The following is a 135,476-nucleotide window of genomic DNA, read 5'->3' as shown; positions in this document are numbered from 1 at the left end:
CTGTCTAGGCCTGTCATTGCCCTTTTCCCAAGAAGCAGGCGTCTTTTAATTTCGTGGCTGCTGTCACCATCTGCAGTGATCATGGAGCCCAAGAAAGTAAAATCTCTCACTGCCTCCATTTCTTCCCCTTCTATTTGCCAGGAGGTGATGGGACCAGTGGCCATGATCTTCGTTTTTTTGATGTTGAGCCTCAGACCATATTTTGCGCTCTCCTCTTTCACCCTCATTAAAAGGTTCTTTAATTCCTCCTCACTTTCTGCCATCAAGGTTGTGTCATCTGCATATCTGAGGTTGTTGATATTTCTTCCGGCAATCTTAATTCCAGTTTGGGATTCATCCAGCCCAGCCTTTCGCATGATGTATTCTGCGTATAAATTAAATAAGCAGGGAGACAAAATACAGCCTTGTCGTACGCCTTTCCCAATTTTGAACCAATCAGTTGTTCCATATCCAGTTCTAACTGTAGCTTCTTGTCCCACATAGAGATTTCTCAGGAGACAGATGAGGTGATCAGGCACTCCCATTTCTTTAAGCACTTGCCATAGTTTGCTGTGGTCGACACAGTCAAAGGCTTTTGCATAGTCGATGAAGCAGAAGTAGATGTCTTTCTGGAACTCTCTAGCTTTCTCCATAATCCAGCGCATGTTTGCAATTTGGTCTCTGGTTCCTCTGCCTCTTCTAAATCCAGCTTGCACTTCTGGGAGTTCTCGATCCACATACTGTTTGAGCCTTCCTTGTAGAATTTTAAGCATAACCTTGCTAGCGTGTGAAATGAGTGCAATTGTGCGGTAGTTGGAGCATTCTTTGGCACTGCCCTTCTTTGGGATTGGGATGTAGACTGATCTTCTCCAATCTTCTGGCCACTGCTGAGTTTTCCAAATTTGCTGGCATATTGAGTGTAGCACCTTAACAGCATCATCTTTTAAAATTTTAAATAGTTCAGCTGGAATACCATCACTTCCACTGGCCTTGTTATTTGCAGTGCTTTCTAAGGCCCATTTGACTTCACTTTCCAGGATGTCTGGCTCAAGGTCAGCAACCACACTACCTGGGGTGTACGAGACATCCATATCTTTCTGGTATAATTCCTCTGTGTATTCTTGCCACCTCTTCTTGATGTCTTCTGCTTCTGTTAGGTCCTTACCACTTTTGTCCTTTATTATGGTAATCTTTGTACGAAATGTTCCTTTCATATCTCCAATTTTCTTGAACAGATCTCTGGTTCTTCCTATTCTGTTGTTTTCCTCTATTTGTTTGCATTGCTCGTTTAAGAAGGCCTTCTTGTCTCTCCTTGCTATTCTTTGGAAATCTGCATTCAATTTCCTGTATCTTTCACTATCTCCCTCGCATTTTGCTTGCCTTCTCTCCTCCGCTATTTGTAAGGCCTCGTTGGACAGCCACTTTGCTTTCTTGCATTTCCTTTTCATTGGGATGGTTTTCGTTGCTGCCTCCTGTACAATGTTACGAGCCTCCATCCATAGTTCTTCAGGCACTCTGTCCACCAAATCTAAATCCTTAAACCTGTTCATCACTTCCACTGTGTATTCATAAGGGATTTGACTTAGATTGTATCTTACCGGCCCAGTGGTTTTTCCTACTTTCTTCAGTTTAAGCTTGAATTTTGCTATAAGGAGCTGATGATCTGAGCCACAGTCAGCTCCAGGTCTTGTTTTTGCTGACTGTATAGAGCTTCTCCATCTTTGGCTGCAGAGAATATAATCAATCTGATTTCGATACTGCCCATCTGGTGATGTCCATGTGTAGAGTCGTCTCTTGTGTTGTTGGAAAAGCGTGTTTGTGATGACCAGCTTGTTCTCTTGACAGAACTCTATTAGCCTTTGCCCTGCTTCGTTTTGATCTCCAAGGCCAAACTTGCCAGTTGTTCCTTTTATCTCTTGATTCCCTACTTTAGCATTCCAATCCCCTATAATGAGAAGAACATCCTTCTTTGGTGTCACTTCTATAAGGTCTTGTAAGTCTTCGTAGAATTGGTCTATTTCAGTTTCTTCAGCACCAGTGGTTGGTGCATAAACTTGGATTACTGTGATGTTAAAAGGTCTGCCTTGGATTCGTATCGAGATCATTCTATCATTTTTGAGATTGCATCCCAGTACAGCTTTCGCCACTCTTTTGGATCACCCCTTCATGGATCACTGCCTTGCCGTGGCGAAGGGGCTTGAAGAACTCAGAGAAGCTATGAACTACGCCGAGCAGGGCACACAAGATGAACAGGTCATAGTGGAGAGTTTTGACCAAACGTGATCCACCTGGAGGAGGAACCGGCAAGCCACTCCAGTATCCTTGCCAAGAAAACTCCATGGACAAAGACAACAGGCATATAAAAGTTATGACGCTGGAAGATGAGCCCCTCAGGTCGGAAGGCGTCCAACATGCTACTGGGGAAGAGCGGAGGGCAAGTACAAGTAGAAGTTATTTTAAGAGTGATCAAAAAAAAAAAGATGGTTAGAAACTATGATATATGTAAACTGCTAAAGATGAAGTAAAATGAAAATCAGATAGGTGGGACCTGGGGAAGCCCACTTAACAATGCTTAGAAAAATAAGGATATGACAAGAATTTGTTTGTATTTTTTGTGTTCTTTATTTGTATTATAAAATGAATAAAAGAAATTTGAAGAAAAAAAAGAAGAAACTCAGAGGAGGAGTATCAGGACGTGGACATGTCTTGAAACACAGGCAAGAGCATCAGGGACCAGAAACAGATGAGACTAACTTGGAAGAGTTAGCCCAGCACCTACCGGGGGTGAGGGGACTTGGCATACACTGAGGGACACCCTGGAACACATATACAGTGGTAAGTAAGGTAAAGGTAAAGGTACCCCTGCCCGTGCGGGCCAGTCTTGCCAGACTCTAGGGTTGTGCGCCCATCTCACTCAAGAGGCCGTGGGCCAGCGCTGTCCGGAGACACTTCCAGGTCACATGGCCAGCGTGACAAGCTGCATCTGGCGAGCCAGCGCAGCACATGGAACGCCGTTTACCTTCCCGCCAGTAAGCGGTCCCTATTTATCTACTTGCACCCGAGGGTGCTTTCGAACTGCTAGGTTGGCAGGCGCTGGGACCGAGCGACGGGAGCGCACCCCACCGCGGGGATTCGAACCGCCGACCTTTCGATCGGCAAGCCCTAGGCGCTGAGGCTTTAACCCACAGCGCCACCCGCATCCCGATATACAGTGGTACCTCGGGTTAAGTACTTAATTCGTTCCGGAGGTCCGTACTTAACTTGAAACTGTTCTTAACCTCAAGCACCACTTTAGCTAATGGGGCCTCCTGCTGCTGCCGTGCCGCCAGAGCACTATTTCTGTTCTCATCCTGAAGCAAAGTTCTTAACCCGAGGTACTATTTCTGGGTTAGTGGAGTCTGTAACCTGAAGCATATGTAACCTGAAGCATATGTAACCCGAGGTACCACTGTATTCAAAGTCAGAGGACTCGGTGCTCACCAGCTGGGCACAAAGCTCCTAACGCTCCCTCTTCATCCTTAGGATCCCAGGCTAGGAGACAGTGACAACCTCAAGCTGATGTTCAGATGAGAAGGTACAGGCAGAGTCATCTCCAGGAACTGCAGGGAGGTCACCTTGGGCAAGGTGCCCTCATTGGGCCCCCTCTCTGAGTTTCCCACTTGTTTTTCCTGCAATCCATTTGCTTGCCAGATCTGCCGGAATGCATGGGGGTAGTGGAGGAGGTGGCTTTGTCACCTTGCATGGTGAGAAGACAATGGGGGAATAGTCATGGACAGCAAGGAGGAGGAGAGCAGGACAAGGGGCTTTGCGGAGTTGCAGTGAGTCCTCTGCTGGGCCTAGCACCTACCAGCGGTGAGGGGAGTTGGCATACACTGCGGCTGTCCTGGCACCGGCCCTGTCTGTGAGGCACACCTGGTGGCATGAGTGTCTTGGGCCAGGAGTTGACTTCACCTGAAGGAGCAGAAGGCGAAGTGACTCCACCTGCTGCTGATCAGCCTTCTTGCTCCCAATGAGAACCAGCTGGCTCCAGCTTTCTTAAGCAGGTTTCCACCTTCAGCCAGCTGCTGGAAACAACATTTGTCATTCCTGGCCAGATCTTGCTGCTTCTTGTGACCTTGGACCCTCGGTTTTCTTGACCCCTGGATCATCTGACTAGGTGAACTACGTGACTACTCCTGACCTTAGGACTGGACTGAACCTTGTATACAGACTCTGCCTCCAGGCAAGTACCCTCCACCCCCGCAAGGCTCGGCTGGTTGGCTGGCTTCTCCCTCCACTGTGCGCTGACGACAAGGCAACGCTGAGCTGTTCTTGGAAGGAGGATGCAAGCATCGAGGCACGCTCCAGATAAGACGCACCAGAACTCGAACCTGAGCCTCAGTGGGCCTTCCTCTTAAAATAAGGGGCAGCAGGGTCCTTGGGTGGCCACTTGCACAAATGGGAACCTTGAGGGCATTAGTCCCCACCCTGAGGCACAGTGATGTGCTCAGATGACACTCTGCCCAAAAGGGGATCCAGTGAGGCCCCACTGCCCTTGATTGTCCCAATATCACATGGAGATGTGTACTGATCATTGCAATGCATCCCTAGAAAGCTGTGTATTTCTAGAAGGGAACTTAGCTATGAGGGGCCATGGCTGTCACTATGTAGGTAGCATCTAAACTCTGTAACTCCCTGCTTATTGACATTAGGCAACCACCTTCACGGTACCCTTGACGAATTCTGCTATATAAAAAATGAATTCTTTAGTCAAGACAGCCTGTGCTGACATGCAAAAGCTGCTATGGGTTAATTGTATTTTGAATTTTTTAAAAAACTTGTTTTTAACCTTTAATAGATAATGATAACGTATGTTTTGTGTTCTTTTGTAAATCGCTTAGAAGCTTTGTTTACAATTAGGATGTACTGTACGTAACTTTTGTTCAATTAAATTAACTGTTGCACGTCTGACTCTGCCACCAGCCGACTGGGTCTCATAAATGGAGGTGCAAAATGTTTAATCATGGCAGGATTTCCTCAGGAACTGGGATGCGTGAATTATGCAGCATCGCTCCCCCCCCCCCCCGACGCCGCAGCCTTCTATAGCAGCGTCCTTGTGATTCTGATTTAAAGGTTGCTTTGCCCTGGCAGCTGCTCCATCTCTCCCAGACCATAAAAAACTTGCTTGTGTTTTTTTTTTCCGGAATCCCATTTTCTCTCCCTCCAAATAACCCAGGGCGCTCATGCGCACGGAGCGTTAATTAGCTACAGCAGCCCCTGACTTGAGAATCGAACGGTGCTGAGCTACTAAGGAACTGCAGCGTGTCAGGATGATCTGAGCTGCCCAGGAGGTTAAGTGACTAAATGCCCGCAGGGAGGGATCACAGGTGTGTCTGTTGGCTAAGCAGGCCTGGCTTTGATGCCACTTCTCAGGTGTTGAGCAGAGCTAGCTGGTCTGCAAAGGGGAGCCCTCAAAGGCAGCAGTGCGGGGGAAAATTTAGTGCAAATGTTTCCTAATGCACATATTTTTGCGTTGCTTGGGGTTGGACCCTCAGGAGTCCCTATCAGCTCGAGGATTCTACATTTCTCACGACACTCTGTCCATTATACCATCTCCTTTGCCCTGCATTGGCCACCACTTGTGCCCCACATTTCCTCTTACGTATGCATGTTCACACAGCAGTTTCCCCTATATAATGCATTTGCATGTTATTTTCACTAATAAAAAGGTAAAGGGACCCCTGACCATTAGGTCCAGTTGTGGCTGACTCTGGGGTTGCGGCGCTCATCTCACTTTATTGGCCGAGGGAGCTGGGGTACAGCTTCCAGGTCATGTGGCCAGCATGACTAAGCCACTTCTGGCAAACCAGAGCAACGCACAGAAACGCCGTTTACCTTCCCGCCGGAGCGGTACCTATTTATCTACTTGCACTTTGACGTGCTTTCGAACTGCTAGGTTGGCAGGAGCAGGGACTGAGCAACGGGAGCTCACCCCGTCGCAGGGATTCGAACCGCTGACCTTCTGATCGGCAAGTTCTAGGCTCTGTGGTTTAACCCACAGCGCCACCCGTGACCCTATTTTAACTAATACCTTCGTTTTAATGCACACTTTATCCCAGTAGATGCCTTTCAGTATTCATTTCTCTGCTAGAGAACTGCACTGCAAAACTCACAGAAGTGCAAATTTCAGAGGATGGTTTCGTTTCCGTTCCTGTATTGTTTTGAAAAGCAACAATAGGTTTGCTATTTCACGTGAACTGAATTTAACTTTCCGCATGCGGCAAGTGCATGGAAACCTAATCTGCACTTCACAAATCAATAAGAGAACTGAAATAAGACAACTGCTAGAATACAGTCATCCTTCAAAATGAATTTTTTCGTGCATTTCTTCAGCCTAGGAACATGTACAAGAATGCATATACTAGGGTAAAAGTGTCCCCCCCCCAAATGCATCTATTTGTGAAAGCAACATACAGATATGCATTGTATTCAGGAAAACAGCTTGCAGAAACATGGATATGAGGCAAAACTGCATAAAATGGGTGAAGTTCATACACTACGGATTTTCATGAGAATTTTTTTTTAAATCACAAACTAATGTGGACAATTTATTTTTATTTTTTTTAAATCACAAACTAATGTGGAGAAAGGGACGTGGGTGGTGCTGTGGTTTAACCCACAGCGCCTAGGACTTGCCGATCAGAAGGTCGGCGGTTCGAATCCCCGTGACGGGGTGAGGTCCCATTGCTTGGTCCCAGCTCCTGCTAACCTAGCAGTTCGAAAGCACATCAAAGTGCAAGTAGATAAATAGGTACCACTCCGGCGGGAAGGTAAACGGTGTTTCCGTGCGCTGCTCTGGTTCTCCAGAAGTGGCTTAGTCATGCTGGCCACATGATCCAGAAGCTGTACGCCGGCTCCCTCGGCCAATAAAGCGAGATGAGCGCCGCAACCCCAGAGTCAGCCACGACTAGACCTAATGGTCAGGAGTCCCTTTACCTTTTTACTGTAGAGAAATGAATTTAAGATTAGAAAATTGAGGAAGTGAAGTAAGCTGAAATTCACCATCTCCACCTGTACCTTGACCTCATGCCTTAGGTTCTACAAAACATAGAAACTTACTTTTTAATTTTTTGAAGGGAAATCTGGGTATCTGGCATTTATGCTTCAACCAGGGAGGTGATCCCCATCTCTCACATGGACACTCGTGGAGAGGAGTGCTCTAGTCATCACTTACTTTTGCATACTTTGGATGAAAATATGTGTGTGGGTGTGTTTCTAGGGAATGCTAACGTTAGGGTTCATTCAAGAAAACCTGTATATGTGTTCTCTTTGTGGGGGACAACATGCCCCTCTGGGCGGATTTTTACATTTTAAAGGCAATATCAGGAGTTTGGGGTTTTGTTTTACAGTGGTACCTCGGGTTAAGTACTTAATTCATTCCAGAGATCCGTTCTTAACCTGAAACTGTTCTTAACCTCAAGCACCACTTTAGCTAATGGGGCCTCCTGCTGCTGCCGTGCCGCCAGAGCACGATTTATGCTCTCATCCTGAAGCAAAGTTCTTAACCCGAGGTACTATTTCTGGGTTAGCGGAGTCTGTAACCTGAAGCGTATATAACCTGAAGCGTCTGTAACCCGAGGTACCACTGTATTGGGGGGGGGCATGTGCATGGTTGGGAGAGCACTGTGCCCCGGAAGCAGCAGCGGAGCAAGGCCATCGCAGTGAAGATCAGGTAGAAGCTGGGGTCCTGCCTCTGCTTAGGCTGGCAGCTGCTCGGGCTCAGGCTGCTCTGCCTGCCGTAGCTGCTGCTATCCCGAGCTGAGGAAACAATGTGTGGTGGCAGGCCTCCCCCCCCCCCAGTGCCTCTTTCCCCAGCTTGGACTGGCAGCAGCTTGGGCTGCCCTCTTTTTTGCTCTTGAAGATATGGCAACCCTAGCTAACGTGTTGACATTCTGACCCTCAAAGTGGGTGGTAGCGCCCCCTGGTGAAAAGTGGGATTACCAGGGGGCAGTAAAAATCAAGGTCGCCCAAAGTTGATTGGCATTGCCATTCAAATTGTGTTCATGTGCTTATCATGTGATCGATGGTGCAAGGTGGGACTTACCTGCCCCCCTCCCAATATTTTATGCAAGTTGGCACTTCTGCTATCCAACTTTGAAAAGCTGGTGTCACTGGATATAGGTCATTCATTTTGTGGAATTAATTAAGCTAAATAGTTTTTATTGGATGTTGAAGGAATGTGCAGTTAATCGTTGATTTATTGTGTTATTGTTTTCCTTAGTGGGTCATGCAAACTGTTACTCTGAATGATGCTTTTTATAGGGTGGCACCAGGGATGTGTTTATGGGACCCAGTGGCCAGAAAAGGTTTGGCAACTGCAGCTCTAATACCTTTTGCTTTCTAGGATTCCTACTTCCCTCTGCTTTCAAAACTCTGCGATTTCCCTCTTGGAGGCCAGCAGAAACCACATATGGGCCGCAGACGCCAGCAACCACAGGCGTGCCCACGATTGGTCCCTGTGGACCAATGAAGCAGGATCAAATTTCGGGCACAGCAACCACCAAAAGCAGCAGCTGAAGCTTTTCGGTGCCTTTATTGCAGCAGACTTGGGGTGAAACCGTGGCCGTGGTGGTGAAAGGGGTGGCCTTGCTAGCTGAAGCCTAGCAAGGCAGCGCAGAAGGCTGCAGGGTTACTGAGCTCCCCCTTTCGAAAAGTGCTAAGGAAGCTGTTTTTTGAGGGGGCTTTATAACCGCTCTGCAAAGCGACGGGCCAAAAGGACGCCGGAGCCTGCCAAGAAATGTGTTCCCATTTCCCTGAACGATAAGAGAACTCCAATAAATCACACTGTAAAGAGCAGGCTGACTCGGGGGCAAAGAGGACTTTCCTCTCACCCTCTTTCACTATTGTGCACCGTCAGATTGCATTTATTCCGGTGTGTGTTTCACTGACTTTTGTTTCTTGGGTGAAAGAAGGCTTTAAAAAGCTGGGTTTTTAAAATAAAGTGTCTCAATGTGCTTGCTTTATTTTGCATTTATTGTTTTAGTTTTATCTATGAGCCAGCTGGAGTGCACTGCTTTGCAGAAAGGCAGGGCAGAGAAAATCTTGTAATAAATAAAATTAACACATTTGCGCACCGTGCACGCTAAGAGTTCAGTGCTACACATGGCTACTGAGAAGTAAGACACATTCAGTTAAATGGAGCTTATTCCTGTGTCTGTGACTGCAACCTAAGCAGCCAGTGGTGATTTCTGAGATCTGCCTTGGCAAAAAGAAAGCTTCATGTTTGTTTAAGAGCCAAGTCCACTTCCTGCAGACCCCTGAAACCAAAGTAGGTAATCAAGAACCAGTGTTCCTCTTGTGGATTGGACCTGACTCAAAATATTCTTCTATAAGTCAGTGGTCTGGTTTGACAAAAATCTATGGTTTGTTAAATTGTGGTCTGTGAAACCATGGCTTAGAGCTATGTGCAAACACCACCCAGTGGCTTCAATATGGTTTGTTTACTGCCAACCAACTATGATCTGAAGCCATGGTTTGTTGCTGGCTTACAAACCTTGGTTTGTGTTAACCATGTCTTGGAGCTATGTCCAAATTGAACGTCCCTCTTTAACCGTGGTTTGTTTGGCTGCCCCATCAGACGAGCTTCAAAGGCATGAGGCAAGAGCATCTGGCAAACAAACCAAACACCTGTGGGACAACTTGCAGATAACTCACAGCTTCTTAAACCATGGCATAAACAAACCACAGCTTAGCCTGTTTGTGAACCAGGTCACCAGCTGTCAGCCTGTTTCCCATATATGCAGAGGAAATTACTACGATGTACTTAACAAAGCCATATGAGGACAGGGAGAGCACAACTGCAAAGTATAAAATGTGCTACATAAATGGTAAATGACAGGGGTTATTTATTTGACGGGGGGACATTGTTAGGGGGTGTCTGCCAAAGGTTGTTTACACGCTGCCAAAGGCAAAGCAACAAACCAACCAGAAGTAACGGACAAAGGCCATTTAGGATTTGGCTCCCTGTCCCTGCCAAAGTCCATCTTTTAATTTTGCATCTCTTAATGCTGTGCTCTCCCCGGGAGATTACTTCCCCTTGCCTGACACCAGAAGCGGATTTACTGCAGCTCTATGGTGTTCTTAACAATATGATCCAAGACCTGCAGGAAACAATTCAGCCCAGTGGATTACATACAAGCCGAGAAAACTTGGCCGGACTGTGCGGAAATGGGAAACGATTAAGCGGTGACCTGCCTGATTCGTTTTTTGTGTGCCCACCTCATGAGATTTGGCACTTTAAGAAAAGTGCCTGCTAATTGCTCCGATAAGAATGAGAAGGCCACTCAAAAAAGGCTCAAACAGGCTTCCTTCCTAGGTATCATCCCCCCACCTAACTCCACATTGGGAAACTGGCCTTTTTTTTGGCTGCATGTATCCACTGCAGACTTGGCTAGACAGCTATTCCCTTTTACCTGTGGATTGGGAAACGTTGGCAGAGAATTCTCAGCACACACACACATTCCCCCGATTCTTTGCGGGAAGCAGATATAATGATATGCAGAATATAAGACTGCTTACAGCAGCCTCCAAACATAAGCTTTGACTCGCGGTCCCCACAAAACGAGGGCTCCAATCTAGCAAAGGAGATGGATGCGCACAGGTGGTCTTCCATATCTTTGCTGGTTTAAGAACCGCAGGATTGCTTTTGAAGGAATGCACATCCCCATCCATCATTCTGGCTCAACTAGTCACACACAAATATATTTTACAAGTTACGGCAGCCTCTGTGGAAATCACAAGCGACTAATGTCATGGATGGAAATAAAGGATGACCCTTGCACCTGAGCTCTGGGTCTTCTGCACTGGCCTACAGATTTCCTGCTGCTTGACCATTAAAGAAAAACAACAACATCATTTGCATACAGGGTGGCTGGGTACTCTGCAAAACATATGGCTGGCGAGACCCCAGCTAATCACCATTTTTATTTGTCCAGAGGCAAATGTGTGTCAGGGGTGGGGAAGAAATTCAATTCATTTAAAGGCAAACCTACCTAACTTGTGATTTCCAAAAAAATACGCAGACTCGGGAACCAAAATGTTCTTAACAGCGCAATCCTACACATGTCTACTCAGAAGAGAAATCGACTCCCAGGTAAGAGCTGAAAGGATTGCAGCTTTTGGCCATCTTTGCCTCTTGGAAATATTCATAGCCTTTATCAAAACTTCCTTTTCCTCCTCCTCCCCCTTTAATTTTTTTGTTTGTCTCAAAATTTGTCAGGTGTTTTTCGCTTCAGAAAGCTAAATTTGTACTTTGTTTGCCTAAGTTTATTTTTAGTTTTCGTTCTGTTCGCTTGTTTTTCATTCTTTTGCTTTGCTTGGTCCCTGCACATTATTGAAGTATATGTTCTTGTTTAAGTCAGTAAGTACCGGTAAGTAAGTAAGGAAGTAAAACCTGGAAGGGACAAATCTTCCTTGTTGTTTTGCTTTAGGCAAAATTCAGTGTGGCAAATGTTGGGTCCTGCTGATCCCATCAGCTTGTTTGGACAAAACACTGACTCTGTATAAGGCCTCTTCGTAGCCAACGGAAAAGGTAATCAGCTCTGTCTGTTCTTTGCAGAAAAGATTTGTTGCAATTGCTTTAACAAAAAAATATGTTACACTAGTGCGTCTGCGGGTCTGAAATGCAACCCACACCCCTGGAAAAGGGAATTCCATGTCAACACACTTCTCGTTTGCTGGAAGGTTTTAAACTACTCCTTGAGTTTTCAATCTCTCTCTCTCTTTTTATGAAGCAATGTGGCAGGGACTTCTTCTTTTTTTAAGTCTCTTTACCTAAGTGTTTGGAGTTCATGCTGTTCCTTGCTGATGGGTTCCAGATGCAAGATAAATTCTAATGTGTTTCCCTCTCTGCCTATAAGCTATAGGATGGAGAAGCTGGTAGCAATGAATTAAGCATTTCTTTCAAGCGCAGGGGCGGAGTGAAACTAGCACGTTTGGTTCACTTTGGGTTCACTTTGCTCCTTTGTGGGAAACCACTTGTTGCAGTGAACTAGGGCTGGTGCAACACAGCAGTTAAAGGCATCAGCTATGATCCAAAGCTGGACGGAATATAAATTTAATAAATGAATTAGGGTGTTGAACTAGGTCTAGGACCTGGGAGACTAGGGTTCAAATCCTCTCTGAGCTACGAAGCTCACTTCACAGCCTTGGGCTAGTCACTGTCTCTTGGCTTAAACTACTTCACAGGGTTGTTGTGAGGATAAAACAGAGACAGGGAAAATCATATTATGTCACCTTGCGCTCCTTGCAGGAAGAGTTAACGACAACGATCAAACCCAAAGCAGAAAAATGCAATAGACAAAAAATAGAAACAGAAAGCTCTATATAGAGCCAAATGAAAACCATACACTTACTGTTGGGAGCAAACAAACAAACAAACAACTTAAAGCAGGAACCTGGTTTATCTATCTATCTGTCTGTCAGTCTACAATATGCCAAAGTAATATAGCATAATACTGGCCGACCTTGCAGGTTGTTGTAAGGATTACTGAGATTATAGACGGGAATTGCTTTGAGCACATGTAAAAAATGTGATATAAATATTTGTTTATAAATTTTCAGTTGAGAAAGCTGTTTATTTAATTACATTGATTCTATAGTAAATCCTCTAAAATTTTATCTACGTCTTCTAACAAACTCATTTCATCATGCATGAGGTTTGTTTTATTCTCATGGCAGTCCTGGGGGGGGGGGTAGGTTTGGGTGAGAGATTGGCTGTTTACCTTCCCGCCGGAGCGGTAGCTATTTATCTACTTGCACTTTGACGTGCTTTCAAACTGCTAGGTTGGCAAGAGCTGGGACCGAGCAACGAGAGCTCATCCCATTGCGGGGATTTGAACCGCCGACCTTCTGATCGGCAAGCCCTAGGCTCTGTGGTTTAACCCACAGATAGTAATACTTGCCTAATCATCATCATCATCATTATCATCACCCACCCTGATCTGAAATCTGAAGTGTTAAACAGTTCAGGATTCCACCACACAATTCTGTGCTGTGCTAGAACAGCTTTTTTAAATCTTTGGGGATCTTCAATGAAGCTCTCCTCTGCCATGATCACAGAATATGACCAACCCTTCTATAAGGTCAATTAGCAAAAATCTTGCTGCAATCAGGGTTTCTTCCCCCACCCTGCCCCATTCCTATCCAGCACTGCCTTCCAACTGAAGCTTGTACCGTAGAAATCTCGTAAGGAGAAACAATTTCATACCCTCCTTAATATCACGACCCCTAATACTCTGGAGAAACATTTCTCACTGATTGAGTCAGAACAGCTGAAAGGTACATAATTGCAGTTCACTCAATCAGTTAAAAAGAAAGAAAAAGGATGCTAACTGGATTTGGAAGTATAAAGCAGATCACAGGGAATGGCCTCAGCAAGATAAACTCCAGTCCAATAGTAGAGATGGTCTGGCTTTAAGATCAATGTGTCGATGTACAGATGTTTTATTATGACTTTCTGTACTGGATCAGATTATTTCTATACCGCCTTATATTTTAAAGGAAGAATCTCAAAGCGGTTTACAACACATCAAAACATCAAATGAAACAATCCAGAATGAAACATATTCAAGCTTCAAGGAGAGTATTTCAGATCCTTCTCCAACGGGTCAAAGATGATAAGGTGTGTGTTCTTTGTTGTATATTTTGTTGCTGTAAACTGCCTTGTGACTAGTAATATAGAAAGGTGGTATACTAATTAAAAGTGAAATAAAATAACATCAAGTCTCCTTGCCTTCCTCGACTCTCCCAAGTACATATGGTGGGGGGAAAGGAAGAGCACAGGAGAGCCCCCCCTTTTTATTTGCTAGCTCAGCAAAAGTGCTTTCTCTTTCATCATGACACCCTTGGCATCAAGATCAACCCTCTGAGCATTTTTGAGAGCAGTAGGAAGAGAGGTTGATGGGGACGAGAATATTTAGCATAGCTTTAATATTCCATAATGGGCCCCTGCCACCTGCACAGGGAGTCAATCACATTCCTCTTTGCCTCTAACCCTAGGAGAAGCCGAGTGCTTCATTCTAGCCATTTATCATACAAAGCCCAGAGACGGAGGAAAAGACCTCAAAGGTCAGAAAATCCATCTTCCCGTTGTCAGGGAAGAATTGGCCATATATTATCATATATCATCCCGCAGAAGGTCTGACCTGGCTCATGCAAACGTCAGGAGAAAGAGGCATGGCAGGATGTGTTTGACAAGAGTTTGGGCCACCCAAAGGATCCTGGGAATGTTTGCTGGATTTATTTACTTTTCCCGTTTAAATCCCATCTTCCTTCCAAGGAGGCAACAGAGGGGGAACACACAGTTCTCCACCTCCCCATTTTATCCCCCCAACAACCCTAAGTTAAGCCGAGATACTGTGATTGGCCCAAGGTCACCCTGTAAGCTTCGTATCTGAGCAGGGATTCAAACTAGTCCCTCAGGTCCTAGCCCAACACTCTAACCACTACACTACACTGCCTTCTCCCACTCTGGCTCAGGTCCTGTTCTTGTAGCATCAACCAAACCACCCATTAGGACAGGGGTCACCTATGTGGCCCTTATGGGTGCAACAGTGCCCTTGAGGTCTGCCCCTGGTGTACATAGAATCATAGAATTGTGGAGTTGCAAGGGATCCTGAGGACCATCTAGTCCAGGCACCCCCAAACTTGGCCCTCCAGATGTTTTCTGACTACAATTCCGATCATCCCCAACCACTGGTCCTGTTAGCTAGGGATGATGGGAGTTGTAGTCCAAAAACAGCTGGAGACCTAAGTTTGGGAAACACTGCTTTAGGATTTAAGGCAGGCATAGGCAAACTCAGCCCTCCATCATCCCTAGCTAACAGGACCAGTGGTCAGGGATGATGGGAGTTGTAGTCTCAAAACATCTGGAGGGCCAATTTGGGGATGACTGATCTAGTCCAACCCTCCACAGTGCAGGAATATTTAACTGTCCCTTACAGGGACCGAACCAGCAACCTTGGTGTTATCAGTATCTCCCTGCCAGCCACTGCTCCTTTGGTCATGAAGTGAGGGTGGTTACCTTCTTCCTGAAAAATAACATAAGAGAATGGAAGTAGGAACTTGGAAGAATGAGGCTCATTCCCACTTGCCTCTTTCACTTCCATGTGCTTTTCAGTGCTCTCCAGATCCCTTGGGAAAGCAATGTGTGATTCGGTGGTGGAGGAGACATCAAGAAGTGTGTGTGTGTGTGCCCATGGCACTGGCTCAAAAATCCAAATGTGCCCAGCAGTCTAAATAAGTGGGCAGCCCTTGCATTAGAACATCAGAGAAATCTTTACAGAGTGTCTTGTGATGACAAACGAGACTAACAGTCCCCTGTTGCCTGCCTCTTGTATACGGGACACCGCATTGGCTGAGCAGTTGTGACATCATGGAATGCTCCCCCAAGATTCTAAGCACATGGGGGGAAGGAACCAGCTATGGAATGTGGCAATTTAGGAGCCTGGCGAACGGTCCAAGGGAACTGGATGCTGCAGCACCAGTGAAAACTGAAAAGATGGAGCAAGGAAGATGGGCGAAGCGGTGATCAGGTATGTGTGAACCACCTCTAAAGGAAATGGAAACACTAAGCACACAGTAGCAGAACGTCATTTTATACCAGGGTGGCTAACCTATGGTTAGCTAGATGTGCCTGGACTCCAAATCCCATCAGCCCCAGCTTGCACGGCCAATGGTCAGGTATGATGGGAGCTATAGTCACAGGTTAGCCACCCCTGTGATCTATGTGTAGTCAGATCACCACCTTTCCCATGAGTGCTCCTCCTCACTACTTAAGAGGGCCAGTGTGTGCCAGACTAGGACTTGGGAGAACAGGGTTTGAATCCCCACTGGGCTGTGTAGCTGACCAGGTGTCCTTGGGCCAGTAGCTGCCTCTCTCTGCCTAAATTATCTCAAAGGGATGAAATGAATAGGTGGATCTGTGTATGCATTACTATGAGTTCCTTACTGAAAAGGTGGGATATAAATGCAGTAAGTAAATAGATACAGATATTGAATAAGTAAACATAACTCTACAGCAAAACAGATGCATCTTCCAGCTCCAGCATATTTAGTATGCTGAGCTTACCCGCTTTCGTTTTACAACCTAAGAAAGTAAAGGAAGAAGAGCCGGCTGGATCAGGCCGCTGCCTTCATTTATACCCCTGCGTAGCTTCAGAAAAGCGCTTGTCACATGAGACCATGGGCTCTTCTGTAAAGCTCTAAAGGTGCTTTGAAACACACACGTGCACGCACAAAAACACACACACCGCAGGGAACCCGGAGGAACCTTTCCAAGGCTTCACGTTCTTCTTTTTGCGCTTGCAAAGAAAACATTTCTGCGCGGGGCGCAACAAATAAAGGCGATGTTATTGACTTTTTTTTTTTAATTCGCGAAAGCCCTTTCGCTTTTAAGGTCCTGCTGCTGTACTTCTGGGAGGTCAAAGCCAGGAGCAGGCAAAGAAGATTATGGAGAAAAGCGTGCGTGCGTGTGTTTTGTGGGGGTGGGGGATGACACGTGACTTGCACCCGCACATCGTGGCCGGCTGGTGCAAGCCAGAGGCTGCGAATGCAAATACAAACAACAACAACAACAACAGCCAAGCGGATAATTTCGCCACGCACGCGCGCGCTCGCTGCTTTGCCCCGCACCGCGCAAAAGGCAAGGAAGGGTTGCAATGCCCCGGGAAGCGGCGCGTGCAGCCCCGGGCCCTTGGCGCGCGCCGGAGCCGAGCTGCCTGCAGCTGGCCTGAATCTGCTCGCTGCTGTTGCTCCCTCGCCACCCCCCCCTTCCCCGCCGCCACCGGGTTTCCCGGCTTTGCAATCCTATTGCACATTCTGTCCTGGCGGCGGCGCCCCACTTTGCAGCTCGCCAAGCCGGCGGAGCGCGGAGGCAGCGAACATGGCGACAGGGAGAAGCCGCGCCGGGGAGCCGGGCTCTCCGCTCCGGGAAACGGCCGCCCGGCTGGCGATGCCGCCGCCGCGTCTCGCTCTCCTCCTCCTCCTGCTCTTCGCTTGCAGCCTCCGGCCGGCCGAGTCCGCCGGCAGGACCTTGCGGCTGCACGCCGCTTTCACATCCCGAGCCCAGGACCGGGGCTTCGAGGTGCTGCGGGCGAGCAGTCCCGATGGCACAGTCAGGCAGCCGACGCCGGGCGAGATGCTGCGGAGCAAGCGGAACGCCAACGCCGCCGCCCAGCAGCAGGAGTCCATGAAGGTGTACGGACAGGTGAGCGGGCACCTTTGGGGCCACCTTCTGGCACCCCTCCATCGCCTTGTCTCGCAAGGCTCCCCCCGATTTGGCAAGCCAGCCAGCATCGCGCGGAATTTGGAACGGGGAGGGGGCGCGCGCTCTGCTTCCAGGTCCTTGCGTTTTCTTTGCAACATCCTCCACTCCACCCCCTCTTTGCAAAAGGAGCTTTTGTTATGCCCCCCCCCCCCCTTGCGCGGCGCTGTCTGGTTGGAATGCACGCAGTTCTCAGTCCAATGTTCCTTCGTTCCCCGCCGCCTTTGAGCCACGCGCGGTTTTAAATTGGGTAGTGGGCGCCCTTCAGTTCGCCCTGCCTCTTCCTCTCCCCACCATCATACTCCGCATCCCCCTCCTCAAATGGATCAGGGGCTCTGGGCTTCCTGGCTCTTAGGCGATCTCTCTCTTTGCTTTTTTTGTGGCGGGGGGAGGTTTGCGACTCAGGTGACTCGCGGGTCCAGTTGCAAGGGTGGTTGGTGGTTGTTGTATCACACGCGTAACTGGTGGGAATCGAACTGTAAATATTTCTTCTTTGGAATCGTTCCGTGTCAGACGCAAACAATGCAGTGCGGGGAACGGAGCGCTGCAGCAGCTTCTCAGCCGCTGCTCGGGCAGGAGGCCAGTTTTGGGCAACCTTGGACCACACTGTCATTTTAATTTTTTTATTTGCTCATCTTGCAACCTTCTCCCTCCCAAAAGTTTAAAAGCGTCAGACTGGAATTCAGGTTGTCCCTGTTGTTTTTTGCTCTGGAAAAAATGGCAAGGAATTGGTGCAACTCAGGTTAGCTTTGCAAATTAGTTAACTAGTCCAACATTGTGACACAGCCCTTTTTGTTTGTTTATGGTCGATGGAAGGAAGGAAAGAATGATATCCAACTTTTGCAAGACCTCCTTTCATGGTCACCTGATGGCAGTTCTGCATCGCCATAGGCGAGCAGCTGTTTACAGTGCCTTTCACCTTTTTGTCACAGGCTACTCTTTCTGAGATCCATCCAAATTAGAGGTTTAATTCTCATCTTAAATTCTGGTGCAGCTTAATTGGCACATCCCCCCTAGGAACAAGAGAAACACACCTGTGACTTAACTTAAGACAGTTGTCTCAGGAGTGGGTCTGACACACTGTTGCTTATGCATGTAAGCCGGGCGGGGTGGGGGTGGGGAGTTACTTCAGGAGAAAAAAGCCCTGGGGTAGCAATTTCTGGATTTTGATTGTTCAAACATCTTATTTTTTTGCCTGTTTGAAAACCTGGGATGGCAGCAGGCATCTCATACTGAGTCCTTTCAGAGAAAACAAGTCTTTCTTCTTTTTTTGCTTTTGAGTTTCCCTTTCTCCTCTTCCCTCCAAATCCCTTTTCCTTTTGTATTGTGCTTTTGGTTGTAAGCCCTGAGGGTGGGGACCGTTTTTTTTTTGTTTGTAGATGATTTTTATTATTATTATTGGAAAGGAGGCGGAAGGGAAAAGTGAGGTAGGACAGATTGCATCAACTCTGAACTCGTCCCAGCGAAGGTCATGGATCTGTCTCGGGGGAGGCCAGCCCCCCCACCCTCCCCTTTCCCCAACCCCCCCAGGCAGCTTTCGTCATTTCTGGTTCCAAGGCACCTTGGTCACGTTGCCCCGACAACCTAGCCACACATACTGCCCCCTCGCACACACACACCCGTTCCGTTTTTGGCTTCCTGGGTCAGAGTTTTTGGCTTCCTGGGTCAGAGTTCTCTCTCCCCCCCCCCGCCTCGTAAGGCAATGGAACCCAAACTCTCCCCCCTGTACCTCCACAATCTCAACTGGGTTGCATCTACCTGCTTCCCTCCAGCAAGAACTTTCTGCCATTTGTAGTTCTCCCTCAGTTCCTCAGGGCCCCCCCAAGCCTTGCAGGGGGGGATGCCAGCTGGGCCCTAACTGGACCTGAAGCACCAGCTTCCTCCTTCCTACCTGTGGTCCACACCTGTCTCCAAGAACTCTGATTCCCCATCCCCATCATATTGCACATTCCGTATTTCACCTCTTATGGTCTCAGCAACTTCCTGCAAGCAGGCTGGGCCTGGTCTTGCAGCAGCCACTGAGTCCAGCCAAGCAGAGCTTTTGATGAGAGGGTGGGGACCGTTTTATCACTGACATTGGTAAGCTGTTCTGTGAACCTCCCTCCCCCAACTGAAGAACAGGATAAAAGAGTTTAAATAAAAAACAAACAAACCAGACCCTCTTTGAATGATTTACCACAGGGGAAAGTGTGTAAGAGGATAATACCACATTCCTCTGAACATGAAATATCTCAAATGCATCAAGTTGCATACCTGATAATAAACAGGTGCAGGTTGTGTGTTTGATCACTTTAGGCCGGAGAGTAGTGATAGGTTTCTGGGTACCAAATACAGTGGTACCTCAGGTTACAGACACTTCAGGTTACAGACTCCACTAACCCAGAAATAGTACCTCGGGTTAAGAACTTTGCTTCAGGATGAGAACAGAAATCGCGTGACGGCGGCGCAGCGGCAGTAGGAGGCCCCATTAGCTAAAGTGGTACTTCAGGTTAAGAACAGTTTCAGGTTAAGAACGGACCTCCGGAACGAATTTAAGTTCTTAACCCAAGGTACTACTGTAGTCTCCAGCTATTGTTGGACTACAACTCCCATCATCCCTAACTAGCAGGACCAGTTGTCAGGGATGATGTGAATTGTAGTCCAAAAACAGCTGGAGACCCAAGTTTGGGAAACACTGATAGAGATTTTTCATCTGCCCTCCATCGTAACCTCTGATCCCAAGGTACAACCCCGCTCCAAAACATGCACAAAAGAACATAGGAAGCCGCCTTATTTCATGTCTGACTGGGTCCACCTAGCTCAGCACTGACAGGCAGCCCCTGTTCAGGGTTTGTGGCTTGAGAACATAACTGGAGATGGCATGGATTGAACCTGGAACCTTCTCCTTGCAAGGCAGGTGTTCTAGCACTGAGCTAGGGCCCTTTCCACATGGGAAGCTGCCTAACACCGTGTCAGAGGGTTGGTCCATCTACCCCATTATTGTCTACACTGATTGGCAGCAGCTCTCTGGGACTTCAGACAGGTCTTCCAGTCCTGATCCTGGGACCTTCTACAAGCAGAGCAGGTGATCTGCCTCTGACCTATGGCCAGTCCCCTAAAACACATGGTTCTGTGCCTTGAGATGCAGCCAAGGGACTCCTTAACCTCCTCTTCTGCATCGTTAACACAGCATGGGATTCCTGCCTTGCAGGGGGTTGGACTAGATGACCCTCAGGGCTCTTCCAACTCTACAATTCTATGATATTCTCTCTCTCTGTCTGTCTGTCTCACGAACAAGACACAGGGAAATGGCACTGAGCATCTGAGTTCCGAAGGCCTGCCTTGCTGTTCCGGGAAATGAGGTTAAAAAGCCTATATTTTCGTTATGACATTTGGATCTCCCTTTCCTCCAAAGTGGCGTGCAGCCTTCTTCACCCCCTGCCTCCATTTTACCCACACAACAACCCTGCATGGTAGGTCAGGCTGAAAGACAGTCAGCAGCAGCTTCCAAGGTCACCCAGTGAGTTTCCCAGCTGAGTGGGATTTTGATCCCTGATCTCTCAAGTCTGTGCCTGATTCACTATTGGTGGAGCCATGGTTTGCTGGCTGGTGCCTCACCCTATTCTGTATGGCCTGTTAAAAACAGCCAGGCCAGAGCATAGGTGGGGAACCTCCGGCCCTGGGGCCCCAATATGGGCCTCCCAACCTCTCCATCTGGCCCCCTGGACTCTCCACATCCATCCACAGCCATCAGTTGCCTTGCTTTGTGCCTTCCTTGAGGCTTCTTGCCTGGCTGGACTTTGTCCTTGAACGCTGATCATGCCTCTTGCTTGCCTGCTGGAAGGACAGAGGAGAATGGGTGCGTGTGTAGAAACTACCCCACTGTAAAAGGTAAAATTTACAATTCTTTGCTTCGTCCACTTTTGGTTCCGGCCCCACCCACCAACATTGGGATGTGGCCGCTGGAAGATTGTTGAGAAGGGAAGTTGGCCCTCCGTCAGAAAAAAAATGTTCTGTCCGGTCCTGTATTGGAGGAACGTGTAGTCCCCCCCCCCCAGTGAATTAGAGGACTCGTGTTTCGTTTTGGGAGGGAGGGTGCTGGACTTGTACGAAGTGTTAGAAAGGAGAAGAGTTAGAACATCCTTGTGGAAAGACTGTTCTTATCCGTGCTGAAATCAAAGAGTTACTTGCATTTCTAACAGGCTGCCGGATCTGTTTTCAGAAATGGCAACCACTATTTTTAGGCGATACAGAAAAGGAGCATTCAGAGCACAGTTATGCTTCCTTAAAGGCGTTCCCAGACTTTATCCAAATTGTGCTTATTTGGCTCTTCCCATTAAAAAAAAATTGGCCTTTTGTTGATGGCGTGCGTCCACATGTTGGACTAGTTTGCATTTATATTCCTTCTTTCCACCTTGTTTCACAGATCTTTTATATATATATATATATATATATATATATATATATATATATATATATATATAAATATATATATACACACACACACAGAGAGAGAAACTGGAAGCAGAAGTGACCCCCACTGTGAACTATAGAGTAGACCGTAAAGAGGTTTATTGATCCAACACATTTCAACTCCTGCTGGACTTCCTTCAGAGAAAATCTGAAAACTGATTCAAAATATATAGGCGCCACCTCTCTTCTATTTCTTATACTACCTTATTTCATTTGCCTACGGCAATCAAATGGTTTTCAATTTTTGCTTCTGCTTTCACTTCCTTTTGGGGGTTCCTGTTTTTGTTGCATACTTTATTTTTAAAACAGTTCTGTAAAGAATAGTGAAATGTAGCCAGACTGAAAGGACAGCAACAACTCACTTCCAATAGCAGAGGGGATAGCGGTTCAGAAGGTATTCAGGCCAAGGATGCTCTGCAACAGAGAAGTTTTCACTTGTCATTTTAAATGCCGCTCAGTGAAATCTCCTGGGGCAGGGAGTTCCACAGGGGCACTTCAGTGGAAAAGGCCCTCTCCCATATTCCCACCTACTGCGACACAGATGATGGTGGAATATAGAACAGACCCCAGTCTGATTTTAAATCATAAACACATATGGTTTTCTGATTTTAAAACATTATATGGTTTTTAAAAAAATTGTGTGGTTTTATAGATTATTGTTCTAAAGCGCTCTGATTTTTCTTCTTCTGTGTAAACCAAGGTTTGCAAGCCAACAGCAACAAACTATGGATTTAAGCTGTGCTTTGTTGCCAATAAACAAACCACAGTTAAGCCTTCCCATGGGATCTTGAATTGTAAGCCAGGGTTGTCATCACGGTATACCGAACTGTGGTTTATTAAACAATGGCTTAGCATTATGTGTGAACCTTTCCCAGTGGCTTAACTGTGGTTTGTTTATTGGCAACAAAGCGTAGCTTAAATCCATAGTTTGTTGCTGTTGGCTTGCAAACCTTGGCTTGCTATAACTATGACTTGGCATTCTGTGTGAATCTAGCACACTTCCTTAACCATGGTGTATTTGACCACCTACCACAGAACCTCATCAGGCTACAAAGACAAGGTCAGACAGGGGTGACAGTCAGTGGGGGAGCAGGCATGAGCCCCCTCCACCGATTGTCCAAGACTGGCACTCTTGGAGCACTCTTTCCCCCTGCAAGATCAGCATCGTCCAAGAGCCTTGGGGATCCAGCCTGCTAGAGGCTTCACAACCCCACCTACCATTTTTGCAGTCCCAGGTAGGCAGCAAAATCAAGAAGTAGGGTGGCTGGATAACTAGGAACATGGAAAGAAGCTGCCTTAGTCCATCTAGCACACCATGAATTTGCCTCCATCTCCTCCAGATGTACGGGACGTAGGTGGCGCTGTGGGTTAAACCACAGAGCCTAGGACTGGCCGATCAGAAGGTCGGCGGTTCGAATCCCTGCGACAGGGTGAGCTCCTGTTACTCAGTCCCTGCTCCTGCCCACCTAGCAGTTCAAAAGCACGTCAAAGTGCAAGTAGATAAATAGGTACCACTCTGGCGGGAAGGTAAACGGCGTTTCCGTGCGCTGCTCTGGTTCGCCAGAAGCGGCTTAGTTATGCTGGCCACATGACCCGGAAGCTGTACGCCGGCTCCCTCGGCCAATAAAGCGAGATGAGCACTGCAACCCCAGAGTCGGTCACGACTGGACCTAATGGACAGGGGTCCCTTTACCTCTTACCTCCAGATGTTGCTGGACTGCAACTCCCATCAGCTCCAGCAAGCTCGGCTGATGCGTAGGGATGATGGGAGTTGTAGTTCAGAAACGTTGGGAGATCCAAAGATTCCTTGTGCCTGGTCTGCACTGCCAGGCCATGACTTTCCAAGGTTTCAGAGAGGGCACATTCCCAGTCCTAGCTGGAGATGCTGGGGATTGAATCTGGGACCTTCTGCAGGCAAAGCAGATGCTTTTCCACTGAGCTGTGGCCCCTCCCAAAATAGATCCACTGGATCCACCTACTTCAGTACTGCCTTCACTGACTGGCAGCACTTGTCCAGGATTTTGGACAAGGTTCTCCTATAGAGATGATGGGGATCGAACCAGGAAGCAGATGTTCCCACTGCTGAGCCACAACCCTTCCCATAGCCTCCTGTATTTAGAATGGTGGATCGCCAGGGCCCTGCCTGTGCCCTCTTTATTTCTTTGTTCTCCGCTCAGACCTACACACCCCTTTCTGCTAGCAGAAATTGAAAGCTTATCTGTCCGAGGATTTACTTTCAGGCAGATAACTTCCCACAGTTATTACGTGTCACATGGCTTTTATTTACCTCCCACCCCACAAATAAAAGCAGACACAATGGCAGCCTTTTAAAACCCAAAGAAAAACAAAAGCTCATTACAGTTCCCTGCATTACGATTTCTCCTTATATCGACATTGATGGGTATTTTTTTAAAAAAACACCCAGTTATTCCCAGAAGTGTTCTGGTTATCTAAATTTCATGGCCAGGCTGAATATGTCATTGTAACCTTGTGTCAACAATGTGTTGTGTTGCATCAGCTGTCTGGATATCCAAGTGTTTTCCTCCGTGCCCCTGGGGCTGTTAGGATGAAGGGAGTTTGCATGGAAATGCTAATAGCTTTCCAAGATCAAACAGGATTCTTGCTTATTCTCCCTCATCACGTTTATGTTTTGGGGCCCACCTGCACTATTCATTTAAAGCAGCATCGTAGCACTTTAAACTGTCATGGTTTTCTCAAAAGGACCTTGAGAACTGTCGTTTGTTATGGGTGCCGAGCAGTTGTTTGTTTAGTCGTTTAGTCGTGTCCGACTCTTCGTGACCCCATGGACCAGAGCACGCCAGGCACTCCTGTCTTCCACTGCCTCCCACAGTTTGGTCAAACTCATGCTGGTAGCTTTGAGAACACTATCCAACCATCTCGTCCTCTGTCATCCCCTTCTCCTTGTGCCCTCCATCTTTCCCAACATCAGGGTCTTTTCCAGGGAGTTTTCTCTTCTCATGAGGTGGCCAAAGTATTGGAGCCTCAGCTTCAGGATCTGTCCTTCCAGTGAGCACTCAGGGCTGATTTCCTTCAGAATGGAGAGGTTTGATCTTCTTGCAGTCCATGGGACTCTCAAGAGTCTCCTCCAGCACCATAATTCAAAAGCATCAACTCTTCGGCGATCAGCCTTCATTATGGTCCAGCTCTCGCTTCCATACATCACTACTGGGAAAACCATGGTTTTAACAATACGGACCTTTGTTGGCAAGGTGATGTCTCTGTTTTTAAAGATGCTGTCTAGGTTTGTCATTGCTTTTCTCCCAAGAAGCAGGCGTCTTTTAATTTTGTGGCTGCTGTCATCATCTGCAGTGATCATGGAGCCCAAGAAAGTAAAATCTCTCACTGCCTCCATTTCTTCCCCTTCTATTTGCCAGGAGGTGATGGGACCAGTGGCCATGATCTTCGTTTTTCTGAGCGGTTGTTAGGAGGCCTTTATTCCCCTTGTAGATCTACAGTTCCCAGAGTTCCCTGGTAAGAGGGATTGATTGTTAAACCACTCTGGGAATGTGGCATTTCAATTTGGAATAAGAATATAGAAGAGCCTGCTGGATGAGGCCAGTGACCCATCTAGTCTAGCATCCTGTTCTCACAGTGGCTAACCAGATGGCTGTGGGAAACCTGCAAATCAGGATCCGAGCACAAGAGCACTCTAGCCTCCTATGGCTTCCAGCAGTTAGTATTCAGAGTCGTTCCTGCCTCCAGCCATCCTGGCTAGTGCTGTTGATAGAGCACGTTCTCCTTCATGGAGAGCATGTGTTGTGGTGGGAGCAACCATGACATCCCCTGTTTGCTGGGTGGGTTAGTTTGGATGGTCACGGATTTGAATGGGCACCTCCAATGTTGCTGGGGAAAATTGACTGTTGCAATTTTATTTGATTGATGGGGGTGCTATATAGGTCCCTGTGCGCAGCATTGAGCTTCCTCTTTTCGCTGCACACATGGGATTACCTGCCCACCCTTCCTTTATTTAGGGTTTGTTTGCTATGCCTGTCATGGGGTCGTCTGCTTTGGAGCAGGGGCCTGGTAGGAATTTTACCATTTGGCTGATTGGCTGGTGCCATTTGGGTTTTGCCTACTGCGTAGCAAATTGTCACAACTTGTAAAGTTGTGGGTAAAGGTAAAGGGACCCCTGACCATTAGGTCCAGTCGTGACCGACTCTGGGGTTGCGGCGCTCATCTCGCTTTATTGGCCGAGGGAGCCGGTGTACAGCTTCTGGGTCATGTGGCCAGCATGACTAAGCCGCTTCTGGCGAACCAGAGCAGGGCATGGAAACGCCGTTTACCTTCCCGCCGGAGCGGTACCTATTTATCTACTTGCACTTTGACGTGCTTTCGAACTGCTAGGTTGGCAGGAGCAGGGACTGAGCAACGGGAGCTCACCCCATCGCAGGGATTCAAACCGCCAACCTTCTGATCAGCAAGTCCTAGGCTCTGTGGTTTAACCCACAGTGCCACCCGCGTCCCTAAGGTTGTGGTTAGGCATTGGTTAATTTTTTGGTTGGTGGAGGGGATGTGGTTGGATGTGCCTGCCCCTCCAATGCTGCTGCTGCAGGGGTATTCCGTTAAAGGAATCCAGGGGCTCGCCATGCTTTTGTCCGTATTCCTGACAAAGGGCTAGGGCCACGCGAGAGCCCCAGGGAGCATTTGGGGAGAGGTGTGAGCCTGGCACCCAGCTTTATTCTCTCCCCAAAATTGCTTACCCTTACTGACTTCCGTACGGGTGTGGTTGTCAGTTCTGTTCCTACCTCCAAGTGGGAACAGATAGTCGCTAACCTATGCCTAAGCAATCACTCACTTACTGTAATTCAATCAAGTTGTGGCCAAAATTATGCCAAAAACCAAAACAAAATGATGTGTGAACATTTTTTTATTCAGGGGTGTCTTGGGGGTCCTTGACACGCAACCTTGTCCTCCATGAATTTGTCTGAGCCACCTTTAAAGCCATCCAAATTCATGGCCGTCACTGTGGGAGTGAGTTCCATAGCTTAACTTCCTGTCTTGGTCTTGCTATTTCTAGTAGCAGTATTTAATCACCTTCCACACGTGTCTCAGCGCAGTGTCCAAAATATAATAAAAACAGCTAACGAATAACACAGAAAAGACAACAGATAAAATTTTAAAAATCTTCTCCCAAGTCACTGTGGTGTGTTGCCTCCTGAGATCTTTGGAACTTGAGAGAGATATTCTCCTGCAGACTGCAGTGACCCCCACAATCGAGATGTAGGGAGCTTTTGGCAGACGATTTGGATTCCACCTTTAAATTATCTGGACTGAGCACATGGCCCAGGAATCTTCTAGGCCTGGGGTTTTAGAGGAAGATTGCGGGCAAGCTGTAGTTTATTGAGAGTGTCGCCAATTGAAGCTCTGTTAAGGGTAAACTACAGTTCCCAAAATTCTTGGGTGTGTGTGTAAATGTGCATTAAATGTGGTTCAAATGTACGGCGTGGATGTGAATTTGTTTGTTTAAACCTATATTTTGTGCTTCAGTTATTGTGAGCTGCTCTAGCCTTTGCAGAGTAAGGCTTGCATTCAGCTGAATTCTTGAAGCAGACAGGTTGAAATTAATGAACCTAACTTAGTCGTGTCCATTAATCAAGGGGTCTACTTTGAGAATGACTGGCGTTGGATACAACAATCCTGTGTGATTAGATTATTTTTGGTTTTAGACTGAATGAGGAAAGAAAATAGCTTGGGCCTGTTTTGCTTTTTTTAAAAACAACAACAACAGCAACAACATATAAAGTGGTTTGTGAAGCCAGCTTCGTTAGCATAGTGAAAATGGATTTCTGTGTTTGCCATGAACCATAGTTAATTTTAACCCAATTTGCTGGCTTGTCAGCCATGGGCCTTTTCCAAGAACAATCAGACCTTAACCTCCTAGTATTCAATTTTCTTCCTAGCAGGATCTGTTTGGCATCTCATAAAAACGGCTTGATTAAGGGGGAAAGCTCTATAAACATTAACTTTTGCTTAGTTTAGATAATGCCCCCCCTTACAGCTGTTAAAAAATTAGTTATTACACAAAATTAGTTCCTTATAACCCTATTTCACCATCTCATTACTGCTCCAGCCCTGCAGGAGTGAATTATTATTTTAATTATGCAGATCAGGAAACTGAGGCTTGAGAGGTGAATTCTTGGCTCACGGCCACCCAGTAAGTTGGCAGCGGTTGGGACAGGCAGCTGGATCCTACAAAAAGCAGGCAGAAGTTCAGTTCCCTTCCCATCTTTATCTCTGCGCATCTGACTCCCAAAATAGCTAAACATTTCATCTCCATCTGTTGTTCTCAAGGCAGTTTGCAAGTTGAAAGTGTTTCTGTTGTCCCACCAGGGAGCTGGTGATGGAATAGAGATATCTTGACCAAAATGGCAGGATAAGGAAGAAATCCTTTTTTCTCTGAAAGTCCCAGACTTTTATTGTCCCTACCTGCCACATTATAGTTGTACCTTGGATCCTGAACGCCTTGCAAGTCGGATGTTTTGGCTCCCGAACACTGCAAACCCGGAAGTGATTGTCCAGGACCTCTTCTGAAGGCCGGCGGTGGGCGAAAGTCTTTGCTCCCGACGGCCAGCATTTTAAAAGTGGTCCGGGATAGCGGGAAAGCGCAGCGTGCTTCCCTGCTATCCCGGACCGCTTTTAAAATGCTGGCGGTGGGGAGCAAAGACTTTCGGCCCCCGCCGGCCTTCCTGGACCTCTTCTGAAGGCCGGCGGGGGGTGAAAGGCTTTGCTCCCCACCGCCAGCATTTAAAAGAGGTCCCCGGAGATTTCCCTATGGGCTTTCTTCTTCCGAAGCAAGCCCATAGGGAAATTCGTCTGGCGAAGCACCTCGAAAAACGGAAAACTCTTTCTTCTTGCGAGTTTTCCGTCTTGCGAGGCATTCGTCTTGCGGGGCACCACTGTATGTGACATGATCTCTAGAACTTGTTAATCTTTGAGGAGGTTGTGATGGATCCTGTACAGTGCACTGGACTTATTGCTATAAGTGTTTTGTGTTTCGTATTGTATTTAGTTTAGTTTCGGCTAAATAAATTCAATTTTAAAAAACCTCATGGATGATAGAGAATTAGATACTTACTTAGTTCTGCTACCTGAAACACTGGAATTTTCAGATGAGATCTGTGCTGTTTTACCTGCCAATATGCCTCCCTGATCCAATAAATGTAAGTCCCATGCAGTGTAAAAACTGAGATACGAAAGCTAGGAGCTAAATGGTGCCTTGAACCTAGGTTATGGGTGCAACAATGGAATGTCTAGGCACACTTTTTTATAACAAGAAAACAAAGCCGAAAATGAATGAGCTGCAGCTAAAATATTGTGTTCATTTTTCATATGGTCTGGTCCTTCCCCTGCCCACCCACCCCTAATATTCTTAAGAGGGTCTTGGTCAGGTTTATCACCATCTGATTGCGTCCTAGGTTTCAGCCCATCTGTTTATGTCTAGAGAGGTAGCTGTGCTAGTCTGTTCTAGCAAAAACAACAAAGAGTCTTATGGCAACTAAGACTAAGAAATCTATTCTTTATTATGTATTTAGAACTCAGTGACCCAGTGCAGAGTCAGACATAGTGTTCTTGATCTGCAGATTGTGACCGACAGACTAGGAACAGGTTGCTCACCTGTGTTTTTCATCCTTTCCGTCTCTCATGTGACTGGAATCTTGTTGTTTATGCATAACTGTTTAGCATTGCACTTACATTGGGCCAAACAAACTGTGGTTAAGGCTAAAGCTTCGGGTGTGCTTTTGATATTTACTGTATTTGTAATCTTTTGTACCTTGCCTCTTAAGGTTTAAGATCTCCAGGGTGGATTACCAAAGACATGATGCAAATAAGAGTAATTTAAAACAATTCAAGCTATTTCAAAATAAGTTTAGTAGTGAAACAGCAGGGGCAGGCTGGGGGAGCTCATTTTAGCATGGATGAAAAGCACCATCTTCCATGTCTGCAGCACTTTGCAAAGAATGAGCAGTCATAACATATGTTTGCATGTTACTTTCTCTAATGTATATCCCCTTTTTTGCAGACTTTCCCCCTAACATATGCGTTTGTTTACACATTGGTTAGTAGAAGAACAAAAATGCGAATTTTGAGGATAGTGAAAGTGTTTCGGCTTGTGTATTGGATTGATAAGTGTGAATTTGCTAGTTTCTCATTAAAATGCAAAACAACCGCAACAACCTCACATTCTTTAATTTCTCTGCCATCCTTAGTGACCCCCTAACCTAGAACCAGATGCTAGGTACACCACAGAGAAAGGAAAATGAAATGGAGACTGGGGGAAAACTTAGGTCCTGGCTATCTGCAGGGCTGTATTCTCCCCTACAAACCTGCCCAGGCTCTGAGATCTTTAGGGGAGGCCCTTCCCTCAGTCCTACCCTTTTAGGCACTTTTGGTGGCGATGTGGGAGAGGGCCTTTTTGGTGGTTGCACCCAGACTTTGGAAGACCCTCCCTAGAGAAGCTAGACTGGCTCCCTCCTTGTTGTGCTTCCGCCAGCAGGTGAAGGCTGCGGTATTCCTTTTTAAGGGAAAGGGCTTCAGTAGTGACAGTTTTGTTCTTTTAGAGTTTAATTGCAACAATCTTTTATAGGTTTCTAGCTTTTTGTGTTTTATTATCAGTGACGTTTTAATTAGTGTATGCTGCCTTGAGTCTCAGTCTGGGGGAAAGACTGGGTATTAATCATAATACAAATCAGGGCAAGAATATGCAGTTATTTTCAGTTGTACGGACTTAGGATTTGTTACAGTGCGACAGGGGTGGGGAGTTGCTGGCCCCTCAGAAGTTGTAGGGTTATAATTCCTACCGTTCCTGAGAATTGGCCATGGTGGCTGGGACTGTTTAGCATTGCGCTTGCAGTGGGCTGAACAAACTGTGGCTAAGGCTAAGGCTTCGGGAACTGTGATTTGAAAGCAGATTTTGATATTTATTTGTAATCTTTTGTACCTCGCTTCTTAAGGTTTAAGATCTCCAGGGTGAAGTCCCTTCCCCTCCATGGGGATTAGAGAGTTGTGCCAGCACTGAAAAGGCATTAAAGGGGTTCTAGGTAACCCTGAAAGACCCTCTCCACCTGCGGGGAAAGGCTGCAATCTTAGAGCAATCTTAGTTAGCCTTAAGTGTACATTGCTACAGATGGAACATGATTTGCTAATGCAGATCACTTGTCGAGGGGGTGAAGGAATTGTTCTCAATAGGAGAATGAAGAAGAGCCAGGTCCCACAGTCCGTCCTGCAATGCTTGTACCGTACCGATGAGGGTGAAGCGACTGGCACATCTCCTGTCTCTTGCCGGAGGTTGGCAGAACAACGAGAATGGCCTTTTTGTGTCTGTTGACGTATGGTTGTCCTCCCCGCCCCCCAGTCTCCTCCTAATGCACATGAAGGCCTCGCTGGAGAGAGGAGAGGGGGTGTAACGTAGCTCTTGCCTTGAAATAGTTGCTTTCACGCTGGAACCTGGCAGGTGAAGTTTCACTAAGGTTGGTTTATGGAACGGCATTCAGGCGATGCTTCTGTTCTGCCTCCCCGCCCCCTTCTCCTTAGAACAAAAAGAGGAAAGCTGCAACTCAGCCGTTCAGAACCAGGGTGGATTTGTTATGCAACGGCGTATTTCCCCCCCAGCATTTAGACTTCGGGCAGCATGTGGATTAATTCTGTTCTGCCAGTCTGGTGGAACTGGCTACGGACGGTAATTCCAAAACAAGCTGGTGGCTTCTGCAGATGGGCTGACAGCCCTTTGATGTTAGAAGCCCGGAAAACTGCCTTAACCCAAGGCTACATTCACACAGCAGTTTATTCCATTCCATTTCCCTAACTGCTATATTTGAGCTTTCTCACAACGTAAAATCCACATGCAGAAAACTAACTGTACATAGCACACATTCGGTGCTCATTTCTGTATTATTAGGTTCCAGAAAAAGAAAAATCAGTTTGCAGCCCCCTTAACCCAGAAAATGTCAGTTATTAAAGTGATGAAATTTGGTGGGGGGTATTCTGCCATATAGATGTTCCCTGCTGTTTTCATGGGGGAACAGAAGCAGGCATGTGCAGAAACGGGGGGCGGGGGGGAGTAGCAGCGATGTTGTCCAGTGGCTTCCATTGTTGTATCGCACCATGTCCACTGATGTGAATGAAATTCATTGTGAAATGCTTATTTCTTGGACAAAAGGCCACAGTTCCATAATGCAACAGGTACCGCAGTGTGAAAGGAACACTAGAAAATGGAACAGAAGCACTAGCATTAAAATCAGGAAAAGTGACACAATTATCCCTATGTCTCAATCGACCCCAAGGCAGACCATTGGGTCAATCCCAGGGTTTCCCAAACTTGGGCCTACAGCAGTTTTTGGACTACAGTTCCCATCACCCCTGACCACTGGTCCTGCTAGAATGATGGGAGTTGTAGTTCAAAAGCAGCTAGAGAGCCAAGGTTGGGAAACCCTGGTCTACACTGACAGGCAGCGGCTGTCCAGGATTTCTTGCAGAAGTCTATTTCAGACTTACCTGGAGATGTGAGGGATTTGCATGTGAGGAGTGTTCTTTACCGTTGAACTGTAGCCTTTCCTTTCAGTAATGTTACTGCCTTAATCTAGATGGCATTTATTTATTTCAGACAGATACACACACACACACACACACACACACACACACACACACAGCACTTAATTATTTGCATTTCTGAGCAGTGTACATAGAACCAATCCACAGAGATGGAACGATAAAAGAGTGTCGCAACATGGGTGAAAGGACTGCACTGCTTGCAGCTGCTTCCCCAGGTAGCAAAACTCCCTGCCAGTAAGAAATAAACCAACCCTAGGCCATTTTTTGATGCGCAAACATTCACAGATCCTTCCCCCGTTGCACTGTAAAGCAGCACAGTTCATTCTGGAGCCTCATGCTCTGTCCACCTCATTTCGTTCTGCCAGGCCTGATTCATTACAGGGAAAATAGCTATTTACAAGTCAGCCTTTCAGAGTTTTATGACTCAAATAAACCCGGCCTCCTCAACATGATGGGGATTAAGACATAAATTTGGGCATTGTGGTCTTGTGGGGGGGGGGAGAAGCCAGGAAGCCCAGATTTTATTGACTCATCACAAAAAAGAAAAAAAGAAAAAAGAAATCCAGTGAAGGCGTTTATTGGGTTTGGGATTGTGAAGGTGGTTTTTGAGTTCAAAAAGGCTGGTGTCTTGTGGCTTCTGCTCCTTGTCGTTCTCTCCTGCTTCTAGTTTCCTTATTCAGTCCTATTGCATGATTTGGCGGTGCCAGATTCACATTGTGGTTTTGCGAAAGGCACATGCGTCAGTTCCCTCCTCAAAACCTAAAGGAGATCTGAAACCTCCTTGTGTCCACATCTTCAAATCTGTTCTGACCCTTTCGGCTGAAGCTGCTTCTTTGTGAAAACACAATTTGCTTCATTGCATCACATACACTGGGGCTGGGGGAAACCTCAGGCCTAAGAGCCAAACATGGCTCCCCAGGCTTCTCAGTCTGACCCCTAGGACTCTTCTCAGGCCCATAGCTGTCAAGTGTCCCTTATTTGAAGGGACAGTCCCTTATCCCAGCGCCCTTAAATGTCCCTTAAATGATGTCCCTTAAATTTCAAAGGAAGCAGCTCCTCTCCCTCCCTCCCTGCCGGCCAGGGAGGAGGGAGGCTCCAACTGTGTTGCTTGGCTGTGTTGCTCACCCAATAAGAAGTCTAAGATCGACTGGGGGGTGGAGCTTGCATGCCTTGTGTGTGGCTAGTTAATGCAAGCTGAGGGGTTTTTTGAATGCTGGATGCTGTTTTGTTGCACGTGCTGCTGCAAACTTTGCAGTGCAAAGCCAGGTCGGGGAGCCATCTTAAGTTGAGGCTGCATAGGCCTTGTGGTTCATGTGATTCAGATTCTATTCAGTTGAATCTCTGGTTACAAAGTTGGTTGGACAGTGTTCTCGAAGCTACCAGCATGAGTTTGACCAGACTGCAGGAGGACAGGAAGACTGGAGTGCCTGGAAGAGGTGAGGCTGCAGGTCCCTTATTTTGGCTGCTGGTCCCTTATTTTCAAGGCTGCCGGCCCCTTATTTTCAAATCTGTAAGTTGACAGCTATGCTCAGGCCGTACCCCTCAGTAGGCCGTAGTCTTCACTGACTCTGTCTGCACCTTCCTCGAGTGCTTTGGCTTGGCTGGAATGAGTCCCCAAACCTGGGAGACCAGGGTTCAAATCCCCACTGGGCCACAAAGCTCATGGGGTGACCTTGGGCCAGTCACAGCCTCTGACCGTAACCTGCCTCTCAGGGTTGTTGTGAGGCTAAAAAGGGAGAGGAGAGGAACCATGTACACCACGGAGGAAAGGCGAGATAAAGATGTAGCAACAAATAAATGAAAACAAATGTGGCCCTCCGGTGGGAAAAGGTTCTCCACCCTTGACAGAACATCATGTATATTATTGAAAGAGATGGTCGTGTTTTGGGTTTAGATGCTGAAATTTGCATTGTAGACTCATAGGATGGTAGAACTGGAAGGGAGCACGAGGATCAACTGGTCCAACCCCCTGCAACGCAGGAATCTTTTGCCCAATGTAGGGCTTGAACTCAAGACCTTGAGATTAAGAGTCTCGTTCTCTACCTATTGAACAATCCCTCTGGTGCGTCTTGCCTCTGCTGCAAACTCGCAAAGCCACACATAACTCTCAGCATCGACTGGCAGTGCAAATAAAACTGACCTGCCTTACACAATTGTGGTTAAGGGTTGCTGAAACAGTTTATGTGAAATGCTCTCAATTCTGAAGCATTGCAGAAGGGCTGAGTATTATAAATCATTTTGCCAGGATCTCTGTACAAAGAGGAATAGCTGAGATGCAGGCATGGTAGCAAGATAGCCTGTTGTCTGCTCCAAGCATTTGGGATTACAGTGGTACCTCGGGTTACAAATGCTTTGGGTTACAAACGCTTCAGGTTACAGACTCCGCTAACCTGGAAGTAGTACCTCAGGTTAAGAGCTTTACTTCAGGATGAGAACAGAAAGCGGGAGGCCCCAATAGCTAAAGTGGTACCTCAGGTTAAGAACAGTTTCAGGTTAAGAACAGACCTCCGGAACAAATTTAAGTTCTTAATCAGAGGTACCACTGTAGTGTCAATCCTATCTGCCTGGGGGTGTCCCCTGCTCCCCAATTGGAATAAAACTTGGAAAGAGAAGTGCTGGTGTTCATATCTCTTGTATGAAAGAAACTGGTTTTGTATTGGGGCTTCCTACAAGTAGAGATGAGAGAGGCTGAGCAGAACAAATCTTTCTGCTGCATGCTACGCTCAGTGCAGGGTTAACGTTACCAGAAGCAAAACACCTGCTTCCAGCTCCTGTTTACTTCTTAAGGGCGGCTCCATTAAGGAAAGCTGTTCCTGGGGCAACTGAGTCCAACCACATTGTCTGAGTCACGAACAGGTGATTAATTAACAGCTGAATGAATGCTTGAAAACACCTCCGGCAGGCTGAATCTTCTGGGAGCTAAGTATAAATATCAGGGTGGGTGTTGAGGCGTCATTGTGTTGCAAGCTTCTGAGTGCTGTCTATCACACTGTCGAAATATATGTGACATGCACGCACGCACACAGGGCTGCCATCTCAGCCTGCGCTGCTCGCCAACCCCACTGATCGTGATGTGGCACTACAGAACCTCCAATGGGGGACTGCGTGATGACAGCCTTACATTTTTATGTGTATGGGAAGATATATATGACTTGCAGCATTGATGAGAGGTGTATGGATACAAGGAGAAGGAAGCAATGGATGACCCTGGATGGACTATATGACATGGCTTGTAATAAGCTGTCTTGTTTGGGGTTACAGATATTTATAGGAACAGAGGACAGGATGAAAATTAAAGTTTTGTCATGGTGTGTGTGTGTGTGTGTGTGGAGAAGCCAGTGCATTGGAAAGGTTGGTTTAGCATGAGTGAAAGCAAACGACAGTAAGCCTTTTGAGGAGCTCTTGAAGGAGCTGGGTGTATTTAGCCTGGAAAAGAACGGACTGAGAGGAGATATGATAGCCATCAAATATCTTAAGTGCTGTCACGTGGAAGAAGAAACATGCTTGTTTTCTCCTGCTTTGGAGGGTAGGACTCAAACCAATGGCTTCAAGTTACAAGAAAGGAGATTCCGACTAAACCTTTGGAAAAAACTTTCTGACTGTGAGAGCTGTTTGACGGTGGAACAGACTCCCACGAGAGGTGGTGGAGTCTCCTTCCTTGGAGGTTTTTAAGCAGAGGTTGGATGGCCATCTGTCATGGATGCTTTATTTGAGATTCCTGCATTGCAGGGGGTTGGACTAGATGACTCTTAGGTCCCTTCCAACTTTTAAGATTCTATGATTTATTTGTGATTAAAGTATCTCCTGCCCTTCGTTTCATAGGGGCCCAGGGTGGCAAACAAATGCTAAAAAACGTCCTTTAAAAAAATCTAATACAGATGCAGATTGTCATGCAAGCATCTTGCAAGCATGACATCAGTGGTTAAGCATGATGGCTTCCTCTGTCACGCATGTTTCTGACTGCCAGTTGCTGGAAAAGGCGGGAGGGGAGAGGACTTCTTGAGGTTCCTATGAGAAGAAAATCCTCACCTGTACAATTGAAAGGGAAAAGTGACCAGCTTCTAAGCTTATTTTTGTTCGTTTCCATGTGTGAAAACATTTTTTTTTAAAGAAGCAAATTAGCGGTCAGTAGACCTGACCTTTATTTGTTGCAACAAGGTTCAAACACACAAAAGAGTAGGAACCCTGAGCATGGGGTTGCGTGACCTTTTAAGACCTCTCCCCATTTCCCATAATACATTTTTCAACAGCATCATCGATACATCACAAATATGTCACAAAGTTGGAGTGTTTGGCATGTAGAAACATGAGCCCACCCCCCACCCCTGTCAATAACCCCAAGTCCACCTTTTAACCACCCTCTTCCCCAATAGACAATAGAAGTATTGACACATGGCTGCAAGGCTTTCCTGCACTTCTTCTTTCAAAGTATCAGGATTCAATCCACCTTCCCAATGGGCTTCTTTTTATATATATATATATAATATTTATTGGAATTTTACAAAAACATCAGTTTACAAAATACAAAAAAGAACATGTGAAAAGAACAAAATAATAAAAAAGAATAAAAAAAGAAAACCTAAAAAAGTACATAAAAAAGAAGAAATACAAATAAAAATACAACATAAAAAAAACGAATAGGTAAAATAGAATTAAAAACAAATCCATTTTTTATAACTTTATGTTCATTAACTTGTTTCCTTGACCTCCTCACACCTCCCCTTTTTGTATTCCCATTTAGGTAATCAAATCAGCAAATCCTTACCCTCTTTCATTTATCTTAACTCTATATCTTAACATATTATAACTCTATATTTTCATCCATTATCAATTCATTTTTGCATATTCTTATTAACTTTGTTGCTAATACCCCCTATTCAATCCAATCATCATTTTAACATTCATTAATTTTACAATATTTCTGTAGATAGTCTTTAAATTTCTTCCAATCTTCTTCCACCAACTCTTCTCCCTGGTCTCGGATTCTGCCAGTCATTTCCACCAGTTCCATATAGTCCATCACCTTCATCTGCTACTCTTCCAGGGTGGGTAAATCTTGTGTCTTCCAATACTTTGCAATCAGTATTCTTGCTGCTGTTGTTGCGTACATAAAGAAAATTCTGTCCTTCTTTGGCACCAATTGGCTGACTATGCCCAGGAGAAAGGCCTCTGGTTTCTTCAGGAAGGTACAGTGGTGCCCCGCAAGACGAATGCCTCGCTAAACGAAAAACCCGCAAGACGAAAGGGTTTTCCGATTTTTAGCGGCTTCGCAAGACGAATTTCCCTATGGGCTTGCTTCGCAAGACGAAAGCCCATAGGGAAATCTCCGGGGACAGCGGGGAAGCACAGCGCGCCTTCTCCTCTGTTCCCGGACCTGTCCTGAAGGCTTGCGGTGGGAGGTCCGGGAACAGAGGAGAAGGCGCGCAGCGCTTCTCCTCTGTTCCTGGGGCTTGCGGTGGGAGGAGGGTTTTTCCTCCCCACCGCCAACATTCAGAACAGCCTTCTGAATGTTGGCGGTGGGGAGGAAAACCTTCCTCCCACCGCAAGTTTTCAAGACAGGTCCGGGAACAGAGGAGAAGCGCTGCTCTGCTTAAGAGCGCCCCTCGCACGGGGCAGCAGGCTGCTATCCGCAACTTGGAGAGCCCTGCGGGGAACTCCTGCAGGGCTCCCCAAGCTGCAGATGTCTGCCCCGCGCGAGGGGCGCTCTGCTTCAGAGCGCCCCTCGCGCCGGGCAGCAGGCTGCTATCCGCAGCCTAGGCAGCCCTGCGGGAACTCTTCTGAAGTCTGGCGGCGGGAGAAGGGCTTTTCTTCCCACCGCCAGCCTTCAGAAGGCTGTTCTGAAGGCTGGCGGTGGGGAGAAAAGTCCTTGGTCTGAAGGCGGTCTCCATAGGAACGCATTAATTGATTTTCAATGCATTCCTATGGGAAACCGTGCTTCGCAAGACGAAAAACTCGCAAGAAGAAGAAACTTGCGGAACGAATTAATTTCGTCTTGCGAGGCACCACTGTATCTGGAGTCCAGACTGGTTTTGGCAGAGATGGGGAAACTGTGGAACTCCCTGCCTGTTTGACACCAGGCAGGTGTTTTTACGCTACTCTTTTCGGCCCTGCTAAAAACATCATTGTTTCGGCAAGTCTATCCAGACATATATAATGTGTTTTAATATGGTCTTTAACTTATCGTTGATTTAAATTATTTTTTGAATGTTTTCAGTAGCTGTGGTTTTTTAAAAAACGATTTTTATTAAATTTTCTAAATTACATTTCAAAATATTCATTTAAACAACCTTAAATCGATGACTTCCCTTCTTCTCCTTCTGTGGTTCATTTTGCATACCATACAGTAAATCCCTACATATTTTACATGAACCAAACAATTCAGTAATCCATTGTTACATCCATAAAAACTTATTTACACTGTTGAATTTATCTTAATGCTACCAGCATTTTAAAATAAACACAAATTTCACCTGTATATTCAGTAAACATTTTCCAGTCTTTTTAAAACTTGCATTCTTCTTGTTCTCTTATTCTATAAGTCTGCAAGGTGCGCATATTCCATCAGTTTAAGTTGCCTTAAATAGCTGTTTTTAAAAGTTTTATTTAAAAAACTAATAACCTTTATTATTATTTTCTTTTTGTAAACAGCTTTGAGGTTTTATTACAATCTAACAGTTTCTGCACATTTTGGAAACAAATGAATACATTTTTTCCCCAGCTGGATAAATGAGTCTGTACCACGAGGGTCTACTTGTTAGAGTTTTAAGTCTTGTTTAAATCTATTTGTTGTTTGTGTTTTTAAGTATCTTATGTGTGAATCACATTGAGACAGAAGTTTAGAAGGCTATTGATAAATGAATTGCAATTATATAATAGTGAAATAAAATTAATAATACTGAGCCAGGCCATTGGTCCAACTAACTTAGTATTGTCTGCACTGACTGGCAGCAGCTCTCCAGGGTTTCAGGCAGGGGTCTCTCCCAGACTTGCCTGGAGATGCTGTGGTTTGAACCAAAGAGATTTTATATATGAAGCAGATACCCCACTCCTGAGCTGGGGCCCTTCTCTCAAGACGCAGGTACCCACATGGCTGCCTTATACTGTCAGACCATTAGCCAGTCTAGATCAATATTGTCTACACAGACTGGCAGTAGCCCAATAGTCAGGGATGATTGGTGCTGTCATTGAGCAACATTTGAAGGGCCAGAGGTGAGCTATCCCTAATCTAAGGCTTTAACCGTCAACACCAGCAGTTGCTATATTTAAGAAACATGGAATTATATTTTGAAATAAATACGGGACGCAGAACGGAAGAACACAGAGAACAAAGCAATAAAACCACTAATTAAGGGATGAGGGCCTGTCACTGATTATGGTCCTTAGTATATAATGGGCGGAACAATTAGAAGAAAGCAGCTCTAAAGAAATGTTAATGGAGTTCGGCAAAGTTTGAATGTCCCTGAATCACAGTCAGAGTAAGATGTTGGCATCTGAACTCAACTGGGATGTGGTCAGAAACTTCCGCTCTCCTACATGGGCGATAAATGGAACCGCGGGGCTGCAATACATTTGATAATTCCTTGCTTGTTGCACTTTGCTGAGCAGCTTTGCACAGAATGCTAGGTAGGCTCTCAAATTTGATCAATCCACTGTTGAGAAGGTGGCTTGCTGGACTTCCAGCTATGTTCTGCAGCATGCAGTTACCGTATTTTTTGCTCTATACGACTCACTTTTTCCCTCCTAAAAAGTAAGGGGAAATGTGTCTTAAGGAGCGAATGCAGGCTGCGCAGCTATCCCAGAAGCCAGAACAGCAAGAGGGATTGCTGCTTTCACTGCGCAGCGATCCCTCTTGCTGTTCTGGCTTCTGGGATTCAGAATATTTTTTTTCTTGTTTTCCTCCTCCAAAAACTAGGTGCATATTGTGGTCTGGTGCGTCTTATAGAGCGAAAAATACGGTACTTAAGAAGGGTCTTGAGGCAGAAATCCAGGAGTCCTTTCGTTCCAAACCTATGGTGATGTATGGCTGCATCATGTCTTTTGAACTGGGACCTGGCGTAGTTATTTCACATTTGGTGAAATAAGCTCTCAGCCGGTGACTCCTGGTCAATCTGGCAGCAGACCTCGACGGTTCTAGGCAGGAGCTCAACATCCCTACCTAGGGATGCCAGGGATTGGATTTATTTATGTCACCAATTTGTGAATCACCTTCCACATTGACCTCAAGGCAATTTGCATAAAAGCAACTAATAATATCTTTTTTGAAAGTCCAGAAAATGACAACTACAGATAGGTTTAACAACACCCGAGTCTGTACCCAGCTGGGGAAAAACTTGTAGAATCTAAAACGGCTTCGATTGTTTCCGGAAAGCACAAATAGTGGGTACCTGATTTATCCTGATGGAGATGCTGTATGACACAGTAAGGGGAGCCTCTCAGTAGGCCCTGCTCAGATTTATGGTGGAGCAGGCTTCTGATATTTTTTAGGACCTTGAAGGAGAAACTCCATTGAAGAAGCTGTGGCCTGCTAGCATATAAGGGGTGGGGCAGTCTCTGAAGTAACTTGGTCCTGAGCTGTATAGGACTTAATACAGTGGTACCTCGGGTTAAGTATTTAATTCGTTCCGGAGGTCCATTCTGAACCTGAAACTGTTCTTAACCTGAAGCACCACTTTAGCTAATGGGGTCTCCTGCTGCCGCTGCGCGATTTCTGTTCTCACCCTGAAGCAAAGTTCTTAACCCAAGGTACTATTTCTGGGTTAGCGGAGTCTGTAACCTGAAGCAGGACCTGAGCTGGGCTCCCATCTTCTCTGACCATTGGCCAAGCTGGCTGGGGCTGACGGAAGTTGCAGTCCAGTGTCATGGAGTTCACAGTCACCATGTTGCCTGTCCTTGTTCTAAGAGAATTCCGCTGCTTGGGTAAAGCCTCACCTTTAAAATTAAAGGGGGGGGGGAGAAAAAAAAGACAATACCCGAGGAGGAGTGGGGGCCGAGGGGAGCCAAGGAGGCAGCACCTCCCCTTACGGTTTTGACTTTTAAAATGAGGCTGCATTTTAAATGGCATTTTAACCTGTATTTTAAATTGTTTTTTCTTTTTCTTATTATGTTTCACTGAAATTTTATTTTATTGGCTCTGGCCAGGGAGGGCAGGGTATAAATATTTTTTTTTAAAATTATTATTATTATTATTATTATTATTATTATTATTATTATTATTATTCAGCAGCGCTTCCAGAGGGTCAGCACCACCATGGCCCCCCCCGACGGGATGGGCGGAGAGAGGCGGCTGCTGCCAGGGCTCACATGCCCCTCAGCAGGCTAAAGCCAGGCAGCATCTTGGGCTAGTGCCAGTCCCAGCACACCAACTGGATCTCCTCCTAGCAGACCTCGCTCTCTCGCTCTCGCTCCTCCCTTCCTAACTCCTCACCTCCTGGCTCCCTCTCAGGGAGCCTGCCCAGCCAAAACCAGGCAACACCCAGGGGCAAGCCCGCCGCTCCAAGCCAATTTTTGTAAGGTTGGGAATATAAGCCATACTTATTAACTTTTCACAGTCAGAATTTGGAAGAAAAGAAAGAAGTATGGCTTGTATTCAGGCCAATACGGTACTACTTCCATCCTTCACTGAAAGGGGGCCAGGATCCACACTTTCTGGGAAACAGACCTGGTTTCCCTGCAATCATGCTACAGGGGAGATTTTAATCCTGTGATAATATTTGCACTCCAGATGGATTTATTTTTAGCACATGCTCCTCTGTTCGCTTAGTTTCCCTTACTGTTGACAGTGTGCCATGCTGGGAAGTGGTTGAGTTGTCAAGATTTGTTTCGGTTTCTTTCTCCTTCTTACGTAGGGGAGGTAACTGGTACAGACATTAATTCATATGCACAGGTTCAAGAAGAAACAGGGAGGCACACTTCCTGCGCTTGCACACGATGTAATGAATGGTAAATAAAAAATAGGGGCTTGCAAATCTCTCCCATGGAAAGATGCATTTTGTCTCACAGCTCACAGGAACCTAAAGAAGAGCCCTGCTGTGTTATTTGTTGAAGTGGGCTTCTTAGAATTTGACAGCATTTCCCAACTGGAGGAGTTCTCAAAGCAAATGTATTTATATATATTTCAGAAGCCAAAGCATCATGCTATAAGACTTCAGAATTTCTGTTTTGTTCGGCACTTTAATAGAGACGTGTGTGTATCATCTGTATATATCTATATATAATTACTGCAAATATTCCTTAACTAATTAACATGGTTTTGAAATTCCTTTAATCCTTTCCTTTCTGGTAATTTTGTTCCTCTGCTACTCTTTCTGGCTAATAGGCACATACGCACCATGTCTTTATCTCTCTCTTTTCCATCTGAGTGTTAGGATTCCCTGATTCCCTTGAGCGGTTGTGTTGACCTGATGTAACAGCAGGGTGACCGGCTGGTTTAGGATCTGGGACAGACACAAGCAACAGACAGAATGAGTCCAGCTGAGCCTATGCACACAGATTCTCCCTCTCCCCCCATCCAACATAAGAGCTTGCCCATAATTTTTTCTTTTTCTTTCTTTAAATGGCAGACAGGCACCTTCATAAATAAATTAGAAGTGTAGAATCGTCGAGTTGGAAGATGCCTCAAGAGACATCTTGGCCAAGGCCTTGAAGCAGCAAAATAATGATTGGTCTTGACATTTGCTGTGTTTAAACAACCCTGCCATGGGTCAGATCAAGAGGCAGCAATGCACATGGGTGGTGGGTTGTTGTTTTTTTGGTGTGTATGTGTGTGTTTGGTGGATGTACTAAAATAGTGGGATATATAGGCAGCTGTTGTGGTGGGGAGCCAGGCTTTCTAGTTAAGAGAGTGAAACAGACCATTAGTAGATTCAGGACCAAAGGAAGACATTATTTAGACAATGCAGAATAATAATAATAATAATAATAATAATAATAATAATAATAATAATAATAAATAAATAAATAATTCTATCCCACCCCTCATCCAAAGATCTCAGGGTGGTTTACAGTTTAATTAAAATTCTAGTTTACTAGATTACTCAGGAGCCCCAGGTGAGTGACGTCAAAAGGATTTTGAAAATTCTCAGTACTGCATCACCCAAGTCTACATGTTTACTGACACTCCGGTTGCAAGACTTCCCTTTGCAGAAACCATGCTGATTCTAACTCTGCAAGACTTATTCTTCTAGTGCAGGGGTCAGCAAACGTTTTCCGCAGGGGGCTGGTCCACTGTCCCTCAGACCTTGTTGGGGGCTGGACTATATTTTGAAGACCCCCACAACTCTTCCCTCCCTTCTCCACAGCACTGGACGAGCCCCAGTGGCTGCTTACCTGTGCCTTGTGAGTGGCAGGGGCTGGCGGTGGCGGCGGCAGTGGCGGAGGGATGATGAACAGCATGAAAGGGCTGGCTCCGGATAGGGGCTGATTAAAATGGTGCTCAGCCAATCACAGCTCAACAAAGCCCAGCCCCCCTTCCTCCTCTAGGCAGGGCGGAGAGAAGCCAGGAGGAGGAAGGGAGGAGGCGCCGCCACGGTGTGTGTGTGTGGGGAAATGGCGCAGCCCGAACAATCAGAATCCCCACATCAATCCATTCAGCAATTCCCGGACCGTCCGTGGGCCGGATCCATAAGGCAATTGGGCCGGATCCAGCCCCCGGGCCTTAGTTTGCTGACCCATGTTCTAGCGCATAGGTATTTCATAGGATAGAAATACCTCTACAAATAAAGAAATAAGATGCGCTTGGCAATTTTATCTTTAAAACTTCCCATCAACTTGTGTGGGACAGTACAGTGGTACCTCTGGATACGAACGGGATCCGTTCCGGAGCCCCATTCACATCCTGAAGAGAACGCAACCTGCGTCTGCGGGTCGCAATTCGCCGCTTCTACGCATGACGTCATTTTGAGCATTTGCGCATGCGTGAGCGGCGAAACCCGGAAGTAACGCGTTCCGTTACTTTCGGGTCGCCGCGGAGCGCGACCCGAAAACGCTCAACCTGAAGCAACTTTAACCCAGGGTACGACTGTATGGGCTCCTACTGTCCTGGATCTTAGAGATATGGTTACACTGGTCGTTTCCCAGACTTTGGGTACAGCAGCCCATCTTTGGAGAAGTTACGTGTTTATGTGAGAAGATTAGCAATATCTAATCTGAGGTGTGGGTTTTTTTGTTTTTTTTAAAAAGAGCTCTCAGGTGGATACCATCCAGACGTAGCGATGTGTTCATTTCTTCATTTGTCATAAGGCTCGGAACTCAAAAGCTCCGCTTGAACCAGAACTCCAGTTCTCATTACGCCTTGATTGCAAAGCTTTCTGATGAGATCAAGGCCGAGCATCAAAAGACCCTCAGCGAGGTTTGCTTGTCTTGACGTAACCCAGAGAGGCAAGAGCATCCCCTATGGGCTTGTTCTCACAACCGTTGAGCGGCAGCCCAGCTCTTCCTTGAAAAGAGGTTTTTGGCTTTGATATCGTTCATAATGTTTGGAGTGTTTAACATGCATTAATACTTGAGCTCTGCTCAGTACCACTTCTGAAGAGCGTAGGTGGTTCAGCTGCGGGTTTTTAATGAAAAAGGAATTAAATCGTTAAGTGGAAGCCTTCTAGCAAAAGCAGGGTTGGAAATGTGCGGTCCTTCAGGGGAGGTGAGCTCGTCGACTGCAGCCCATTGTCTCAAGAGTGCCTTCTCTTAGCATCACCTTCCACATGATGTAACAAACAGGTTTGAAGTTGCCTCGTGGGAGACAATCCCTGTCTCCTGACGCAGTTGCCTTGATGAATAAATAGTGGGAAAGGGATGGCCAGGAGCCAGAGACCTGAGGAAGTGAAGTGATAATAGAGCAGGGAAGTGGCGCATTATTCTGTTTTCTTTTTTAATCCTAGGAAATGGGAAAGTTTGTGGGGAAATTGCCTGGTAATGACCCCCTTCCCTCCTTTTGTGCATCAGATTATTTTTTGATGAACAGTGTAGGCTGCACACTTTCTTGGGCGAAAAAAGATCTCATTGCTGTTGAATGAATGAATGAATTTATTAATACAGTCACAGACCAGCGTCAACACACACAATATCATAGATCATAAAAAAATATCAGAAATACAAGGGACAGTATGAATATAACAAGGATTTAAATATAAAAAATTAAAATTAATTATTAGCGTGCCCCCTGTAATTAACATTTAGGGATCTCATTGCTGTTGTACATGCCTTGATTTAGCCTCGACTTGGACTGCTGTAATACCCTCTGCTTGGAGCTGCCCTAGAAGACCGTTTGGAAGCCACAATGGCTGCTTGCAAATTCTGATTTTAGTTTCCCTGACTCCCTGTTTGTTTCTGGGTTCAATTAAGAGTGCTGGTTTTAGTCTTTTACAGACAAATCACAACCCCTAAACCTGTTTGCTGGTGAGGATTATGATTATGAATTGTGGCTTTTTGATCAATACACTGGCAGACTGTGCTGAAATTTGAAGGGTGGGAAAGAACTGTATGTTGCCTCAAATTATGTCAGCCTCCAGAGATTTTCAGGGTTAACAAGGTTGCAAACAGATTCCCCCCCCCCCCCCCGAAACAAAACCAAACTGAGTGCCAAACTTTTGCCAGATTCCTCCAGATTTCTGGAAGTGGCTTTCACATCAGGCGAAAGATCACATAAAATGTGAAGAACAGGTAAGGAAACGTCATGAAAATGGGATAAAATGCAGTCTGACTGCAGCTGTAATGTGACGAAACTCACACTGGACGTTCTTTTAACAAGACTCTTCCTTCCTTCCTTCCTTCCTTCCTTCCTTCCTTTCTTTCTTTCTTTCTTTCTTTCTTTCTTTCTTCTGCTTCCCCAGGTCAGCCTGAATGATTCCCACAACCAGATGGTCGTTCACTGGGCTGGAGAGAAGAGCAACGTCATTGTCGCTTTGGCTCGTGATAGCTTAGCCTTCCTAGGCCCCAAGTTAAGTGATGTAAGTAATTATGTCTCTGTGTGTGTTTGTTGGTTTTTTAAAAATAAGTTTAAGGAGGAAAACAACACAGATCACCAAACATCGACAAGGTTAGTTACTTAGCATGGATTAATGCTCCAGCCCTCAAATCAGTTTCCAACTAGTGCCTAATTTCTGTTTTGTACTGTTTTTGGCACCCTGCTAAAATCTTCTTCATGTAGGCAAGTATAGCCAGTTACGTAAAGCTGACATGTATTTTTACGTGTAATTTTATTTTATAACATATCTTTTAAACTATGGATTTAATTTATATTGTGATCCCCTCACTCTGGGGTCATTGCTCTTAAGTTCTGACTCTTATTAGTAATTTTAATGCATACTTTATGTAATCCACTTTAGAGGGTTGTTTTTTTTTAAAAAAAAACACAATTAAACAGTATGGTAATGAGATGAAATAATAAAATAGGCCTTGATAAGTAGGCAGCTATCAAAGCCGTTTCAGGCTATCCCCAAAGTGTGCCCCAATCATTTTAGGGAATATTAACTTGTACTTGTTGTAGGCACGGCTCAATTTAGTTTATTGTAAGCTTCCTTGTTAGGGACGCGAGTGGCGCTGTGGGTTAAACCACAGAGCCTAGGACTTGCAGATCAGATCAGGAGGTCGGCGGTTCGAATCCCCGCAACGGGGTGAGCTCCCGTTGCTCAGTCCCTGCTCCTGCCAACCTAGCAGTTTGAAAGCACATCAAAGTGCAAGTTGATAAATAGGTACTGCTCCGGCAGGAAGGTAAACAGCGTTTCCGTTCGCTGCTCTGGTTCGCCAGAAGCGGCTTAGTCATGCTGGCCACATGACCCAGAAGCTGTACGCCGGCTCCCTCGGCCAATAAAGCAAGATGAGCGCCGCAATCCCAGAGTTGGTCATGACTGGACCTAATGGTCAGGGGTCCCTTTACCTTTACCTTTAATGGGGAGAGGACCTCTTTATAGGAACCATCCCTATAGATTGCATGACACCATTCGCTTTGGAGCTGGGAGTGGGCAGGGAGGAGTCGGAAATCTTTAACGAAACCAGAAGGTCAAATTTCAAAGTAATTATGATTTATCAGCTCAGTATAACAAATAGTAAAGGTTCCAGAGACATGACATTTGCCCTCACCTTCTCTGTTGCTGGAAAGCTCCACAAGGACAGAGACCTGCCTTTTGTTCACTTACATTATTCTGTGTAAGTTGCCATGGCTTAATGGCTCTGTATAAATATGACAAAAATGTTTAAGAACAATGAGGAAGCTGATCTGTTGAGCTGGTCCACCTAGCTTGATGCTTTCTAGGGTTCCAGACAGGGAATAATTCCCAGCCATACCCAGAAATTCTGGGGATAGAACCGGGAACCTGCATGCAAAACAGATACTCACTACCAGTGAGCTATGGCCCTTCAGGAGCAAGTGATTGTTGTTGTACGGTAGCCTGTTCCCTGATTTGTAAACTCACTTCCCTACTCCCTCCCAGACCTGCTCCTCTTCCATTTGTTGTAGCTAAGGGTGAGCAGCTGCAATAGTCTGTCCTGTTTCCTGAGCAAGCCTGAGGACACTCAGTTGACTCCATTTGTAATACAAGGAGGCAGCCGCCATAGCTCTTCACCAGGAAGCCCCCAGTGCAATGCTATAGCAGCTCCTTCCTCTTGTCCTGGTAAAGAAAAATAATTCTCAAATTCCTTGGTTTTTTAATTTATTTTTTTAAAAGAACCACATGATTTGATGGGGTGGAACGGTCTTTTTGTGTGTGTGTGTGTGTGTGTGTGTGTGTGTGTGCAGTTTGTAACATAACATCTTTCCTTGCCAGGTTTATATTTCTTACGACTATGGGAAAATCTTTAAAAAGATATCGGAGAAATTCAATTTTGGCCCGGGGAACAGCAGCCAAGCAGTGATTGCTCAATTCTACCACAGCCCAGCCGACAACAAGAGGGTAGGAAATTAGAAATCGTTTGAATGTGTAAGCAAAGGATTTCAACTGCACACCCCCTAGATTTAAATAAGGGTTTTCTAAATATTTTGGGGTTGAAACTAGGGTAGGTTCCACATTTTTTCTTGAAAAAGATCTAATGCAAGTTTTTGGCTCTTTTCCTCCCCTGCTCCGCTTTGACCTTCGCTTCTTTCTCTTTTCTGGGCTGGTTACATGGTTGATCCCACCTAACTGGTTTGACAGTCCTTCTTCCCAGGGAACTCTGGGAACTTGTAGCACTGTGAGAAGAAAAGGGGTTTCCTTACAACTCTGAGCACCATGAACAATCGACAGCTCCCAGAATCCTTTGGGAGAAAGCCATGCCTGTAGTGTGTTGAATGTGTGGTGTGAATGTGGTAAAGGCAAGAGACACATCCGTTGCTCCACCCACTTTTGACTCTGGCCCCACCTACCCCAGGCACGCGGCCCCTGGAGGCCTGCCTGCGAGGCCATGTGGCCCTGCTATGATAAGTAGATGTTATGGAAGGAGAAGCTGTACTTGCGGTTTCCATTTTTGGCAGCGATTGTGAGGTTTGTTTTGTAATGTCTAGTTCCATCCTTGGATGAGCTTCTCGGTTTGTGTAGAAAATGTCAATTAAACTCAAACACCCCCCCCCCCAGCTTCTTGTTTTGACCTCTGCGAAGTCTTCGCTTTGCCGTTTTGGTCAGTGATGTAGCGTCTCTGCCATGCCTTCAGAGCAGACCAAGAGGTCTAAGTGCGTTCCATGCTCAGGCAGAACAGCAGAAATCGCTGCAACCAAACAGCTGTTTACCTAACAGCTAACGGGTTCGTGTAGCCGAGGGAAAATATTTGTCTCCTGAGGATTATAGATTGCGTTTGATCAAGAAAACTGACTGAATCGCTTCTTATTTTGCGGTGGGGAGATGGGAGAGGGCAGAATAGAAAACAAAAGTCTTCCGTTGTTTTTTAAAGAAATTCTCTCCCTAAAAGCAAAGGCTGTACAGTTGTCTTCTGTGGCAGATGTGAATCCTAAACTAGCTTTGCAAGCCAAGCTGATGGGTGCCTTGCAGAAATGAAATCGCCAGGCTTGTCATCTCCACCACTGAAGGAGGGAGGCCTAGTCTAGCATTTAACTCCATAACCTGTCCATCCCCCACCCCCTGTCCCCCAGCCATCCGATCCTAAGGGAAGGTCTAAACTGCATGTTTTGAATTTTTTGTGCTATTATTTCTTTAGTGGGTTGTGCAAACTGCTGTTCTGAATAACGCTTTGAATAGGGTAGGGGGCACTGGGAATGAGTTTGTAGAACCAAGAGGGCAGTGGGTGATTTTTTTTTTTTTTTGAATCACTGTTTTAAAATATAATTTATTGCATCAGTGAGGGATTCTGGATACAGAAACTCGTGAAAATGTAACAAAAAGTGGCATACAGTTTTTTGTTTGTTTGTTTGTGTGTGTGTGTGTGTGTGTGTGTGTGTATGCAACTTTCACATCCAAACAATTCTGCCAAGATCTGTGTGCTGATTTTTGAAGACCCACTGATTTTTTTGTGCTACCCCTTCCTCCTTTTCCTTTTACAGTACATCTTTGTTGATGCCTTCACTCAGTACCTCTGGCTTACCACGGACTTCTGCAACACCATCCAGGGCTTCTCAATTCCGTTCAAAGCGGCAGATCTGCTTTTGCACAGCCGGCTCCCAAACCTCATCTTGGGATTTGACAAGACCCATCCCAACAAGCAGGCAAGTAGATCACTGGCGGATGCACATGCCGAAGGCTCCCAATTTCTGCTTTTCTTTCTGTGCGTGGGGAGTGTGTGCCCTCGAACGAGATGCTCTGTGTGGGAAGGTGCCTCGGTGATCATGCGGAGCGCAGTTAAACTGTGGAACTCCCTCCCACTGGATGCAATGACGGCCGCCAACCTGGATAGCTTTAAAAGAGAAACTAGACAAATTCAGAGGATACAGCTATCAGTGGCTACTAGGCATGATGGCTATGCTCTGTTTCCATAGACAGAGGCAGTAAGACTTCTGAATGGTAGTTATTGGGAATTGCAAGTGGGGTGAGTGCTGCTGTTGCACTAACGTCTTGCTTGTGGGCTTCCTACTTGGCCACTTCTGCTTGGCCAATGTGAGAACAGGGTACTGGCCTAGACACAGCATTGGCCTGATCCAGCAGGGCTCGTCTTATGTTCTTGATCATTTGTCTGTCTTTTGTGTTTTAGGTTGTTAACCCCGTTCAGAACCCAACTCTTTTAGAGCATGAGACTCTTAATCTTAGGGTTGTGGGTTCGAGCCTAATAATAATAATAATATACGATATATGATATACAATGTCTTTATTGTCATTGTCCCATGCAGAACAATGAAATTCTAAAACTACATAAAACTACATAAAACTACATAAAAACTACATAAAACATTCAAAAACCCCTAAAAGCTCTGATGATGATGATGATGATGATGATGATGATGATGATAATAATAATAATAATAATAATAATAGTTTTATTTGTACCCCGCCCTCCCTGGCCAGAGCCGGGCTCAGGGCGGCTAACACCAGTAAAATTACAGTAAAAACATAATAGGAAAAAAAACCAATTTAAAATACAGGTTAACATGCATCCCATGAATAGCAAAAGATCCTGCATTGCAGGGAGTTGGACTAGATGATCCTTGAGGTCCCTTCCAGCTCTACAATTCCATGATTTTAACTTGGTGCCCTCTAGATATTTTGAGCTGCATCTCCTACCACCCCATATCCTCTGCCATGTTGTGTGGTGGCAGTTGGAGTCCAACAACATCTGACAGGCACTATGTCTGATAGAGCATTTGCTTTGCATGTAGAAGGCCCCCGGTTCAGCTCCTGACATCTCCTGTTGTTGGAGGGGGGGTGGTGTCCCCTGCCTGGAACTCTGGAGAGCTGCTGCCAGCCAGTGTAGACCAAAATGAGCTGGATAGGCCAGTGGTCTGACAGGTTTTATGGAAAAGAGGCCTTCTGCGACCCTGCTCTTCTCAACCCTACTGTGTTCAGAGCCTGGTGAAGGAAGAAATTAGGCCAACGATTCCCACTTCCCAGCAAGAAGCCTGCCTTTGTTCCTCTCCAGGCTTGCTCTGCCTTGTTCTCACGCCTGGCTCTCGGGATGGGCAGGAGCCCGGGAGGTGGAGGGATGCCAGACAGCCTAACTCCGCTGCCCTGGTACTTGGCAGGGACAACAGTGTTTGTCTTGTGTGGTCACATTTGGGTGGTTTTGCTTCCCCGCTTTCAATGTTTGGATGTTTCCTTCACCATAACTGAAAGGCGGTTAGCGCCCTGGGGTTGGTGGTAAAAGCTCGGAGACGGTTTCTCGCTTTGACTCGGTTAGCCAGAGCGACACTTCTCGCCCTTAAAAAGAAAAAAAGGGAGGAGAAATATCTCCCAGCTCCCAGCAACAGAGAGCCAGAAGGAAGCATTGCTTGCAACCTCTCCCTGGTCCTTTCCCTTCCCGGTGAGCTTGCTTCTCATTGCGTTCCTCCCTTTCCACCGACATAGGCTCACCCTGATCTCAGCAACCATGGCGCTTGCTACTCACTGGCAGGGTGAAATTGCTCATAAGCTCTTTCTGCACCAGATCCGCTTGGGGTTAAAAGAGCAGGCTGGCTCTGCAAAGCTTTCGTGAGATTTCACGGGGCCACCAGAGTTCCCACATGCATCCCTGGCCTTCCAGAGCCGTCACACTGAGCGGGTCTTGCCTCTCAAGCAAGGCCTTTCCCCCCTGCCAGGTTATCTGGAATAATAATAATAATAATAATAATAATAATAATAATAATAATAACAATAATAATTTATTATGTATATCCCGCCCATCTGGCTGGGTTTCCCCAGCCACTCTGGGTGGCTTCCAACACAATATTAAAATACAACAATGCCTCAAACATTAAAAGTTTCCCTAAACAGGGCTGCCTTCAGATGTCGTCTAAAAGTCTGGTAGTTGTTTTCTTTGACATCTGGTGGAAGGGAGTTCCACAGGGCGGGTGCCACTACCGAGAAGGCCCTCTGCCTAAAAAGGGCTTTTAAGCACTCCGGCTTGCTACCTGGGCAAGGAGCTCTGGGAGCACAGGGGATTTTCTCCCCCTGCCTCACTTGCTACCTGTGGGGCAGCTCCAAGGATTTGGGTAGCCCTGATTTTCGTGTACACATGGAACCCTTGGAACCAAACCCCTGCATCAGATGCGACTGTACTGGGCTTGCTTCGTGGACTTTGCAGGCTTATTGTAATTTGAACCAGAGTGTTTCATTGGATGGATGAGGGGATATCGTGTCTTCTTAACCACTGTGTGCTCATGTGGGGGAACACGGCTGTGGCCGCCAGTCCCCTAGCCAAGTATGTCGGGGACAGAGGGTGGCGCTTGGGGGGGAATTGTCATCGCGCCACTCCTTGGTGTGTGGAGTACCTCAGGGTGCGATACTCTCCCCAATGCTTTTCAACATCTTTATGCGCCCCCTCGCCCAGCTTGTCCGGAGTTTTGGGCTGGGTTGCCATCAGTATGCCGATGACACCCAACTCTATCTGTTGATGGATGGCCATCCTGACTCGGCCCCAGACACACTGACCAGATGTCTGGAAGCTGTGGCTGGATGGTTACGTGGGAGCCGGTTGAAGCTAAATCCTTCGAAGACAGAGGTCCTGTGGCTGGGACGGGACGATATGGGATTGAGGGGGCAACTCCCATCTCTTGCGGGGGCGCAGTTAGTGCCAGCACCGTCCCTTAAAAGTTTGGGTGTAATCTTCGACACCTCCCTTTCCATGGAGGCGCAGATTGCAGCTATAACAAAGGCGGCATTTTTCCATCTCCGCCAAGCTAAGCAGTTGGCTCCTTACGTCTCTCGCCCTGACCTAGCCACTGTGATCCACGCGACGGTCACCTCCAGACTGGATTATTGTAACTCGCTCTACGTGGGGCTGCCCTTAAGACTGACCCAGAAACTCCAGCGGGTGCAGAATGCTGCAGCGAGACTCCTTACGGGGTCTTCGCTGTGAGATCACATTCATCCGGTGCTATATCAACTGCACTGGCTCCCGGTGGAGTACAGGATCAGGTTTAAGGTGCTGGTTTTAACCTTTAAAGCCCTATACGGCCTAGGACCCTCGTACCTACGGGACCGCCTCTCCTGGTATGCCCCACAGAGAAACTTACGGTCTTCAAATAAAAATATCTTGAAGGTCCCAGGCCACAGAGAAGTTAGGCTGGCCTCAACTAGAGCCAGGGCTTTTTCGGCTGTGGCTCCGACCTGGTGGAACACTCTGTCACAAGAGACTAGGGCCCTGCGGGACTTGACATCTTTCCGCAGGGCCTGCAAGACAGAGCTGTTCCGCCAGGCCTTTGGCCAGGGCACAGCCTGACTCCCTCCCTCGGCAATCTTCGCGGAGCTCTGGCCCAATGGTGGCCAGTGGCTTGAATTTAATTAATTTTATAATGAATGATTTTAGAGTGTTGTTTGTGTTGTACTTTTGTATTGTTTTATTGTTGTTAGCCGCCCTGAGCCCAGCTTCGGCTGGGGAGGGCGGGATATAAATAAAATTTATTATTATTATTATTATTATAAGGTGCAGCATATCTCTTGCACTTTTAACTCCTTCCTGAACCCATCGTCCCATATTTCTTTCTCTCAGCACCAGCCTTTGGCAGCCTGAGACAGCTTAATGCACAGCATCCAGGATCCACCCTGATCCATGCATTCCCCGGCCATCTGGATTTGGCTGGCCCACCAGAATCCAAACATATTTCCCCATGTTCTAATTTCTTGCAGCTCTGGAAGTCAGATGATTTTGGGCAGACGTGGATAATGATTCAGGAGCACGTGAAATCGTTTTCCTGGTAAGTTGTGGAATTCTTTGCAGGCTTCTTGGGAGCCTCTTCTTCCTCCCCATCCATTGCAATGTCACCCACACCTCTTTCTGAGCAAGGGGCATGAATCCTGGGCTCTGCTACTCCAGGATGAAGGTGGAGTGTGTGCATCGTATCTTTAATAGTCTCCTTCATTAGAAAAAATAAAAAGTTCCTTGCATGGATCATCAGGGACAGGAGTACTCTAAATGTGTCTTTCAGGTGTGCATGAGGTTGCCTTTGTGCCTGGTTTATGAATTTCCAAGAGGCATCTGGCTGATCACTGTTGGAAACACAATAATGGGATAGTCGGGCCTTTTGTTCTGATGCAGCTGTGCTGTTCTTATGCACTAAGTCTTGACTACAGGAGAAAAGTCAATGAGCAGCAATGCTTGGCTTTCACTTTGGAGGTGCAGCCATTGTGTTTCTTGGCGTTTTTCAAATCTGAAACCAAGGCAATGTGTGCTTTTTATTATTTTTTGCATCAGTGAGGGCTAGAAACAATACAGTGGTACCTCTGGTTACGAACTTAATGTGTTCTGGAGGTCCGTTCTTAAGCTGAAACCATTCTTATCCTGCACTTTTGCTAATGGGGTCTCTCGCTGCGAGCGTGCCTCCGGTGCGCAATTTCCGTTCGTATCCTGGGGCAAAGTTTGCAACCAGGAGCAGCTACTTCCGGGTTAGCGGAGCTCGTAACCTGAAGCGTTTGTAACCAGAGATACCACTGTATTTAGAAGTATTTATTATACAGGTCTATCTCCCAAACAGATTACTGATCAGGTCTAAACACCTGTCAGGCTGCACGCTGTCTGGTGTTTCATGGATTTGCGGATTAGAAACGTAAACGATGAAATTTTGAGCAGCTGAGGTTTTCAAAGGCCACTGCAGGTTGCACCAAACTGTCTAGGAGAAGATGGCACCTATTGCCCATTAGGTAGAGTAGTGAAAATGACAAGCAGTAGATTTAGAGCAGACAAAAAGGTGGGGATATAAAGGTAATGCAACAAGAATGGTATACATAGAAAAGATGGCTTCTTTTCTTTTCTTTTTCTGACAAGGGGTGTTGAACCATATGACAAACCCTACACAGTTTACATCGAGCGGCATGAGCCTACCCGGGCCTCCACAATCATCCGCAGCACCGATTTCTTTCAAACCAGAGAAAACAAAGAGATTCTGCTCGAGGAGGTTGAAGACTTCCAGCTCAGGGAAAAGTACCTGTTTGCAACAAAATCTGTGGTAAGGAGCATCAAGCTGACGATCTATAGAGCAGGAGTGGGGAACCTCAGGCCTGGAACTCTGAACATGGCCCTCAGAGCCTCTCTGTTTGGCCCCTGGTACTCTTCCCAGGCCATGCAAACCCTGCTCCTCTTTCACTAGGTCATTGTTCTGCTTAGCCAGATTGTGCCTCTTTCTTCCCTGGATGAAGGGTAAAGAAGGGTTGTTGCTCCACCCACTTTTTCCTTTGGGCACACCCACTACTGGCAGAAGGTCAGCGGTTTGAATCAGAATCAGATCAGAAGGTCGGTGGTTCGAATCCCTGCGACGGGGTGAACTCCCGTTGCTCGGTCCCAGCTCCTGCCAACCTAGCAGTTTGGAAGCACGTCAAAGTGCAAGTTGATAAATAGGTACCGCTCTGGCGGGAAATGCTCCGGCGTTTCCATGCGCTGCTCTGGTTCGCCAGAAGCGGCTTAGTCATGCTGGCCACATGACCTGGAAGGTGTACACCGGCTCCCTCGGCCAATAAAGCGAGATGAGCGCCGCAACCCCAGAGTCGGTCACGACTGGACCTAACGGTCAGGTGTCCCTTTACCTTTACTATTGGCAAGTGGCCCTCAGAGGATTGCCCAGAAAGGAATGTGGCCCTCAGACCCAAAAAAGTTTCCTGTCTCTGCTGTGGAGGGAGCAGCTTAAAAGAAAAGTACAACCCAAATTTATAAAGCAGCACAGTGCATAGATGTCAAGGAAGCAGAGCCAGATTTTTGAGCATCCACCACTGTCCCAAAACAATGCTCCAAAAACCTTTCTGCGTTAGCTACAGAAGAAGAGGAGGGGAACATGCTGCGAGCCTCAAAGGAAAGCACCAGAGTCTCCTTTGACTTGTGTTTGTGATCCAAATTTATTATCCCTTCATGGGGGTCTGGCTGCAGGCAGCCTGTATGTGCTGCAATGCATTTCTGCTTAGGGAAGATTAAAATAACTCAGAGGTATGTCAATATAGACCACAGATAGGGAATCTTTGGCCCTCCAGATGTTGTCAGACTACAACTCCCATCATCTTGGAGGATTGGCCATGCTAGCTGGGGCTGATGGGAGTTGGAGTCCAATATCTGGAGGGCGCCAAGTTCCCCATGAATGAGCATCTTGGTCCAAATGCAAAATTTAACCCAGTAAGACATTACCATTGACGACTGTTTTAAACAGGGAACCCAGAATTTTTGGGCTAAAAGCCTCTCTTTCTCCTGTGCCTGCCACATTTTATGACCAGAAAATGCACATTATGTAGTTGCAATTCTCTTGTGTGAGAGTCAATGTGGGTACTTTGGGTTACAGACGCTTCAGGTTACAGACTCCACTAACCCAGAAATAGTACCTCGGGTTAAGAACTTTGCTTCAGGATGAAAACAGAAATCGTGCTGCGGCGGCGCAGCGGCAGTGGGAGGTCCCATTAGCTAAAGTGGTACCTCAGGTTAAGAACAGTTTCAGGTTAAGAACAGGCCTCCAGAACAAATTAATTTCTTAACCCGAGGTACCATTGTATAACGGTTAGCAAGCTGGACTAGGGCTTGTTTTTCAAGTCCACGCCTCAGCCCCTAATCATGCTTGGTAAGCTTCTGACCTACCTCACAGGGCCGTTGTGAGGATAAAGCAGGGAGCATGTTCACTGCCCTGACCTCTTTGTAGGGAGAGCGAGCAGAAATAGCAGAACGAGCCTGAGTTTGTGGTTCAGGAGCATGCAGGATGCAACAACAGGGTAAAAAAAATGCCAGCCTGCTTCTATTTGATTTTAGTACTTTAGGCAGATCTAGGTCAGTGTGAAACACGGTGGCTCTGGGAAGGAGAAGTTTAGATGCCTGTAAGTAATAGGCATATGTAGGTGGGAATGGGAGAGGGGGATGGATGGGCAGGGTGTCATGGGAGAAGAAGAGCTTTTGCAGTACTATCAAGGAAAAGTACCGTATTTTCCGCTCTATAGGACACACTTTTCCCCCTCCAAAAATGAAGGGGAAATGTGTGTGTGTCCTATAGAGCGAATGCAGGCTCCTTGGCGTCAATGATAGCAAAGCGAAGCCTCCGAAGCGCAGAGGGAGAGCTCCCCCCGTGCTCCGGAGGCTTCGCGTTGCTTTCGCTGAAGCCCCTGGAGCGCAGGGAACGCCCGCTGCACTCCGGGGGCTTCAGGCAGCTATCAGCAAGCCTTTGGAGTGCAGCAGGAGTACCTGCTGCGCTCCGAAGGCTTGCGGATAGCCGTCTGAAGCCTGGAGAGCGAGAGGGGTTGGTGCACACCGATCACTCTTGCTCTCCAGGCTTCGCTTTGCTGGAGAGGCGCTGCACAGTTTTCCCTCTCTGCGCAGCGCCCCTTCAGCAAAGTGGGAGGAGAAATGGAAGGGGCTCTGTTTCTCATGCCGCTTCGCTGAAGGGGCACTGAGCAGAGAGAGGGAGAATTTTCCCCCCCTGTTCTCCCCCTCCTATGTTCCGGTGCGTCCTATGGTCCGGTGCGTCCTATAGAGCGAAAAATATGGTATGTTGGTCAAGCAGAACGAGGCCCTGATACTATCTCCTGATTGTCTGGATAGAGGATGGAGAGGAGTGTTTGAGCGTGCGTAGAAACTAGCCGACTGCATACAGGCAACCCTTTTGTATGTTGCTCCGCCCACTTTTGCCCCTGGCCCTGCCCACCTTTGCACATGGCCCCCAGAAGGCGTGTTGTATGCTCACATCTGGGAGAGTAGCCGTAGCTCAGAGGTAGAGCTTGCCCCCCTCTTTGCTGGACACGTCATGTTATTTTTCTTTCAGAGCTCTTAACGTGGGGTGCAGCTTGCCGACCTAGAAATAAGCTTTGCCACTCCCTCGCTCCCCCTGCCCCCATTTTTCTGGTGCGGATGCTGCAGGCAGCGTAGCCCACTTTTGATCCCTGACATCTCCAGTTGAAAACAAAAACTAATGATGGCTGATGGGAGAAAACCTCTGCTTCGTGGGGATTGGTAACCTTTGTGGGACTACGACTCCCATCATCCCTTCCTCATTGGCCATGTTGGCATAGGCTGATGGGACTTGGAGTCCAACATCGCATTGAGAGTCACAGGTTTCCCCCACCCTTAACTGGATGGTTTGAATTGACACAGGGCAACTTCATATATGGGCCATGGTACAAAATGATGAGAATCTCTTTCCCCCTCACTTCCGCCCCACTCTTAAGCCAGTTAAAAGTGCAGCCCTATGGGCTAGTTAGGGACGCGGGTGGTGCTGTGGGTTAAACCACAGAGCCTAGGACTTGCCGCTCAGAAGGTCGCCGGTTCGAATCCCCGTGACGGGGTGACCTTCCATTGCTTGGTCCCTGCTCCTGCCAACCTAGCAGTTCGAAAGCACGTCAAAGTGCAAGTAGATAAATAGGTACCACTGCGGCGGGAAGGTAAACAGCATTTCGGTGCTCTGCTCTGGTTCGCCGGAAGCAGCTTAGTCATGCAGGCCACATGACCCGGAAGCTATACGTCGACTCCATCGGCCAATAAAGCGAGATGAGCGCCGCAACCCCAGAGTCGGCCACAACTGGACCTAATGGTCAGGGGTCCCTTTACCTTTACCTTTATGGGCTAGTCAAAACATTGCAACGCCACTTAATGGCTTAAAGCAGCAACTATGTGAATGTTGGCATAGGTGGGAATTCCAGAACCATCGTCATGTAATCTATCCCATTGTGGGTTTGGGTCACAGCGAGTTTGGAGAGGGAAAGTGGTTCCTGGCAGACTTCCAAGGAAGAGGGCAATTCAAAAAAAATAACAAAACCCAGAAAACTGGTGAGTGCATACCAGTAAAAATAACTTGGCTAGATATAGCCCAACATGGTTCCTTTCCCCCCGCTAGTGCTTCAATCCAGATGTGCCTACATTAGTTACTTGTAGCTAGAGATATTGGAGAATCCCAGTGGTGGCAGACACGGCGAATGTTTGCTCATTCGTCGCAAGTCTGCAAATGCTAATGTCTGCATATGAATCTCCCACCCACCCTCGATTTCCATTGCATTTCCTTTGCATTGAAATGAATGGTGTGGAGTAAGGCAACAGGATCATAATTAATAATGTGATTTAACAACGTAATTAAATATGTCAAATTCCGCCACAATGGAGAGCAGGCTGAATAATGTAATTTTTTCTGGAAGCCAAACTGCAGCAGAATGGAAACACGGATCGGGATGGAGTTCATTGCATACGTCCTTTGCTTTGTGACATTGAAATCCTGAAAGAGAAAGATTCAGAAGAGCTAACTCTCTTCCAGTTTACAATGGCTCCCTTGTCTGGTCATCTGACTTTTTTTAGGTTCGCCATAGGTGAGGAAGCAAGTAGCACTTTCCATGAAGTTAAGGGTTGGAAATGGGTAACACCATTCAGGAAAGAAACCCTATGACTTCCCTTGCCATTTTATTCCCTTGCTGAATCTTTTATTCCGTTGCTAAGCCTATCTTCGTTTTGGGAACTGTCACCAAAATGTGCAAATGGGCAGCAGGTCAGTGTGGGAAGCTGTGCCTTTGTTGCGTGGCTTTGTTTATTTGTACAAGCTCTTAAATCAGGCACAGGCAAACTTGGCCCACCAGATGTTTTGGGACTACAACTCCCATCATCCCTGACTACTGGTCCTGTTAGCTAGGGATGATGGAGGGCCGAGTTTGCCTTAAATCCTAAAGCAGTGTTTCCCAAACTTGGGTCTCCAGCTGTTTTTGGACTACAACTCCCATCATCCCTGGCTAGCAAGACCAGAGGTCAGGGATGATGGGAATTGTAGTCCAAAAGCGGCTGGAGACCCAAGTTTGGGAAACACTGTCTTAAAGCCTTCTTTTGTAAACAATAACAAACTTAAGATTAATGAGGTACTTACTACTTTGATTTCTCCCCCCCCCAACCCCTTTTCTTCTCAGCATCTTTTAGGGACGCAGCAGCCATCCGTTCAGCTTTGGGTGTCCTTCAACCGCAAGCCGATGCAAGCAGCCCAGTTTGTGACGAGGCACCCCATTAAGGTATTGACATGTAGGAAGGAAATCCTTTTACTGTCAAGGGCCACATTATCGCAGGAATAATCTGCTGGGGGCCGCATGTTGCTGGTAGGTGGGGTTTAAACCAGTTGTGGGCAGAGTCAAAAATGGGGAGTATCACTCCTTTCCTTTCTCGTTCTCTCCTTTTTTCACTCCATCTTCTTCCCTACTCCAGGGAAGGACAGATTGCTCTTGCAGCAAGTCTGAACTTGAGGGATCCCCCTGTCCCAAATTTCTTCTGTTATTCCTTCCCTCCATTTCAGTCTTCTTCCTCCAATTCTCCTGGCCTTCTTTGCCTACGGGTTCATCCCTCTTCCTTCTCTCACACAGACTGTATATCTCCTTCACTCTCATGCACCTTTAATGTGGAAATGGATCCCATTGAACGGTGTGGGGCTTGCTTCCAAGATGGCATGCACTAGGATCACGCTGCATGCCACTTTTTAGGTCTGTTTCATTTTATAGTTGATGTTTATAGTGTGAGTTTCAACCAATTTAAAATTCACATAAACGTACGTGTCAGAGAAACAATAGGGGAAGAGAACTTTTGTTTGGTTTTTTTTAGATGATGCTTAATGTGTTGCCATTGTGTTGCCTTAGAAAAGGCACCTCCTGCTCTGGCACAGAACAATTAGGTAGGCATGCGGTGGGGGTCTCTTCTAAGATAGCTTCCTTTCTATCTTTGAATGTACAGCTTACAGTCGTCCATCTTATTTGGCTTCCTATTCGAACATACATTCCTGTTTGTTTGTAATCCTCAGAAGAGCTCCGGAAGGCAGTATAATTATTGCCCCCATTTTACAGATGGGGGAAACTGAGGCTGAGAGAGAATGGTTTGCGTAAGGCATGTGATTTCGCGGCAGAAGTGTGAGTGCTGAACTGGCTTGCAACTCACATTCGCATGCCTTCAGTGGAACAAAATGATTTCCTTTTTTTCTTCCCAACTTTTTCTTGAAGGAATACTATATTGCGGACACATCTGAAGACCAGGTGTTTGTGTGTGTCAGTCACAGTAACAACAGCACCAACCTCTACATCTCCGAAGCGGAAGGCCTAAGGTTTTCGTTGACTTTAGAGAACGTCCTGTACTACAGCCCTGGAGGAATGGGGAGTGACACTTTGGTCAAGTAAGTAGATAGATGTGCTCCACTCAAGTGGAGAGATGTGTCTGTGCTGCTTTTGTGGATTTTGTCCTTAGCTTGGAAAGGTCAGCAATGGCCTCAAGAAATCTCCGTGCCACACCTGACTGCCAAGCGAAGGTGCATTAAAATGAGAACAAATCATTCCTCTTTAAACAATGATGGCAAAGCACAAAATCATTCCAGCCAGCCAAGGGACAAATCTAATAAGGGTTTCGGCTCCCTCCTTGCAGGTAGTAGGAAGTCTTCGAAGGATTTAACTTCAACCAGCTCCCACGTAACCATCCAGCCACAGCTTCCAAACATCTGATCAGTGTGCCTGGGGCCGAGTCAGGATGGCCGTCCATAAGATAGAGTTGGGTATCATCAACATACTGATGGCAGCCCAACCCAAAACTCCAGACAAGCTGGACAAGGGGGCATATAAAGATGTTGAAAAGCATCAGGGGGAGAATATCGCACCCTGCGGCACTCCACACACCAAGGAGTGGCGCGACGACAGTTCTCCCCCCCAAGTGCCACCCTCTGTCCCCGACCAGTGCCCCCCTAATTCTTATTACTGTATAGTTACACGTTTATTATTTAATCTGTTGTGTAATCTTAGAAGAAGGGATGTGGGTGGCGCTGTGGGTTAAACTACAGAGCCTAGGGCTTGCTGATCAGAAGGTTAGTGGTTCGAATCCCTGTGATGGAGTGAGCTCCCATTGCTCGGTCCCTGCTCCTGCCAACCTAGCAGTTCCAAAGCACGTCAAAGTGCAAGTAGATAAATAGGTACCGCTCTGGCGGGAAGGTAAATGGCGTTTCCGTGCGCTGCTCTGGTTCGCCAGAAGTGGCTTAGTCATGCTGGCCACATGACCCGGAAGCTGTACGCCGGCTCCCTCAGCCAATAAAGCGAGATGAGCGCTGCAACCCCAGAGTCGGCCACGACTGGACCTAAGGGGGTACGGCTGTGACAGGGTGTAGCTGCGACTATCGTGAAGCGGCCCTGCAGTTCTGAATTTGCCACTGCACCACTAGTCACAATGGGGAATTGCAGCTAACGGAGGTGCGTTGCTCAGTGCTTTTGTTGTCATTCCCCCCTCCCCACTTTTGGCAGGTACTTTGCGAACGAGCCCTTTGCGGACTTCCACCGTGTGGAGGGGGTGCCGGGGGTCTACATTGCCACCTTGATCAACAGCTCCTTCAGCGAGGAGAACATGCGGTCTGTCATCACCTTCGACAAAGGTGGGACTTGGGAATTTCTCCAGCCGCCAGAGTATACTCGCTACGGCGAAAAGATAAATTGTGAGGTAATGATGCTGCGATGCAAACGACGTCTCGCCGCCTCTTTGAGGGCTTTTGGATTGGGTGTTTATGTTCTTGTTCCCTGGCTAGGCTCAGCTGAAGCTTGTAGATGCATGTGATGTATATACCTGCTGGGTTGTGAATGGGCTATTCCAGGCTCCTGGGGAAGTGCAATGCTTCTAATAATAAATAAATATTTTTTTTTATTTATACCCTGCCCTTCCCGGTTCAGGGCGGCTAAAAACAAATTTGAAACACTTAATTGATACAACAAAAAACAGCATAAAATACAGTATAAAACGTGAATAATAAATTCAGATTCAAAAATCAATTTAGGGGGGAAATCCATCCAATAAACATTAGATGATCACCAGGGCTAGCTGGCTAAATTAGTCCTATTTGGGCCAGTTTGTGAAAAATATTCTCCGGAGAATTTTCTACCAGAGAATATTCTCATTCTCAAATGTGAAAAACCTTTCCCATGTTTCTTTCTGTTTATGCAATCTGCACAGCTTCCAGGTTTGGGGAGTGAGTGGTGGAGAGAGGGGCTCAACCAACATTTTGTTGTTTTATGACTGTTTTCTATTTTAGTTTATCTTCTTAAAATAAAATATGCAAGCTAGACTTTACCAGCACTGTTTTGTTCCGCTTCTCTTGCATAGCTGTAGTTCTTGACTCTGTCCTTTTTTATTATTATTTACTGCTGTGATTATTTCTATCTTTTAATTTGTACAATGCATCAAACAGTTTTTTTGGGGAGAGACGAGGTATACATAAAAGAAACCCACAAAGTGAGAAATAAATGGCCTCTAGCCTATACACCTGTGCCTCCAGAAGGAAAATTAAAAAAAAAGAAAGTCCTAGCCTTTAAGGGTTCTTGTTTGCTTTCTCTGGATTTCCCTCCCACATAGGCAAAAGGGTTATGTAAAAGAAACAAACGGCATTATGTGATTTGGCTTTGTAACGTGAAACGGAATCTGTGCACGTTTAGCATGCTTGAATATGTACCGGTGGTGGTGGTGTAAGATTCAGACCTCCAGCGTTGCATTTGTTTGGAACAAGGGCAGGCACACATGCTGCCTGCACCGGGGGGAAGCACAACAAGTAATACTCATATGATTTGACTCTGCTAGCTTTCCAAGGGCTGCTCTCTTCACCTGGCCCAGCGGCTGAGCCAGCTCCTCAACTTCCAACTGCGCAGAATGCCCATCCTCTCCAAAGAATCAGCTCCGGGACTGATCATCGCAACAGGTATGGCTTTGTTGGTTTGTATTGATCTGTAGTCCATTTCCCCTGACTCCAGCAGGTCCAGGAAGACTCTGTTATAGGTAGAACACCGGTTAAAATGATTAAGCCGATGTGTTTCTCTATTCCTCACCCTCTAAATCTATTTTGAATTGCCCAATTTATGGAAGCTGCACAGGTTCAGGCTTTGGTGAACCTCCAGAATCTCCAAAGATGACTAAGGATGTTTCTATGTATTGTTCCTGAGTTAGCTTGGGGCACTGATGGTGTGCTTCAAAGAGAGAGCTGTTCCCTGTAAGCCAAGCTAACTCCTCACACACAGACACTGTTTGCTGTTTAGCAGCCATGGCCACACCTCAGTGGGGAACGATGAATTAAAAAGCAGCCAGACCCTGATGATTCACACACTTGCTTTTGTAGGATCTGTGGGTAAGAACATGGCGAGCAAAATGAACGTGTACATTTCAAGCAGCGCGGGGGTCCGGTGGAAAGAGGTAAGGCTTTTGCAAGTCCCCGCGCGGGGTCTTCCCCTGGTCCTGGGGTAGCAAGGAAAAGCCCTCTGGAAGAAAACAGTCCATTTATCTGGGAAGCCCTGTTTATAGATGCCTTAGATCTTCCAGCTGTTTTGGACCGCAGATCCCAATAAGCCCATCTACTGTGGCCATGTAGGCTGTTGCTGATGAGAGTCATAGCCCAAAACATCTAGAGAACATCAGGCTGGTTTACCTATGCAAAAAGGGACGCAGGTGGCGCTGTGGGTTAAACCACAGAGCCTAGGACTTGCCGATCAGAAGGTCGGTGGTTCGAATCCCTGTGACGGGGTGAGCTCCCGTTGCTTGGTCCCTGCTCCTGCCAACCTAGCAGTTCAAAAGCACGTCAAAGTGCAAGTAGATAAATAGGTACTGCTCTGGCGGGAAGGTAAACGGTGTTTCCGTGTGCTGCTCTGGTTTGCCAGAAGCGGCTTAGTCATGCTGGCCACATGACCCGGAAGCTGTACGCCGGCTCCCTCGGCCAATAAAGCGAGATGAGCGCCGCAACCCCTGAGTTGGTCACGACTGGACCTAATGGTCAGAGGTCCCTTTACCTTTTTACCTATGCAAAGGCCACAGTTGGGTTGCCACTTCTGTAAACTGTTACAAGCAGGAGATAGGAGCCTTCTCTCTCTTCCCCTCTTCCCAGTTTTGCTAAGCAAACATTGCAGACAGTGGTAGCCTTTATATGGAATTCCCTGACATGTTCCAGCCAGGCAAGGATACTAATGGTGCAAAACCGGGCAAAGGAGAGGGGTGTGGTCTGGGGAGAGGAGTTGTGGCCCCAGGAGAGTCCCAAGGGGCCAAATGGAGAGGTCGGGGGGGTCACACTTGAACCCAGGCCTGAGGTACCCCACTGCTGACGTAAAGGAAGCCACAAGAGTTTCCTTGAGCACATGCCATGTCCCCTGCCCTCCTGCCCTTTCTCTCCTTGCGGAGTACCTTCAAGCAGCTCTCCCATGTCTCTCAGATTAGGAGGAAATAATCCGGTTAGAGCCCATGACTTGGATCCCTGCACCTCTCAGTTTGCAAATTAAGCACAGCTCTTTTTGAATTTAATGGCAAGAGAGCTGTGCATCTGTAGCGAATTGGGGTGTATGTGTGTGGATTTTTTTCTTCTCAAAATCACAGCTTTTGAAAAAAGAAGTCTGGCTGGTTTACTGTCATGTGTTATGTTTGGCTGTTAGCCTTTGAAAACATAGTCAATGAGATTCTCTCTCTTTTTTAAGGGGTGTGTGCGTGTGGAGAGAGTTTGTCTGTGTGATCAGCCAAAGAGTTTTGGCCAACTTCCATCAGGGTAGGGCTTGGCCCAAATTTTACAAGTGCTTTTGGCTGATTGGGTGGTCTGGTCTGCAGTGGGGTTTGTGGCAGGCCTCTCCAGACGGATGTTAGTCTAAGGCTGCATTCTAACATCTGCAAAGTGTTTAAATGCTGTGAACGGAGTCACCTCCTTTTCCTTTCTGAGAGTGGTGTGGGTTTGGTTTGGCAGCACCAAGGCTGCTAGGACAACAGCAGCAGCAGGCAGGGATTTTTTTTCTGTCTCTGGCCTTGTAATGTATATCATAGAGAAAACTATTTGGGAGCGACAAATGCTCTGTCATCTCAGTTCAGTTGTATGTTGCATTTTCCATGGCAAAGCGGCTCATTACTTCAGAAAGGTTTGAGTTACAATTGACTAACAAATCACTAATTATAAGGTGTAATTCAAATCTGAATACAGTGATACCTCGGAAGTCAAACGGAATCCGCTCTGGAAGTCCGTTTGACTTCCAAAAAGTTTGGAAACCAAGGCACAGCTTCCGATTGTCTTCAGGAAGCCACACCAGACATTCGGGTTCCAAAGAACGTTTGCAAACTGGAACACTTAATTCTGGGTTTGCAGCGTTCGGGAGCCAAAATGTTTGAGTCGCAAGGCGTTCGTCAACCAAGGTACAACTGTAGTCATATAAATAGCCCAATCAAAGCAAATGGGGATTTTACTTTTTATGCCACTGGCCTTATAGCATATACCATATATAAAAATGGCTTGGGAGCGACTAATAGACTATCATCACAGTTCAGTTTTGTGCTGCTTTTCCATGGCAAGTTGCTCAAAGCAGCTCAAAGCCTCAGAAAAGTGTGTATAACAATTCACTGACAGTTGTAAGGTGTGACAAAATTTAAATAGGCGTGTGCATAGGAATACGCTATATCAAAGCATTTTGTATTAATAAGTAGACAATAAAATTAAACAATCCACTAATAATGCCTTGCAGAGTGCCTGGGTGAAACTGCCTCAGCTCACGGGCAGATGCCAAAGCATCTTGTTTTTTCTAGTAATAATTTATTATTATTTATTATTATGGTCAAAGACCAGTTCAAGAAGCACAACTGAGACTTTCACAAGAATGAAATAGATCTTTGAAACAATATACAATAACAGCTTATAGATTAAAATTAAAATAGTCGCATGAACACAAAAGGACCTAAGGTTAAACTAACATGCAGATTTCCCCTGGGACGCCCAGGAGGCCAGCTACGACAGTTTTCCTAGTGATCTATTTGTTCCAGGGGTGTTCTATGCCTACAAATTTGCGCGCAGAATCTGGCGACCATCCGGGTCACCTTGTGATTTTTGCCTAAGAGGAGAAAATTTAGTTTAGGCTTGTTCGGGAGGTCAGCAAGCCTCACCAGATGGGGGTCGATGGTATCTCTACGCTCCTCATCGTAAAAAAGGACATCTAAAAAAGAAGTGTTCAGGGCTTCCTATTTCCCTTAATGGGCAGACGCTACATCGCGGTATATCGCCAAACCGCGATGTTTGGCTGATGATACACTGCAGTGTTGAAAAGCTGATATCGCCCTCTCTAGCCTCCAGCCTTCTTCCACTCATGCGCCCCTGTTTTCCTTCTTTCTTCAGGTCCTGTCCGGACCCCATTATTACTCATGGGGCGACCATGGAGGGATCCTCATGGCAGTAACACAGGGCACAGAGACAAACCAGCTCAAGTAAGTTCCATGGGCAAATGGGCTGCTGAATCTGAGCTAACAGAAAGCAGTAGAATAGCCGATAATTAGCTCTCCACTTGATTTCCTTTAGGCCACATAGGGAAGGATTGTTGTGATTTGTTATACTGAAGCTTTACCAATGGAGAGCTTGAAGAATTGAGAAGTGATGTGATTCCTCTCCCCCCATTCCACCCGGCACTGAGCTTTTAGAGGTGGCAGTGGTGAGCTAGAGAATCTGGAATTTTACTACAGTTTGTAGAAAAAACGTTTGCAGCAGATTGCTCTCAAGAACAAACAATCCATCCAAATTGCCGTTCAGATTTGCATCACAATGCCTGTAGCTATTGCTGCTTTTCCTGTAGCTATGAACAACGGGCTGCCTTCAATGCTAGTTCCACTCAAGAGTTAGACCCATTGCAATCAATGGACTCAAATGACTCGTGTCCCTTGATTTCTGTGGGTCTGCTCTAAGTAGGGCTAGCACTGGAGGCTACCTAGCATCACAAAGCACCTAAAATTTTCTAAGTTATCTACATACGTTAAAAGTGGGAAACTGACACTTCTCATGCTGTGCTTCAGGAAGAAATTGAAGACTAAAACAGAAGTTCTATATTTGGGCCACTTTAACCCCTTTTTAAAAAAACTGAAAGCAGCTGGTCCGAGCTCTGATTTTGATTGTAACAGGGGCACTTGGGCAGGGACGCAAAAGGATATACCGTATTTTTCGTTCTATAGGGCGCACCGGCCCATAGGACGCACCTTTTTTTGGGGGGGGGAATGAATAAAAAAAATTTATTCCCCCCCAGCCGCGGCTGCCGCCCCAAGCCTTGCGCACACCTGCCCGAAGCACGGGGCACCCTCCGGAGGGCTCCGCATGCTTCGGGCTGCAGGCTGCCGCCCCAAGCCTCGCGCGCCCGTCGGGACCTCCCGCCGGGCGCGCAAGGCTTGCAGACACTCGCCCGAAGCACGGAGAGCCCTCCGGAGGGCTCCCCATGCTTCGGGCGACAGGCTGCCGCCCCAAGCCTCACGCGCTCGGCGGGACCTCCCGCCGGGCGCGCAAGGCTTGCGGACACTTGCCCAAAGCACGGGGAGCCCTCCAGAGGGCTCCCCGTGCTTCGGGCGACAGGTTGCAGCCCCAAGACTCGCGCGCTCCCGCCGGGCGTGCAAGGCTTGCGGACACTCGCCGGGGCTACAGGCTGCTGCCCGCAAGCCTTGTGAGCCCGCGGGAACTCCCGCCGGGCTTGCAAGGCTTGCGGATAGCTTCCTGAAGCCTGGAGAGTGAGAGGGGTCGGTGCGCACCGATGCCTCTCGCTCTCCAGGCTTCAGCGAAAGCCTGCATTCGCACCATAGGACGCACACACATTTCCCCTTCATTTTTGGAGGGGAAAAAGTGCGTCCTATGGTGCGAAAAATATGGTATGTGAGGCAGGGCCTTTTCAGTGGTGGGACTGAGACTGGAATGCCTTCTCTGTGGAGATCCACCCCCGGGCTTCTTCTTTTAGCCTTTGGGCAGGAACAGGTTGTCCCTGTTCAGCATGTGCTCAAGAGATCAACAGGTCCTAATCGGTTTTTCCCAAACTTGTTTTTGGACTACAACTCCCATCGCCCCTAATTAGCAAGACAGGGATGATAGAAATTGTAGTCCGGAAGCAGCTGGAGGCCCAAGTTTGGAAAACACCGGTCTAGATTTTACTTTGTATTGATTAAGGGAGTAGAGCAGATGTGAACACTGAACAGCCTTGACCTGCCATTCTCTCTGTGTAGGTACAGCACAAACGAAGGGGAGACCTGGAAGGTGTTCACCTTTTCGGAGAAGCCGGTCTTTGTTTACGGCCTCCTGACGGAGCCTGGGGAGAAAAGCACCATCTTCACCATCTTTGGCTCTTACAAGGAGAATAGGCACAGCTGGCTCATCCTGCAGATCAACACCACGGATGTGCTTGGTGAGTGAGGGAGTTGCTGTTTGGTGTCCCTCAAAGTTCTGCAGAGGGGGTCTGAGTATTGCACATTTTAAGTGTCGTAGAATTATCCTGTAGAAGTACACTTGTACCTTGGATCCCGAATGCCTTGGTACTTGGCCGTTTTGGCTCCCGAATGCCGCAAACCTGGAAGTGACTGTTCCAGTTTTCAAATGTTCTTTGGAACCCGAACATCCGATGAGCCTTCCGTGGCTTCTGATTGGCTTCCAATTGGCTGCAGGAGGTTCCTGCAGCCAATTAGAAGCCGCGCTTTGGCTTCCGAATGTTTTGGAAGTCGAATGGACTTCCGGAATGGATTCCGTTCAACTTCCAAGGTATGACTGTATTCTGGATATTGCATTTTGGCACTGAGACATCTCTGTTATGTATCCTCCCTCATAGAATTATAACTCCCATGGTTCCTTGGTGAGAGGAAAGGACTGTTTGAGTTGTTGTTGTTATACTGCCCTATACCCTCAGGTCTCGGGGTGGTTCACAACATAAAATCACAATATAAAAACACAAAATACATAATAAAAACAAGAACAACCCAATAACCCCCCCCCCATAAACACATTTTTAAAAGGTGTTGGATGTCAGCCAGCCTAAAGCCTGGTTAATTTAATTTAATCTTCACTGGATATTCATATATTTAGGAGACTCATTTAGGAAGTACACCTTCCTTCCTGCGGAAGTCTTTTGTTTAGACAGGACTCTACAATATTATTTTTCTTTCAGTCAGTATTCATTTGATGTTTTTTACAAATCTTTTGTTGATTTTTATCATTATATATTAGACTTGGCCTTGCTCTGTTTTTTAATGAAAGCACAGATTATAAATTTGCCAGTAAATAAAATTATAAACTGCCTTATTGAGGGGTAGCCAAAATGGCGCCCTCCAGAGGCTGCTGAACTACAAATCCCAGCAAGCCTAACCACTGGCCATGCTCACTGAGGTGATTCTCAGGTGGCACAATTGTTCAGTGCATCTGGCTGTTAACCAGAAAGTTGATGGTTTGAGTCCACCCAGGGACAGCTGTAGGTAGGATTTCTGTATTGCAGGGGGTTGGACTAGATGACCCTTGGGTTCCAACTCTATGATTCTATGTGACAAGTTCAATCCCCGGCATCTCCAGGTTGGACTGGGAGAGAACCCTGTCTCAAATCCTTCAGAGAGCTGCTGCCAGTCTGTGTAGACAGTACTGAGTTAGATGGGCCAATGATATAAGGCAGTTTCATATGTGGTGGCATAGATCTGTGGGGAGTGGGAGGCAGGAGAAATTTCCAGTCCCAAAATCCTGCAAAATCCTGCTTTTATGGGTGTTTAAAATACTGGCATGCAATCACATCTGGAAACAGGAGAAGCAGTTAAACATGGCAGAAGAACGAGCTTGACTAAAATGTAGAACTGATGCCTTCTAAAACTGTAAGTGTTCTAAGTGGAGCTTCTTGGCAGCCCAAATGGGTTTGAAATATAAATATGATACGTGACTCACTCCAAGGAATGTTCTGTGGAATAGGTTTGTTGCTGTCTGTCGTGGTAGGTATGGGGGAGAAATTTGATTCCGCTCGCATTTAAGGTTGGACCTATCTAATTCACACCTTGTGAAACATCACATCAGCAGAAACACAACCATCCTGTGAAATCTAATTTTGCAATGTAGTTCTCCAGCCAAGCGATGTGTACAAAAAATGCATAAACTAGGGCAAAAAGTGTGCATAAAAATGCAAAGGTTGGTAAAAAAACAAAAACATAAAAAATTGCATTGGGGAAAATTATGTACAGAAATGTGCAAATAGTCAAACCCACATTAAAAATGCTTGTTAAGAGAAATTTGTGTTGAAGTCTTGCAGCCCCCCCCCACCTTTGAAAGTGGATATGTTGAGTCCATGACATGGTGAACCCACTTTACGTTTAGACGCACAAACCCTTTGCTATCCTCCTCCCCCATCTAATGTTGCTTGTTCATTGCATAGGGGTGCCTTGCACAGAAAACGACTACAAACTGTGGTCCCCCTCTGACGAAAGAGGCAATGAGTGTCTCCTGGGACACAAGACGGTCTTCAAAAGGCGAACTCCCCATGCGACTTGCTTCAACGGGGAAGACTTCGATCGCCCAGTCATGGTCTCCAACTGTTCTTGCACCAGAGAGGACTATGAATGGTGAGTTCATTAAGTTCCCTGTGGACTGCAGCTCAGATTACCGTATTTTTCCATGTATAACACGCCACCATGTATAAGACGCCCCCTATTTTGAGGGACTCAAATTTAAGAAAATGGGGGGGAGATGGCACAGAGTTGTTGAGCTCTTTTGGTGGGGGGATTGCTGAAAATCTGCCTCTCGTCTGTCCCCTCGCTGGCAGAAACTGCCAGTTGCCCGCCCAATTGTTGCGGCATCAGCCAATCAACACCAGCAATTGACGCAGCAATTGACTCCCAATAGCCGCTGACAGCAACCAATCAAACGTCCACCCTATGCACTATCCATGTATACAACCCCCACTTTTTAGAATAATTTTTAAAGAAACACACGGAAAAGTATGGTAAATGTCAGCAATGAAGGGCACTTAATGGCTGTTTCTGTTTTTGGGTGGGATTCAGTCACATAGGGTGTACATTTAAAGTTGATTTGAAGCTCTTCCAAATCATCTCCTCGCACCCCCTGCCAAAAATAAAATAAAAAATCAGGCATTTTGCTGTATGGAAATTGACAGGGAAATGCACTGCAGAGCATTGTTTGGCACAGCCTCAGCAGTGGTGTAATGTTCTGGTGTTGCAGGATCCTTATTATTCCTGCTGAAGGGTCCCTATCTTCAGCCTCCTAGAGCCACCCAATCAGCATGAAAGGGGGGCTTTTTAGCCATCTTAAGCTCCAAGGCTAAACATTTAGGAACGCTGAAAATACTGAACCATTTCAAAAGAATGGCGTGCAAGTTCTGTTGCATACGCTGGAACTTCAAGGAAAACTTGAACTTAAATCATTCTGAACGATTAGCCCATGTTATGTGCACGGAAAATAGTAGATATAGCTGAAAGGCAACACATGGAGATCTGTGCAGTTTGTTACAGTGCACCCCAAATTATTATTATTGTATAATTGTCAAATTATTGTATAATCTTGGAAGGGGGCTTGGCTATGACTTATCGCGAAGGGAGCATCGTATAATTTGCCCACAAACAAATCAGAATGAATGCTCACTGAACAGATCCAGCTTATTTGAGCTCTGGCTATCTTTTGGCTTGACTGGCTAATCTAAATAGGAAAGCGCATTGGGGAGTATCCTCCCCCCCCCCACCACGAATGAGGTTTTAGCTGAGATTGTTGGAGCATCCAGAAATAGAGGCGAGCAATTATTACTGCCTTGTCACTTTTTCCTTCAAATGAAGGCAGCTTCCCGAGGGAATGTTGGCTGCAGTTCCTTGTGTAATTATGAGCGCATAACTCCCACCGATCAGTTGGCCTTGAGCACTCAAACTGAACAAGGGATTATTAATACCTTAGCATTTATATAGCATTTTGGCATGTGTAGAGGGGCTTGCATACATTGTCATGTTGTCATGTGTGGTACATACTCTGTGAGGTAGATTAGTATTATCCTGCCCATATTACAGATAAGGAGGCTTTACGAGGAATTGGCTTGACTAATGGTCACCTGGTAAATTAAGGGAAAAACTCACTAGGCTGTGGGTATATGAATATTCGTCAACACAGGGGAATGACAACCTCAGATATCGGGAATTTAGGTCTGTGGGAGAGGGGCTAAAAGAAAATGGAATTCTGGTTGCTGGATTTTGAGGTATTGACGCTTTGTCAGAAACTACTGATGGATTGCTGTGAAGTGTCCCTTAATATGATATTTAAAACAGCTTTAAAAAACCAACCAACACAACTTTCCTCAAAAGTACAAGGTGACTTTCTATCCAATAAAACAAGAGTCAAGGTGATCTAGAATAGATTTCAGTGTGCATGTGTTGTTTTTTGGAGAGGAATTTATTATATCCAATGAATTATTCAATATAATTCGAGGCAGACTTAGCCACAAGATAAAAGTAAAAATGCTGGAATTCATTAACACAGCTGCCAGTTACCTTGGATAAATTTTGACAGTGGTTTGGGCCTCAGTGGACCCATATTGCAGAAAGCAAGTAGCTCTTGGGTAGCATACAATCACTTTGATATTTGAAGAACTTCACTGGAAGAAGAAAACCCCTTGAGGTGAATGGAGCTTGTGGAAATAACTATTACTGTAACTTGGAGGTGAACAGCTTTGGCATTCCCCGGGGCCATTTTGTTTCCCTGGCAGTGGCCTGTGGACTGGATGTGTATTTTGCCACACAAGCCAATCCTCCCATGGCCAACCTCTCTAATAAATTTCTTGTTGCTGAACTGTTAGGGATTGTCTGTTCTAGAGCATGTGTACAGAGTTAAGCTGGTGGGAAGAGCGTTGGACCAAGCTTGACAAGACTTGGGTTGATGTTCTCCTTCAGCAATGAAGTTCTCTGGGTAATACTGGGCTAGAACTTTATCCCTCTTACCCCATGGGCCAACTTTACTGGTGGGTTGGATCACCCACTGTCAAATCTTCTGATGTCATATTGAAAACCAGGTGATTGGCAGGTGGGTGGTCCAGCCGTCAAAATTGGCCCACCAGGAGATGAAGATGCTGCACAAAGCAGGATTGAGCTCCATGTGCACCACCAGATGGGGTTCAGTTCTGCTTTGTGTAGAGAGTGTCTAGTTCTCAATGAGAACTACTTGGTGTACCTGAACTGAGATGGTTTGAAGGCCCCACGCATCAGCTGAACAGGCTAGAATGGGCCAGATGAGAAGAGCTGGTGAGCCAGGTGTGGATTCCCCATCCCTGGCCTAATTTACTTTACACAGTCCTTGTGAGCTCTCTCTGTGTATGTACATTGGAATACGGACTTTCTTGCGGGTGTAATTGCGGGTCAATTCATTTTTTATTACTGATTAAAATGCTGTGGAGCTAGCATCATCCGAAAGAAAGTCCATCATGGAGAAGCAAATGAAATTAATTTTTGGCAAGGGCAGGTGGGAGGGGGCGTAAAGATAAATTCTTTCAGCATCTGGCTCTCGGGTTGTGTAGCTGCCAGCTGGCAAGGCCTCCTGGGATGCATTAACATGTTCACAGGTCCTCCAGTGAAAAAGGGCATACTGTGAGATATTTGAATTCTGCTAATAAGAACCTTCGTTTAAATAGCTGCATTTCCAGAACATTTGGTGCTTTAGCTTTTTTTCCCCCTAATTGTAAAAATGTAGTTAAATAAATACCTATGTATATGAACCTACACTTGAAGGGCACATTTCCTTCTCCTCCCCTCCCCTTGCCCCTCGCCTCTGTTTTTTCCCGGCTCAGTGACTTTGGCTTCAAGCTGAGCGAAGACTTGTCACTGGAAGTTTGTGTACCAGACCCTGAATTTGCTGGCAAACCATCTTCTCCCCCTGTGCTGTGTCCCATTGGTTCAACTTACAAGAAGACCAGAGGGTAGGTGACTGCCCTGGTGGCATGCATTTATCCATTATTGTTGTTGTTGTTGTTGTTGTTGTTGTTGTTATTATTATTATTATTATTATTATTATTATTATTATTATTAACATTATATACTGCTCTCCCTCAAAAGGCCACAGGAGGGCCACAGGTCGCCCACCTCAATGTAAGCAGGATAGTTGGTTATATGTGAAAGGTGGGTCATGTATTCATGAAGATAGGAATGTGGGTGGCGCTGTGGTCTAAACCACTGAGCCTCTTGGGCTTGCTGATCAGAAGGTCAGCAGTTTGAATCCCCGCAACAGGGTGAACTCTTGTTGCTCTGTTCCAGCTCCTGCCAACCTAGCAATTCGAAAGCACAACAGTGCAAGTAGATAAATAGGTACTGCTGTGGCGGGAAGGTAAACAGTGTTATTGTGCACTCTGGTTTCCGTCACAGTGTTCTGTTGCGCCAGAAGAGGTTTAGTCCTGCTGGCCACATGACCTGGAAAAGCTGTCTGTGGACAAACGCCTGCTTCCTCGGCCTGAAAGCGAGATGAGTGCCGCACCCCATAGTCGCCTTTGACTGGACTTAAGCGTCCAGGGGTCCTTTACCTTTACCTGTTCCCTTCATGATGCCATTTTTCCCAGATGGATTCAGAAGAAGGAACAGGTTTAAGAGGAAATGGGTTTGTTCTTCCTATGGGTCTAAGTGGGACTGGCTACCTAGTCAGTGTGCTTAGATAAGACCATAAGGAGAGCCTGTGCAATCAGTGGACACAGAGCAGGACTGCAGCATTAACACTCTTCACTTTTCTGTGCTAGTTACCGCAAGATCTCTGGAGACACTTGCTCAGGGGGGGACGTCGAGGCTCGGCTGGAAGGGGAATCTGTACCATGTCCATTAGCAGGTAAGTGGGAAGGAGACAGTTCCCGCCCCCACTAGAACCACCAATCAGAGCAACTGTTCTAGCCAGAGGAGGTGGAGACCAAAGGCTGCATCCAATGTTCTCTTGTCTGCTTTGTCTGCAGAGGAGAATGAATTCATTCTCTACACCACACGGTACTCCATCCACCGATACGACCTCTCCTCTGGGATCAGCGAAGAGCTGCCGCTGACGGGGTTGCGAGGGGCGGTGGCCCTTGACTTTGATTATGACCGCAACTGTTTGTACTGGGCCGACGTGACGCTGGACATTATCCAGGTGAGTTTTGCCTTCTGAGCTTCTTTGGTGAAAGTTTTGGAAGAAAGGTGGCGCCGTCTAGGAGTCCCAGGGAGAGTTGCAGCCGTATGGATTAGCAAGGGCGTAATGTTGGGGGCTGTTTTAGAGAACAGGGCATCCTAGGACAGGCTATCGCTTTTGGTCAAGGATCAAAGACGGTGGGCAAAGATGCAGGGATATCATAGAGTTGGAAGAGACCCTGAGGATCATCTTGCAAACCCCCTGCAATGCAATGCATCTGTCCCTTACGGGAATCGAACCTGCAACCTTGGTATTGTCAGTGCCACTCTCTAACCAATGGAGCTATCCAACGCTCTTAAAAATGAGTTAGATATCATAGGGAGCCTATTTCATTCTGAGGGCCACATTCCCTTCTCGGCAGCCTTGCAGGGGCCACATGCCAGTGGTGGGCGGGGCCAGAGGGAAAAGTGGGTGGGGCAATGGATATAAATTTCACCTTTGCACACTAGGGTAATTTATAGACACATTCACATGTCCCTCCGTTCAAGCAAGCAAGAGACAAGATTGGAGTTCAAGGACACATCCAAGCCAGGCAAAAACTTTACTGAATGACTTTAAATAGTTTTTTGACCTGATTTTCAAAATATGTGTGTTTATAGTTTTTTTTTTCATTTTGTAACCCATAAAAACACCAGTAATTTTATTTTAGAAACCAGTAGCAGCTGAAACATTTTCCAAGCACAGCGCATTAAAGCCAGCCGTTGCAAGACTGTGCATATTTCCCTGGGGGAGAGAATTCTAAAGGTGGGGAGGGGGCAGCGCCGAAAAGCCCCTGCCCTTGTTCCCTGTCAGTCTTAGCAGCGCTCACAGCTTAGCCAGATGATGCTTCTTGCTTGCCTGAGTAGAAAAGGGTGTTTGTGGAAACTAGGCTATGATACAAAGGTGCAATTTACACTCACTGCTGTGTTCAAATTTGCCTCACATACCACCAGCATGTGCCCCCCAGAAAGTGTTCCAGATGGAAAAAAGTTTTTCCCATGCTTGATTCAAGGTGCCCATGGATGTGCTTGTTTTCTAGTCCCCTTTTGATTTGCTCTGAATTGGAATTGAACTCATTGATTCTCTGGATTCCTTGTTCTTATTTATTTTCAGCGCCTGTGTCTTAATGGGAGCTCGGGACAGGAGATCATCGTCAGCACCGGTCTGGAGACGGTCGAAGCGTTGGCCTTTGAACCCATCAGCCAGCTGCTGTACTGGGTGAACGCTGGCATTCCAAAAATCGAGGTATGCGTCTCTGTGCAACCTGGGTGTGTTGTTGCCCAAAGCAGCTCCTGCTCTTGGAGCTCATTGGAAGCCGGGAACGTCAAACCCAGGAGGTCAAAATAAATAATATAGTAAGCGAAGAGTCAGTAAAGACTATCACTGCAGGCAGAGTCCCACCCTGAAGCTTTTATAGCCCTTCCTGTCAAGGAGAGCTAGCGGCCAGCCAAGACAGGCAGGGCCACTGCAGAACCTTCCCTGCCCTCGCCACTTGGCGCATCTGTGCACAGAGCCACAGGGTTTGGTTTCTTATCGTGCCTGGCCATTGGCCATGCTTGGCAGGGCTGATGGGAGTTGTAGTCCAAAACACATGGAGGACACCAGGCCCAAAAAGGCAGTCTAGGCAGAGCATAGGTTGACCCTAAGGGAAAATTAAGTTCTTCTTTCCCTCCTGCGAGCCATGTATCTGAATGTATTTTGTTGCTGTCCTGAAAAGCTCTTGAGTGGGGCCATTTTGGCCACGTGAGGAGCATTTCCCACAGCCTGGATGTTGAAAATAGTTTGCCATCATCCCCTCTGTCAGCCTTGGCCCACCTGTGAGCTGATAGTCCCCACCCACGACTTCTCTCCAGCTGCTTTCTGGTAACCAACCCATTTGCCCCAGTAAGGCTTGGTATACAGGTGACCAGAAGCCTGAATGAATGGACAGATTAATCCAAGTTAGTGGCAGGAAGCTGTTTGCTGTGCTTTTACAGAGTTCGTTCAGGCTTTTGCTTTGCGTTTATCTATCTGTCTATCTCAGTAGAGCCAGTGGCATAGGGCAGTGTTACAACCTTCTGCTTCCTGCTTTGGTCAGGTTGGGAGTACAAGGCTGGGGTGGGCAGAGACGGGATTCGGAGCTACCAGTAGATCTCTGAGTAGTTGGCAGCAATTTGGCAAGAGATCCTGGATCCCAGTTGTTCAGCAACAACAACGAAAAGCTCCATCTTCCTCCTTTATGAAGCTGGTGAAGTGCGTGGGCAATTTCTGACCTGCAGGGCCAAACCTCATTCTGTCAATGCAAGGATTCATATTTGCACATGTGCTCCCTAAATATGGTTTTTTTTGGGGGGGGGGTTAGGAGCATCCTACTCTCATGTAGGACCCTGGTAGAGACACATGCCCGACTGGCATGTTCTCTCCCTCCTGGTTGATCGTTCAGGAGCTTCAAAAGCTTTCTCCAACCTGAATATCACAGCGGCCGATGCCTTGGAGACATCAGCACACTTAGGGATCTGCAGAGTATTCAGTTTGCGTAACAAACTCAGTAGCTCAACATTTTGGCTATTTACATATAATACACTCAGAGCATTCTGACTTAGCTCCATCCTCTTTCTCATCAGACCAAAAAGAGAGAGAACAAAAGGACAATAGTCCTACTTCACGAAACACAGTAGTACCAAAACATCCTGTCTCCGTCACTTCCCACACTGTGGAATGTAAACATACACCGTCATGTGATAGACAGCAATCCCATGACTGCAGACACGGGGAATGAATCTCCAACACCTGAACCTTCTGGAGCAGATTGAGGTTGGGGGGAAGAAGGATTGGAGTGACTTCTGTCGTGCAATCGTAAATCCTTTGAATACTGCGGAATACATGTGCATTGAATACTGCGGAATACATGTGCATTGAATACTGCGGAATACATGTGCATTGAATACAGTGGTCCACATCCTTGGCTATAAGCCTTTGGAATAACTATAATGTTGACCAATCTGTACAGGAATAGTTCTGCTGCTGCCGCCCATGATGACAGTCAGATATGCTCCTTGTTTCTCCTCTTTGTGGTGTCACACTAGGTCGCCAACCCAGACGGAGACTTGAGACTTACGGTGTTGGATTCCTCTGTGCTCGAACGGCCACGAGCCTTGACTCTGGTACCTAAAGAAGGGTAAGTGAGACGTCGGAAACACTAGCAGCCAGATTTGTAAGACTCTGGGTGGAATGGTGGCCAGCTCCACAGGGCTGCTGGAAGGGTGAATGGTGCAAGGGCAGGACTGAAATTAATGTGTCCTCTTTCAGGGTGGTTAAATATTAAGCTTCTGCACTTAAAATCTCGCCAGAGACTAATTTTAGCAAACTTGCTGGGGTTTTTTTTTTTTTCTACACCTCCCTTTTCTGTAATATGGTAACATGTAGGGATGTTATTGTTATGATTCTTTTTTTTTTTTGGAATTACTTTATATATTTGTACAGTTTCTTTTTGAATACTGTTCATTTTATGCAGAGTCAGGGGAGGAGGAGTACCTCTCGTGGGGAACACATTGTACTCCTGGGTTAGTTTTTCCATCTTTGGTCCCCACCCTGCACTCAGCTCTCACCTGTGGCTCCTAAAAGCTGCCAACATGCAACAGCGGCCACACCCCAGGAAATGGCTTCAACTGGCCAGCTAAACCAGATGAGGGTAGCCAATGGGTCTCTAACCCTCAGTGAGTTAGGGATTTCCCCTGCATGCGAAGACAGGCTCTGGCAGATTGAGTGGACAAGACCAATAGTCTCTTGACCAACCACCAAGAAGGCGGTTTCTGCCCATGCTCTAGAGGGCAGTGGGATGCAGATGGGGCTCATCAACCTAGGAAGGTAGCCCATCTAGAAGATGGAAAGCTCTGATCCTAAACCCTCCACTGCCTTGTGAGATATCTTTGGGGAAAGAAAAGGCTAAGGAGTAAACCCTACACAAATTTGTAGTGGAGTCCCTAAGATGGTTGATGGTATGCCTCTTATTGGCAACTCCTGCAGCCCTGCTGGTGCCAAACTTATTCCTCTGCTTTCCTTTGGACTACATCATCTGTGCAGTCCAAGACCTCCATACACACTGCCCAAGCTTGCGCCCTAGGGAGGTCACTTCGGTTCTGCTAATGCAGTGGTTTGACTTCAACCCCGAAGGCGTACTCCATTGTCCCTTGAGACAGACGCCAACCACAACAGCCATTCATTGACCTTAATAAAGAGATTTGGATTGATTGATTGTGTAACTGCGGAGTGAAACTCATTTATGCAGAGTGTAAAGTAATGCTTTTGGAAATGGGGAGTACAGTTTTCTCACTGTGTCCAGAGGGCAGTCTCAGCACAGAGAAAAAGCATGGAGCTCTCAGACCCTTGAACAGATGCTACTCCTTGCCCAAGAGACAGGGTTGTTTTGGAAAGGCAGGGAAAACCACTCCCTCTAGTGAAGTTGGAAGTTAGTCCTGTCTGTTGACCAGGAGGAGAGACCTTGTCCTAAATTCAGGGAAGGGATGATGTTCAGTGATGGGACACTTGCGTTTAATACTTGTGCAGTCCCTGGACTCTCCAGGTAGGGTTAGGAAAGGCCCCTGTCTGACTGTTGCTGCCAGTCAGTGTAGCCCATTAGTGGACTCCATTTCCCATCACTCCTGGCCCGCATGGCCAGTGATCTTGGATGATGGGAGTTGTAGTCCAACAGCCGCTGGAAAGTCACAGGATCCCTGTCCCTGATGTGTACTGAAGGTCTGACTTGGTGTAAGGCAGCTCCTTACGGTTGCTCCAGGGACGTGCTGAAGAGCAATAATTCCCTTGTAACGTCCATAATTTGCCTTCTCAGGCTGATGTTCTGGACAGACTGGGGGGACTCCAAGCCTGGCATTTACCGCAGTGAGATGGATGGCTCTTCCCCAACTTGCATTGTCTCCGAGGGAGTGAGGTGGCCAAATGGCATTTCGGTGGATGATCACTGGATCTACTGGACGGAAGCCTACATGGACAGGATCGAGCGCATCGATTTCAATGGCTTGCAGAGATCGGTAATCCTGGACAGCCTCCCGCATCCATACGCCATCGCTGTTTTTAAGGTATTCCTTCATTTAAAGCTCTCGTTTTTTATCCCTCCAACATGTTTCTCTCTCTTGGACCAAAATCTTGGGCTGGAGAAGGGATGGGGATCCTGTAGCCCTTTGGATGTTGTTGGGCTGCAGCTCCCAGCATGCTGAGCTGGGGCTGATGGGAGCTGGAGTTAGGGGAAGGGCCCAGCTCAGCAATCTACCTTGCGTGCAGAAAGTCCCAGGTTCAGTCTTCCGCATCTCGGAGCAGAGCTGGAAATGCCCCCTCTCTGAAACCCTGGAGAGCTGCCATCAGTCAGTGCAGACAGTGCTAGATGGACCAATGGCCAGAACAAGACAGCTACGAGTCTGTGCCTTCTAGCCTGGGCGTCAGTTCAGACTCGGCACCGTTTCTTGAATCGAAATACACATGGCACCAACGGTGAATTTTCCTCCCAATACATAAGGACGTAAGAAGAACCTGCTGGACCAGGCCAATGGTCCATCTAGCCGAGCATCCTGTTCTCAGCAGTAGCCAGCCTGATGCCACCAGGAAGTCTGCTAGCATGTTTCCAATCAACTGGCATTCAGAGGCATTCTGTCTCTGATACTGGTGGCAATGTAGCCATCATGACTATCTATATAATAGCTTCAGATAAGAGATTTTCTTCTGGACCACAGCAGAGGAGGAAAGGATTAAAATCCCACCCTCCCAATGTGTGTCCTGAGACCATTAATTATCTGCCCTCTCTGGCTGATAGTATTTGCGTTTAAAAACAAACCCACCTGCAACTTAAATGTAGAGCCACCTTTCTCCTGTCTAGTTTGGCCTTCTGCTCCTTGGATCGATGGCAGAAGTTCTAGAGCTTTGGGTGTGTGACCAGCTGAGCGGGGTTGGGTCTCCCCAGTTGTGCAAATTCATGGAATGATGCAGCATTATCTATCTATCTATCATCTATCTATCATCTATCTGTCTGTCTGTCTGTCTGTCTGTCTGTCTGTCTGTCTGTCATCTAAATGCATATTGTAAGTAAACTTGATTGTAAGTAAAACATCCAAGCAGTTTTCTAAAGAAATGAAAATAAGTGCCCACTAGAAGTGCAGTTTTTTTTTAAAAACCAGATCCTTTAAAAAAGCAAAATATAATTAAGACCAGCAGCTGAGCTTAAAAGCAGGTTAAAACATATGTTGGTCTTATAGAGATCTGGAGAGCCTTGCCTGAGCAAAAATGTTGTTTGCAGGTGCTGAGAAGAATACTGTGAAGATTCCTGGTTGGTGTCAATAGGCAGGGAGTTCCAAAGTGTGGGTGCTTTCACACGGAAATATACATTTCTTACAAATGCAGGGGGGGGGGAAATGTGGATAGGTGCCAGTTTTGCAGATTATCCTGGGGTGATAAGGTGAAGTTGTTGGTTGACTACCCCCCATGTTGGGGTCCCCTCTCACCCTCCTCTGAAGAGATCCATCCACTTCTGGTTCCAGGCTGGCCCTGATAGGAAGGAAGGTGCGTTGACATGGCACTCCCAGAGAAACCCACGTCACTCTCTTGGTATAACTAACAACCTTAATGCTATTGCTGAAATCAGTTAGGGTGGACTAATTGATCCCAGGATAGATACAGAAAGCGTTTAATGTTTGTGTACAAGCCATAAAAGTTACGTTCCAGCCAGCCAGTTTCCAATCCCCCTCTGGGTACCCTTGTCCAGATCAAGGTTATGGGGTTGCCCCTGGCAACCTGATAAAGAAAAGATGTCCCTCTGTACAGGATGTCCTTGCAAGCACAGCGAGAACTGAGAGTAATATATGGCAATTATATTGCTTGTTAAACAAGAATATCTGCGGAGGTTTTTGGGTTTTTTTTCCCTTTTCAGAGCTTGTCTAGTGAAAGCATCACAGTCCTGATTTCTCTATCAATATAGAGGAGGGATGTGCAAATTAGGTACAGTTTTGCCCCTTATAGTGGGAAGAACCTCCCTTCCTCCTCCTCCTCCCCAGTTTTGGTCCTGCCTGCTCCATACCAATAGGAAGCTTTGATGTCGAAATTCCTCCTCTGTTTGCATATGGAAAAACTGCCTTATACCACCTCATCTTGCCCACTGTTGCCTGCTGTGATTGGCAACAGCTCTCCAGGGTTCCCATTGGAGAGTCTCTTCCACCAGCCATTTCTGGGTTCTTTTTAACTGGAGATGCCAGGGGCAGACCCAGGCACAAGGCATGTGCTTGCATTGCTGAGCCGAGGCCTTTTTGTAGGGACGTGTATAGATTCTAGGAGACGATGTATTTATTTGATATTATGCTTCCTTTCTCACGTTTGTGAGTTCAGCAGAGTGCAATCCCTTTGCAGCTTAAAAGGAAGCATCACATGCACCGTTGGTTCGACTGCATTGTAAATACCTCACACTTTCTTCCTTTGCATTGATGCTGCGTTGAATTGTACGGCTTTAAGTCTGTTTTGAGCTGCTTTTTGAGCTGACTTGCCCCGAGAGGTAGCGTGCAAATGTTGAAATAAAAAAACAAAAGCAAAACAGTGTGATTGAAGACACCCTTAATTGTGTGGTGTAGTGGTTAAGAGCGGTGGACTCGTATTCTGGTGAACTGGGTTCGCTTCCCCGCTCCTCCACATGCAGCTGCTGGGTGACCTTGGGCTAGTCACACTTCTCTGAAGTCTCTCAGCCCCACGCACCTCACAGAGTGTTTGTTGTGGGGGAGGAAGGGAAAAAGAGATTGTTAGCCGCTTTGAGACTCCTTAGGGTAGTGATAAAGCGGGATATCAAATCCAAACTCTTCTTCTCTTTTTTCCTGCATTGCAGGGCTTACATTAGTGCAGGCATGGCCTAACTTGGCCCTCCAGCTGTTTTGGGGCTACAATTCCCATCATCTCTGACCACTGGTCTTGTTAGCTAGGGATGATGGGAGTTGTAGTCCCAAAACAGCTGGAGGGCCCAATTTGGCCATGCTTGCTGGATGTATTTGTGTTTGTAGACTAGCTGACCTCCAGCTCTGTTCCCACTGAACGATTCTGCGATTCCTTGGATTAGTTAACATCTGGAGGGCATCACATTTGCAAAGGCCGTATTAGATGGAGTCAGGGAGAGGATAATGGAACAGTAATTGATTGAGTTGGATTAGGGGCTGCCATGGCCCTGACTGGTTCTGGAGCAGCCAGCTCGACAATGTGTTTAATTATTTTGAGAAAGGAGGAATCCCAGAGGGACATAGGAAGCTGCCTTACACCGAGTCTGACTATTGGTCCCTCTAGCTCAGTATTGTCCATGCCAGGCATAGGCAAACTCCGGCCCTCCAGATGTTTGGGACTACAATTCCCATCAGCCCTGGCCACTGGTCCTGTTAGCTAGGGATGATGGGAATTGTAGTCCCAAACATCTGGAAGGCCCGAGTTTGCCTATGCCTGGTCCAGGCTGACTGGCAGCAGCTCTCTGCAGGGTTTGAAACAGAATTCACACTCAGGCCAACCTGGAAATGCCAGGGATTGGACCCGGGACATCAAATCATAGAGTTGGAAGGGACCCCTCATCTAGTCCAACCTCCTACAATGCAGGAATCTCAACTAAAGCATCCATTGCAGATGAGGCTATTCAGCTTCTGCCTAAAAACCTCCAAAGAAGGAGAGTCCATCACCTTCCAAGGCAGTCTGTTCCACTCTCAAACAGCTCTGACCATCATAAAGTTTTACCTACTTTTTCATTAGAATCTCCTTTCTTGTAGCTTGAAGCCTTTGGTTTGGGTCCTGCCCACTGGAGCAGGAGAAAACAAGCTTTCTCCATCTGCCTTAAGAATTGAACCTGGGACCTTCTGCATACAAAGCAGACCCTCTGCTGCTGAGATACAACCCTCCCTCTTACAGTCTCAAGAGTAGTACAATGGAATGAAATGGCACAGTGTAGTGGTTCGGTGTACAAGCAGTGATCTGGGATGGCTTTGGCTCAAATCTCATCTCACCCACAAATTTGCAAGGTAGCCTCAGCCAAGCCTCAGTCCCCGATCTATTATATGGCGATAATAACACTGATTTACATTGCAGAGCTGTTTTAAAGATAATTGAGATAATGTACTTGACACATGAAATTCATAATATAAATGTTAAGTATTATTGTTGCGTTCATATATCTAAATGGTACTTGCTTTGCTTTTGGTTTCATTTGTGTGTGTGTTTTAGCTTACTTGCAGTTGCAATTCTCGTCAAACATTATTGCTTAAAAGATAAGAGGTTTGCTTTTCAGAACGAAATCTACTGGAACGATTGGTCGCAGCTGAGCATTTTCAGAGCCTCCAAACACAGCGGGTCCAAAATGGAGACGTTGGTTGACCATCTCAATGGTGTGATGGATATGAAGATCTTCTACCGAGGAAAGACAGCAGGTATTTCTTGACTGCTGACGATCATGGTTCTGTTTATTCCATTTCATGATCTCCCTGGATAAGAGAAATAAAACATTGGCGTACAAAGGTTGGACCCGCAACAAAAAGTTGTAGGGCGAAGTCCTTCTCTTTGGGTTGTTTTCCCTTCTTCCTTCTTCTCCAGGGTTTCTTCCTCCTCCCCACAGTCAGTCAGAATTCAGTTAGTGCTGAGGATGCACAATCCCCATTAGACTGTTTTGGTTCCACACAATTTTATGTCATTGTTTTAGTATGTGTGTGTGTGCATGCATACCCATCACAGATGAGATGTTAATATTTTAATTCTTTTATGCATTGCTATGGAAGCTTGAAATGGAAAGCCTCTTGTTGATTTAAACCAGGGGTGGGGAATTGCAGGCCCGGGGGACAAATGTGGCCCTCCATAATTCTCTGTCTGGCTCTCGGAACTCTCCCTCTGCCAAACCCCTCACCGGTCCTGCTTAGCAGCCTCCTTGAGTGTTTTTAACCTTCCTGGAATGCGCCCTTGAACTACAAAAATCCATCTTGCATGCCTGGATGGAGGATAGAGAAGGTTATGTGTGTAGAAACTAGCCTATTGCACAACGGTAAAATGTACCTTATGTTCCGGCGTGTAAGATGACTTTTGAACCCCAAAAAATCATCTCCAAAGTCGGGGGTCGTCTTAAACGCTGGGTATGGTTGTGGCAGGTGGTGGCGGCTGCAGCTGCATGGGAGGCAGCCAGGCAGCGGCTTCCCACCCACTCCGTTCCAAGCCCTTGCCCTCTCGCCCGCCCTGCCACCATGGGAATCGCCAGATAGCAGGCAGCTATCCCGAAGCAGCAGCAACTGCGGCAGCCTCCCCTTCCCGCGGCAAGGTGGGGCGCGGCTTCAGCCAGGGCTCCAAGGAGCTGGGCATCCCCACAACTGCCAGAACTACCAGCCGGTGAGCGCAGCCTGCCACTTTGCTGGACGGCTGATCGGGGCTCGCTCGCCTCGCCTTGGGCTGCTGCTGTGATGGCAGAGGCAGTGGAGGGGAGCGCGCTCTGCCCTGGCAGCACTCGGTGGGTGGCGCTTGGCGGGCTTTAGGTTGGGGGGCTGCCTCTAGTTGGCTGCAGGCGGGGGTAGTCTTATACGGTGAGTATATCCCAAACTCTGTATTTTAACAGGAAAAGTTGGGGATCGTCTTATACGCCGGAAAATACGGTAGCCTTATTGTCCCGCCCACTTTTGCTGCCCGAGTGGCCCCTGGAAGATTGCCCCGAAGGGAATGTGGCCCTCGGGCTGCAAATGCTTCCCCCCACTGTTGATGGAAATGAAATAATGACTCAATGGATTATCCTGAAGGACGATCTCTGGAAGCTGCAGGATTTTACAAGGTGTCTCTCTCCTTCTTCTGGACAGGGCAGAATGCTTGCATCTCTAAGCCTTGCAGCCTTTTGTGCCTCCCAAGATCAAACAACAGCCGAAGCTGTAAATGCCCCGAGGGAGTTGCCAGCCATGTGCTCCCATCTGGGGAAGTGAGATGCGATTGCCCGCCTGGGTATCTCTTGAAGAACAGCACCTGTGTAAAGGAAGGTAAGAAGCACACCTCCACACTCTGATGTGATGTGTGCATCTCTTCTGTTCATGCATGTCTGCACTGCAGGATTAACAGTAACTCTCTCTTAAGGGAAACCGGGAAGTGTAGTTCTGTTAGCTGTTAGGAAGAGCTAGGGCAGTCTTTCCCAAACTTGGGTCTCCAGCTTTTTGTTGGACTACAGTTCCCATCATCCCTTACCATTGGTCTTGCTAGCTAGGAATGATGGGAGTTGCAGTCCAGAAAAACAGCTGGAGACCCAAGTTTAGAAAACACAAAGCTAGGGCTTTGTGGAAGCCTGTCAAACTGCAATTCCTAGAGCTTGCCGGGAGAGTACCCATAACAGTTACTGTGGTACAGAAACTGATATAAATGTGTGCTATACATACTCATTTATTTCATAAAATGTATATACCTCTTAATGGTAAAAAAAACAAGCAAACCTTAAACAGGTTTATGAAGAGAATAAAATGATCAATTTAGCAGTAAAAAATAAAAAAATAAAAAACCTTCAGAAACAATTAAATCAAACAATAAGCTAAAAAGCAGTTTAAAACACCTGACAGCTTTCTATCATAATCATAATTTATTATTTACACCCCATCCATTTGGCTAGGTTTTCCCAGCCACTCTGGGCGGCTCCCAACAGAATATTAATAATAAATAAAATAAAAAAGCGATAAAACATCAAATATTAAAAACTTCCCTAAACAGGGCTGCCTTCAGATGTCTTCTAAAAGTCAGATGGTTTTTTATTTCCTTGACATCTGATTGAGGGTGTTCCACAGGGTGGGTGCCACTACTGAGAAGCCCTTTGCCTGGTTCCCTGTAGCTTCACTTCTCGCAGTGAGGGAACCGCCAGAAGACCCTCGGAGCTGGACCTCAGTGTCCGGGCTGGGGGTGGAGACACTCATTCAGGTATACTGGGCCGAGGCTTGGATAGGCTTTCCTAAAAATGTTTTTAGCAGGCGCCAAACGAGTACAGTGAAGGTGACTGCTTGATGTCAGTAGGCAGGAAGTTCCAAAGTTTGAGTGCTGCCACACTACAAGATTGATTCCTTACAAATGTGAAATGATCATTATGCAGCACCTGTAGCCATGCTAGTTCTGCAGATCAGAGCGGTCGAGTAGGCATATTTGGGCTAAGGCCACTCTCAGGTGAATTGGTCCCAAGCTGTTGTGCTATTTCTCTTACAGGGCTAAATCCTGCCCATTGTCTACAGTGAGGGGCCAAAGTCCCAAACTACTATGAGAATTGTAGCTCTCTGAGGGGAATAGGGGTCTCCTAGCAGCTCTTGGCATATTTAACAAACCACAGCGCCCAGAATCCTTTGGGGGAAGCTATGTCTGTTAAAGTGGCATGACAGCGCTTTAAATGTATGGTTTGGATGGGACATGCTAATGCTGTGCTGGGACCTGGCTTCTTAACACTGCATTGTTCATTGAAGCCTGGCTGTACTTTCCTTTTAATTTTTTGTTTGTCTGCGCTGGTTTCCTCACCTGCCCTTCTCTGCCGCTGTGTACCAGAAAACACCTGTCTCTCCAACCAGTACAGATGTTCGAACGGGAATTGCATCAACAGCATTTGGCAGTGCGACAACGACAACGACTGCGGGGATATGAGTGACGAGAAGAATTGCCGTAAGTCAACGTCGCCGCTCTGCTTCCCTCAAGTTGATTTGCACGAGAGCATACACCAAACAGTTCCCTTTCTTGAGAAGCTTTTTTGATTTTTGGCAAGAGGAAAGGGAGGTGTGAGAGGAGCAGGAAAGACATATACAGTCATACCTCGGGTTACAGACGCTTCAGGTTGCGTTTTTTTGGGTCACAGACCCGCTGAAACCTGGAAGTACCAGAACTGGTTACTTCCGGGTTTCGGTGGTTGCACGTGCGCAGAAGTACAAAATCGTGCTTTGTGCATGCGCAGAAGCGCTGAATTGCAACCCGCACGTGCGCAGATGCGCCGCTGCAGGTTGCAAACGCTGCAGGTTGCGAATGTGCATCCCTCATGGATCACGTTCGCAACCAGAGCGTCCACTGTAATATATACAGGTGCAGTTCTATGCACTGAGTGCCCTAATTCTTCCAGCGCTGTTGTGTGGCTCAATATCCTTGATGCCTTACCAGGAACTGTTCAGTGAGTTTTAAAGTTCAGCTTATGACGGGAACTCACAGACAAGCAGCACAGGCAATATTGGATGTTGCTTCAGCACTGGTTAGACTTCCACTGAGCATATTTATAGCTGGTGTTGCTGCTGCAACTCTTCCTGGCCTGTCATCATAGATCTCATGCACAGCACACAAGGAGTCAGATGTCTTCAAGAGGAGGACTCGGGTGCTGTCACCATTTTAAGTTTCCAGTCAGACATGCTGCAGCATCCGAACACACGGCTGACTTAGGCCACATGGGGTAGTTTCTTTTTTCAGTTTTGGAACACTTTTAAAGAGAATGAGATACTTCTTTTTTAAAAAAAATAATATTGAAGTGGTAAGTCTGCTTCAATTTGGAATTTGTCTCTATTTGGAATTTGCAGACTGCAAAAGTTGAACCACCAATGTAGCTTGGGGTGTTTGTGTCTTCCAGCTCTGGTAGGCAGCAGCTCTCCAGGGTTCCAACTGAGGTCTCTGTGAACCTGGTCAAATGAAATCCTTTACCTGCAGGCCACGGTAACTGAATTTCTGGTCCCAGAGCTACAACTTTGCTCTGGCTCTCTGCCAAGATTGGGGACAGAGTCATTGTAGATCATGGCATGTCCAAGACACAGTTCAGACAGGGAAATTTTAAGGATGGCCACATGGAATGGCTCCCCACTATCTGCCAGCCTAAGGAGAAACATGCTCCTTCTGCCTGGGTTTATTTTAATAAAGCTGCTGGCCTCTGGTGGTGACTCGTTTAGGCTCTCCAAATATTGCTCTTTCCTCCCCTCCCAATAGCAACCACTGTGTGTGATGTTGACACTCAGTTCCGGTGCCACGAGTCGGGGACCTGTGTACCGCTGTCCTACAAGTGTGACCTGGAGGATGATTGTGGAGACAACAGTGACGAGAGCCACTGCGGTAAGTGTGCCAGCACTGTACATCTCAGGGGCTCTGTGCACAGATGATGGATTTGCTGTTTAGGCAGTGTGTAACCCAGGGTCTGCCAACGCTTTTTGGGCCAGTGGGAGAATTTGAAATTTTGGGAAAGCGCACTGTGGGTGCCAGTCACAAAATGGCTGCCGTGAACATGTGGCTGTCGCATCTTAAAGGAGCAGAAAAAAGAGGCAAAATGGCATTACCCCCCCCCCGCTGCCTTGCATCTGTGTTGTTGTTTGTTTGTTTATTTACTTACTTATTTTTATATTTATATTCTGCCCATCTGGCTGGGTTTCCCCAGCCATTCATGACTGCCTTCAGATGTCCTCAGACAGAAGGCGCTCTGTCTGGTTCCCTGTAACTTCACTTCTTGCCGTGAGGGAACCAGCAGAAGACCTTTGGAGGAGGACCTCAGTGTCCGGGTTGAATGATGAGGGTGGAGATGCTCCTTCAGGTATACTGGGCTGAGGCCATTTAGGACTTTAAAGGCCAGCACCAAACACTTTGAATTGTGCTCAGAAATGTACAGGGAGCCAGTCGAGATCCTTTAGGACTGGTGTTACCTGGTCCCTGCAAACAGCTGTCCCATCAGTAGGAAAACGGTTTAACTAGGATAAGAAATCCATTCTTTCACTATGGCTCAGTACTTTGTATTTGAATTCTCACACTCCCTTCCCCGGGTCTTTTTTCCCTGCCCCCGTGTTTGCAGAAACCCACCAGTGCCGCGAGGATGAATTCAGCTGCAACTCAGGGATGTGTGTTCGCCTGTCATGGAAGTGTGATGGGGATAACGATTGCCGAGACTGGTCTGATGAAGCAAACTGCACTAGTGAGTTCTTTTTCTCCATTTTATGCAAGCAATAAATCCTTGGTGGGAGTTGATAATGACCTGATTATTCTTTAGCATTTTGGTTTGACCACGTTTTTTGTTTTGTTTTGTTTTGTTAAAATTATTTTGCACTTGAGGGTAATCTTCAGGGGCAAAACACTGATTTTTCTCCCTTGGCTTTAGGCTGTCCCTCTCCTTTGTGAGATAGAAGTTTAACAATTAAATAAAATAACTCTAATTCCCTCTTCCTCTCTTTTTGAATACAAATTCCCTGCACCTCATTCTAAACGTATTATGAGGAGGGAAAGTATGTCAATAACACAGTAGACTACAAATACTACAACTAATTCTCACCCTGGTATATTTTATCCAAGTTACTATTTATTTAAAAAAAATCAGTGACACCACTTTTTTGTCACTTTTGATGCTGTTCAACCGCAGTTGTTCTCCGCTCCCCCCCCCCGTCAATTCTGTTCTTCTATCTTTGCCTGCAGTGTTTTAAATTGGTTGGCAACTTTTGAGGAAATGTAACGTTTTTATTATCAGAGATGCACCTTGCCTAAAGTCTTTGGGCAGAGAGGCAGTTCATAAATATTAAAACTAATGATACATCCCTTAGGAAGGACATGTACCTATGCATGTCCAAGGAAATTATGGAGAGGAGAAAACAGAATTGTTTGTAAGAAGAAGGAATGGTAACACTTATTCAGAGCAAATTTGCCAGGGTTTAAGCACTGAATTCTAGCCCCAGGATTAAAAAAAATTCTACACACACACACACACACACACACACACACACAACTTGTTCTGCACACCTCTTGACTTCTACACAAGAGGGGAGAAATTAGAATTCAGCAACGGAATTATCAGTCTCTTGCCAGTGAAGAGAGTGAATCTTCCCCCTCAGCAGCAAAATAATTCCCCTTTGCCCCCCCCCATGAAATCAGTGCCTTGATGTTTTCCTCACTGTTTTTGCCATGAAGGCATTAAGGGGGGAAAGGGGAGGAAAAAGATAAGCTCTGAGGGGAAAGAGGAGGCTGAGGAGATAGGCTGCTTTTGCTTTTTGTATTTGATGCTGGTGAATTGGGGCACAGCTGGAAGAAAGAGGGAGGGAAGAAAATAACTTAAAAGCCTGAGGGGAGGAGAGAGACAGGCGAAGAGCTGTGTCTAAGTAGGTATGCTCTGAACCAAGGGAGGAAGCGAACTGTGGCCTCTGTGGGAAAGGAGGAACAAAGTCTTCCTTTGAAACCTCAGAGTTTCCCGCCTTTGAAGAACCTGCATGCATAACAAACTGAGTGCCCCGTCACAGAACTGTGGTCGCTCCTCACAGTGTTGCTTAGCTATTACAATTTCTATTTACTAGTCACTTCCCTCACGAAAGTCACCCAAAGTGACTTACAATAGAAAATACCAAAACCAATTTCAACAAATGCAACCAATGAAAACCTAAGAAACACTGTCTGTGCAAATGAAAGACAGGTCTCAAGAGATCCTGCCCCACTAAAAGAGGCCACAAGGTGCTTCAAACTAAGGGCCAAATGCCTGAGGAAAGCTTTTTCATGGCACATAAAAATAGATAAAGATGGCACCAGTTGAGCCTGCCCAGGAAAAGCATTCCACAAGCAGGGAGCCACCACTGAAAAGGCCCTTCTCATGTTGCCATCCTCCGGACCTCCCGTGGAGGTGGCATACTGAGATTGACCACGGATTATGATCACAGGGTCCAGGTTGGTTCATCTGGGGAGAGCTGATCCTTGAGATATCAGGGCCCGAAGCCTGATATTATAAGGCTCTGTAGGTCGAAACCACCATTTGGAATTGAACACAGATATTTTGTTGGCTCTCACTTGACTGTATTTGTCTTCACGTCCCTGAGGGCTGTCAGGATGGAGCAGCTGGTATTCTCACGGCATAGGTACTCCTCGAGGGACATACATAACATTGCAGTGGCTTATCTTTCTTGCGAGTTTCCAAGACGGTCTGAAAAGACCGTTGTTGTTGTGGAATGTTATTTTGTTAAGGCCTGGCTTGAAATTATCTGAGGATAGCAGTTATTTTAGAAGCAGCTCATCTGGCGGCTGTGCAGGCTGAATTCATGCCTCTTATCAAAAATAATTGCATTTCACAGTGATTCTTAATAGAATATTACTGCCGGAAGAGCATAGCAGCTTAGAATATCAGGAAGCACGTCACTTGCATGTTGGCAGTAAGTAGCGTGCAATTCAATTACGGCGAACGTTACTTCCTTTCTTGATAAATAGAGTCCTGGCAATATATTTTTATATATTGGCAATATATTCTTTTCACTGACAATGTGAAATCCTAAAAGCTCATCAACTTTTGCTTCCTTAACCCAGCCTTGTGCCTTCCTCCTGTGGCACATGCTAAAGGTCTCAGTATGTAGACATCAAAACCCCACAATATACAGGATACATTCTTCTTCTCCTTTCTGAGTCCCTGTTTGCACTGGCTCAGCATCTCCATTATTGAACATGCCTCCTTAGATATGTTGGTTTAGTGTGTGTGTGTGTGTGGGGGGGTATATAAAAGGAGTATTCCTGGATGCCAAGATCCACGTTTGGGAAAGTACTCTCTGATGAGAGAACCCCAGCAGAGATTTAAAATCATGAAATAAGGGAAATGTGGCAATGTTTGACTTTTAAAATACACCCTTGTAAGCTTCCTTGTAATCAACCTCGGGTCTGGAAACCAAATCTTATGAGAAGTGGGTTGAGGGAGTTGGGTACGTTTAGCCTGGAGAAGAGAAGACCTGAGAGGTGATACGATAGCCATCTTCCAATATCAGAAGAGGCTGTCACATGGAAGATGGAGCAAGCTTGTTTTCTGCTGCTCCTAAGGGTAGGACCTGAACCAGTAGATTCAAATCACAAGAAAAGAGATTCCAACTAAACATTGGGAAGAACCTTCTGACTGTAAGAGCTGTCCGACAGTGGACTCTCCCAGAAGGTGGTGGACACTTCTTCACTGGAGGTTTTCCAACAGAGGTTGGATGGCCATTTTTCAAGAGGTCCTTAACTGTTTTTCCTGCATTGCGGGGGGTTGAACTAGGTGACCCTTCCAATTGTGCAGTTCTTTGATTCTGGCATCTCCATGTAGGGCAGTTAAAGACTCCTTCCTGAAGCCCTGGAGAGCTGCAGCTGATGGGCGTAGGCAGTACTGAGCCAGATGGACCAGTGCTCTTGAGTTGGTGTCAGACACCTTCCTACGTTCTTACCACTTAAGGTCACCTCTTAACAGAGTCTTCTGTTTTTGCTTTTCAGCAGTGTACCACACTTGTGAAGCCTCCAGTTTCCAGTGCCATAATGGGCACTGCATCCCCCAGAGGTGGGCGTGTGATGGTGACGCCGACTGCCAAGATGGATCTGATGAGGACCCCACCAACTGTGGTATGGGAGGGGCTCTCAGCTGCACTGGGGAGGGTGGAAGATGGTTTCCCTCCGCAGCACACTCGAGGAGAGAAGGAGGTCTTGGGATGTTTGGCTGAGGACTAGGTCCCTTAATACAGAGTTAGCTAGCATGGCGCTCTCCGGATGTTATTGGACTACAACACCCATGTGCTCCAGCCTTTGTGGCCAATGGTCAGAGCTGGTGAGAGTTGCCGTTTGAAACATCTGGAGGGTGCCATGTTGGCTAAAGGTAAAGGTAAAGGTACCCCTGCCCGTACGGGCCAGTCTTGACAGACTCTAGGGTTGTGCGCTCATCTCACTCTAGAGGCCGGGAGCCAGCGCTGTCCGCAGACACTTCCGGGTCACGTGGCCAGCGTGACAAGCTGCATCTGGCGAGCCAGCGCAGCACGGAACGCCGTTTTGGCTACACCATGTTGGCTACACCAGCCCTATTAGGAGGTTTTGCTCATTCAGTGCAGCCTTACCTTTATCTAAGGGTGGAACAAGCTATGGGTTGGCCTTCCCAGTTATGATTTCACTCGTTCCTTTCCAGAAGAGAGTGTGTGGAGTGAGGTACTCCTCCCACTCATTCCCACCTCAGCATTTAGACCAACTTTCCATGACCTTTGGCCCTTCACATGTTGTTAGACTACAACTCCCATCAGCCCTGACCTTTTCCCATGCTGGCTGGGACTGCAGCATAGTTTGGTCTACCTATTGGCCATGATGGGTCTCCATCTTCCAAGACCTAGGCCCCAAAACTCAGTCCATCTGAGTGCCACTGAACAGCTGTTGCGGCTGATTTCCACCAGCATCACTCCTGTAGAATGCTGGACTTGATGGAACTTGGATGCGACCTGCATTGTGACTTTGTTAACGTCCACAATCCACCCACCTCTAAGGTACACCTAAAAAGAACTCCAAATGTCTTGGAAGAAACCTTAAGACTATCTTCCCCAGCCTGATGCCCTCCATCAGTTGTTGGCTTCCAGTTCCCATCGGCATGGTCAGTGGTCAGGGATGGAAGGATATCCAACAATATCTGCATGACACCAGGTTGGGAGAGGCTGTTTTAGACACCGTCCCTTGTGATGTGGGAGGAACTCCACCCCAGTTCCTGCCCTGCTTTCTCTGTAGAAGCAGGGTGGTTGTTTTTTTAAAAAAACTCCTGTTCCATTGTTTCTTATCCTTTGGTTAGGGAATGGGAGGAGAGGAGTCCTGGGTGAACCTTGTGAAAAACCCAACACTCTTCCTTTATTCAGGGGCCATTGGTTAGAGCCAGTGTGGTATAGTGGTTAGAGTGTTGGATGAGGACCTTGGGAGACCAGGGTTCAAATCCCTACTCAGCCGTGAAGCTTACTTAGTGACTTAGAGCCAGTCACTGCTTCTCACAGGTTTGTTGTTGGTCTGCTTGGAGAAAAAGTGGGATATAAATGTGATGATAGATAGATAGATAGATAGATAGATAGATAGATAGATGATAGATAGATAGATAGATAGATAGATAGATAGATAGATGATAGATAGATAGATAGATAGATAGATAGACAGACAGACAGATAGATAGATAGATAGATAGATAGATAGATAGATAGATGTGATCCAATTTCTGCAATTTCACCCTTCCTGGTGAAGGAAGTCTTGTGTGTTCACTCTTGGTCTGGGCTTGATGTTCACACCAGCCATATAATTCTCTACCTGGCCCCGCTTTGGTGGAGCATTTTGGATCTATGGAGGCACACCCTGGAAGTTGTTCGTCATTGAATGTTTTCTGTGTTTGTTCTGTTATTAAAATTGAACTGAACTGAGCAGAGAAGAAGTGCAACGGCTTCCAGTGCCCTAATGGGGGTTGCATCCCTTCCAGCAAGCGCTGCAATGGGGTCCGCGACTGCTCTGACGGCTCTGACGAAGAGCATTGTGGTGAGTGCGTCTGTGGGGTTGTGCGCTGGGATGATAGGGGGTATTGGTGGTGTGAGGAAGGTATTATTATTTAATACTATTCTAACGATTGTTGAATGTTACCTTTTTGATGTAGGTTGCCTCTTTTAAAGTTTTATTATCACATTTTTGTATTGCATTAGATTGTTATAAGATGTACATTTTTTTTTCTTCAGCTTGTAAACCACCTTGAGTATTGTAATATAGAAAGACGGTATACAAATTAAAAAATGAAATGATCCAGGAACATCAGGAGATAAATTGCCCCACCGCTTTAAACTCTGGGCAGGCTTCATGCATAATGTTAAACAGCGGTCTACTGAGCTTTTATTAAACCACAGTTTACTGTTACATGCAACCAGGCCATTCACTGAACGAGCAGGCGATGAGCCAAAGGAAATAGCAAAAGGAGAGTCCATTCTAAAGGACATGTTGGGGAGGGGGGGAGGAAAACACAATCCTGGTTCTCTTCACCTTTTAAAACTCTCTATTTTCTGTCTGACTGCTTGACTGTCTGCAGAGCCCATCTGTACACGCTACATGGATTTCGTGTGTAAGAATCGGCAGCAGTGTTTGCTGCGTTCCATGGTGTGTGATGGCACCGTCCACTGTCGAGATGGCTCAGATGAAGACTCTGCCTATGCAGGATGCTGTAAGCATTGTTAAAATTGTTTTGCTTTGCTTGTTTTTCTTTTTCTTCCAAGCAGGGCAAGGCTTGGGCACCATGGTAATTAAGCACTCCATAACAGCAGCTGGTCCACCTTTTCTCATATAACCTTCCTGTCTTGGAAATAAAGAGCCCCAAGGGCTTTCTCATTAAACAATTGTAGAGATGTTACAGAATCTCCAGTTTCTGTGCTGCTGAGCCAGTGCAGTGCAGAGGAAGGGAATCTTTTGCAGCCCAGGGGCCACATTTCCTTCTGGGCAAGCTTCCAGGGGGCCACATGCCAGTGTGGGTGGGGCCAAAGGCAAAAGTGGGCTAAGCCACAGGTGCAAATTTCACATTTACACTATATGCTCAGCTCTATACTCTGTTGCCTTACAAGGTTCTGGTAAGAAGATAATATATGCGAAGCAGCCTTTGAACAATCTCTGAAGTGCTATTATAAACACTAGGTGTTAGATAACCCAGTTGCTGAATTCAGCCCCATTGCTTGTAATGTGTGATTGCAGAATCACATAGTATTTATTTATTTTAATGATTTATATATAGCTTAGTATGGCGGTTTCTAAGCAGAGTACAAAAGGGATACAACCTAAAAATCATTTAAAATTAACCATAAAATCAGAAGGAGAAAACTGTTGAAATAAAAAGGAGTCTTCATCATGAGCCGGAAGCCCTACAGTAACTGTTATCGCGGGGTGTGTGTGTGTGTCCAACTTTTCATACCAAATGGGCTGCCAGAGTACTTCGACACAGAACCTGCGTGCCACACCCTGAATTAAATTTCCATATCATAAATTTAAAAGTGTTCACAGTACAATGGTACCTTGGTTTAAGAGCAGCTTAGTTTATGAGCAACTTGGATTAAGAACGCTGTAAACCCGGAAGTAGGTGTTTTGGTTTGTGAACTTGGCCTTGGGAGCACAACACGTTCTGCTTCCTGTTGAGGGTGTTCCATTTGTAAATTGAGTCCCCTGCTGCTACCGGAAAGCACGCCTTGGATTAAGAACGGACTTCTGGAACGGATTAAGTTCATAAACCAAGGTACCCCTGTATAGTTAATATCATTTAGTATACACAATGCACCTAATTAATATACATACAATCAAGGCAATTGACATACAGTGAACACAATGTGCACAATTAATATAGACAATATAGACAATTAATATATTTAATTAAACATATATAATAAAATACCCAATTGGTAGATTCGATTCGTTTAATATTAAACAAAATGAGTACACTAGCGGATGCATGTGCTTTTGTTAACAACTCATGACATGCAAAATATTTTTTTACCGCTTTAGTATGTTTTTTTCTTGGACGTTGCTGAGGGTCGCAGGGTGGGTTGGGCCACTCTGTATTTTAGCATAGTACAAATGCTCAGGCTGAAAGGGGAGGACCCAACACAGCCTCAGCAAGAACTGTATAGGCCAGGGGTCAGCAAACTTTTTTAGCTGGGGGCCGGTCCACTGTCCCTCAACCATGTGGTGGGCTGGACTATATTTTTTTGGGGGGGGGGGATGAACGAATCTCTATGCCCCACAAATAACCCAGAGATGCATTTTAAATAAAAGCACACATTCTACTCATGTAAAAACACAATGATTCCGGGACCGTCCGCGGGCCGGAATGAGAAGGCAATTGGGCCAGATCCGGCTCCCAGGCCTTAGTTTGCCTACCCATGGTATAGGCTCTCTTCTGCCTTGTCGACATGTATACCAAATGGAAGAGGCAGTGACGGGGTGGAATATGAAAACATTGCCTTATCACTGCAGCTCTTACATATGCTAGGTGGGGAGGAGGCAGCAATCGCCAAGGAGGTACAGACTTGGAAAATGCCATTTGTGGTTGTTTCTAAAACAACAAAATCAATTCTTTAACTTGCAGCCCAAGACCCTGAGTTCCACCACACTTGTGACCAGTTTAGCTTCCGGTGTCAAAATGGTGTGTGCATTAGTTTGGTGTGGAAATGTGACGGCATGGATGACTGTGGGGACTATTCCGATGAGGCGAACTGTGGTGAGTAGAAAAAGGAAAGAAAAAAGAATCCTGCTGCTCCTCCTCCTCTCTCTCTCTCTCTCTCTCTCTCTCTCTCTCCTCTGATAATGGAAATGGATGAGGAGCAGCCCCCTATGGAGCTAGAATCCAAGGGTTGGGCCTGTTTGGGGCAGAGTCAGTGCTGTAGTGGCCCATGGTTGCAGGAGGCTGAAGATCTGTTACTATTTCTGTAGCCGGGTTTCTGTCTCCATCATGCAAGAGTCGTCCAATCAGCATCAAAGGGGAGCTTTTTAAACGGCATGAGATGAAGCATTCTCACCCTTTGTGCTGATTGGTGCCAATCAGAGTGACAGGAAGGCAGCCAGCCAGAGGATTGGCTCCTGGGTCACTTTGGAGAAGGTGTTTGGGCAGAGCACCTTGGAGGGTGCTAAGCATTTAGGGAACACTGAAAAACTCAAGATTCTTCCGTTTCAAGAGAATAGTGTGGAAGTTCCGTTACCTACCATGGAACTTCAAGGTAAACACACTCTAAAAGAAGAAGCACGCCAGATCCCTTGCCCATGTACTTGCACAGAAAATTGCAGATCTAACTGGAAGGCAACACTTGGGAGATCTGCATTGATTGTTGCAATGAAATCCTGCAATTCCTCACAGAGCTACAATTTCCAGAGTTCCCTGTGAAGAGAGCTTGACTGTTAAAGCACTCTGGGAATTGTAGTTCTGTGAGGGGAATAGGGGCCTCCTAGCAACCGCCAACACCCTTAACAAACTACAGCTCCCAAGATTCATTCATGCCTGTTTAAAGTGGTGTGATAACTGCTTTAAACGTTTAATGCCTCAGTTTCAGCCTTTGTTTCTTTTATTCTGTGCTTACTCAATTGCACTTAGTAGGCAGGAGATGATGGGAGCTCTTTGTCCTCCTCAGAAAACCCAACCGAAGCCCCAAACTGCTCTCGGTACTATCAGTTCCAGTGTGACAATGGGCACTGCATCCCTAATAGGTGGAAATGTGACAAAGAGAACGACTGTGGCGACTGGTCCGATGAGAAGGCCTGCGGAGGTAAGAAAGTGAGCAAAAGGAAGGAGTTGTTTGGAGGACTTTCTGGACCCGCGGTCAGGTTGCCCTAGGCTGTTCTGGATGAGATCCCGTCTTACCGGTTTAATTTTAGGTTCAGCTGTCATCCCCGCCACCACCTTGGCCCCTGCCACGTGTTCGCCTAACCACTTCCGGTGCAATGGCGGTGCTTGCATCATGAACAGCTGGGTTTGCGACGGATACCGGGACTGCGCAGACGGCTCTGACGAGGATGCTTGCCCCACGACACGTAAGGCTCCCTCGCTAAGGGCTGCTCCTGTTTTAATTTTTCTACAGCTTCTTCATCTGCCTCCCCCCCCTCCCCACACTGGGCTTGTGGTCTACATTGCATTGAAAAGGGGCTGAGGAGAAAGCTAAGGGGTCATATGTGTGGGAGTGTTGAGGATAGTAGGAGAGGATATATTGATTCAATCTTATCCTTCCTCACTCACGCTAGTGAGCTAGTAGCAGAGCACATTCCCTTGTACATTGCAGGAAGCTAGTTGATGGAGTCGTGAGAACCGTTTGAGTTTAGCGATCCTGTCCGGCTTGTCCAGATTGGATAGTTCCCTCTTGAAAACAATAAGGACACAACAGTCTTCTTTCAAAAGTCATGATAAGGTTTACTTACATTCAGTTCACAGTATGCTACTGAAGGCAGGCTTTAGCTTGTAGTTACAGAGAAAAGCGTGGGTTCATCCTCTGTGAGGGGTGAGCCCATGTGCTGCTGGGTGGGTTGAGCCCATGAGAGCCAGCACACAGCAAAAGGCAAGATGGAATAAGGCGAAAAAGGAAGATGGCTGCAGGACCAGCCCTTTTGTAGGGTCTGCTAGGGTCACACCCATCTACCTGGTCAAACGCAGGGGGAGGATGCTCCAGACCAGGTGTGACAGGAAGTCCTCCTGGCTGGACACTGAGATCCAGCTCCGAGGGCCTTCTGGCGGTTCCCTCATTGTGAGAAGTGAGGTTACAGGGAACCAGACAGAGGGCCTTCTCGGTAGTGGCGCCCGCCCTGTGGAATGCCCTCCCACCAGATGTCAAGGCAATAAACAACTATATGACTTTTAAAAGACACCTGAAGGCAGCCCTGTTTAGGGAAGTTTTTAATATTTAATGCTGCATTGTTTTTAACACTCGATTGGGAGCCGCCCAGAGTGGCTGGGGAAACTCAGCTAAATGGGCGGGGTATAAATAATAAATTATTATTATTATTATTATTATTATTATTATTATTATTATTATTATTACCCTGTGTGTCCACTCTGGGAAAACAGGAAATGTTGTATTTGACTGCTTTTGTGCTGTTACATCCCACAATATAGAGCACTGAAGGCAGGGGCTGGCATGCTCAGAAGCTTGTCCAGGGATTCCCTGAGCCGATCGGGAATGGCAGGCTGGCTCCACCATTAACATCTCCTTGCAGTATGCAACCCTAAAAGTCTGTCTGGGGCCACGTGACCACGTCCACACTATACATTTAAAGTGCTATGGCACCACTTTAAACAGTCATAGCTTTCCACCCAGTAATTCTGAGAGCTCTAGTTTGCTAAGGATCCTGAGAATTGTTAGGAGCTCCCCGCCTCCTAGAGCTGCAATTCTTAAGAGTTCCCTGGGAAGAGGGACTGGCTGTTAAACCACTCCGTGGCCTGGGTGTGTCCTGAGATTTGCTCTTCGTTCACATGGGTCTGTTCAGTGCCCGGTATGGATTAAGCGAGCTCTTTAGAACGATTCCGAAAAGTGTGCTAGGGTTCTGGAGCAGAAGGCGTTTCCCCGAAGGAAGGAAGTTGGAAACCTGACTTAGGGGAGCAGCAGGTGGCAACAGAGACAGAGGTTCCTCTGGAGTAGCACTCCAGCCTTCTGAAGCCCATTAGCAGGGTGGACGAAGTCTTGGCTCAGCTTTTTTTGAGGCTGCTGTAGGTTGTCCTCATCCCTCATGGCAGGCAGAGGCTGCCATCTGGTGGTAAGGAAAGCGAATTAACTTTTTCTCTTTTTGGACCAGTGAAAGTCATAAAAGTGAAATGCACATAAAAGATGCAGAATCTAGTTTTGCTTCTAATGTGGGTTTTTAAAAAATATGCTTCTCTCTCTACCCCGCCTGCCCAGCAATCGGTGCAACTTCAACATCGCCCAGTGTCCCCGGACGCTGCAGTCGATTTGAGTTTGAGTGCCAGCAGATGAAGAAATGTGTCCCAAATTGGAAGCGCTGCGACGGCTTGAGAGACTGTCAGGATGGCACTGATGAGCTGAACTGCCGTAAGTGCTTATTGGGATTGTGTTGAGCAGAGCACCCCTGGCTGCTTGTCATCGCCCCTCCTCAAACTCTGGTTCAGATTGTGCAAAACGGGCCTCTTTATTTCTCTGGCTGTTTATGCACAAGGCACAAGGGCCACAGGTACCTATGGATATCCAAGCAATGGCTCACTCCTAGGGAGAGGTTTGAATCTGAAAGTGAAGTCCTCTTGCTTGCTGTTGATAGGGAAGGGAACATTTACCTGACTTGTCTCCCTGTGCCTGCAACCCCCCCTTCCCCAGACCTCAATTCATTGATGCCTCCATCTGACCTGTGCTGTCATTTGCACATATGCAATGACTGTTTCAACTGTACACATCTTGTTTTGAGGGACGCGGGTGGCACTGTGGTTTAAACCACAGAGCCTAGGGCTTGCCGATCAGAAGGTCGGCGGTTCGAATCCCTGTGACGGGGTGAGCTCCCGTTGCTCAGTCCGTGCTCCTGCCAACCCAGCAGTTCGAAAGCATGTCAAAGTGCAAGTAGATAAATAGGTACCACTCCAGCGGGAAGGTAAACGGCATTTCCGTGTGCTGCTCTGGTTCTCCAGAAGCGGCTTAGTCATGCTAGCCACATGACCCGGAAGCTGTACGCCAGCTCCCTCGGCCAGTAAAGTGAGATGAGCGCCGTAACCCCAGAGTCGTCTGTGACTGGACCTAACGGTCAGGGGTCCCTTTACTTTTACACCAAACAGAAGGAACTATGGGATACTTGTGGATTGTGGTTAATGTCATGCGTACTCGGCTTCAAACACCGGAGGTGGGGACGCACTGGAGGCAGAGTAAATGGTAATGTGTGCACGGCCTTATTCTTTCTGTCTTCTAGCTACTCACAGCACCTTGTCGTGCCCTAATGGGTTCAAGTGTGAAGATGGAGAGGCTTGCATCACAATGACGGAGAGATGTGACGGGTTCCTGGATTGCTCAGATAGCAGCGACGAAGGAAACTGTACCGGTAAGTCATGCTGCCCTGCTGGACATATAAGACCCTTTGTAACATCTACTGTGTTTCAGTGGAGTAGTGGGTCAGCTGATTGGTGCTGACTGCAGACCTTGCAGTTCTCAGGGAACTCTCCCAACTGCAGCTCATCCCAGTGGAATTGGCGGTGGTGCTGACAGCAACCGCCCCCTGGGAACTGGGAACTCCCAAGTGCAACCAACCACAGCTGCAAACCTCACTTTTGGCAGGGACTAGTTGTGCTTGGGTGTTCCCGGGTGGAAGCAGTTCCAGCAGGGTTTGCATCTGGCGCCAAAGGCAAGTCATCAAATGCAAGTCTGGTTGGGACAAGGAGCAATTTGGGTGTGTGCCTGAAGGCTCTTGATTGCAAGATCTTCACCTGTTATCTTTAGATGACGGGTGAAGGACAGACGGGCATGGCTTGGATAAAGCAATTGGGACTGTTTAGTTTAGAGAAAGGGCAAGTAAGAGGCAACACAACAGAAGCTTATGAATTATGAGTAGCGTGGAGAAAGTGGATGGAAGAAAGTTTTTATCCCTCCCTCATAGCGTTGCAATCTCCAGTGAAGCTGAACGTCGGAACATTCAGGATGGATAAAAAGGAAAGCACTTTTTCATGCGGCGCATAGTTAAACTGTGGGACTCCCGCAGAAGGCAATGATGGCCACAAACCTGGATAGCTTTAAAATGGCATTAGATGAATCCATGGAGGGTATGACTTAATGGATGATGGCTGTGCTGTGCCTCCAAAATCGGAGGCAGCAATGCTTCTGAATTCCCATTGCTGGGAACGACAGAGGAGGGGAGCACTCATGTGCTGGGGTCCTGCTTTCAGGTTTCCCACAGGGTGGCCACTGTGAGAACAGGATTCTAGACTAGATGGGCCATTGGCCTTATCCATCAGGCTTTGCTTGTGTTCTTATGAATAATAATAATAATAATAATAATAATAATAATAATAATAGGGGGCCACTAGGGGGCGCATCGGAAGATGGCTGACAATAACATCTCTCCGACCCACACGAGGTAATTTGGAGGCTATGATGGGAGTAATTAGCCTCCCTACCCCCCCAGGATTATGGTGGGGGACTGCCCTTGCCTGCTGTGCCCTATACCACCCCCGAATTTGTGGGGATGGGGGCACTAGGCACAAAGCCCTCCTGTGGGATTCCGGCACTCCTGGACGCCGTCCCTGATCCGCGCCACTAGCTGCAAGAACTGCAAAAGAAACAATTTGGATGAAGCTAATGCACATAATTCAAGGAAGGAGTTGGAGTAAAGACTGCTAACAGAAGAGATCTCTGATAAAACAAGACAAGAATAAATCATGAGAAGATACGCCAAGATACGGTATGGCAAATGACTGATGGGGGAGAGGGAAAAAACTTTCCCTTCTTTCCTTATGAGATTAAACAAGAATCCCCTCCCCTCACGAGTCAGAAATGTCGTTTTAAGGACTTAAGCTATGGATTTAAGGCTGTGTGGAGATAAACTTTCGAACCAAAGCATGTTTTAAGAAGAGCGTGGAATGTATAAGAGCTCTGGAATGACGCAGTTAAAAATGCCGTCGCCATATTGGGAAGTTCTGTCAGAGGTCTTAAGTCTGGCAGGAGAAACAGAGAAATAGAGCTGTTTTTATATTGTGGGTGAAACTCCTCAGAGGGACTTAAGAGCGACAGTTTTGCGAGATTAATGATGGAAAGAGCGATGTTATCTATGAAGGAGATGATATATGGAAACCATCTCGATTTGAGGACTGGAAGAATGGAAAAATTCACACAGGATTAATATTGGTGTTTATTGGCTTAAGGAAACTATCAGAAGAGATCATAAAGAAAAAAGAGAAAATATATGAACAAGATGTGATGTGGAAACAGCAAGATAAGACTGGATAGAATTATGAACTCAGTTTGGACTGATTTGGTCTGATTTGGACATTAATGCAGCAGCAAGAAGATGATCAGAATTCCCCTTTGGATCTTGAAATATGGGTCCCCCCAACAAAATTTAAAATTCGGCTTTGTAATTTGGAATTTATGTGATGTGATTTAATTTGATTTGATTGGCCGGTTAATAAAAATAATTTAAAATAATAATAATAATAATAATTTATTATTTGTACCCCGCCCATCTGGCTGGGTTTCCCCAGCCACTCTGGACGGCTTCCACAGAGACCAAAAATACACTAAAATGTCACACATTAAAAACTGCCCTGAACAGGGCTGCCTTAAGATGTCTTCTGAATGTCAGGTAGTTGTTTATCGCTTTGACATCTGATGGGAGGGCGTTCCACAGGGCGGGCGCCACGACCGAGAAGGCCCTCTGTCTGGTTCCCTGTAGCTTTGCTTCTCGCAATGAGGGAACTGCTAGAAGGCCCTCGGCGCTGGACCTCAGCGTCCGGGCAGAACGATGGGGTCAGTTTCGGACCCCTCCTGGGCCTTAGGTGGACCATGGACCAGAGGCTCCCCAAGCCTGGCAAAGTCCTTGTGTGCTAGATGCTGTCTTGACAGATTTCCCCCCCCCCCTTCTTCCTCTTCTCCTTCTCCTATGCATCAGCTTTGCTGGCAGAACACTGTTCTGTCAGCACAATCCCTGACCCTCAATTCATTATGGCTTAGATAATAGTCACACTAATAGTTATCGATCACTTTCTCTCTTTCTCTCTCTGCCCCCACTACACCTCTCCACCTTGGGATTCAACCAATTTCCTCCTAAAGCACAGGGGGCGCTGAGCATCAATCAGTTTTTAGTTCTTTAATTAAATATTGATTTGGAGAGGCTGTCCAGACTCGGCTCACCCACCAGGACACCGAGATCGGCAGGCTGGCCAGAATTCTAAAGAGACACACACACAGAGCAGTTTTGCGTTATCCTCATGAGCGCAAACTGCCTTTGAGAGGCTTTGCAACCTCCCGTTGATGCTTGGAGAGACTTTGAGCTGACCTGTGAACATAAGGACATATGTACGGACTTGCTGAATCAGGCCAAAAGGCTCATCTAAACCAACATCGTTCTCACAGTGGCCAACCAGATGCCTCGTTTGGGAAACCCAAAACCAGGACCTGAGAGTGCGACAGCACTCTCCCTGCTTGTGATTCCCAGCATAAGGTACTCAGAGGCATTACTGCCTCTGATAGTGGAGGTAAAATATAGCCATCGGGGCTAGCAGCTGTTGACAGCCCTATCCTCCAGGAATTTGTCCAACTCCCCCCTTTAAAGCCATCCAAATTGGTGGCTATCGCCAGTAGCTTTTGCAGAAGTGAATTCCATATAACTATGTTCTGTGTGAAGAAGAATTTCCTTTTGCCTGTCCTGACTCTTCCAGGATGACCTCGGCATCTGGAATGACAAGAGAGGGAGAAAAACTTGCCTCTTTTTATTTTCTTCAAATCAGGTATAATTCTATATACACCTCTGTCGCATCCCCTTCCTCACATCTTTTCTAACTTGAAAAGCTCCGAACGACATAGCATTTCCTCGTAGCGGAACTGCTCCCACTACCTGATCAGCTTGGTTGCCCTTTTATGAAGGGTCTTCAACTCTACAATATCACTTTTGAAGTGTGGCAACCGGTGCTGTTCCCAATGGCATACGTCCCAGGCGCTGGGTGCCAGGTTTGCAAATTTAAAAGCCCCCCCCCCCCCCCCGCAGTGCATAACTTGAGGGATGAATTCAGAAGGGATGCAGATGAATGCAAAAGCTACTTAAAATACTCAAGAGAGATTGAGAATTCTTACACTCCCCACCTGCAAAGATGCACCCAAGGTGGCTGGTGTAAAACAGGCTTCCTCAGCCTCGGCCCTCCAGATGTTTTTGGCCTACAACTCCCATGATCCCTAGCTAGCAGGACCAGTGGACAGGGATGATGGGAATTGTAGTCTCAAAACAGCTGGAGGGCCAAGGTTGAGGAAGCCTGGTGTAAAAGCTGACTCGTCACTTGGTCACTGTGGGCTGTGATAGGCGTTGTGTAAACTCATTCTCTTGCCTCTACCAAACTTGGGATTTTTACATTCTGTTTCCCTAGATGACACTCTTGTCTATAAAGTGCAGAACCTCCAATGGACAGCCGATTTCTCCGGCAACATCACTTTAACCTGGACCCGCCCTAAGAAGATGCCCCTTGCATCCTGCGTCTACAATATCCATTACAGGTAGCCTGGCTGGGCCGCTTTAGCATAGCAGTCATGACTAAAATCGGACTGTGTGTGCAAACACCTAATTGAATCCGAGCTTATTAGTGCAGTTGCTACTATACCATGAACAAATTACAGAGGTCCATTTGCAGCAAGCAGAATCAAGGGCACTGCCCCCTAGGAGACTTACAATGTAAACAGAGAAAAAAGCAACAGAAGGAGAAGAGGGATACAGATGATTATAAGAGTTGAATGTAGCCCAAAGGAGTTGTAAAAAAGAATTGATTTTGGCTGTGGAACGATGTTAAGGAATGGATCGCTATTCAGTGCTTGCCCAAATGATGCTCTTGGCGAGATGTATTGCCTCCTCTCTGTTCAAACTTAAAATACATTAAAAAACAACAACTTGTGTCCCATTTTAGGTTTTGCTGCCTGAGTATCTTGCATATAGCTGCCCCCAGCCATGGCTTTGGTTGGTGGGTCTCAGGGTTCTAGTAAACGGCATTGGAGATCCTTTGGTTGTGCCTGATGTAGGTGCTCCTTTTAGATAGACCAGGGATGGGAATTCTTTTGCCCTCCAGATGTTGTTGGACTTCAGCTCCCCTCAGTCCCAGCCAGCCTGGTCAGGAATGATGTGAGTTGTTGTTCAACATCGACTGGAGAGTCACAGACTCCCCATTGCTGACATTGTAAGAGTACCAAAATGATCATGCCCCCACAGTAGAATTAGATGATGGATTATGTTTGTGTGAGCCAATTCCATGATCTCCAGCTGCCGAAATGGCTCCTGCCTGATTTACGTTTCGAAGCAGTGTTGCTGATGCTTCTTTGAAACTCCCAAATCTAGGATGGTTGGTGAGAGCGTCTGGAAATCCTTAGAAACCCACAGCAACAAAACCAACAGCGTCTTGAAAGTCCTGAAGCCAGACAGCACGTACCAGGTCAAAGTTCAGGTTCAGTGCCTGAGCAAAGCGTACAACACCAACGACTTCATCACCTTGCGTACCCCGGAAGGACGTAAGTCAGCTCGCTCGTTTGTGGCACACGTGGAATTAATTACAGAATGAAAGATGCCTTTGTTAAGCCCAAAGCACCGATTTACAGAGGACGTGGCTTGCAGTGTTTCTGCACGATCCGTCGCCCTTGCATTATTTTGCAGTTTTCTGCATTGGGTGAGATGGGCTCATTCAGTTTGCCAGCGCGGTGCGCACCTGCTAACAGGGGAATACCCTGTTGCTCACAGGGTGCTGACTCCTGTCCCTCTTCCCGCTGAAATTAGGCTTGAAATTTTGTGTGGTGACTCAGGGTGGCGTTGCTATTTCATACATAATTCCAGTGTACAAAACTTGATTAGAAAGATGCTTTCCCCTCATGCAGAGGGAGGCAGAGTGAATTAGCTGCTTCAGGCAACAAGTGTTGCGGGGCAGGGCACAGACAAGAACTGTGTGTGTCCCGAGGCCTGTCTCGTGCCCCCTAAGGTAGCCCTCAAGTGTACTGGGGGAGGCTGTCCCCCCACATGACTATTAAAGTAAGGAATACATGAAAAAGTCGGTGCTGGAGCTTAAAAATTAATATGCAAAAGTTTAAAAGGTGCAAGGAGATAGGATAATAATGTACTAAGGATGGAAGAACAAATAAATGAATAACACAACAATAACAAAAATAATAGTAGGTAAAGAAGATCGCACACAGGTGGAGGGAAGTACTGGGCTGTGGGGAAGGGAGGTGAAGGGATTAATTGAAATTGTTAATGATTGGTATAGGATTTAAGCGATTTACATTTTTATAAAGAAAGCAGCAAGAAATATCAAGTAAAGGTATCGGAGAGGAGATCGTTGTAAATGAAAGCATGAGACGTATGGTTTTGTTACATATGATTTTATTTTGGAGTTGTCTTTATTTTGGAGTTGTTTATTGTAAAGAATGTATATTATGTGAATAAATATAATAAAGGATTAATATATATTTGTCAGCGCTGCCCAAGGTCCCAGCTCACACAAGACCAACGCTGCTTCCTGCTCAAGTTAAAAAGTCTTTATTGAAGTTCAGTCTCATCTCCAGACGCGCAGCGCGCAACGCTACATCTATCCATCAGACCTTAGAAGTCCCATCTGAATCTCCTCCCCCCTGACACCAGCTTAAGATTCTAGCCTTACTCCACCTCTTCCTCTGTTCCTTCTTTCTCTGGGTCTTTCTGCTAGTCGGAGTCTCAGCCCTCCGAGATTCTTCTGACGCTGATTCTCCCGACTCCTCCCCCCCTCTCTTTCGGGCTTTAGGACCTGGCTCCCAATCCGGGTTTTCTGCTGTCCCGCGCTCCTCCACATTTGAACTTGGCGCGCGCGCGCAGCCTCCCACTTTCCTTCTGACCGTTACACTTGTGTCACTGCTCCCCCTTTCGGGGAGGCTAGCTGGACCTGGCCTTCCCTCCGTCTCCCCACTCCCCGATGGAGGAGAAGCTGGTCCTGACTCACGTGACTCTTCCCCCCCACTGTGCTCTGGCGGGGGAACTGGCCCTACTCCTCCGCTACTCCTTTGGGACTCCCCTCTGGTTCCTTGTTTATGGATCGTCCCTCCTGGGATTCGCCTCGCCCTTACCATAGGCGCCCCCTCCTGGGAATCTTCTGATTCGATGGAGAAGCTCATGGAATCTCTCGGTCCACTGTCATATTCCCCTACGCTCCCCTCTGATTCCTCTCCTCCGCTCTCTATTTGCTCTCTCCCCTGCTCTTCTGCTCCTGAGCCTCTGACAATATTTTTTTAAAGTAAGATTTGGTTGCCAGTCTGGTCAGCGTCTATAGATAGCATTGTTTGTTTATTATATCAATTTGTGGGCTGCTTTTCCACATAAATGTGCCGAAGGAGACTCATAAGAGCATAAGAAGAGTGATGCTTGAGGAGACCAGGCTAATTGAGTAATCAAGTGCCTCTAGGAAGCCTGCAAGTGGGACCTGAGCGCAGCAGGGTCTTTCCCCACTTTCGATTCCCAGAAACTGGCATTAATAGGCTGCCAAGAGTGGAGTCGAGATATTGTAACATTGGAAATTCATCATAAAATAAACTATCTTTCAGTAAAACGTATTACTTAGTTAACATTTATAGGCCAGATTCTGTATATGACAAATCCTTTCTGTGCAATGGGATATTCATGGAATGGAAGGGGAATTCATGGAATGAAATCTTGTGCAATCAGCAAAATGTCTTAGGCCAGCTCTGTCCTTGTCACTAATCATACCCACCCACCTTTCCTCCTCCCCCCCTCCAGTGCCAGACCCTCCCCGACATCTTCAGTTGTTGCTGAAGAGAGAAGCTGAAGGCGTTGTGGTTTGCCAGTGGGCACCACCAGCGAATGCCCACGGCCTGATCAGAGAATATGTTGTAAGTATTAACTGGACTGATGCTGTACTGAGGGGGAGCCTTGGAGAAATGTGTGTGCTCACAAAAGTATTTCTGTACTTTCTATATCATAAAATACCGGGGCAGTGTGCAGCAGCAGTGAGACATAAAAGCATAATTAAAAACAATACATGTAGGAAAATGATAATCAGGTAATTTGGCCCTCTTTGGATCTGGCTGAACTGGCCAGTGGGGAGTTGGGGAGAACAGCCCAGGCAGCTCAGACTGGAAGTTTCGCTTACACCCAGTCTTGAACAAGTGGGTCTGCTGATGCTTTGCTATAGCTGCAAACCAGGACTGCTCCTCCCTCTTCTCTGCCATACCAGGTGGAATACAGCAGAGCTGGTTCCAAGGAATGGTCGTCTGTGAGAGCCACCAGCAACTACTCGGAGATAGAGAGCCTGCAGGTCAACATGTTGTATACAGTCAGAGTGAGTATATATCTTGAAAGTGATTTGCCCCTTGCATAGGCAGGTGGGAAGTGGCCTTTATACCTAGGCAGGCTGTTGGACTTTTCAGCTCAGTATTCTCCACACTAGGTCAGCAGTGAAAGTCACAGGTGCACAGGCAACAACAGAGGTTTTGCTGGTGCTGGTAGGGTCCCTTCTCCTTCCGCCACCTGTAAAAAAGTAAAGGTAAAGGACCCCTGACAGTTAAGTCCAGTCGCAGACGACTCTGGGGTTGCGGCACTCATCTTGCTTTACTGGCCAAGGGAGCTGGCGTTTGTCCGCAGACAGTTTTTCTAGGTCATGTGGCCAGCATGACTAAGCCATGAAACCATAGCAGCACATGGAAATGCCGTTTACCTTCCCGCCAGAGAGGTTATCTACTTGCACTTTGACGTGCTAGGTTGGCAGGAGCAGGGACCGAGTAATGGGAACTCACCCTGTCACGGGGATTCGAACCGCCGACCTTCTGATCGGCAAGTCCTAGGCTCTGTGGTGTGGACCACAGCACCACCCTGTATCCCTGTTCAAATGAGACTTGAAATGGGACTTCTATTCTGGGGTGTGTGTGTGTTGCCGATAATAGTTTCTCTGGTTTGCAAAAGGTTGGCTGCTTCTGGTCTGCTGCGCAGAAGAGGGCAGCAGCCTGATAGTTGTTGCCCCAGAGCTCAGGAGTAGCTCTGATCTGGTGAAGCTGTGTGTGTGTGTAGGAGGGAAACTCGGCTCACAGGCCAGGCTTGGCCTGTGGAGCTTATATTTTCAAAACTATGTCTACCTGTCAATCAGCTGGTGTCATTTCAGTGGGCAGCTGGCATCAGCTGATGGGTGGGGCGTAATTCTGTGTTGGTGCTGCACTGTTCTGACCATTGGCACGTCTAGTTCTGGTGTGCAGAACTTGCAACCCCCCAGATGGCGTTGGAGCACGCATTTCATCCAGCAACATCTGGAGGGTTACAGGTACCCAGTAACCCTTGGTCTAGATCCATGGCTAGCAGTGGGACCCAGACAGGTACCATATTTTTCTCTCTATAAGACGCACTTTTCCCCTCCTAAAAAGTAATTGGAAATGTGTGTGCTTCTTACGGAGCGAATGCAGGCTGCGCAGCTTTCGCTGAAGCCAGGAGAGCAAGAGGGATTGGTCTCTCTTGGTCTCCTGGCTTCAGGGATAGCCGCCTGAAGCCTCCTGAGCGATCGATCCCTCTTGTTCTCCTGGCTTCGCTTCGCTGGAGAGGCGCTGCGCAGCTCTCCCTCTCTGCGCAGCACCCCTTCAGAGAAGCAGGAGGAGAAACGGAGCCCCTTCCATTTCTCCTCCCGCTTTGCTGGAGAGGCGCTAAGCAGAGAGGGAGAGAACATTTTTTTCTTGTTCTCCTCCTCTAAAACTAGGTGCGTCTTATGGCCGGGTACGTCTTATAGAGCGAAAAATACGGTATTTCCCAGCCCTGCCTTGGGAGAACAGAGTTTAAACAATGGGATGTTCTGCATGTAAAGTGGGTGCTCTAGCAGTGAGCTGTAGCCTCTCCTTATACCTGCTGCCTTCCTTCAACATGGTCAACATGTTGCTGAAGGGGGTAGGTGGGCATCATGGTCTCCCTTTGCACCACCAGCCTGCCCAAAATATGTCTTGAGTGCCTGACAGCTGCATAACAAAGATCTGCGTGCCCCACTCTTTGAAAAGCAGCCCCCAACGCAGCTCAGTAAACTGCATTTGAAACTCTCCTGAACATCAGAGACAGTCTGTGATGGCAGCAGCAGAAGCTTCTCTGTTCCTTTTTGCTCCTTTGAGTCCTGCGTGAAACCAGGGATTGCCAAAGGGATGGAGAGCAGGTGGGAGGAGGTGATGATGCTGAGTAAGGGTTAGAGAAGTGGCCTTGCTGTAGCTGCCGTCAGGACCCCTGGCTACTACTGGCACCTGGAGGCTTCTTGCTTCCCAGAACCTCATTTTCAGGCTCCCAAGTCTGCAGAGGAACAGAAGCAAGGCACTTACACACCATTTCCCCATCAGCTGTCGCCTGAAAACCTGCTTTGTTTTCATTAAAAAGTCAAACAGCATGCCTTCTTGCATATTAACTAGCCTTCTCATTTGCAAAGGTTGCTGCGGTAACTAGCCGTGGAGTGGGAAACTGGAGTGATTCCAAATCCATACGAACCGTAAAAGGCAAAGGTAAACTATTAACTAATTAATTTCTTTTACCTCTTGTTTTGTTTTGCTGCACCAGGAAGCAGACCAGAGAGAGCAAAAAACCCAAAACCTAAATCTATAAATGAGTCTGAGCCGTCTCACATTTTGTTATTTTAATATTAATATATTCACTGGCAGCCTTGGGACATTCATTATGTTCCTCTCGCTCTCTTCTCTAGGCTGTTCAGTGTGCCAATTACAAATCCATCTATAGTAGCTAATGACTTGCACATATTGTAAATATTAATCACTTGCTACATTAAACAGCTATGCTTTTTCCCAAACTTAACCATTCCCTACTAACAATCCTTTTTTTTTTTGACCCTCCAGCTGTTAACGGACTACAATCCCATCATCTCCAACCACCATGGTAAATGATCAGGATGATGGATATTGTAGTCCAGCGACATCTGGAGCAGTGTCAAGGTGGTGAAATCTGGGCTAAATGATCAGGAATGGTACTGTGAGAATGGGCCTTTTCCTCCCACCAGCTCATCCCCTCTTGCCTATAAATTATGCCCCCCTACACACACACACACACACACACACACACACACACACACACAAGCTTACTTGGGATGCCTGTAGCAACATTCATCCTAACCCTAGAGCAGGGATGGGGAACTTGTTGCTGCACTGCAACATCCATAATCTCTGATTGTTGGCCATTCTGCCTGGGACTGATGCAAGTGGGAGTCCCCATAGCATCAGAGGTGCAGGTACTTGGTTTCAACTGTTAGTTTAAGAGGATTGACTGTAATTAATTCAGCACAGTCAAATCATACTCCTAATCATGGTTGGCATTGACTTTGCATGCAAGAGGGAGTGGGAATGTGAGACTTTACAGTCCATGTTTTGGGGACTGTAATGTATACATCAACCCCTATTTAAAAAGGAGTGGGTGGTGGTTGTTGTTATTTATTAAAGGCTGTTGAGGCCTACTTGTGGGTCACAATCTACCGGTTCATTACTAGTGTCCAGATACATTCACTGTGATGGACTGGCAGAGTAAGCTGAAAACACAAAAAGAGAATTTTCCAGTGGAATTTTGCAGATTTCAGTTTAGTGGCTGATGCCAGTTTCCTCTGTTTCCTCTCTGCCTTAGTTATTCCACCACCTACGATCCATATTGATAGCTACACTGAAAACTCCATAAGCTTCACCCTCAAAATGGAAGCTAACATTCAGGTAATAAAAAATCGTGGCTGAAAAGCCCAGCTCAAATACACCACACAAAAGAACATTTTGTGAACTGACGTATAAATGCTGTGCTTTGGAAAGGTTTTCTAAGGTGGTGCGGTGATGGATTGGGAGCAGGTGTTGGGAGGGAGGCAAATAAACCATAATCGTGATGCCATTAGGGGTTTGCAATTCCTAGGCAAACAGAAGTTTTAATTATGCTAACTCTGAATCTTAAACATAATAAAATTCCTGGTATTGGTATCCATTTTGTCTGACTGAGCCTTTTTTGGGAGGTGCAAAGATAATAGAGTATATTTCTGCCTTGCACTTAATCAGTCTTAATTTAGTTAACAATGATCCATTATGTTTCTGTTGCACCAAGTTCCTTAGAGAGCTGCCTTTCAAAACCAAAGATGGGGAGGAGAATCAGAGCAGATTATTTCATAATTATTCTCATTCCTGAACGACTGGCCAAGTTGACATACATAGGAGTGATCAGTCAGTTACAAGGAGCTTTTGGTACTTCAAACTCGCCATTTAGAACACATGCACTTGCTTACTTCTTTGTCCTATGCATTCTCTGCTGCCGCCTGACAGGTGAACGGTTACGTTGTGAAAATCTTCTGGACTTTTGACACCCACAGACAAGAAAAAATATCCTTGCTCATTGATGGGGGAAAGTCGGCACAAACTGGTAAGCCTCACCAGAATGTTCATTTCATCTGGCAGCATCTAATGGAGGATTGCCACTGATAAGCAGGGCCAGTCCTATCGTTGGACAGGGGTGAGGCAGTGGGTGGTGCTTGTGGGCAGGAAGGTGTTGGAGAACAATGCTTGCTCTGTGTGTCACATGGCTTGCTGCCCACTACCTAAGCTTGCTGAATGTGGAAAAAAGATTCATTTACTAGTCTAGTGAACTTCTTGTACAAGGAATGTACAGGGGTGGTGAAGGCACTGCCTTGTACTTCACCCTAGTATTTTGGGCTGGCCCTCTGGATTCTCCCTAGGCGACTCACCTGGGAACAGCAGAAATGTTAAGTGTTCAGAAAGCTGGTGAGCAACACCACCCTACCTGAACCTACTGCTACTGGGCCCACATGACCACTAAATCAGGTTCCCTTTTTTAAAACAAGCAAGCAAAACCCTTTGCAACCTGGAAATGGGCTGCCAGGGAGATTGTTTTGACTCGGCCCTAGACAAGCCTTATTTTGGGAGGGTGCTCCACATCCCTGCTTAGCCCAATCGTTTTCTCCACCCTCCACAGTGAGTAACTTGACTGCTCAGACACAGTACGAGATTTCTGCATGGGCCAAGACGGAGCTGGGGGACAGCCCTCTGTCTTTTGCCCACGTGGTGACCAGCGGCACAAGACCGCCCCCTCCTAGTCTGAAAGCTAAAGCTGTGAATCAGACAGCGGTGGAGTGCAACTGGACTGGCCCCAAGAACGTGGTAAGGGTTCCGTTCTTTTTCTTCTTGTGGAAAGAGCCCCCAGACAGAGCAGAAGAGCCTGTCCTCTTTCTAAATGTCTGCCTGCCATTCACATGTAATTTTTGCAATTGGTCCCAGATAGCAGAATCCTGTGTTCAGGATGCCACATAGCCCAGCTGTTAAAGACAACTGTTTTTCATCAAAAAGGGGCAAGCTTATTGTTTTCCTATTTTCAGGGTGTATATCCCATCCAAAGCTGGTGTGGTAGGCCATTTATTTGTTGCTTATTAAAAAAAATGTATCAAAGAAAATAAGAATTATGAATGCGTACAAAGCACAAAATTTAAAACACAGTATAAAAAAGAAATTTAACTAAAAGTGTTCATCTTGCAATAACATTAAAAGGAGAAATCCCACCTTACTAAAGTTGAACATCAATACAGGCTTGCGGATAATCATACCCTACGTCCCCAATTAAGACCTAATAAGGAACATCTTTGTCTGGTGCCTGGAAGTTGGTAGCAGTGGCACCAGGTGTCTCTTTCTGGGGAGAGTGTTGCACGGTTTGGGAGCCACCACTGAAAAGGCCCGTTCTCATGTTGCCACCTTCCACTCCTCCTTTGGAGGAGGGCCTCAAATGATGAACGTAGGATTTCCAGGTTTGTGGTACTTAAGTTAGTGAGTTGCTCAGAGCCATCCAATGAGCTTTATAACTCAGTTTTGAACCTAAGTCTCCCATGCTAATAATAATAATAATAATAATAATAATAATAATAATAATATACCCTGCCCATCTGGCTGGGTTTCCCCAGCTACTCTGGGCAGCTCCCAATCGAATATTAAAAACACAATACAGCATTAAACATTAAAAACTTCCCTAAATAGGGCTGCCTTCAGATGTCTTTTAAAAGTAGGATAGTTGCTTATTTCCTTGGCATCTAATGAGAGGGCGTTCCACTGGGCAGGCGCCTCTACCAAGAAGGCCCTCTGCCTGGTTCTCTGTAACTTCACTTCTTGCAGTGAGGGAACCGCCAGAAGGCCCTTGGCGCTGGATCTCAGTGTCCGGGCTGAACGATGGGGGTGGAGATGCTCGTTCAGGTATACAGGACCGAGGCCATTTAGGACTTTAAAGGTCAGCACCAACACTTTTAATTGTGCTAGGAAATGTACTGGGAGCTAATGCAGGTCTCTCAGGACCGGTATTATATGGTCCAAATTGTAGAGATTGGCTGTGAGAGATGAGGCTTTCAGTAAATATCTGTTTAGTGTAAAATCCACTTGCTTGGATGTGCATTTGGTCCAGAGTTAATAGCTGGCAACCAGAAAAGCCTTTATAGTCTTGAAGATGCAGTCTTAGTCGTCGAACAAATTGGCTCCCGAACGTCGCAAACCCAGAAGTGAGTGTTCAGGTTTGCGAATGTTTTTTGGGAAGCCGACGTCCAATGCGGCTTCCGCTTGGCTGCAGGAAGCTGTGCCTTGGTTTTTGAACCATTTTGGGAGTTGAACGGACTATCAGAATGGATTAAATTCGAGAACCAAGGTATGACTGTAATTCATTCCTTTTTAAACTTCAGGAATCAGTTCAGTTTGCCACGAAGACCACTGCAACTGTGGATGGCTACATTTATTTATTTTTTAATCGGTTGGAAAATTAATTGGATTTGTTTGCAAGATTTTAGGGTGGGGAAAGAGTTTCAACACGCTTTTCTTGCTTGCATCTCCCCCCCCCCCCCGCACCCTTCCTTTGGCAGGTATATGGCATATTTTATGCTACATCTTTCCTGGAGCTCTACAGGAATCCTAACAATGCCACCACTACACTGCACAACATTACAGTCATTGTCAACAGAGATGAGCAATACTTATTTCTGGTAAGGAGTGCATCGTTCATCTTCTCCCCCTCCCCGCTCCTGCAAACGAACGCAACTTGGGCTTTTTCAATATCAAAAGAGGACAACTGGTTAGGGAAGGGCCATAGATCAGGGGCAGAGGCTCTGCTTGGCACGTAGAAGGTTCCCACTCTGATCCCTGACATCCTATTCTACGACTTTGAGGAAGCTGCCGGAACCACAAGGCAGATTATAAATGGCACAAAGAACAATACATTATTCTCAGGGTTGCGGCTTATTCTCTTAAGAGCTAGCAGCCTTGTACCCATTTAAGGTGTTCTAGTGTAAGCTCATAGGGGCAGGTCACCTGTATATTTTTGCTTGGGCAACTCTAACATGTGCCATGTACACTGCAAGCATGAGCATGCCTTTGGTGTCTTGGGAAGAGCTCTTCTGAATAGGTTCCTTTTCTTTGTGAGATAAAAGTTCCTAAACGAGAACAGCAGGGTCTTCTCTGTTGGGACACCGACACACATGTTGTGGGATTTCCTGCCCATTGTCATCACTTTTTCAGCGTCAGATAAAAACCTTCCTATGTGAGGATGCTTTTCAAGTAGCTGGATTTTAAGGCTGAACTGAATTTCTTCCAGCAAACGTTTTGCTTTTTTGTGTGTGGGGGGGGGGATTGCTGTTTCACCTCTGCATGCAGACTCGATTGGCTACGGTGCCCTTTATGGTCTGAAAGATGTTTGTTCCCCCTACTCGGTGCTGCCATCGTATGGAAGTGTTATCCAGCTTGGTGCCCTCCAGCTGCTGAACTCCTAACTCGTATCAGTCCCAGCAGCATGGCTGATGGCCAGGGATGATATGGGGTGTAGCCCAGCAACACCAGGAGGGTACCAGGTCAGCTGCACTTGCCATAAAGCCATTCAGATTTGGTTTCAATCTTGTTTCCAGACATACGTTCATTTCTGACACATTCCTTGTGAATGTATCTTAACAGGAAGACCTCGGATTTGGTTCAAACAGGCAGCCAGTGCAAGATCCTTAAGTGCTGCAGATGGGAAGCTCTGTGAGCAGCCGGTCTGCTGCTTTGTGCGCTAGTTCCATGCTCAACATAGCCATTTTGCTGAAATGGCCTTGTAGCAAAATACAGAGACGTGCATTTAAAGCACTTCCCATAATCCCTGGCCACTGGTCCGGCTAGCTAGAGATGACGGGAGTCGTGGTCCAAAAACAGCTGGAGACCCAAGTTTTGGGAAGCACTGATTTGAAATAACCTTCCCGGAGTCAAGTAATCTTTATTGAATCAAGCGGCTATGGTTACTCTGTTGAGTTGTGGGTTATAAAAGTAGGCGGGGGACATGCTAGAAAACTGTATAACCGACTAACAACTGCTGACCTCCTTAAGGTACGTGTGATATCCCCATACCAAGGGCCGCCTTCCGATTACATCGTTGTGAAGATGATTCCTGACAGTCGCCTCCCCCCTCGGCACCTTCACTCTGTGCACCTGGCAAAAACCTTTGCGGTTATCAAGTGGGAGTCTCCTTACGATTCTCCTGACCAAGATATGGTGAGATTGTTGCTGTTGTTGTTGTTTTATTATTATTATATTGGGAAAGGATAGAGATAGAACACAAGCTAAATAAATGCCACCCAGTTCCACCAAACTTTTTCTAAGAGATGGGCTTTGGAGAGTGCTGGGTGGGGAGATCGCATTCTAGGCTAGCTATGCTGCTCTCCTTAAGCAAAGGCCAAATCCTCTTGATGCTTCAGCTTGCCTTTAGCATTTCAGACACTTAACAGGAGAAGTGGGGTGTTGTGGGAGAAGGAGCAACTCACCATTCTGCTCCCTTCAGTTGTATGCTGTAGCAGTGAAAGATTTAATAAAGAAAACAGACCGGATCTACAAGGTGAAAACTCGCAACAGCACCGTGGAGTATACCATCAAGAAGTTGGAACCCGGTGGCAAGTACCATATCATCGTCCAGCTGGGAAACATGAGCAAAGAGGCCAGTTTGAAACTTAACACAGGTAAGGAATGTCCGAGAAAAAGTAGTGGAATAAGAGGAAAAAGCCTCCATTCCTGTTGTCACAAACCTGGGCGTGTCTTACTCCTGTGCACTTGTAATGGTCTGCTTTTTATCTTTCAATAAAGAAGAAAGCAAAGCAAAACCTAGGCATTTAAGCCCTATTGAACTCAATAGGGCTTGGCTCTGAGTAGACACACATTGGAATCCAGTGCATATTGCATTCTCTATAGGCATTTCAAAGAACTGAGCGAGACTGGTGGACAGATTGCTACTTACCTATATGTTTCCCTTCTTTCTTTGCAGTTTCCCTGGCTGCACCAGATGCCTTAAAGATTATAGCAGAAAACGACCACATCTTGTTGTTTTGGAAGAGTTTAGCCTTAAAAGAAAGTCATTTTAGTGAAAGCCGGGTAAGTTGCTATTGGAAGATTGGGAGCAACTCAGCTTGCTGAGAGAGGTTTCCATGGGCTGAGACAGATAAAGGCATCTCCAGCTTTCCAGACTGTCCCTGGACCTTTTTCTCTATGCTGACTTCTCTCTATCTCTTTGATGTTTAGACTGATAAGTCTTAGGTTGCATCCTGCTTACAACTTCCTGCTCTTCCTCACACACTTTCTCTGGGCCTGGAGGTGAGAGGTCATCTTGGATATATCAGTGCACAGTGGTACCTCGGGTTACATACGCTTCAGGTTACAGACTCTGCTAACCCAGAAATAGTACCTTGGGTTAAGAACTTTGCTTCAGGATGAGAACAGAAATCGTGCTCTGGCGGCACGGCGGCAGCAGGAGGCCCCATTAGCTAAAGTGGTGCTTCAGGTTAAGAATAGACCTCCGGAACGAATTAAGTACTTAACCCAAGGTACCACTGTATAGAGAACAAAGGGGCAAGCATGTCTTCTTTGCTTCTCTAACTTAGATAGCTAGCACTGCAGAACTCTTTCATATCAATAATGTACTTCATTTATTAAACAGAAGCTTTGTTATTTTACACCATGTCTCAGTTTGAATACCTTTCAACTGAGGGTGTGTTCCAAGCAAGGATTCACTTAACTAAGCTAACCTCCGCTGCTGCATATTAACTCTACATGCTAGCAGTTATAACCACACTCGGAGTGCCATGCAAAAAAAATCAAATATCTTTAATACGGTCAATGACCAGAAAGCAATTTATAAAAAATATGACATTAAAAGTAGTATTGTGCTACAAATAACAGTAGAAATATGGCCAATTCACAGAATTGGTGCTTATATTTATGACCAGGTTTCGACTTTTAAGGTTTTAAAATTCAATTCAGGTGTCACTACTGTTTGTTATCGTTCCTTCAATGTTTATAATTTGGACTCCGTTGTTGACATCATTGCTCGTCTTATTCTTGTTGCAATGGGAGTGCCATGCTTTTTTTAACCACTCATTCTTTCTTGATTTGATTGACACCCTGCCCTTCTGCAAGTCCCGAGGGCAGCTTAGGGAAAGCTAAAAAAACACAAAATGGTAAAAGGAAAGACATTCACCGTGTGAAAGCAGTATAGCGGCAAACAGCAAAATTGAGATGAGCACAAAACAGCATTTTAAAAAACGGACAGAAGATTGCAAAGCCTGCGAGAAAATACAAAAAGGTGTTTTCCCCAAGCCAAGTCCAAAACGTTCTAAGGCTCTATCAAGGGAACTGGCAGTCGAGTTCTCCTCCAGGATCAGGTCAAGGGCCCTTCTACTCCAGCATTCTGTTCTTGCAGTGGCCAACCTGTGTGCAAGCAGGACCTGAGCACAAGAGCCCTCTCCCTTCCTGTGGTTCCCAGAAACTGGTATTCAGAAGCATGACTGCCTCCAACTATGGAGCCAGATCATAGCCACCCTGGCTAGTAGCCACTGATAGCTGTATCCTCCATGAAAATTTGTCCAATGCCATTCAAGGAAACTGACCCCCTCCTTCTGTAATCCTCATAGAACTCTAGCCCAATGGTTGCCATTAATTTGACTCTGAATTGATTTTAGAATGAATTGAGCTGCCTTGCCCTCAGCTCTGGATGTCTTTTCCTGACTAAAATACGCCAGCAAGCTGTGGCCTGTGTTTTTCTATTGCACTAGCGACAGTCCTTCAATTAGAGTAGTGAGCTGGTGGTAGGGTAGCCCAGGTTGTGACTGCATCCTGGTTACCCTGTCCTGCACCCGGTTCCCAAGAGGGGAAGGCGGCAGGGAGCTCAGCGCTGTGCAGGCAGAGCAACAGAACCACCCCAGCCGCACCCACGCCAGGCTCTCTGCTGCCGTGCCCCTCTCACCTCCCAGTAACTGGCAGCAACATGCAGCATTGGGAAGACATCTTGGAGATCCAGGCCACAGGAAGGTTAGGCTGGCCTCAACCAGAGCCAGGGCTTTTTTGGCCTTGGCCCCGATCTGGTGGAATGCTCTGTCACAAGAGACTAGGGCCCTGCGGGACTTGACATCTTTCCGCAGGGCCTGCAAGACAGTGCTGTTCCACCAGGCCTTTGGCCAAGGCACAGCCTGACCCCCTCCTTCTGTAATCCTCATAGAACTCTAGCCCAATGGTTGCCATTAATTTGACTCTGAATTGATTTTAGATTGAATTGATTTTAGAATGTATTTCAATTAATTGATTGTGATTTTATATAAACTGTGTTATTTTTACTGTTGTTAGCCGCTCTGAGCTCGGATTCGGCTGGGGAGGGCGGGATATAAATAAATTATTATTATTATTATTATTATTATTATTATTATTAGGTCCATTCATTTCAGTGGACCTGCTCTGGGTAAAACTGATTTGGACACAACCCAATATTTCAATCTAGAACCAAATTACTTTGCTTTTTGTGTGTTTTGTGCTTACTTTCAGGGGTATGAAATACACATGTTCGACAGCGTGACAAATAGCACGTCATACCTGGGCAATACCACGGAGAACGTCTTCAAAGTCTCCAACCTGAAGATGGGGCATAATTACTCCTTCACGGTGCAAGCAAGGTGTCTTTACAGCGGGCAGGTGTGCGGGGAACCTGCAACACTACTTTACAACGAAGTGGGAAGCGGTAAGGAAAAGATCTCCCCCTCTGATTCACTTCTGCTTCCGTGTATTTTCTTTTCAACACTTGCCGTGTAAATGTTTGGAAGCCTGGAACATTGCGGCTATCAATGCAGATCTCCACGCGTTGCCCTTCAGCTAGATCTATCATCTTCTGTGCACGTTTATGGGCAAATTATCTTGAGTACTCCGGTGTCTTCTTTCGGAGCAACTTAAGTTGTGTTTTCTGTGAGCTGCCAATGTACGTAACAGGGCTTGCACCCTATTCTCTTGAAACTGAAGCACCTTGAGTTTTCAGAGTCCCTAATTGCTTAGCTTTGGAGCATACTGAACAACTCCTCCTTGGTTGTCTTCCCATATGCCTTCTCAAGAGTGACCCTAGGAGCCATTCCTCAGTGACTGACTCACCTCCTTCCATGTTAATTTGGTGGTTCTAGGATGCTGGAGAGAGAGACCCTGCTGCCAAAATAGTAACAGGTCCTTAACCCTGGACCACCACTGCACTGCTTCCAGCCAAATAATTATCAGGCTAGAAGGACACCTGCCTTCAACTGGCCCTGCCCAGGGTTTTAGCCTTCCAACTTTTCATAACCATAGCAGTATGTGGAACTTTATAGCAGCATAATATGACTTTATGGCAGTTGTTCTGATGACTTTGTTGCTGCTGTTGTTTGCTTTATTTATATGCTATTGTGTTTGATATTATAATGATTGCAACATTTGGTGTTTTTTTAAATAATGCTACTATAAAGTGTTGTGAGCTCAACATTTGTTGGAAAAGCAGAATACAAATATTAAATCAAACAGCTCCTGCATCATTCTGTGAAAATACAAAGTCTCGGTTCACATTATGGTGTAAACAAATGAAATGCAGGTTGCAAACAATGGCTTTCATTCCACTGATGCATTTCACAAAGCCTTACAAATCAGTTCCCCAGGCTTTTCAGATCTGATATTTTCTCAATCTCACTGGAAATCTATGTCCTAATACTGTTGTTAGAGTTCTGTTTACTAATACTGTAATAGCAGTTTATCTTTGTGAGATGCCCAGGGAGCAGGCATGTGATGCTCGTATTTGTGTTGGGTAGCCAACAAAATGAATCGCATTCTTTGTTTCTCCTTCTGCAGGCAGAGATCCTGCTGCATCCACCATGAGCAAGCCTACAGACGTGGCTGCCATTGTGGTGCCGATGTTATTCCTTTTGCTAGTGACAGTGGGCATAGGGTTCGTTGCCTTGTACATGAGGCACAGAAGACTTCAGAATAGCTTCACAGCCTTTGCAAACAGCCACTACAGCTCCCGACTGGGGTCAGCAATATTCTCATCAGGCGATGATTTAGGTGGGTGAAGCTGTTTTCCTAAGCCTTGGACAGGAGGACTTAAATGGGTGGAATCTCATGAGGACAACAATTGCATTAAGCTACAGAGGTTGAATGGGACGCGGGTAGTGCTGTGGGTTAAACCACAGAGCCTAGGGCTTGCCGATCAGAAGGTTGGCGGTTCGAACCCCCATGACGGGGTGAGCTCCCGTTGCTTGGTCCTTGCTCCTGCCAACCTAGCAGTTCGAAAGCACTTCAAAGTGCAAGTAGATAAATAGGTACCGCTCTGACGGGAAGGTAAACGGTGTTTCAGTGCGCTGCTCTGGTTCGCCAGAAGTGGCTTAGTCATGCTGGCCACATGACCCGGAAGCTGGCTCCCTCGGCCAATAAAGCGAGATGAGTGCCGCAACCCCAGAGTCGGTCACGACTGGACCTAATGGTCAGGGGTCCCTTTACCTTTACCACAGAGGTTGAGGGTGTTTTGGTAATTAGCCAAATTATTTCCATTGCAGCATTTACAGTTTGAGGGGGGCCCTCAAGGACCACCTCTCCCCATATGAACCAACCCAGACACAACAATTATTATCTGAGGCCCTCCTTCATGTGCCTCCTCCACAAAAAGTCTGGAGGGTGGCAACACGAAATCGGGCCTTATCTGTAGTGGCCTCCTGCTTCTGCTATGCTCTCTGCAGGAAGGCTCGCCTGGCACCTTCAATATATATATTTAGGTGCCACAGAAAGCAAAAACATTCCATTTCACCCATAATCTATGGTCTTTTAAACTGTTGGGGGGTATTATTTTTGTTACTATGTAACGTATTTTTGTGTTTTTATATTGTAAGCTGCTCTGCGATCCTCAGATGGTCCTCAGTATAGAAATTTGATAAATATTAATAATGATTAATAAACAATATTGATTGTAAGTTGCTATGGATTGCCTTGGGCAAGATAAAGCAACTAAGAAATTGCACTAGAGCTCTCATGCCGCTGGTCAGAGAACGTTGGATACAGCCCAGAGAGGCCAAAACATCTGCAATGGGAAATGTTGGGTTAAACATTAGGAGGAATTTCCCATTGGTACAACTGTTGAACAGGCAGGTTCGGAAAGCAAAGGACCATGTTGGCCAGCTCTCCTGGGATCCCGAAGCAGAGGATTCCTCACATTGACCGAGAGTTAGGCTGGGCGACCTTTGGTGTAATCTCCCAGTTCTCCGATTTCTTTCTGAAACTGATGTGTTTCATTCCCAGGAGACGAGGACGACGAAGCGCCGATGATCACAGGCTTTTCAGACGATGTCCCCATGGTGATAGCATGAAGAGCGTTTCTGACTCTGGAAACCAAAATGGTGTAAATATTTTATTTGATAAAAAAGGACAAAAAACACAGTCAACTGTTTATTTTAAAACAATATACAGTATATATATATATCTGCACTTTTGAGTTGCAATATGTTATTTTTGTATGGCCGGAAAAAAAGAAGAAGAAATAATTATTACACTTTGTAGTACACAGCTGTGAACTTTCAAAAAACCAGGTTGATTTAGTAACAATTTCTGTTTCTTTGTTTCCCTCCCATTTCCAACCTTTAATTTAGTCTTACAAGGCTGTGCTTGCTGGGCATGCTTTTAAGTCTGTGAGATAATTCTCTCCCCCACCCCCTCGTCCTTGTTGACTTTGACTCTGATCCTCTGAGAAGTTGTGCATAGTCAGAGAGAAACCGCTTGATGCTCCTTCCAGCTTTGACATGATACCATAGAGTTGGTTGTGAAGAATGGCAAAAGTTTGGCTGCCACCGACATGGAAGCACCGTATTCATCTCCCCCTCGTAATGTGTCATACTGGAAAGGCGTGTGACCTCTACCATCCCTTTCCCCATATCACTGGCCCCCACTGCGCTGGGATAGGGGCAGGTCACGAAGTGGGGAGTCCCAGCACTTGGGCTGCAGCATGCCACCTCGCCATTGCCCCTCTTTCCCCTACACAACTCAGTGGTTCACGGGCGCCACCTAGGATGCAGTAGCCGCTTGAGTTAGCCTTCTGTCATCACGCACATCGCACGGGCCGTTTGTCGGCTTCAGAGCTTGTTCCCCAGCCTGAACAACTTGGTTGTCGGAGGTAGGAATGCTTCTGAAGGCCAGTTGCTGGAAGCCACAGGAAGGGAGAGTACTCTTGTGCTCACATCCTGCTTACTGGTCTCCCCTAGTCATCTGGTTGGCCACCATGAGGACAGGGTGCTGGTTTTGATTGGTCACAGGCCTGATCCAGCAAGTTTCTGAAAGCCCACCTGCTCCTTGACACAGCTTCTGACCGTTTCCAATGCTTGGCCACCCAGAGCGTAATTGGGGAACCCTGCAGTGTTATGCAATCACATCATGCGTTTCCATTACTGCACATTACCAGGGAAGGGGGACGAACAGGGCTGTTTTCATAGCCCTGTTTCTAGTTTGAATGAAAGATATGGGGGCAAGGAAGGACTGCTGAGAGGTTCCTTTGTGGCCTTCGTTATATGGTAGTTATGCAACCGAAGTGGGTAAGGTGGGGCAACAACGATGTCTTGCCCATTCGCTATCTTAGGGCACACCCCTGCCCCCCAAATGCTGCTGCTACAAACCTCTCTTCATTTCCAGAGGTCTTGCATGAAATCCTTACCCAATCCCACGAGGCTAGCAACTAGCAGAACCACTTCTCTCAGGATCAGAGTCCAAACTAGCTTCTTTCTTTTTTCCTAAGAGAAAATTTTATTTTAATAAATTCAGGAAAATATAAATATATATCTATATCTATATATATATATATCTATGAAGAGAGAGAATCATTCCTGAAGGTTTTAACATTGGCTTAAAAAAATATTTGGATCTTGTTTTATATGAGATTTTTTCTTGTTCTGTTTTATTAATTTATTAGGAAATCTGCTTTTGGTCAGAGTTCCAGAATTCTCAGTCATGTTGCACACTTATTGTGTGAGGAGATGTGCCACTTTAACCTTTTGCAAAATAGTCGTTTCTTCCCTCCAACCCCTTATGTGTCTTGTAATTGAATCAGGTATTACTGCCATAGTAAAAGAAAAGAAAAAAACATTTTTATCTTTCAATACTTTTCCATGCTTTAGGAGAAAACAAAACAAAAAAAGTGGGGAGGGAGGTAGAGTGTGAGACTTGTTGATTTGTAAAACTGAGGGCTAAAATAGTTTCTGCAAAGCACTTAGTACACATTCACGGAAGCAAAAAATATATACATATCTAGGCGCACAAAGGTTCATTCACTGGTTAACTTTTCCGTTTGTGTGTTTTTAATGCAAGTGAAGATGATGAAGTCCTGAGTGCACCCCAGTGCAGAGGTAACAGCTCTTGCATGATGAGGATTCCCCATTCACTCTAATGGAAGGGGCAGTGTCCATGATAGACCACTTTCTGCAAGAAGAGCTGCCTGCTCCATGTAGGCCCTGTGCCTCCATATGCACTTGAGAAACTTCTGGATCAGGGTTAAACCCTCCCGCGTTTGTTTGTTTTTTACATTCAATGGGTATGGGAATTTGGGGGCCACCTGCCACCTGCTTGGATCATTCCCAATAAGTGGGGGTTGCATCCAATGCAACGATAAGCAACCTATTCCATTAGTTCAAGGGTTTACGTTTGCGCAATGAAACTTCCCTATGTGCCTTCCAAATCTGGGTTTCCCCTTCCAACCCTCTGGGGCAGATTCGAGGAGGGCACATTGCATGTGGGGGGGTTGGAATCCCCATGTGCAACTGTAAATCCTTGAGGACAAGGGCATTTGGGGCTGAGTAGGAGTTGCAGACTTAGCATAGCTATGCAACTTTGGCTCCAAAGCCAAATATCTGGTTCTCCTTGTCTTGTATTTGTGTGAGTTACAATGTGGATTCCATCATTAAAAAACAAAACCAGTAGGAAGAAGGTATTGCTTAAGAATTAGGTGCCCCGCACAAAGGCTGCTAAAATTACAGCTTCCCTGTGTCCGACAGGGTGCAAGCCCAGATGTGTGCCTGCTCAAACGTTTCCTCTCCTTGCCTATGTTGCGTGGCCCTGTTTGACCTTTGGTGCAGTTCGGACATTTCCAAAGTATCCCGTGTACTAGAGGACCAGGCCTGTTTTCTGTCCTTCTACTTTACGTCTAAGCCAGGGGCCAATTGCTGCCCTCTGGACCTCTCTATCTGGCCGTCAAGATTCTCTGCAGGCCTCCTAGTCAGCCACACCTCTGCACCCTCCTTGAGTGTTTTTGCCTGTCTTGAATGTGTCCTTAGCTCTGTTCATGCCACCTCCTTGCTTGGATGGAGGATAGAGACAGGTGTGCGTGGAAGGATGCAGGAGGGTAGCCTAAAATCTAGAGGTGGACTCTGCATTCATTGCTCTTCCCACTTCTTCCAGGCTGAAAACAGTTCCTCACTGCTGATCTAATTTTAATGCATGGTACAAGTGCTCCATGGGGCGGGGGGGGGGTGTGCCCACACATACAACATCCTGCGTCAAGTGGCTGTTCCCCCTTGTTCTTCTCTTTCCCCCCCTATCTTGGGGAATAAATAGTGTGATTTGGGCTGCCACATATGCAAGCATCCATGCTGAGCACCCACATTGCATGGATTATGTGCTATGGCGGGAAGCAGAAGTACGGGCTGGCTCTACCATTAGACAGAGGCTCTCACCACCCACTAAGTATTGAACAGTAGTTCTAAAAACTAGGATAAGGGGCAATGGGGTTTTTTTAAACCACCTGCTCTGCCAAAGCTCTTTTCAGCAGCCTAGGATAGGGGATTGCAAGAGTCCACAGCCCTGTTTTGCTGACATGGGTCGCACCTCCCCAAATTCTGCATATGCAAACCTAGTCGAGAAATTGCGAAGCTTCACATTTCTCAGATGCAAACATCCATACCGGTTTGAACCAAATATATATATACCATAGATTCTGGCGTATTAAGCGACTGGGCGTATAAGATGATCCCCGAATTTTTAGAGGATTTTCCGGGGTTTAAAAGTCGTCTTATCCGCCAGAATCTATGGTATATCTTTGCTGCATATAACTTAGTCTTCCTAGGGCTGGAGTGAATATCAAACTGGCCAAGCATGACTTGGATAAGCAATCTTAAACTATTCCCACCATGCCTTCTCCGTGACTGAATATTATTTCGCTGACAATGGTGGGCTTTCCCCCTCTGATTTTTGCTGTTTTGACCTTTTCTCCTTCTACGAAGAAACACCTAACGGTTACATTTCAGTAAGTGTGGGAAGTTTGCCAACGTTATACCTATACCTACAGATGTTCTTCCCTTTTCAAGTAAACTCAGCAATAGCAATCAGCTATCCTGATCTTGTGACTCGTTTGGTTGCTGTGTTTGAAATTGACCCCTCGTAGGTTATCTATAGGGACGCGGGTGGCGCTGTGGGTTAAAGCCTCAGCGCCTAGGACTTGCTGATCGAAAGGTCGGCGGTTCGAATCCCCGCGGCGGGGTGCGCTCCCGTTGCTCGGTCCCAGCGCCTGCCAACCTAGCAGTTCGAAAGCACCCCCGGGAACAAGTAGATAAATAGGGACCGCTTACTAGCGGGAAGGTAAACGGCGTTCCGTATGCTGCGCTGGCTCGCCAGATGCAGCTTGTCACGCTGGCCACATGACCTGGAAGTGTCTGCGGACAGCGCTGGCCCCCGGCCTACCGAGGAACCCTGAACCCAGTCACATATTTTGGAGATGCGTTGCAGAGATGATGCATTGGAAATAGGGTCTCGTTTCAAACCGGACGCTAGCAAGGGATGCCAAGAACTGTAATGGTCTTTTGTCCTATTGTCAGCATACCATAGCCTCAGCTGTAAAATAAGTTTGTGGTGGTATAAACTGGGTGTTGACACACATCCATCTCCTTTGAAGTGCAGGAGCTTCACATAATAGAGAGGCTTCGAGACATAGCTCTGGGATAGCTTAGCTGGTAGAGCGCGAGTTTCTTAATCTCAGGGCTGTTGGTTTGAGCCCCACGTAGGGCTAAAGATTTCTGTATTGCAGGGGGTTGGATTAAATGACCCTTGTGATCCCTTTCCAACTCTATGACTCTTATCTTAAAAATACATGATTTTTTTTTAATGTATTTTTTGCATAGCATGGAACAGCAGCTCGTTAAGTATAGCTCTGAAAGATGTGATTGTTTTTTGTTTAAAGAAATTGCGAGCACCACACATTTGGAATCTCTGTATATAATTTTGTGGCACCGTTAATAATAATAATGAATTGTGTTTATACCCCACCTTTTTCTCCAAGGAGCACAAGGTGGTCCTACATGGTTCTCCCCTCTTCTTATTTAATCCCCTCAACAACCTTGTGAGGTAGATTAGGCTGACAAGCAGTGACTAGCCAATGAGCTTCATGGCCAAGTGGGGATGTGAACCCTGGTCTCCCAAGTCCTTAGCCCAACACTCTAACCACAACAGCCACAACCCGCTGCTGAAATCTGACTTCCTAGCAGATTTCAAGCCTTAAAACAATTTCATGGCTGCTTGAGAACTTGACAATGTGCCTAATAGCTAGCGCAGTATTTTCTACACTGACTGGGAAGGACTCTTCAGAGTTTTTAGACTGGAGTCCCTCCAGAGATGCCATGGATTGAAGCGAAGTTTGGTTGGCCATTTTGGTAACAGAACTAGAACAGCCATTGGCCTGATCCAACAGGACTCTCCTTATTTCCTTATGATTCTTCAGCATAACGAGCTCTACCACTGACCCACAGCCCCTTCCTGAAGTTTAGGAGATCAATTTAGAATGCTGTGTGTGGCATTCAACTACGTTTTGCTACAGAATAGACCCGTTGGAGTCACTGGACCTGTTCGTTCATGTCACTGTGTGTCTTCACTGAGTAAAACAATACCCATTTCTTGGAAAGAGGAGTTTAGGGACAAGGGGGAAAACTTTTGCACAAGCCAAGGGAGGCTGGAGGAAGGAAAGTTACAAAGGATGCAATATTTAATCCAAGAATAGGAAAGTGCAGGAAGGGAAAAGCCAGTTAAAAAAATAATAATTCTTAATGTAACAGAGGAAGCAACGTCCCACACAGAAGGGACACTAAAGAGAAAAAGGAAATGAAGTTTAATAAGTGCATTTAATGTATAGTATCCCAATGCTGTACTGTTGGAGCTATGCTGGTACATCAGGCCTTTCAATTCCTCCCCCCCACAAAAAAAGAAGAAGAAATCTGTTCCAGAGTTTTCCCTGGCTAAGTTAGAGGCTGTCACTGCATCTTGTAGCAAATTTCACTATGCATCGCGTGAAGTCCTTCCGTAAGCCTCCCTATCTTTGACTTCATTGGATGACGACAGTTTTTTTGTGTTACAAAAGAGGGGGGGGGGAGAATGAGAATTCAGCAATTGTTAGGAGAGAGGCCAGCACAGGTAGCTTCATGAACCATTTTCAGCGTTTTGTCTATAAAGGACTGATGTTAGCGCATACTGATTTCTTGCCGCCTGATCCAGAGTCCTGTCTTCACCCAACACCAATAATCATTTTAGGTTTCATGGGATTTCACGGAGCTCACTTTCGACTGGGTTCCTCACGGCAGTCTTTTGAATTGTCTTGGTACTTGATTATATGTGATTCACCCTCCCCTTTGGTGTTCCTTTTCCATCGGTGGTTTCCACTAGGAATTATTATTACTTCTTTTTTGCACACTTTGGAATGAATTTCCTTTGTCTTTCAATGTCTGCCATCTTTCCCACTTGAGTAATAAAAACGTAAACTTGAGTCAATAAATAAAGTTGTTTGCAAAATAAAGAAGTATTGCTGATCTGACCTGTGTCCTGAGTTTAGTCGTAAATCTAAGGGAGCCACTGCTTGGGTTTTGCATGGAATTGAGACCTGTTTATTGAGTCCATCTCAGTAGAGAGAAACTGGGGGACAAATTTGACGTGCTGCAGGCACACAATGGAGAAGAGGAATCAAACACCTCATATGCATTCACCAATGTTTTATTTGGCTTGGATGCCTCAAAATAACAACAACAACAATTTATTTATTATTTATACCCTGCCCACCTGGCTGGGTTTCCCCAGCCACTCTGGGCGGCTTCCAACAAAATATTAAAATACAATAATTAATCAAATATTAAAAGCTTCCCTAAATAGCTCCCCTGGCTGGGCTTTGGGCTAAACTGCATTTTACACTACAGTTTTCTGCAGCACTTGCCCAGCAGCCCCTTGGATCTTGCAAAGCACCTTTAGAGTACTTGCAGAAGAGGAGATGGGCATGGAAGGGAGTGCTGAACCTCAGGTAATCTAATGTTTAATTGTTTTTTAATGGTTGGTCACAATCCTATGTTTTTAGCTCTTTTGTTTTAGCTGTGAGCTGCCTTGAGTCCATGTTAGAGAAAAAGGTGGGGTATAAATAAATAAATTGTTGTTATCATCATCATCATCATCATCATCATCATCAACAACTCTTGTACTTCATTGGGATGTGCTTTTTGTTTTGTTATTGTTCTTCATTAACATAAAATAAAACTACAAAAAACAGTTACAAAGCATAGGACTGGTACAGAGGCTGTACTTTCCAAATAAATAGCAGGTCATGTAGAAAAAAATAAAATATAAACGCATCATGACAGCCAAGTTTTCCAACTTGGTAGGGGAAGAGAGTTTTGTATACTAGAAATTGATGAAATCCCACTGAATGGTGCAGAAGGGTTCCAAGCCCCCATCATCCTTAGAAATATGCAATTTTGAGTTGTTTGCTCTGCAAGAGCTGAGCCCACTTATTCTTGGACCAAAAGAGGAGGTTTAAGTTCTGTTGTGTCCTATATTTGGGGGCCAAAGAAGTTCTCGCTGCAGCCTGCATCCATGTCGAAGCTCCTAAGATTGAAAAATGCATGACCCATGATGGGATGCAAATGGATTCGGATTGTCTTGGTTTAAGCTGAGCTATATTCCGGTAGTGCATTTGGCAAATATGGCTGGAGCAGAGCGATGCAGGATAAATTCATCTCGGAAGGCACACCTACCTAATTTGCGGTTTTCGAGCCAATTGAAATAGCTACCTTACACATTTTTCACTTCTATTTTTTCCCAGTTCCGTTTTCTCCACCCCACCCCAGCCAAGTAACGTTTACAAAAACGCATATACTGGGGCAAAGTGAATAAAATTGCACAAATGAGTGAAAACACCAAATTAGGGTAAAATTGCTTTGCAAAATGATACAGTGGTACCTCTGGATGTGAATGGGATCCGTTCCGGAGCCCCGTTCACATCCTGAAGTGAACGCAACCTGCGTCTGTGCGGGTCACGATTCGCTGCTTCCGCGCATGCGCGTGACGTCATTTTGAGTGTCTGCACATGCACGAGCAGCGAAACCCGGATGTAACGTGCTCTGTTACTTCCAGGTCGCCATGGAGCACAACCCGAAAATACTCATCTCCAAGCTACTTCAACCTGAGGTATGACTGTATTAGGGGAAATTGCTTTGCAGAATTGTGCATTTGGGGAAAAATTGCTTGTATATTAGGAGACATTTGGACCAAGCTGCTGGCAGATTTTCCTGATATAAAAAAAAAATATATATATGCAAATTGATGTGGAAGTGTGATCAACTTGAACTTAAGATTGGAAAAATGAGAAACTGAAATTGACATGTTCACCCATGCCTCTTGGAGCATTGTGCCACAGGCCTCCCGACATGCCATCATAACAGCACTTGCATGCTACCATGAGACTGTCTGGGCTGGTGAAGCACATGGCACATTCAGAACGTTAAATCAAAATCCCCTCGCCCCGCCCCTTTCCTAATGGGCTTTTCATTGCTTTCTCCTTCCAGCAGTCAGCTCAAGACGACATCCTTGTTGTTGGGTGTTTGAAATGTAATTTACGGTATGCAAATACTTCGCAGACACCCACGCAGTTTGGAAGGGAGAACACCGAGGTATTCCCTGTGGATCGAGATAATGAGGAAGGAGCAAACTTGGTGGATGCGTGTTCACAGCTAGCATAATTGGGAAGGCACAACAGGAGGAAAACAGACATAACTAATTCAGCCAGCCAGGCTTGCTCTAAAGTGTGTTGCCGTGCTTCGTTAATGCTTCACTTGGGGCTAAATTTTAAAAGGAGCCTTAAAAGACCCCAACTACTAATCGTACGCAGACCGTCCTTTTCTCCCAACGGTATTGCAGAAGTCCTACAATCTCTGTTTTTGAAAATCCCTGTTGTGCAGATATGCCCCACACTGCACCGATCCTGTCTGCAAAGCCCTCTGGGTGCCACAGTTGTCAAGAGAGGGCTTGTTGAGATACACCACATTATCCTTCAATAACAACCCTCTAACACTCTGAAATCTTAGATTTGTTCACACAAATGGAATAGGCTGAAGCATGTGGAAAGCAGGAAGAGCCCCAGGATAATTTGAGGCTTTTGATACCTGCCTCTGTTTTATTTGGTGGAGGAGGGTTAGCAGGACACATCAAACGGGTGAGCATCATGCGTCTCCTAAAAAGGTTTGATATAACCTGTTGTTTGTTTTTTTGTTGATTGTGTCTATATCCTGCCCGTCCTCCCCGAGGAGCCCAGGGTGGCAAACAGATGCACAATTTAAAAACATTTTAAAGCAGTTATTTATTAAAAAGCAAACAAAACTCCAAAAGCAGTTACAGTGAAGAACATCCTAAAGACACAGTTAAAAAATATTCTTCCATCCAGTGATGGGTGCCAGGAACAGTATCCTTTGGCCACCAAACGCCTGGGGAAAGAAAAATGTTTCTCTTTTAATTCTTGTGAAAGTCAGTAATAATGAAAACCAGTTTTAGAGCCGTGGTGGGATAGGACGTGGCCTTTAAGGAGACACTGATGAAGCATCTCATTAGTGGCGCTAATTAGTGGACACAGGTCTAAACCACTGAGCCTTTTAGGCTTGCTGATCAGAAGGTCAGTGATTCGAATCCCCACAATGGCGGGGTGAGCTCCTGTTGTACAGTCCCAGCTCCTGCCAACCTAGCAGTTCGAAAGCATGCCCAAAAGTGCAAGTAGATAAATAGGTACCACTCCGGTGGGAAGGTAAACGGCGTTTCGGTAAGCTGGTTTCGGTGTTCCTTTGCACCTTTGGCTTAGTCATGCTGGCCACATGACCCAGAAAATCTGACTGCG

General features: G+C 46.4%; 1 protein-coding gene across 1 annotated transcript; it reads left to right on the top strand.

Annotated features, from left to right (window-relative positions):
* The first annotated feature begins 16,588 nt into the window (after positions 1-16,588).
* SORL1 (sortilin related receptor 1) lies at positions 16,589-125,749 on the top strand. The gene is made up of 48 exons (XM_053366279.1): positions 16,589-17,224; positions 46,126-46,242; positions 48,058-48,183; positions 49,761-49,922; positions 53,971-54,038; positions 55,106-55,286; positions 60,178-60,276; positions 61,249-61,418; positions 62,527-62,719; positions 63,848-63,965; positions 64,380-64,453; positions 67,389-67,477; positions 69,242-69,420; positions 71,413-71,599; positions 74,815-74,943; positions 75,751-75,836; positions 75,958-76,130; positions 77,262-77,393; positions 79,214-79,305; positions 80,977-81,223; positions 85,432-85,570; positions 86,972-87,145; positions 88,674-88,787; positions 90,081-90,203; positions 90,931-91,050; positions 94,332-94,457; positions 96,270-96,377; positions 96,916-97,047; positions 98,953-99,084; positions 99,989-100,123; positions 100,233-100,388; positions 102,242-102,391; positions 103,251-103,379; positions 107,407-107,533; positions 108,363-108,532; positions 110,778-110,890; positions 111,235-111,339; positions 113,443-113,515; positions 114,639-114,721; positions 115,313-115,409; positions 115,980-116,164; positions 117,895-118,014; positions 119,384-119,548; positions 119,835-120,009; positions 120,312-120,418; positions 122,858-123,050; positions 124,172-124,384; positions 125,612-125,749. The coding sequence occupies exons 1-48, from the start codon at positions 16,901-16,903 to the stop codon at positions 125,677-125,679; spliced, it is 6,678 nt and encodes a 2,225-aa protein (XP_053222254.1). The 5' UTR covers positions 16,589-16,900; the 3' UTR covers positions 125,680-125,749.
* Positions 125,750-135,476: the final 9,727 nt, after the last annotated feature.

This window comes from Podarcis raffonei, chromosome 15, assembly GCF_027172205.1.
Source record: "Podarcis raffonei isolate rPodRaf1 chromosome 15, rPodRaf1.pri, whole genome shotgun sequence".
Taxonomy (NCBI): domain Eukaryota; kingdom Metazoa; phylum Chordata; class Lepidosauria; order Squamata; family Lacertidae; genus Podarcis; species Podarcis raffonei.
Note: the sequence above shows the minus strand (reverse complement) of the source record. Positions and strands in the feature narration are given on the sequence as shown.

Bases quoted from the DNA above. Each gene is read 5' to 3' on its own strand.
- SORL1 (XM_053366279.1), top strand. From the start codon at position 16,901: ATGGCGACAGGGAGAAGCCGCGCCGGGGAGCCGGGCTCTCCGCTCCGG. The intron at 17,225-46,125 runs GTGAGCGGGCAC...CTGCTTCCCCAG, and splicing joins CCATGAAGGTGTACGGACAG to GTCAGCCTGAATGATTCCCA. The intron at 111,340-113,442 runs GTGAGTATATAT...TCATTTGCAAAG, and splicing joins ACATGTTGTATACAGTCAGA to GTTGCTGCGGTAACTAGCCG.